Source organism: Chroicocephalus ridibundus, chromosome 2 (assembly GCF_963924245.1).
Source record: "Chroicocephalus ridibundus chromosome 2, bChrRid1.1, whole genome shotgun sequence".
NCBI lineage: Eukaryota > Metazoa > Chordata > Aves > Charadriiformes > Laridae > Chroicocephalus > Chroicocephalus ridibundus.
This window is the reverse complement of record NC_086285.1, coordinates 154,862,324-154,984,219: the sequence shown is the minus strand read 5'-3', so window position 1 is coordinate 154,984,219 and position 121,896 is coordinate 154,862,324. Positions and strand designations below refer to the sequence as shown.

The window sequence follows — 121,896 nt, the reverse complement described above, 5'->3', positions numbered from 1 at the left end:
CTTCTCCCAAGTAACAAGTTGGGCCAGGGGAGGTTTAAATTGGATATTAGGAAAAATTTCTTCACTGAAAGGGTTGTCAAGCCTTGGAACATGCTACCCAGGGAAGTGGTGGAATCTCCATCCCTGGAGGTATTTAAAAGACAGGTAGACGTGGTGCTGAGGGACATGGTTTAGTGGTGGTTTTGGCAGCGTTAGGCTTATGATTGGACTTGATGATCTGAAAGGTCCCTTCCAACCTAGATGATTCTATGATTCTATAAGTATAGTAACTTTGCCTTATTTTGTTCTCTTACTTCAAGGCTTTGCTTGTATATTAGTTATCATTTGACAATAAAGCAGCAGCCAGTTCACCCATTTTCCTGAAATCTCAGGCTTGATAAACAAGCATTGCTAATTTATGAAAAGCTAGTGATGATGATGATCATGATACAGAGACCCTCAAAAAGAAACTAGCAAAAATGACAAAGAAAGCAGGGTCACCAAGACCTTCAAGAACCAATTTTTGAGCTGGAAGCAGAAAGTAGGACCACTGTTAACTAGGTGGCAAAAGAAGTAGAAGAATAGGAAAGAAAATTAAATATGTCCATAAATCTCTGTTACAGGCAAAACCGTCTGGTGGGCATGGGCTGTCCTTTACACCGTGTTCCCCAGCTTGGCCTGCGTGGGTGCAGGTAGCAGCAGCAGCAGCAGCAGCAGCTGGAGCAGTGGGAGCACTTCCCAGTAGAGAAGGTGTTCAGCTGCCCAGGCACGATGTAGATACCCCTTTGAAGTGGCCTCCATACCACTAGCTGCCCACGTACAATAATCTAGAGACCGTTTTGTAGAGGCCTGTGGGTAGAATTGCCTTAGGAACAGAAGCAAGAAGTCGCACATAAAAATAAGATAATTTCCTGTGGCTCTAATCACCTGCAAATTCTGAAAAGAAATGATGATTATTATTTGACAAGGCCATAGAAAAGCCAGTAGGCAACTGTCATACTCTAAGTTCAGCGAGAGCTACAGGATGGGAAGCTATGCCTGTATGGCAGCATTTTTATAGAAGAGGCAATGCAATGATTTGTGCTACCTCGTGTACAGTGCCAGCTTCAAACGCGTGCTCTCGAAGATAAGCTTTTAATTTTAACTGTGTGTTTATGCAACTTGAGTTTCAACAGTACTGGAAATTCACAGCTCCCATGAACAATACGAGAATGGATACCTAACTGCAAAACAGCAGCCATTTTCCTAGCGGACATTCAGTTTGACAGTTAGAGTTATTCCCATCTGAGTATTTCTGAATTTAGCTGAGGAATTGAAAGCGTAAAGGCTACCTATATGTGAAACACCGTCTTTATAGTATAAATTCACTGTATCATTGAGTCCTGTGACATTCTGTGACATTCTTAGATTATCTCTTGTGTTAATGCCTCAGTTTAAAAATGGATGTGTAAATATTTATTTATGTACAAGTTTGTAGAGCAATCTAATGGTTTAAAATCACTCACCTTCTCTGGAACATCAGTGATATTTTTATCTTCACTGTGTGTATAGAAAAGGAATTTATCATTAGCAGTTACTATTTCTGTTTTTATAAGCAGCACATATAAGTGAAAAACATAAGCCACATCACTCACCAGATAAAGACAAATTTAAAAAGTGTGGTTTATGGAAACCTTTAATGGCGGTTTTATTGTAAGAGGTTAGAAGTTCTCTCACTTTGTTTGAAGAGTGGTGTGGTCTAGCGTTACTTATCCATGTGACATGCACATGCTTTTTCACTTATACAAGTGGTCTAGTTCTAATTATACACTGTGAAGAAAATGGTCATAATTGCAGCAATTGATTTCTCAGTCTGTCTTGCATTAGGCAAACATTTTTGCAAACCATATTGTCTCAGTTTTTCCTGTCTCTAAAATAATTCTTATTTAGCAAAATTAACATTAAAAGTTAGTATTTAATTCCCAGTGTTATCTGAAATTATTAGAGCATTACCCCATAAACCGATCATTCTGTCTCCATCCACAAGGAAAAGGAAACCTCCATGCATCGTAGCTGTCAGTGCAGATGAAGAAAGAGGTCAGTCACTCCTTCTTTTTCTTCCTAATCCTCAGACTACTCTTTGGCTTTGTCTACGTTCATACATCGCACTGGTACAGGGACCATTTTCTGGTCCTAAGGCCAAGTGGCACAACAAAGCCTGCACCCCTGTCCCCAAATTCTGATCTCATATTATTCTCTGAACTACATTCATCCAGTTTTCTCAGAGGTCTGGACCACGCTAAGGGGGACTTGCTGACCATCAGACCAGTAGCCGTGGGACAGTGTTTGACACATCCCTACCACTCTGGTATGTTATTAGTGAGGATATAACGAGGAAAGAAAGAAAATACCAAGAGAATAGTATACATATGGTGTTTGATCTTGATAATCAAAATTACGCATTTTGTAGGAAATACAACAGAAGAAAAATAAGAGAAATATTGCACTGAATTAATGCTCCAATTAGCTTAACTGCTACTTGAATTTAATTAACTATTATATTGCTTAAAGATGTTCCATAAATGACTTGCAAATGTACATGTGCAGAGGAGTAGCACTAATCTGTGTTATTAAGGCATAAAGATTTATTAGAGGATCTCACAAGATCTGTAGTAACCAAAAATGTGATCACATAAGGGAGTCTTACAAATATACCTGTGTTTTTAATTAAGTTATTATTGCTGATGCCAGGGGTTTTTTTACCCTTTCTGGTTTCTTGCTTCAGTCCACACTGTGATATTCATGCATCTCTTGAAATGCCTTACTTCTGTGAGTAATCTCACGTTTCCCCTGGTACTTTGCAGGAAGCAAGGTGCTCTATTATATTCAAAATTCCGTGCCCTCTGAAGCGCATGAGAGTTTGACACTGCCTCCTGCGGGCTGTCTCGGAGGGTGTGTATCACTATGTGCAGCCAAACTGCAATTTAATTGGAAATGATGCATTTCATAGCTTAATTGTTAACGTTGCATCCTTTTTTTCCAAACTACAAAACTTCACTGCAGGGATAATTTGAATACCTTTGTCGCATTGAAGAGGGAAAGATTTAATTAAATTCCGGATTGCCAATCAAGTTGAGAACACAATATGGAAATCCCCATTAAACAGCAGGCAAGTAATGGTGCTCAAATTGTGATAGAGACTAATGTAACTTGCAAATGAAAATGCCATCTCCAATCTGTAACATAATAATACGCACAGATTTCTCCCTGCCCCCATTCCCACTCTTTTTGCTCAAGTCTAAAGTGCACTCTGTGATGCATTATTAAGCTAAATTCTGACCCAGTTTCTTAATTATCTGTAAGCTACGGGGAACTTGTAGCAGAATATTAACTAAGGCAAGAGATGTAAGATGGAAGAATCCATGATGGCATTAGAGAGAATCATTAGCATTTTGCTAAGAAAATCCTTCACATTTTAATATTTAACCTAGCCTAACATGTAGAATTTATATTTTAATGGGGTACAAAATATATACTAACCAAGCCACCAAAACAACCCAGGCAAAAAAAGAAAAGAAAACAGAAGTATTTGGGGAAGCATTCCTGGATTCACAAAATCAAAAACATTTAGCATACTGGCACATTTTTGGGACAACAGGATTTTTTCCAACCATTCTTAGTGGATACTATCGACAGTTGTTACAGTCTCCTATAATATTACGTGCCGAAGTATTTATTTTAGATGAACTCTAGAATATAATCTGCTATGGGTTATATACGTGTACACAAATTTTGGGGGGTACAATAAGGATAAACAACTGTCATGCTAAATGACACTTTGGAAGAATCTTCCAAACACTTTTTTTGCCTGGTTAGTATCAAGTTAGCAGCTGCAGTTTTATACCTTCCTGCACTGCTGCATACTAGTGGCATACGAGAAGTTTTCATGGTGTAAAATCAACCATGGATATTCCGTATCGGAAACAGAGAGCACATGGACTTCTACCTACAAAGCTTCAGGCATATGTGATTTTGAAGACCTGCTGTATCTCTGACGTAAAAGTGCTCGAGTGAGTGAAAAACATACTGCAAGAGCAATGTTTTTAGTGAGAACAACTTTTAATACAAAACATATTTCAAAATTATTTGAGGAAAAAATACTTTCCCCACCCCAAAACTGAAGGATTTGTGGTATGCTCATATAGAAAGTCAAGCTTTAGTTGTAAAATTTAGACAGCAGAGAAAGTCTGCAATATATATTTATACTTTTGTGGACAAGGACGTATGTATTCAGTTCAAAGATCAAATAAAACCCATGAAATCCAATTACCATCAAGCTGAGGAGTCACCTAACTCTGCAGAATATGAAATTTGGATATACATTTTTAAGAAGATTTGTTTCATTGATTCATCAACGAAGAAATCCTACTGTTGGAAAAAGAGTAAGAGTCAGTTAAATACAATGTTTTATTAGTAATAGTGTCAAATGCAACTCATGTGGCAAGTCTGTAGTTGGCAAAACATTTGATGATCGGAAAGTGCTAACAAGCTTAATGTACATTCAAGTACATCGCTTCAATTTGAAGTGTACTTTCTCGTCTGGAGCGTCTGGATGGATCATTGCTAGTGCTAACACTGTGAATTTCCCACTTCAACCTGCCAAATATTATTCTTCTTCTTGGAATAAAGGTGTCCAAAATTTCTCTCAAGTGATGAACAGCAAGGCTGAGACACCTTTCCTTTACAGATAAGGAAGAAAAACCCAAATCAGCGTTTTATACTTGAGCACCTAAACGAGTGTGTAGGCATCTAAATAAAAAGCCTGATTTTCAAAGGCAGATTTTGTATAAGTACCGCACGCTTTTCCATTTGCATGATTTGTCTTTCTAGACTAATCCGTGTATTCTTTCAGTCCCAAACATTCATACCATAATATCCTCTACAGAGAATGGACACCTTTTTTTCATGCATTTGCAGTTCATTTGTATTCGATTGCAATCAAGCCAGCATTTAGTCAGCTGTCCTTCGGCCCAAGGAGAGAGCAACCATGACAGCACGTGCTCCTGCGACAAAGCTGATGTTTACCAACGTACATATGGCATGCAAACCACCTGTGACACCCACAGTGTTTGGTTCTTTCATCTCCTGAAGTGCTTTGATCCAGTGGTGGACTGTGAGGAAATCTGCACGGCCTCTTAGGTGGAAAACCATTCTGACCCATGCAGACGTGGCTGGACAGACAACCTAAAGACCTTAGCCTTGTCTCCGTCAGGCAAAGAAAAGTCCTTAGTGAAAATATGCTGGTATCTATTGTTCACTTCTTAGCATAATCACCGTGCTATTATTGTTAAATGAAAGAGAGCCCCCCTCCCCTAAAAGCAAAATCATCTATTTAGACACAGCAATGTTCTGCTTCCATGTGTCATGCTGCTCCATGCTTGTTGCTATTTCTCTCACAAAAATATCCAGTAAGAGGGTTTTTTTCCTTCTCAGGACTCTATTTCTTCCATCACTTCCATCACAATTGTTCGAGGGCCAGTCAGGATGAGGTTGCTCACTGTCCTGTAATCAACGTGGAGAACGTTGAGGCCATTGACAGATACAACAAACTGGCAAACCTGAGGAGAAAAGTGAGCAGCAAAAAAAGTTACGTATTAGACTTTTTTTGTAAGCTTATTTACACAGATGTACTATCAACTCTTGGGCATGCAAAACCTCCAGAACTCTTCACACCATCTCATTCAGCACTCAGGAAAAACACATTTCTTAGAGTAAATCTGCAAAGTTAATTTTTCTGTAAAATTTTTTGAAATATCACTGCAACTTTCAAATCTGTGGAATTTTGAGGTTCTACATCAATCATTTTTCTCATAACTGATTTTTTTCTTATAACAATGATATTTTCTGATACCAGTGGTGCTTTTCAAATAATATGGGACAAGACAGCTCTTTGGCCTTTGCAAAGAGCCTGTTATCCTTAGGTTGTCTTAAACACTTTCATAGAAACCATTTGAGACAGCTCTTGGTAGTCACAGTAAAAATATGGATCATTTTTCCAGGCTTAGGGCAAAGTCTGGATGATAACTTCACTAGATCCAGTGCTAAAACTTCCACCGGTACAACATGAATCCAAAGGATCCAAATTCTAGGAAATAATATCGTGGAAGATTAAGTCAATGCTAGGACAGATTAAAATGTCACTGCCATTTTCAGGAGATATTCCTACACAGATTTAGTTCTTTTTAATTTTTATGTGAGCAGGCTTTGATTTTCTTCAGCAAGTATGGCTCATAAATTCATTTCAAATATGCTAGTATGTTGTTTTTAAAAGCCATCACAAATTCAAACATTGAAAGTCTTGTATCATCAGAGGCTGTTTTCTGTCCAGAAACACTTGATAGAAATATTCTGACCAACACCACTGAATATCTTAAAAGAGTTAATCAGAGAAAAAGTCACATAAACGTAAAAAACCGAGGAGGAAAAGAAAGATGAAATTACTGATTCCTCAAAAACATTAAGCCTTCTTTGTATCTAATCATAATATTACAGTATTTGGTAAAAAGGCCAAAAATGTGTAGTGTCTAGATCTGTGTTTTTAATGATAAGAATATGGAGCCTAAAGCAACAATAATATCATCCTGATGTTTCAGTGAAAACAATACATTCACTAGAAGGTTATGTTACTCATAAGTCATCTTGAGTCTGTAAGAAAGAAGCTATCAAGTGAGTGACACTAGGAATTTTCATGCTTTATTTTATATTTTTACCTTTCCTATTTAGGCAGAAACACAACAGAGAAATGTACGCAGGAGAGGTAGGAAGCAGCTCGGGTGTCTTCCAATGCTAGCTCTAAAACAGATTTTCTCGCAAGCCAAGTCATTTAACTTCTGTGCGTCAGTTACCTTCCCTCTCGAGTAAAACGTGTGCTGAAACTCAATTCGTATTTGTGCAAAATGTACAGAATGTAGCTATCGATGTTCCATTTAAGGAAAATTATAGAGGAAGCAAAGCCAATCCAAAAGTGTAACATTTCATCAAAAAAGCCACCGATGATTTTAATCTCTGCTCCTTAGAGCCTCTGCACAGGACGAGCAGCAGCAGCAGTCCCTGAAGGGAGGGCAGACCTTAGCCCTTACCCTCAGAACTCCTCTGCAGAGCTGAAGATCCTGAAAGTCAGCCTTACTGGCAGCCTAAATGATCATCAAAGTATGGCAATTAGCAATACCACTTAACCAACTTCCATGGCAGTATGGATGTATCTTTCCTATAAGTTCATATGCTATATTTCAGCTGCAAGTAGCATTGGGAAAATGGTTCCGTTTTTGCACGCAGACAAAACCTTCTGAATTTTAAGGATATTGGCTGAAAAGGTAACCCATCATCCTCTGCCGTGTGCCTCAATTAGTATTTCAGAGGCATGCCTATTTAGTTTAAAATGCAGATTATTGCAGTACCTATAGGTCTCAACTTCCAGCAATATTTCCTGATGCTTTCTATGGCTTTCCAAGGTTGTATCAAGTTTTACTGAATTATAGCTCTGGCTCCAGAATAATATTTGGGTTGATTTAAAACAGACCTGCAGAAATAACATTGTCTCTTCTGGCTTAATGCAATTTTTGGAAGTTGAATGGCTGACGTTTGTTTTACTGCTGCATATTCTCAGACTTCTCGAGTTACTGGAATCCCGATGCATGGGACTCGTGTTTGGCCAGGACAGGCATGTAAGCGTGTGATGGATAAATCGGCATGCTGGATCATGTCAGGGGCATTCGGGGGTCTCCGGGGAACGTCCCCGGCAGAGGAACAGACTTTCCAGACCAACCACTCACACCAGGGCTGCAATGGTGTGAATGTGGATGACACAGGCACCACAATAGTGAACAGCAATCTGGATGCCAAAGAGTGAATTGCTTACGCAAAAGACAAGAGTTGACACGTCTGCGTTCTCAGTGTGTTTGTTTTAATGTATGCCCCGGGCAGTATTATTAATCAACAATGCGTACGGGCTGAGAACAGCCCCCTTCGTGCTGTCCTTTGCGCTGGATCCAAAAGGCTTATTAGTTTCACCATTTCCAGTGGATAGGATTAGATGCACACAGTCCACCCAAGCCAGATGAGAAGAGAAATGTGGAGAGGAGGACAAGGCACGGAAGGGCGTACTTCTGTCCTCAAATTGTACAAAAAGACCCATGAGGAGCAGGAGATGATAATAAAGAGCCAGTCACGCCGGGGGCAGAAAGCTCTCTCCATGGCCATTAATTGGCCAGTGCCCCCCAGGGCTGAGTATCTGCAAATTCCAGATCCAGCTCCCTCAGGGATAAAGAAATGTGGAGCCATTTCCTGCATCCTCCAGTCCTGACGAGGGGAGAGACGTTTGCACCTGAGCCCTTTGGTACGCTGAGCGCCTTTTTTCACCCAGTTTTCTTCTGCCCACCGCGGTTTTCCATCCTGCGCTGCATCCAGCAAGGGAAATGCAATGCGGCAGCGCTGCTTCGGGCATTTTGGCCATCATCAATCCTGCCCCAAAAAATCCCTCATTGGGCATTGCTCTCTTGGTGGAGTTACAAAATGAGCGAGAGCGAGCGAGTACCCACAAACCAGCCCTGATTGAGTGTATCAACCCACATATTATTATCTCAGGAATTTTCTTAAGGAGAATGGTTTACAAAATCACGATGATTTAATGTTACATTTATAAAAACACATTTCAAAAAGCTCTAAGTGCTCAGCTCATAGCTACAGCTCTTAAGGGCTTTGTAACTATAAACATGTAAAATTTCTCTGTTGGTTTCCACACATCAGTAACTATAATAGATAATAAACTAGAGTTAAAAGAGCCTCAAAGAGCCTTTTATTGCTCATTTCCTCATAGCTCTCCAAGGGGCTTGACAGGAGATAAGCATCCATTTTTATCCCTCAGACTTCAAGAAATGACAAAGCCCAGAATAAATTCCGACCATTTTGTTGGTCAGGATGTGGTGATCTAAAAACCACAGAAACCAAAACAGTTAAATAAAGTAACGCTGAAATGAAAAGGCCCCCTGAATTAATTTTGAATATTTAAATGTTACAGTAATGAACATTTATGGTTAAGTAGTTCAATTTGCCACCTTGGCATAGGGCAGCTCACAGAAGTAGGGACAGCAGAAAAAGCACCTCTGTCTTTCTGCAGGTTTTCACTGGCACATACAGACGGTTTAACCAAATCCAGGTGTTCCCAGGAAAAGGAAAACTTCAACTTTGGGCTTATGTTTGAACAGAAAGGGTCTGGGAACCTATCGCTTAAAGAAGTTTGCAAAGATTTCTCATGCCATTTATCATCAAACTGAAGATGGCAAGAAGAGGAATTATCATTAGTTGCCATAACATTTCATGGCCAAAATCAGGATTGTGCTGTACTTGGAGCTGTACAACCCTTCCTCCCCCTCACTGGTTATTGCTCTTCCCTCCACGACAAGCCTTGGCTGCCGGCCCCTCCTTTGTCTTGCCAAGCTGCCCTGGAGATGTCCATCCCCACCCCCTGATTTTCCTGCCGGGAGAATCGCCCGTGGAGGTGGAGCCAGCGCCGATGAAGGGCTGCGGTGAGGATGACTGTGGGATGCTCCCGAGGGATGTCAGAGACCGGCTGCCGGCGTGGGCGTGGAATTGCGCAACTACCAGTTATTGAAGAAAAACATCGCATACCTGTGACTAATTCTTACTTAGCGTTCTGCATCAGGATGACCTTAATATTTATGAATGCGACAGGAATATTATTTGAGGATAGGCCGTTAGCCTACATGCTTGGATATTCAGACACTGTTTGCACTATAGGCTTTAGTCACCTGTCCTTGTGCAGCCAGGCCTCACTTGCTGGACTTTTTTCAATTTAATATTTAAAAAAACCCAAACCTGAACAATTTTCCTTTCTGTTACTAGGCACACTTCTCAGAAGAAGATTCACAGATCATGAAAAGCTGGAAATTTCCACACAGATTTTGGATTAAGTGAAGATTGAAAAGTTCTTTGGGACAGCCCTAAAAAAAGTATTTAATTTTACAGATGCAGTGAGTCAAACCGTTCATCACTGGCCATTTACATTTCAGCATCAGGATCAGTATCTGGAATCCACTCTGCTTTTTGGGTTTTTGCTAACTTCTCTTGAAGAAAGAGCATAAACACAAATACAGATCAAATAGGTACCAAAGAAATCAGTGTTACCAAATACAATGTAGGCTTGAAATTCTTGGATACAAACCTAGATTATGCAATGACACATTAAAGATAGTGGCAAAAATACTGGTTTTCAGCAGTATTTTATCCAATTATCTGGGCAGTAATGGGACCACTCAGGGTCTAAGACTGCAAAGCACAAAGTCTCTACCAGCACACTTGAATTTTCTCCTCCACCACCAGCAAGGTCAACCAAACGACAAGTTTTCCACGGGCTGTTTGACACTGATAGCTGCTCTGGCATTGGCTGTTAACAGCATAAAGAGATGCTGAAAACGTTGCCAACAATTCATTTCCATTGAAGGTGCGAATATTACTGTACATGTGGCAACTGCATGAAGGAAAATCTTAAAAAATGCTGGAGAGAGAGAGAGTGAAATCCAGCCCTGCATTAATCTCTCGCTCTGGAGCAGACAGGATTTCACCCCTGGACTCTGTGCAGATCTGAAACAGATTTCTAGCAGCTGGCAGCTCAAACCAGGGCCACGTCCTGCTCCAAAGCAGATCCCTTTGAAACCGAAGTTCTTCAAAAATTATTAGGACATTGCACAGAAACATGCAGTTGCTGGGAAAGCTGTGTGTGAATCAGGGCTGGCTCAGTTGTCCACCGTGAGACAGACTGGATTTAACCCTTCGCTCCGTTCATAATTTGCATGCACACTGATTTACATATAGTTATCCGATAGTTTAGGACACAGTCCCTTGACTATTATTTCTTCTTCTCTTCTGGTGCGACGCCAAAGTCACAGAGATAATTTTTACTTTAAGACAAGCCGTTCCCAAAATACATGGAAAAATGTATTGGTTTCTTTTTGATCTTTTAAAAAAAATCTTACTAGCATCAAATAGAAATGATGAATTCAAGCAAATGTAGGAGTTATTTTCAACCCTGGAAAGTTCTTCAGTAGTTTTCCTAGAACTAAAATAAAAGCTTCTAAGTATAACTTCTTTCAGAGCTGTCTAAAGAAAAGTATATTTTGACAATTTTACAGAATAAAATTGATAGCAGAATCGACAATATAACTATTTCAAAAAGAAAAGAATAGTCCGATGTTAGTGCTTTTGCTTTTCTTCTTGCTAAATGAAAATGAAAATTAAATCCATTACAGCCTGCTTACTTTTCTGTTACAGAGATACCCTCTCAGTAATTATAAATAAATGTGTTTTTCATGTCCTACTAATCCTGCAGGGACAAGGATCAGCTGGCCAGTTTGAGTAGCTCAAGCTTATAATTGTTTCATTATGGTATTCTGAAACTCACTGTGCTCTTCCAGAGGCAAGGTTCTTCACGTCTGGTTAGCAAAATCGTCTATTTTCTATGTGTAATCTGCAGGAGACCTGCGAGATCCTGATTTCTATTAAATATCAGGCCGTGCTGTCAGTAAGAACCCTTCCTTACAGGCACCCACCCAAAGTGGGGCTGAAGGATTAACATTTTGCAATTGTCAGTGATCTGGAGATGTCTTCAGGAGAATACCCAACAAATCAAGCTCTCCACACTTCATAGATATTTTTTAAAACTCTGGGCCAGTTCTAAGGTAGAACACTTACTGGTTGACTCCTGTGGTATGGCCACAGCTCTCACCTGTGAAGGTTACTGACCTGCTGAAACTGAGAAGGAAAAAGCAAAGCAAAGAAAGGAAATACCTTCTTTACCATTGCTTGTTTAAAGAGGCGATATATCCACTTTGGCTTTTCTTGCCTTGCTGGCAGATTTCAGCAAAATTTGGAGAAGGCTTAGGTGCTGCAAGAATGTAACATCTGAAACACAGCTTTCAGCCTTCAGAGAGGAGGAAGAGGACATGCACGCTTCCAACATTTTAAAGGAAGAGTTATGCTTCCAATGTGATTTTCCCTCCCCCGCATTCCCCTTGCTCCTCTGGGGATGCTGGGAACCGCTGCTGCCATTCCCGCCTCCCGAGCACCGCTGCGCTCTCAAGCAAGCAGATCGAAATCATGGCATCATTTTTTAAATCTAATTTAAATATGAAACATGAAGGAGTTCAGAGAGGAGCGAAAGTCAGCACTCCCATCTAAGGCTGTTATTTTGTCACAAATGGACAAAAATCAGCACCATTTCTACTTTTTATTGCAGTTAATGTTTAAAAGGGAGTATTTACAAGCGAGTAACAATCCAGGTTTGCCCTGCTGGTTGTTACATCACTTGAAGAAATCTTCTGAGCTAATTACCACATCATCGCCTTCTACCTCATACACCACGCCATGGGTTTGTACACAAACCACTTAGTGACAACACCAGAGGACAAGGTTTCCCTCTCCTTAGGAATTAAAGAGCTTACGTATCTTATTTTGAAAAGAAACACAGGGAAAAAAGGTTTGTTTATTAAACGCTGAAGCAGTAACCTGATCTGGGACACCACAACACTTTCAGATGCCCTTGGCCTGAATTGCCATCCTGCTATCAAACCTCTTCTGAAGGGGAGGAGGGTTGGTAGCAGGACTTGGTGCCTGCACTCCCCTGAGGTCCCTTTGTGCTGGCTCTGGGGAGCAACGTGCCAAAGCCAGGCACCGCTCCCTTTTAATCTTGTGCCAGCAAAAATAAATAAATGAAAGGACTTGTCTCCAGGCAAAATAAGTTCCCTGATGTGCCCAACACGGTTGGAGGAAGGAGGCAATAGATACGTATCTGGTTGGAGGCAAAGGGAGAGAGGGAGATGAAAAGGAGGTGAAGATAGGACCAGCCTTTCTGGCAGTAGATTATGCTCAGACCGGTAAACTGCAGCTTAAGTTTTCAGATAACTAAAAGTCCCAGCGAAATCAATGGCAAGACAGATATTAGGGTAGAAGGAACAAGCGTGGAGAAATCTGAGGCAGAAGAACAACAGTGGAGGAGAGAGGGTGCAGGGCTCAACTTTGTCTTTTACACCCTTACACAGACAACCTGCATTTATGCTGATGCAGGGGCTCCTCTGTGTTAATAGGTAACCCATAGTCATAGAGCAGAGGAATCCCCGTGCTCAGCAAAGAGCCCAGGCCACAGAGACGCTGAACGTGCTGCCACGGAGGAGCCTAAGACGCAAGACTAACCTTCTAAATCAAAGCAAACACAGGCAGCACTGAAGTATTTGCTCCCACTCTGCTGAGCTTTACATTGTCGCGCTGGAATGAGGAAAAAGATGAAAATCAGAGGTCCTAAAAGTTATGTTTCCATTTAGATTTTTATCTTTTATTTGTTTGTTTGTTTGTTTTTTAAGAATTCCTGCAATCTTGCTAGGATTAGTAAATCAAAGCTGGAACCTAACAATTCCAAACCTACTGCATGTCATCGGAAGGTTAAAAAATCATGCAATGTTCTTTTCAACATAACTGAGGTTACTGGATGAAACAGAATAAATTGCAGCTGTGTGTTCAGCTCTGTAAATATCTCTAGCAAATGTGTAATTGGCTGTAGAGTGGGTGGTGTGGGAGTCGGCAAGTATCCAGGTCTTGCATAAACACAGGATTCTCTCTCTAGTGGGACGCGTTTCTTGTTCAATCTTTACACCAGAGTTAAGCTGGCCCACTGTCCCACCGGCGGGCTAGAAACTGGGTACCAGCAGAGCATGGTACAAGGCACAGCAGAGAAAACCAACTCCACTTACAGAATTACAGACATAAGCGTATAACTCTGGCTCTCCATCTTGATCTGTGGCTCTGGTCTGGTACGGACGGTTTGCCTGAGCAAGGCTTCATTACGTAGGTTCATTACAGACATTCATTACATACTTCTTTTTTATTTTAAAAAAGGAGCTGAATTTTTTATAGTATTCCAAACTCATAGGCCTCTAATTAAAAAAAAAAAATCAGAAATTAAACAACATATTATAAAACCTACATAATGTAAAAATAATAAATACATCTAATAAAATAATATATATTATGACATAATACAATAGTTCACATAATATAAAATTAAGTCATAGATTCTGAAAGGGTCTCATCATTGGTTCAGATCGCGTCTCACTCCTCCCCCACTGATGGGAATCAATGGGAATTCAAGTCTTTTTTTTTTTTTTTTTCACTGGGAATAGAATGAAACCATTGCTGCGCAAACTCCACAAATAGGGTGGACAAATTAGAGGGGAAAAAGAGCTGACCTAATAGCCCATGAGAACAGCTCTTGTTTTGGGGTGGGCAGCTTTCGGTCGGCACACAAGCGCTGGCTCTGCGGCGGCAGAGTTTCCCCAACAGACTGACTGAGCCATCAGACAAACGCCGACACAGCGAACAGGAATTACTCACGGAGGTCAATTAAAGCTATCTGTAGATACCTGGGGGGTAATAACAGTAAGGACTTAATACTCTGAAATGCAAACCTTCCATAAATAGGGAGGAGGGAAATATAGGTCACTGCTTCTCATGGCCCTAATTGGGAATTGGTGTGTAAAATGACTGACTGAATCTGAGTTCTAGCGGGAAATACCCACAGGTAAAGCCGAGCTGGACTGGGCCACATCACAAAAGCAAACCAGTGAGTGCATGCTTAACTTTATAAGCATTTTTATTGTATACTGCAATTTGATACCTACCACAGAACAACTCTGAAAAATGTTAAATAACTTGAATGGCTAAAGGTGGCTCTGGGTGAACTACTGCAGCAGTAGCAGAAGAAGGTGCCATCTTAGCTTAGAAATAGTGTCTTTTTATGCTTGGGTTGACCTTTTAGTGTTTTGGTTTTGTTTTTGTTTTTTGTTTGTTTTCTGGTATATCTACACCTAAACTAGAGTTGCTAAAAAAAACCCACACATAATGAGTAAAGAACTTAAAAACTATATATCAGTTTACTTACAAGTTCAAATATGATTAAGCTAAACTAATGAAACGTAGTTCATTTAGGGCCCATATTAGTGAAAAACAGTCCCTAAACCAGCCCAGACACGGGAGTTACGAGGGCAGCCAGACCTACGCAGGGCACCCTCAGCACCCCGCGGTATCAAGGCTGTAATGAGCAGGGACGGTCTGCGCCGTTTCAGACAAACAGCTGCTCTCTGTTTGCACAGACAAAAGTGCAATTGTTTTTCCCTGTGTTTGACCAGCTGAACAGAGCCTTGGCTTTAACGCAACGTGTTTCCCGAATCATTGGCTTATATCATGAAAGGGACCCAGCTTGTGTCTCGAGCAGCAGCAAGAAGACAAGCCAGGGAGAAGCGCGGGGAAGGGTCTGCAAAGCAGGCGGCCGGGGAGCAGCCGCATCCCCGAAGCGCTCGGGGCAGGGAGCTGCCGCAGCCACGATGCTGTAAACCCAGCAGCATCTGAGGAACCCTTCCAGGCTTCAAGCAACTAAGCCTAATCATACGAAATGCTTTTCATCCTCAACTGAGAGCAAAAGCAGTTCAAAATGCCAGTATTTTGCTCTACCGGCCTCTAATTTTATGTCTTTTTAATAGGATATTCTTTTTAAAGTTTCAGCCATTCTGCAGCAATCCAGCCATGGGCTAAATTTTTCAGCTGACGATCCTCTCTTCAGAGAGCCTGGGCTACCTAAGAGTGACCTGCAATAGCCCAAGAAAGCTCGAGCAAGGGTAAGATCCCAGCTGTTCTGGCTGGCACTAAATCTCGGTTTAAGCTGTATCAAAACACAAGCACAGCCCTGTTTTACAGTGCAGCTGAAACCAAGACTGCTTTCTCTCTCTCTGAATAGCTACAGCTGTAAGACTTCAGAAACAATCAAGAAAGCACTTTCATAAATGCAGGGTGTTCCGATATCTGGGTTATCCTGCCATACAACTCCACTTACTTGAATTTTTAAACCTACTTTTTACTAAAATAATGGGACTAAATTTAAAAAATCCACTGACCTTCAGTTACAAACGTGCAGACAATTTTTTTTTTCTAAATTGTATTTGCTATTGATGAGAAGGAGCCAATGTACAGACACAAGTACAGCAGGTCACTTGCTGCACGACAGCATTTTAGGTGACCGGCCTAGAAACAAGTTCCATTCTAATGTCAACCACACTGCTGTGAATGCAGAAGAAAGAGCTCTGAGGTATTATGAAACTTTCTGTATTTGCATAAGGTTTCAGTTGTTGTAAAAAAAGAAAAAAAAAGTCATTTTATTGCCCAGTAAAACTCTCTCTCTGCTAAAAGAGTCTTTAGAAAAAAATCACACAGTTATTGGAAATCTAATACTGTTCTGCAGGCCAAAATTCAGGCCTGGGATAAGCAAGTAAAACCTTGCTAAACCTGTGTCCTGTGAGTTTAGGGGAAAAAAGGAAATTCGCTGTTAAAGGTGAAATTTATACTCAAAAAGCTAAACCAAGTGCTTTTATATTTTATGTAGGAATTCCCACTGCCTTAATTCCTTTCTCCATAGTGACTAACACGGGTCCTGTTGTTCAAAAACAGGACTGAAAATCAGAAAAAGAATTTTTCTCTGTTTTCTTTTGTGTGTGTAGCTCACGGTTTACATCCTGCTGGAGTGATGTTTGAGTGCTGCCCTGCCCGTCTGCGTGGGAGGGGATCTGTCCCATATTTTCTATACTTCAAGGGGGTGACCCTTCAGATGTGGAGTTTTGATTTCTTTATGATATAACAGTCCCTGATATACACAGGAAGCACCGAGTCTCTTGTCCAATATAAAGCTGGCTGATTTTTTTTAGGTGATTTTATGCCCACTGACTCAGAAGAACTGAAGTCCATTGACACAAGTGCACTCCCGCACCCCATCTACTTGGTGGAGACATCCGCATGAGGGTGGAGTTCACTCAACCATCCAACTGGGGCCTCGGAAGAGATGTCTTCGAAACAAACTGATCTTTAAACAACTCTGTGTGGAAAGAGGCAAGGCAAATCAAGGAAACAAGCAGAAAAATGGAGATCCACCGAAAAAAGTAGGAATGTAGGATGAAATTCTGACATGTCTGAAGACACCAGGAGCTTTATCATGGCTTTAAAAGAGCCAGAATGTCATACTTGGAGTCTAATGATTTATTAGTGGAAAACAGAGCAAAACAGAGAAGAGTTTTGGTAAAGATTAGCGGAGATGGGAATATGGTAGCATTGGAAAGAGAAAGTCTCTGCCCCCAGAACAGCGCCAACCTGGGCAGGGATGGCAGGGCGGTATGTCACAAAGAAAGTATTTGGAGTTAATACAAACACTCTCAAGGGGGGTGGGGGCGGGGAGGAGGATGGCTTAGAAAAGAGGACAGTTGTGCAAACTGCAGTTTGAAACTCAGCGGAGCCTGCGCCCAGGTAACATTGCTGCACTGGTAGATCCAGTCTGTAAATTTGGATCGACGTGTTGCTCTGAGACTGGGAAACCTAGACCGTACGCTGTGAACCACAGCCCCAGGAGACACGAGGAAACTTTTGCAAACCTGGAGGCTTTTTCACTTGTACTGGTTTCAATATGTCAGATTTGTTGGCATTTTCCATCCACCCACAGTACTTTACAAGAATATCCATGCATTTTCTTAGGAAAATGGTCAACGTAGTTGCACAGAGGGTTTGTGGCAGGGTAAAGAAGAGAATCCAAATCAAAATTGTGTCTCCCATGTGGCCACCATGGGGCAAGTTCAATGAGCAGCCCAGTGGTCCACTGTCTCTAAGACAGTGTCCTGCCACTCAGAGAGGCCCAACAATGATAGAGCTTCCACCATGGAAGAGGAATAAAACAGACTGAGGAGCTGGTGCGGCGAAGGGGCACAAGAGAGACTGATAAACAGCTCATCCAATGCCACACTGGAATTCCCAACGACAAGGGGAAAGGGGGACTGCTGAGAAAACATTTAATGATTTCAATCAACCTAAAGACACGGTGCTAATGCAAAGGATGATCAAGGCCGTAAGGACTCTGTTGTTGCACTTGTAGTATTCTGAAATGAAAGCACAGGAGAGATTTGCCAAACCTCATCTCCTTTTGGCAACCAGACAAAATTCTGGCAGCGACACAGAATGCAGCTCCCAAAATGACATTTTGCTTCAGTAAGAGAAGCCCCTAGTTTGGTGAGAGGGCTGAATTCACAAAATGCTCAGACAAGAGGAGATGGATGTAATGCAGTTTGCTGCCCAGTACTCGTAGAACTGTTACTATGATAATTTTGGTGGCAATAACCCCAGTATAGTTAGAGTAACACAGTTTTAGGGTAGGTCCAACCTATTGAAAAGTGGTAACAGGCCTCACTCTAAAAAATTTGGGAAGTACTCATTGAGGTTAATTAAACACATCCACTGGAAATGGAAACTTTGGGACAGTTACAGAGGCATCACCACAGCTCACCAGCAAACTCCTTGAGCAAAGGACGACCACAGACCAAAAAGAGAAGGCAGGCACAGAGTAGGAACGCGCAGGCAGAGGTTCATGCATCAATCAGGAAAGTACGGTGACTGCTATCCATGCTGTTAAGCAGTTGTCAAGGACAACCAACCAATAATCCTTTTTTTGTGTGTGTGTGTCGATGGCAGAGTTGAGTATTTTCACATTCACAAATATTTGATCTCTTCCAACTACCGTTGAATCATCATGCTACTGAGTAACACAGCTGCTTTGCTAATTTTTTTGAGTCATTTAGAAAGATTTCTACTAGAGATCAAATGAAAGAAAAATAAAAGCATTGACACTGTTGACCGTTATGTTTTTACTGTGCTCTTAACATGTCCTAATGTGAGAACCACTCTTTTTGAGTATGACTTAGAAGACGTTCAAGGCTAATGGCTGCTCTCCTCAGCTCACTCCCTCCAATCTCTGGGATGAATAGTAGCACATAAAATCTGAGGTTCTGGTTACAGCTGCATAAAGGGAAAGACGGAGCTACAACTTGTTTGAATTTTCTTTGGTTTTGCAAACGCAGAGTTGATTTTACGGTAAAATATCAAATCTGATTTCTTAAAATTAGATTTCTCTAAAGTCATAGGTGCTTGAATACAGCTTCCACATTTCTTTGGGGGAGAATGGACCCTTATGTTATCAGTTATAATTAAATACTATCAGAAAATGAGGCACTCATATATACATCTATATGCAAGCCCTACAGTAGTGGCATTCATTGCACGCAGTGCTATGCGCATTTAGCTCTGCTGCTTCTCTATTTATGGACAAGCTATGAAAGCAGTTTGTCAGCAACTTTTTTTGAGTGTTCACATTACCAAATACATTTCTTCTGAATTCACTCTAATGTAATTATCAAATTCAGCAGCGAGCCGATAACACAGCTAAAGGAAAATACCAACCTGCCTCGGTGTTTTCATGCTGTAATTGAAAACAGATGGCAACTCGTGTAATTTATGCTTTTCTACAACCAGTAACATGTTGGTATAAGATAAGAATTCTAAGACTGAATTGCATCTGCTTCAACAACACCATATGCTAGTGCACAGTATAAATATTTATCCAAACCTACTTCATCTTCCCATTTAAAGCTCAGTCTCATGAGACAGTGAAAGTACCCTTCGGATAGCTTCAATTAGCACTGGAGCATCTCCCCAGTGCTTTAAAGGTTTAGAATTCCAGCACCACACGCTGAGGGATCTTCCCTTTCCTTACTAAGCTTCATGGAGAGGGTTAAATGGAGGCATGTTCATTGTGCCTTCTTTATATACTATACATTCCAGGCTGCCTTTAGGAGTTATGAAGGAGTTTCTCACTTACAATGTCCAAGCTTCTTCACTTCTCCCACTATCCTGTAATACATCGGAGATTGGCCACAGCCATAACTGGGATATTTTTTTCCTGGGGGAATAGTTTATGGATTTTTAGGATTTTTAGACTGGTTTATCTTGCTTGTCAAGCAGTTAAGCAATCACCAGTTTTGGGGTCAGACTGACAAGGACGTGGAGTGGGTTTTGCATTTCTCTGCAGCATGGGGTACGTTCAGCCTCCCAAGAATCTCAGAGTTCAAATTTCCTCCTATTGCAGGAATTGAAGGCGTTGGCGATTCCTCTGACATCACGTGCTTTTGGGTTCATTTTCCCCCACTTGGCACCTTAGAATGCATAGCTTTTAGTCCTTTATGTTACAAGCCTGTAATATTTTGTGACTGTGGCAGTGTTTGGACTCTGTGGACTAATCAGAAAGTACTTATGTTCCTTTGATTACAGGGAGACTGAGCTTGATTGCTTGATGGACCTGACAGCAATCTGCTCCGTGAAACAGTGGCTACTCCATTACACTTGAGATCTGGCCCTTATTCTGCTAGTGAAAACATTTGAGAACCCGGACCTGAAATAATCATTTGTGAATGCAGAAGATGATGGCACAGACACAAAATTTATGAGGCTGACCTCCTCCTTGTGCCAGGTTTTAAAGATCAGGAGAGCAGAACCACGCTGAGATGATCCTGACTGCATAGCCTAATCCCCAAGCAGAGCTCAAAACAGAAAGGGTTGCTACCAGTGACCATACGTGGTGCCCCAAACACCCTGCTACTAACTGAAATGAAGAAGAACTAGAACAGGGTAGAAAAGCTTGAGTGGCCATTGGCAATTTGTGCGCTACAAAGACCTTAGGTGTAACAGCCATAAATACCAGTTTGCTCAAAACCAGTTTAAGGAGACAGATACTCTTTAGCATTCTGCAAAGGTTAGAGCTGGGCGCTGATTTCCCCAGCCAAAGGAAAGAACAGATAATCAGCAAAATGAGTGATCAATTTGTCTCTTTCACAAGCCTCACGCTAAGCTACGTCTGCTCGTTCTGTCCCGCTCCGTTGCGGGATGTCACACTAACAACAACGCGCGATGCAGAATTTAAGTCACTAGTTCGAAGTCAAGTTGTGTAACTTTTCAAAGAATACTTGTACCTTAAAAATGGAAATTAATTTACAGAATAAAACACTGAAAAGAGGGGGAGAAGAGTTTTCCTGACAAGTGGCAGTATTTAGCAGTGTCGTCCACAGAGACCTGAATTTTGCAGCCAGTCAATACTGAATATTAAAGCAACCTGGGAACTTCAAAATCGTGCCGTTCCTGTCTTCCCCTGCTGACGACAGCAGACAGCAAAACAGAGCTGCAAATAACTTAGAAGAACACATCACAACACTGACTCCTTTCATAGCCCTGCGTCGCCTCCAGCTCCCACTTGTTCATGCGCTCGCAGCAACCACGCTCTTCACCACGCTGTCACAGGCAACCGCACTTCAGCAAACCAGGTCTAAAAATACTTTAATAAAGCTAATTGACAAGCTATTTATTAAATTATTTGCTCAGCTTCGTACTTGAAACCTCAGATTGTAAATGGTAATCCTATTTACCAGCCCCAGAAGAGGTATCAAGACTTAAGGCCAAAACCATCACACCCTCTCACACCACTGCAGCAGACCATGCTCGTAGGGATTGTCTCAGAATTAAATTGTCTGCAAATTTCCCCCAGAAGAGGATGTCACGTATAACGAGACGGCGAGTGCCGCCACGCAGAGGTGTGCCTGTGCAGCCCAGCTGCCCTGCGCCGTGCCCACCACACAGCCGCTGCGTGTGGTCACAGCTCCGTCCCAAGCTCATTGAGATTTCTACCGGGACTTCCAATTCATGGCACTTTGGAGCAGGCCAGGAACCCAGCCAAGGTCAGACTGAAAGCAAGACACCAAAGTCCTTCAGGTAGATTGAGCCTGAAACGTTTACTGCTTTATATAATACACAGTAGAGTTTTACGGGCACAAAGTGAGGTCCTACAATGAGATTGTAGGCAGCAGTCCTCTCTCAACAATTTGTCCAGCGTAATGCAAAGACAGGAATATAGTGCTCTCCAAGAGAGAGAAGTGCAAAATCACAAGCTTTACAAATAAAGCCATTTCCAAAAACAATTACACTGGATACATCTCCTTAGGAGGAAAAACCCTGCTGCTACTGCCAAGAACTTTTCTGCAAACTGCAACGCCAAGTCTTGGCTCTTCTTCAAATTCTTGCCCTTTTCATCATCGCCAACTTTCCTTGTTAGCGCTTCTTTGGTGTAGCGCTCAGAGCAACACTGGCAGACAAAAGCCTCTTGCACCAGCCCACCAGAAGTTACCCTGCCCAATGGTCTGTCTGCAAAGGGCCCCTCCTGCGGCTTCCACACAGGGGAAGGCTTATTTTCAAGGAACTGTCATCTAAAGCCTGTCATACCATTTCCTTTAAATGTGCCAGATTGAAGAGTTCTGTAAACAGATGGATTAAGTGACACAGATTTTTTAAAATTTCAAATACTGCACTATAATTTACATACCTATTGCTATGGGAACACCTCAACAAAACCACTTATTTTCAAAGAAAACTGCCATTTCTTCACCAGGGGCTAAAGGTATTCAGCGTTTCTGAAAACGGAGCACCAATTTTGGTGTTTAAACGGGGACTCTACTAATATATTGCCATAATGCTTTATGTGCAGTTCTGCTCTTAAACGTGATTTTATATAAAGAGAGCACCTTTGCAAATAATCAGATCTCTCCTTTGTGCAAATTCAAGGCAACATATCACAGTTTTACTGTCTAAAATACTGTTTGCTCCCCTCAGGATAATGGACTATTTTGCATTCTTCTGTCTTGAATGGTTCGGGTAAACCTCTGTAACCCCATCAGAGGATGTGAGCACACGGAGAGCACGAATGGAAGACACGAGGACATAATTTGGTACATAAAACCAGTTTCAAAGGCGAAATATGAAAGAACCCCGCTTACCTAAAATGTCCTAGTGTGTAGTCACAGGGCTCTCACATGAAACCAAAAGTAAAAACAACCCAAAGACCCGCTATATTCAGCTCTGACGACTGCGTTCAGACGTGAAATCTCTAAGATTATACACATGACACCACAGTGTTATTTTTACAAGTCAGGTTTCAGAATAGGTCTACTTTATTGCTAGCTGCTATATTCAGAGTATAAAAGATGCTGTAAAATACTAAACTCCCAAGTTCAGGAGACAGATCATACACACGAATAAATTCGGTATTTTCATATTTAAGTCCTTTACATTTTAGGCAGGATTACTTTTCAAAAATGATGCTCTTCATATGGAAATTTTAACTGTATATTATATTTAGATATTGTACAAAACAAATAAAAAATTCCAGTTCCCTCCGGAATGAAGCCGTTTGCCAGCAGGATGTGTCAGGGTGCTGCCTGCACCGACAGGCTCTACAGCTGCCGTTCCCCCTCCCAGGGGTTTGCCTGCCCGTACTCAGAAAAAGGAAATGTTTCAAAGACATTCTTAACAAGTGTCGTGAAAAAAAAGCCCAGAAGCCAGAGAGAGGAAAGTCCTGTAGTGCATTCGCTAAGGAGGGTGCCACGGCACCGTGCGATGGGCAGGATGCTCATCCCTGGAGTCGTGGCAGCGCACGCTGCCTCCAGCTCGGTGGGTGTCAATATACGGGCGAGGGACACCCGGGGTGAGTGTGAGAGGAAAGGGAGATAAACTGGAAAGCAGGACAAAATTCGCGGCAAGCATGGGTTGCACGTGGAATACATCTGAAACCTTCGTTTTTGTTGTTACCATACAATAAAACATGACGTAAGCTGATCTTTGTGTCTGGCCCAGCCTGGACACTGGAGTAAGCGTAGCAGTTAGTCTCCCACTCTTGCTTTTATCTATACTTGGCATAATGCTTTGCTTTTGTTTTTCCCGCTGTAGAAGAGAGTGAGTAATCCACAGATACCTGCGGGACGTGATCCAAACCCACAGGTAAGTCAGTGGGCTCTGCATCAGCAGTACCAAAGCCTTCACATGGAATTTTTATTTATTTATTTATTCTTAAATCGTGTATGAAAAGATTTAAACTCTTATGAGATATGGAAGTATCATGTATTCCTCTTCCAAAATGTCTTGAATCTTAACTGCTTTACTTTGCTAGCTTCACTTTGAATAGGTATGTCTGACTTTGCCTCCTCCTATTGTACTTCCAAGTCCTCTTTGGTGGACTTGGCAGCGTCAGGATAACGGTCTCACTCCATGATCTTAAAGGTCTTTTCCAACCAAAACGATTCTATGACCTCTATGATTTCTATATAGGCGAAGTCCAGGAGCTGCACACCAACAACCACATAAATTGCGAAGTCAAGAGGAGGGAGGCTAAAATTGTGCAGAGTTGGAAAAAGGTGAAAATAACAAAAAAAACCCACCCCAAAACCCACAAGAAAACCACTCTCCAAAACCAGCTAACCAACCAACTAAACTAAAAAAACATACCCAAGGAAGGGAAAGGATCAAGAAAGCAATTTGGAAAAGATAATTGAGTTTCATGTGAAAAGGGGACTTGAAGAATCTCAAGGACAGAAGAAAAGAAGCAGGAGGGGGGTGAAAGGCAGCAGAACTCACTGGGCACAGATGCCTGAAACCGAGACAACGATCCTCAACCCCGGAAACAAAAGGAACTCTCCCTCCCCAAGTACAGGCAGGCCAAGACTTTCACTGAGCAGCACAAATACCCCCAGTAAATCGTCCCATTTTGAAAACCCACCTTCATGCCAGCCGCGGCTGCCGGCCCGCTGGGGTCCACGGCCTGGATGTGGCAGGGTTTGCTCCCCCGCACCACAAAGCCCCAGCCCACTGCATCCCCGACGATCTGGAAAGAGAAAAGAAGGACGTGATCACCTTCGGGCAGCTCGGTGAAATTCAAGGGGGTAACATCTAAATGGTTCAAGATATAATTTCAACATCTCTATACTTCCAACACACAGCAAAGGACATTGTGTAGAAGCTGCTGTATCACTCGTGGGAAAGGCCCTATCCAAGTGAATCCTCTTGCTTTTAATGAACTTTTTTTGTTGAACTAGGAGACTGTAAGAAGCAATGTTCCCAATGACTAGGTTCAAAAATGTCTTTACAGAAAGGCTTTCTCTAATAGTGAATATGAATCAAAACTTCTGTCCCATCATAGTCGAGAAAGATCTAAGTAGAAAACTTTGATTTGGGTAGGTAATCCACTCCTGCAGTGCAAGTATTACCAGGAGCATAAAGTCTAGATGAGTTTGTGTAATACAAATGTTACTAGCTTTATGTAATTTTACACTCCATTTAAGGCAGCAGTACTACATTGGCATAAAGACAGGATAAACAAGTGCAGAATCAGACCTGAAATGTGTGGAAGTACTGATAACGGAGTTTGGGATTTTAAAGTACAAACCTCAGCAAATGCAAATAAGCTCTAATTATCCCATCAGAAAATGTCTGTTTGGATTACCTTATTTATACAACATGCAGAAAATAAAGACAAACACTGGAGACATACCGTAAAAGTTTTTCTTACATATGGGGCCCCAGGCATCAAAAGCTCATCAGCAGTCACGGGTCTCTTTAATACTGCGGAGGTACATAAATGAATATTCAATATAAGCATTCTTGTGGAGTTTTTCCCAATAAATACGATACAGTGTTCGGATACAACACATTTTTGGTCCCACTTCCCATGCACTCTTTCAATTCTTGCAGACTTGCTTGAACGTAGTAAAAGAGCCAAAGACTGCAGAATAACCCTGAGTACTAATGATGAGATCTTTGGAAAAACCGGGCATTTAGCCAACAGAGTTTCTTGTCTGCAATCAAGATCCATTAAACACTATCACAAACATCAGAAGCGGCTGTTCCTGTGTCCTGTGTTGAAACAAGTGACCGACCTTCCTGGCATGGAGCAGTTTTTCTTCCCGGCTCGCTCTGTGCATGTTGGGTGCTCTCTGCTAGTTCATCCGAGTCGGGTTTGAATCACAGAATCGAGTAATAAGAAAATTCTGCTTCAGTCAGGAATTACCCCAACGAAGAGATTTCTACAGTTGTAGGCACAGACAGCTAACTCCCCCTCACCCAGGGACAGCCTAGGTAATCTACAGCTGGCTGGGATTTTACATGAAAGGAAATACCAGTGACTTTCTGCAGGTGATTCCCCATTGCCTTGCCATGGCACGGGGTACTTTTCCCCTGAACAAAGTAAATGCAAAGTTCTACCAAGTCAAATCGATGCCATTCTGCATACCGGTTTTTGTCTGTCTATAAAGGCGTTACAAGGTGGAGGACAACGGGATGATATATGTTGTTCGCCATGTTTGCCTGCTTCACCTCTAAAATTGTGTCTGCTTTTCTTTTAGCGATAAATAATTTTGATGATGTCTGCCTTTTCGGTCACAGGTGGAAGATAACATTTCCCACAGATGGTATTCGAGCACATTCACAAGCTTCTTAATGCCATTCATGGGAGCAGGGAGAATTCTAGCATATGAACCAATACGGATTTTTTTTCTTTCCCGTGGATGTTGACAAACTGTCATTTAGCCAGCGTTACACTTTGCAGAGCATACCTGGTCAACGTACAAAACCTGAATGATTATGCTCATTTGACAAGTCAGAATCAGGTAAATCATCCAGGCGGGACTCCCTTGCGTGCCTCCCCTCATTATACCTCCAGAAATTTTTTTTGTTTCATGATTGTTTTTCTACATGACTGGTCAAGTCATGACCTGGGTTTTTTTTAAGCGTTTGCCTGCAAGAGAACTCATCTGACAATAAATATACCTCTGCCTTGTGTTTATTGGCACGCAGTTCAGTGACATACTCCGGGTCTGGATAGCAGGAAGCTGTTTGTGAAAAAAATCACTTTATAGTCCAGCAGAGGTTTAAGAATTCCCCCATAACATTTACATCTGACAGCCTTATGTTAACCTGAGCGAGACGACGTGTGGACCTGTACTTGTGCTACAGAAGAAATTACCCTACATTGCCAGTAATTGAATAATTCTTAAAAATAAGTCTAAGTCTGTTGCTGTCTTCTTTCAAATATGAGTCTGCTAAAGCTATTTAGAGTTTGAAAATTAGTCGTAAAGGAGAGTTTCTTTAAAAAAAAAAAAAGAATTTATGCAAGGGCAACATCAGTCGACTCTTTTTCTTTCTGTGTTGTGTAAGTAGCTGCATGAAAATAAACTTGTTCTCACTACTCATGGGTTGATGCTTCACATATAATCAGAACCATAAATGAATGGAATAGTCAGCATACTTCAGATAGCACACACATTTACGGACAGCGTACGAATGCTGCGTTATCTGTCCCAGAACAATTTCCAGGATGTAATTAAGGATGTACTGGGGCCAAAGAGCTCCCCATACAAAATCTACCAAAGCGTTTCTGGGAAGTATACCTGAGAGATATTCTGCCCCAACGTGATACTGTGGCACCCTTCACATAGGGGCAAACCCCTTGCCTATGGGGGTAAACACGTTGGAAAGCGGTGCCGGACGCCCACCAGCAGCGTACTCCAAGGATGCAATGGCCACCAGCGCTGAGCGTTCCCCCAAGCTGGACAGCTGGTCTGGTGTGAGGGGTCATGGCTTCTGCAATCATAGCGAGTCCTTCAAATTATTTTACTTTAGAACCCCATACTGAATGCCCAGCAGAGCCTACAGAGAGGGAAGGAAATGTGCTAAAAGGAGAAAGAAGGAAATGTCCCCATAACTACGCCTTTCTTTCTGATGGCCACTCTCCACAGCAGGAATGAAGTGCGCTTTAGCTCACTCATCTCCTGAGTAAATTGTCAATGTTTTCAACAGGATTCATGCAGTGCTTGAGGCACTCTCTAGTAATCAGTTCAAATGCCAGCATCCCTTTGAAAGCAAAGCTTACACGTAGCCACTGAAGCCTCCCCCGTTGTACAACTGTCGGCACAGACCCGGTAAATTTGAAATAATAAGGAGCACGAAGGGCAGCGGGGACTCTGCTTTGAAATTCAGGGCTGTTTCTGAGGAAAATGGAGAAGCTGAAACAATATCTATCCTGGTCTCTTTGTTCCCTTCCCAGATGTACGGTAAGAAACAATTTTAAGCGAACTGTGGAAGAATGGGTGTGTTTAACCTTCTGGCATGGGATAGGAAATCCTTTCAAAAGGAAAATAAGCTTCAACACTACTTTTACCTTCCTAAACAGACCGGTGTAAGACCTAAACAAAACCCAAAAACGTTGAAATGGTCCCTGACAGCCTGAAACAATGCCGCCTCTTTTTTTAGAGGTTGCTGTTTTCTGAGTTGGGCTATTTCATAGCAACTCAAGCGGCCACTGGATAGTTAAACTCTCCTCTGATTTGCACCAAAGGAATGTCTCTAGGAGGAGATTTGAATGGGTTCAGAGCTTGGCAATGAAGAGGCAAATCTGGGCCCCTGACTGCATGTCCTCTAAGAGATAAACTGCAGCTCAAACCGCAATTACGGGCTTGATGCAGAGATTATTGGAGGCAGACGTCTGGCTTGTGTTCAGCGGGACTTCAGGCTAGAGGGTGATAATGGTCCCCTCTGGCCTACAAAACCTGTGACGCTGTGAATTTTTAATGTATCCTTGACAAGATAAACTTAGAGGCAATGCCAGGCATTCTTCATGTCGCCTTCTCCCCAGCCAGATGCCTGCGCCGCGGCTCCTGCGCATCGTAAGCGATGCTGGTGCTCACCGGACTTGGGGTTGCAGAGCACGGGGGGGCTGCTGCTGAGCGTCGGGCTGCTGCTGAAGTACCCGCTGCTGCCACAGCTGCTCATGCTGCTCCTCCGAACCGCCGACACGATCTTTATCTCCTTGGTGGGACTCACTACAAACAGAGAGAAAAGACAGAGAGAAAGGGAACTGGTATCAATTATTGAACCCATTTCCCTGGTTTCTTTAAAACAATAGCAATAAGCCAGCCTTTCGCTGAGCACACTGGGAAGGGGTTAGTGTGGTTCACATTGAAGAGTGACTGCACGAGCATGATACACCCAGGTATGCTGTAGCTAATACGATGGCTGAACTGCCCCCGTGGCAGTGTGTTCTAGGAGGCATTTAAATATAGGGAAATAAATTCTTCCATTTTTCTTTCTACTTCCCATTTATTCTTTAGGTTCTTGATAGATATTGCTGCAGAACAAATGCTGCAGGACCCCTTCCCCTCACTTTTACTCTTCTTGAAAACTCCACACAGCATATATGACTGATTACTTTGGGCTTGGAGGGATTTTAACCAGTTCTGTTTGTTCGTGGACACTGATTTTTGATCAGCATCTGACATGCTATTGATACAGGCACAAAACCATCCCAGGGAGCTAAAGACTTCGTAAATTGAGTGAATGGACAATCCCTGTGAACAGGGGCACGTGATACCCTGCTCGGCTTTTTTTCAGCTAAACACTGAAACCCCTCGCCCAAGAAGGATTGTTTGGCATCCCAGGGAGTTGCCCTACAGACAGCAGTATACTTGATGAGTCACCTGAGAGAAAACTGGTGTGCTTTCTGTTGTCGTGGTTCTGCTTGCGCAGGCAAAACGGGCTGTCGTGGCTTTCTGGCATCAAGCGAGATTTCTCAGTGAGGAGTTCCATTAGTCGCCGCCGCCGGCGGAAATTCATTCTGCACTGGTAGAGCAAGTTGCTGTCCATAAAATGGTGCTTGTTGGACACTGAGAAAAGAAATGGATAGAAGGTCTACGCCTGGTAGGACTGAAATGAGAGCACATCTATCTGCAATGTGGGAACAACATGCCTCGCTGTAAGGAAGCAGCACTCGGAGGTCTCCTCTTCCCCTCTGCGGACTCGGAAGGAGGAGGAATCATAGAATCATAGAGTCTTCATGGTTGGAAAGGACCTTTGAGATCATCAAGTCCAACCAGACACACACAAAAAAAAACCCCAAACAAACCCCTACAATCTCTGTCACTGGAGCATGCCCTGAAGTGCCACATCTAGATGTTTCTTAAACACCTCTAGGGATGGTGACTCAAACACCTCCCTGGGCAGGCTGTTCCAGTGCCTGACCACTCTTTCAGTAAAGTAATTCCTCCTAATATCTAACCTAAACCTCCCCTGCCGCAACTTCAGACCATTTCCTCTGGTCCTGTCATTATTCACCTGGGAGAAGAGGCCAACACCCACCTCTCTACAGCCGCCTTTCAGGTAGCTGTAGAGGGCAATGAGGTCTCCCCTCAGCCTCCTCTTCTCCAAGCTAAACATGCCCAGCTCCCTCAGCCTCTCCTCGTATGACCTGGTCTCCAGACCCCTCACCAGCCTGGTGGCTCTCCTCTGGACACGCTCCAGCGCTTCCATGTCCCTCTTGTACAGAGGGGCCCAGAACTGAACACAGTACTCGAGGTGAGGCCTCACCAGTGCCGAGTACAGAGGCACGATCACCTCCCTGCTCCTGCTGGCCACGCTATTCCTGATACAAGCCAGAATGCTGTTGGTCAGCTTCACATGGGTAGCCTCAGTATACAAGCTTTTATAGTGCTGATAACAAAGTGGCCACTGCTGAGAGGAATCTTTTACACTACCTTGATTAATGACAAGCACTTCTTTTTGTCAAGTGGAAATGGAAGTACTTTATCTTTCCACGACAGGCTGCAGAATGGTCCATCTCCACACATGCTCTCTCTGCATGACGTTTGGTGCTGCTGGTCACCACAGACCAGACTTACCTCCTGACATCGAGCTTTTTGTAAATTCATCAGTGCAGGGCAGCCCCTGGGGGCTCTGACTGACGCTTGTTCGGAGCTACAGGGCAGCGAAGGATCGAGACCTGTGTATTTCCTCTGTCTTGTTCACCACAGACGCCGTGTCCCAGACGCTTCCTGCAGGCCACTTCCTCCCCTTCGCACGGATACGCAAGGTTTGGGAACAGGCACCCCGCCAAAAATCATTTCTTACATAATGAAGTCTTAATTACAACCTGTTTTGACACTGAGAGCAAATCCCAGGTTGCTGGTGTCAGAGCAAGAGTGCCGAGCCCACGGGCTGCAGCATCGCTGTCACGTCTGCGTGTTCGCTGCCACTGGCGCTGCACCTTACTAGTGACGAAAACTGCAGCAGCTGGACGGAGTTTTGTGCCAGGTCCTGAGAGTGCTCTGACTCCTTCAGGGCTTGATCGCAGGAAAGCTCTCTGGAGCCCTCCCTGCATTAGTACTGCAGCATCTTAAATAGCTGCAGTAGATGTTTTGGCTGCGTGTTCTATCTCCTCACCTAGCTCCTGTGATTACGTGCCACAGAAATTATTTCCCACAGTTGACCTTTTCCATGAGGGATCTAGATTCTGGATTTACCTAGTTTATAAATTGCATTTCTTCCAATACCGAATCATAAGAACTGGTGGGTTATGCATATTTATATGTAAAGTGTAAACAACAACATAAATATGCACTCGGACATCAGCCACATCTTTGAGTACATGACTCAGTCATTCGGCTTCAGCCTTCTACTGCAGCCACCGAAGTTCCACCTTGGCCTCAGCTCTGCCCAGCACGTGGGGTCCAAAAGCAGCGGGGCCCAAGGTGATACCCCAGGTCCAGAGTCTGGAGTCCTGCTGGTCCGCTTTCCCTTTGTCCTCATCCCCATCACACTCTTTCTTGCTCTCCTCCCTTCTTAATACCTCCATGTGTCCCACATTGCTCACCATGAGCTCCACGGAAGTAGCCCACATACATGGTAGCCTTGCCAAAAAAGGCTGTATGTAGACATTAACTTCCAGCACCATTTGGTGCGTGTAAACTGAAGGTATAGCCTCAAAGAGGAAAAGGCCCAGCCACCTTCTGCATCAGCTGGTGGTTTCAGAGAGAATATTCATGGCAGGGATGTCCAATCAGTTATCCTCATCCAGGCAATAAAGAAGGGGCCAGTCCTAGCCATTGTCCTCGGCACAGCCCCCCATACAGATACGGAAACTGCCATATGGGGTCAGACCGTAAGTTCATCTTGCAAAGAAGCACGTCTCTTGCCTGCCTGGGCCACTCAGAGAGGGGACACCGTACAAACGGACTTTTGCCTTTGGGACACCACGAATAATCAGGACACAGGAGCTTTCTGAACTGCACGTGCTTGTGCCCAAGCTGCCACGCAGGCCGTCTGCCCCAGAGTCCCGCAGCGTGGCGGAGGCTGCAGGACATTTCTTAGAGTTTCAGTAAAAGGTTTAGAGTTTTGAAACTCTACCTTTTTTCATGAAGAAAGCAGAAAGTTCATGCCAGTCAGACAAACTGCGACGTTTCCAGTACCATCTACAGAAAAGACCCCTGTTACCTCCACTGCCTGGTTCTGCTGAAGAGCTTCGGAAGAGCCAGTGCCACTTGGCTCCTTTTTGGCGCTCCACCTGTTGTTTCCTCGAATGAGCCGTACGCATCCTCTGTGAGCAACACGGCTTTGCTAAGTCAGATTTAGCATTGCAAGCAGTTCCTTACTGTGTTCTGACATGTTGAATACCGCAGGTATTCAGGTACACACTGCTGCTGCGCTCATCATTTCGGACACATATAGCACACGATACTATTAAACACCACTTACTAACGATCACTATTTTTGAAGAACGGAAATGCAGGAGAGATTTGGAGACTTGCATACATCCACCAAAGGATTTCCTATCAGACGCAGAGTTAATATGTAGGTGTTCGCAGCTGCCGGTCTCATTTTCAGACCACTGACACAATGAGTAAAAGTAGCAATATCCAGCAATATCCTACCACATTATTAGAATAACCTGCCGCAAATACAAAAAAAACCTTTTTTTTTTACGACGTTTTAAAGAGTTCCCTGAAACTTAATAAGATCTACTTATTCAGCACACTACTTGGATTCATAATCTTAAATGAAAGACAAATACTCCCTTGGAAGCAGAATCACTGTTGCCAACCATTTGCAGTATAAAAAATATCAGTATGGTTTCTGATTCAAGTTAAATATTATGGCATTACAGTTCTTAAGTAAAACTATTCCGTTCCGTTTGGGTCATTAACTGAAGTGCTCTGACAGTCCTCAGAAATTATGATAATCAGAGATCAACACGCTGGTGTTACAGAAGCTTGAAATTCTAGAATAATTCTTCACCATGAAACTACATAATATAAACTTCTTTATGCCAAGCTACTAAACATATTTTAGAATAACAATACTTGTTTTGACTGAAATATCGTAACATTCTGTATTTACAAGAGCAAAGTTTAGGTCTGACGTTGAAGTAATTCACCCCTGCGGTAACTATTTTAGTCCACGGAAGGGTGAATTTTTAGACAATAAAGGAACATGAGTGGAAAAGAGAAGACCAATGATTGTGTGTTGTGGAATATTTGTATACGATTTACACAACAAAGGGTTTGTAGCGAGAATATTCATGACAAGTAGTATCAGTACAGAATCTGGAGCGCTCATTAATTTCCATAGTTTGAATTCCTCCTTGCTACTGATAGTTCACCATTCACGTGAGCGGTAGAATCAGAGCGTGCAGCCCCAGCTTGAGCAAACGGCGCATTCGTAGCACCAGGTAACTCTCTGCATGTTCCTTGACTAAAAGGTAATATTTATGCATATTTAAGGAGAGGCTCAAAAAATAGACAGGAGTAGTTAGCTCAAACTGCCTCCTTGTACATACATCACCAAATAAAATATCTCCCCAAAATTACTGGTGTGCCCCATGGGGCTAATTGTTTATTATTTTATTTTTTTTGAATCATCGACTTGGCTGACATATTCACGATTTGGGATGAAATGTCGTTGCCGGGACTCTGCCTAAGAGTGAGTGTATCTGGAATGGTGTGGAAAGAAGGGATTTCCAGACCACGGATCAGAAGGAAGTGGTTGAGGCGGGGGAGGCGGACACGGGTGCGGGCTGTCTCTGAATTGCCCCTCAGGTGCGGTGGCTGAGTTACAGCGTTCGCCAGGAGGAGTTCCGCCTGTCCTCACCCTTGGTAAATCACACCGATGTGAATGCCGGAGGCAGAGCAGGCACAGAAGGTTGGTTTTGTTACACTTGGCACACGCCGGGCGAGAGGTACCGGGGCAGGCACGGCTGCGCGCTCACCCGCTCCGACGGTCCCTGCTGCGCTGCCATCGGCAGAGAACAGCGGGAGTGAAAAACTTCTCCAAGCTGATTGCAGGATGCCGAGAGGGCTGCGCAGTCTTGCTCGGGAGGGATTTCTTTAAAGGTGATTTCGAGGTTGTTACCTCGAGCTATCGTGGAGCGTTGACTCAGAGGCAGCAGCAGAGAAACTCGTGGTGCCCAACAAGGCTCCTGCTCCCGCTATCTGTCCCTCTCATGGAAGGTGCTGCCTCTGGATAGGGATTGACTTAACTACTCCTGAATTAGTTCACTGCCCTTCATAATGCAGCGTAGAAAAGCAAACTGGCACCCATTTCAGCTTGTCTTAAATGGTCGGGCCGTGGCTGACGAGGATCAGGACCTGTATGTGTACATGATGAGGGTGACGTAAAGAGCAAGGTGGGGTGACTGCGTGGGCTTTTCAATCCAATTTAACTCACAGGTGCTCATGTGGCAACATGTTCCTGGTACGATGTGCACCTTATGAAAGAAACTGTACCAAAGAGACAAAGAAACCTCCAAAATCACAAAAGTGAATTAAGAGAACTTCTGGTCCTGGATGGAAAGGCACCAACATTAATTCAGAGTCACCTATGTCAAACTTTGGTGGTATGGTCACAACGCACCAGTCTAATCTCCCACAAAATTTCTCCCAGAAACAGAATGTAAAAACTGCCTTTTAACCTTATGAAACTATAGTTTAATCTTCCTTCAAAGCAGCCTGTAATGACCACTTTACTCTTCCCTTACGAGCTGTTCAAGCCTTCAGTTACTTTCCCTGCCAGGCAATAAAGATTTAACTCGAGGCTGGATTTGTTTAACTTTAGCTGCTAATCCCTGGACTTTGTCACACCTTCATCAGAAAGTTAAATAAGATCTGGGCAGAAATCTTTGTAAAGAAGTCTGTGAAGGGATGAAGTCGACTCTCAAACATATCTCTGATCAGCTGAATAAACAACACCCCTTAAATTCTGACTCGTTTTCTAGCCCTCCTTGAGTCCTCTTCAGACTTTTCTTCATCTTCCCTAAAATCCGGCTATCAGACTGCAAGCTCCCAGCTACAACCTCCTGCCCCTTCTGTTACTTGCCGCCCTCCTTTCTGTACATCTCGGGCTCCCAGGAGCAGTTCATACAGCTGTACTGCGCAAACAGCAGAAGCTGGGAACGATTTGTGCCCTGTACATCCTCCTTTCCCTGCACAGCATCGCTTCACACCAGCCAGCGCAGCCTGTATTCTCATTTCCTAGATGTATCGCCCTCTAGTTACACCATCAGTTACATGAAAACACATCTCTTTTGGGGTAATGACCATTTAATAATTAGAGTTCAATTATTTGTGTGCCGTCTCATCTATCCATAGAGTTTGCACACTCCATTGGCAAGGATTTTAGCTGGTCATTCCCCACTTACACTACAGTTAAGAAGAGAAAAACCTGATTATTTATTTTGGCATTTCTCAAATTGGGAGCACCTAGTGTTGCAGCTTTGGTGGTTCTTGTGCCTGGCTGCTTCACAGTTTCTGCCCGGAAACATAAAATATAAATTGCAATGTCCGCGCGAATCTTCTCTCAGCTTCTGCTGCTGACATAAAATCCTGGGATCTGCACGGGGCTCAAACAGCCTCTTCTTCTTTTGCAAGGAGGCTGATGCACAGCAGAGAGAGAAATATTAGCTTTACATTCATTTCATAGAACCGAGGAGGCTTTAGAAAGTACAAACGCCTATTTTAATAAATGGTGTGACTCATGCCTTAAAAATCAGGCTATTTTCATAACTGGCTTTTCCCCCAAATCCCTCCCACCACTTCAACTGCCCATGTTTTTGGGCGCTGATAATCTGTGTACATCTTTACACCGGTGATTAATGCTTTCTACCAGCCGAAAGCTGCAGTTCCCGGTGGGCCAGGCCCAGCGATGGGCTCCAGCTGCTCCGCACGTCTCCAGACCCACAAGGCTGTCACCAGGAGAGCCCGCGGCTGGAGCCGGGGAACGGCTGCTCCGCGTCGAGGGAGTGGTGGGAAAGAGATCAAAGTTCCCCGAGGAGCCGGCTGAGCAGCTTTTCTCGAGAGAGCGAAGGACACGTTGAAGTGTGCGCTTGTTTGTTTGTGTGAGCACGAGCTTGTGCTGGGGTTAAGAGGAAGAGGTTATAAAAGCATTAGCAGAGTGTATGGAGTTTTCAGCGCTGATATGTTATGTCTTTCCTCACTTAAAGACAAAAGCAGCACTGAACTCTTTCCAGCCGTGCCCAAGACATTTCCAAGCCTTTCGCTGCACGAGGCAGCGGCCCCAGCCTATTCGCAAGTATACTTTATCTTTTTACTGAGGTAGTTTCCTCTATTAAAATGACATTAAGCACAGTTCGAAGCTGCAGGCCGAGGGAGGTGATTCTGCCCCCTCTACTCCGCTCTGGTGAGACCCCACCAGCATTACTGTGTCCAGCTCTGGAGTCCCCAACATAAGAAGGACATGGACCTGCTGGAGCTGGTCCAGAGGAGGGCCGTGAAGTTGATCCAAGGGCTGGAGCACCTCCGCTATGAGGACAGGCTGAGAGAGTTGGGACTGTTCAGCCTGGAGAAGAGAAGGCTCCAGGGAGACCTTACAGCCCCTTCCAGTACCTGAAGGGGCCTACAGGAAAGGTGGGGAGGGACTCTTTATCAGGGCATGTAGTGATAGGACAAGGGGTAATGGTTTTAAACAGAAAGAGGGGAGATTTAGATTATATACTAGGAAGCAATTCTTTACTCTGAGGGTGGCGAAACACTGGAACAGGTTGCCCAGGGAAGTTGTGGATGCCCCATCCCTGGAGGTGTCCAAGGCCAGGCTGGATGGGGCTTTGAGCAGCCTGGTCTAGTGGGAGGTGTCCCTGCCCATGGCAGGGGGGTTGGAACTACATGATCTTTAAGGTCCCTTCCAACCCAAACCGTTCTATGATTCTATGATTCTGGACCTTCACTATCACTGGTTGCAATGGTCTGCACCTTTATATAGCAAGTCACAGATGACCATACCAGTTTTGACCTCTGAAGCAGCAGGACATTGTGCCGAAGGAGGAGGCTGCAGGATACGACACGCTGGTGGGCTGCAGGGAGTGACAGGGGGCTGCTGGTTTATCTGAAGGATGGCACAGCCCGAGCAGCTCCCACCAGTGCCCAAAGCGTGTCCAGGGAAGGGCCGGTCTCCAGTCCCATGTCCTTCTGCTTCCTTGCTCCCCTCTCCTAAGCAGAACCAGTGCTTAAAAGGGAAGGTAACAAAGCAACACCGTAAAATAACGGTTCCTTAAAAAAACGCCTCTGTCCATGGATAGCAGCTTGCTGAGCCCGTCTCCTCTGTGCCTCAGGCCTCTCGCCAGCTCGGTTTCGGTCCCTTGCCAGAGAAACAGTGGAAGTGTGTGTGTCCACTTTGGCTTTCACCGAGGGAGAGTGAGCCCATGAGACTGGAAAACACCGAGCAGCTGCTGAGACCCGCATGGGCTGGCGGCTCGTCCTCGCCCCGGCTCCACGCTGCCCACCTCTGCCCCACCACCCACCACTCCTGCGCGTCAATCTTCCACTCCTGCCTCGCACCAACACACGTGCGGCCAGAGGAGTATCACCAACACTTTATTCTGCATTGGACAATGCTTTTCCCACTCCTGTCAGAGCCTTCCTGTTTTTCTAAAGCTAATCTGGCATCTGCAAATGCATTTCAATAATGGCACCTATTCAGATTAGTTTCCTTTCACACATTGATGAATTCCACCTGCTTGGAGCTCCCTCAAATCAAGGAAGAGAGACTACAGATGTTCAGCGAGCACAGGGCCTTGGGTGTTGGATTCCCTGCACCATATAAACACAACACTTGCATTTCCCCCTTTTATGAATGTATATATGCTATGTACACTGTAGATAAGCCCACCTGCGAATGTACTTAACCAGCATGTTAAACTCTTGGCACTGCAGCTGTACTAAATGGTATTGTTTTCTCATTTGTATTACAAGGAATTTGCCTTGAATGGGCAATGGATCTAAGCTTGAATTGCTCTAGTTTCCACCAACCCTGTCATATAAAACAGGGCAGACCCTGGCCTGAAATACGAAATCCAGAGAGCTGTTCCAGCTCATCCTAGCTAAGGGTGAAGCCAGTAAGCGCGTCCAGAAGTAAGTAGGTCCTCGACCTATAAGTAGGTCCAGAAAAAAAGCTGTGGTATAATTAGAGAAGCATGTCCCCTGAGCTGTTTCAATGAACTGTGGTATATCCACGTAGTGCAAAAAACGTCTAGACAACTTTTATTCTGCCTTTAAAGCATCAGGGTTACGACAGACAACTGCCAGAAGTTCCTTGAGAACTGAAATACGGAGTATCCTGCTCATATTAAAGCAGTATGCTCTGCTCAGTGCGTTAACGTTTTATTTCAGCTGCCTTAAAATAGGTATGCAGATAAGTGTTTCTGTACACATTTTCTTTCCAGTAGGTTTGCCATCTATTTGCAGTCTATTTTCAAATACACGCGACTTACTCTAGCATGAAAAGCCCGTGTTGAATCACACGCATTTCAGCAGTCTTTTCAGTTTGTATATGAGGATTTATCGTCTTTAATTTAGCAAGTTTACAGAACATAGCCAACTGCTTTTCTTTGCTTCCAAATAAAGTATGGAAAGTACAGTCTGTGGCGAGGGAAGCAGAAGATGAAAAGGCCCATCTGGGTATCTTTTTTTTTTCTGTTGCAGCTGTTAAAAACTGAAACTCATTCTCTGTCAGAAAAATAGAATTTGGTAGCTAATATGAAAAGAAGTCTTCACATGTTATTTACATAATGCATAGGGCACGTGGGTCTTTCAAAAACCAAACTCATTCCTGCTTCAGAGAGAGACAACTGCAAGAAGAGCACAATGAGAAGTTGATAGAATCAGAAGCTGGAAGATTATAGAGTCACATGCAAAATTCTTATTCTCCTACTTTCCTACAAGGGCAAAAACACGTAAAATATGCAAAGTGGTCTCCAGATTTGGCATAAGCAGTTGAATTACTGTGGGTGAGGTTACTGTCCCAACGTATGGGAACCGCCGAGGAAGAACTGCCACGCAAATAGCCAACCGAGTGCTTCTGCGCGGCATCGGCTTGGGGGGAACAGGGCTTATAATAAAAACAAAGTTGCATTGCAGGACTTCAAAGACTAACTGAAGGCTTGTGTTTTACTGAGATAAATCAAGGCACCATCTGTAAAAATGGGATGTTTTATAATTTTTTGCATGGAGTACACACAATGAATGCTTGGATAGATGCAAAAGCTGATGCGATTCAGGCGTTAGATCAACTACAAAATTCATATTAAAAAATCCATGTGCTAATTTTGGAAGAGAAAACCTATGACCATTTAAGTCAAGGATTTATGGGATGGTTCAATTTCAATGGCACTTATAAATGGCTACCTGCAGTTGATATTTCCAAGAAAACAGGTTCCAAAGAGAAATCTCAAATTAAGGAAGAAGTATATATTTCACATATACAGCAAGTTTTCACTTACAAAGTAAGAAATGTCAGCTAATCATCAGGAACTGGACATCTAAAGTTAATGTAACAACACATACTTTACAATTTATATAGAGAGAAAGCTTTTCAACAAAAGCAAAAGAAATAACACATTGTTAGGTATTTAATCTACTTTCACAATTACAATAAACTTTCAACTGCATCGTGTAACTTGATGCTTAAAACTAAATGCAGTGACCGCCTTGTTAAGGGCAATTTTGCTGTATGAAGGTACAGAGTCCTTGCAAAGAACAGGGAAAATTAAATATATGTTTTAAGACTTTTCTGCAGAGATAGGGAGATAGCATATGCCAATATTTACTGTTCTCGCTAAGTCACTACAAAATGTTTGTTTCTATCTCTGAAAGTAATTTGCACAGTGGAGTTTTGCTGATAAAAGATTAACTCTGGAGAGGTGGTAAGCACCTGCCTCTGTGCTAAGCCAGCAGAACGTGTGCCTGCCTTGAATACACCAGCTCTGGCCAAGTGCCATTAACTTAATAAAACTTTTTAAAGCTGGAAGGTATTCTAGTTGGGGGTGGGCGCAGAAGAGACCCATGTCATGCCTAAAACACCTTACCCCATATTTGCTACCACTATAAAATCTTAGCACTGATAAAAAGTTTCAAAGATACCTGCTAGCCAGTCATCTCCAAAAGAGATTTTTCCACCCCTCGCTCATTCAGGAAAGTAAAGTCTACGGCTTTTTCAGGACCCATCACACGTGTTCCTCTGCCAGTCTGAGGTTGGGAATCTGCTTCCCGCCCCCCTGGAGCAGAGTGGGCAGCCGTGCAAACCTCTTCGTGCCGGCCCGTGGCGCGGGCACTGCCTGGGGAAGGTGCTGGAGGGATGTCAGAGAGGAAATAACACCAAGCTCAGGCACTCGAAGGTAAGCAGCAGTTTGGGAAACAGCACCAGCAAAAGAGAGAGGATGTGATCTAGCACGGGAAGGGGAGCAGCTCAGAGCCGCGTTTCTCGCAGGCTCAACCGGGAGAGCGGCACATGCCATACTGTCTGCGGTGCAGGGCAATCGCTGCGTGCTTACGCTCCACACAACATATTGAAAAGTGTTTCTAAATGTGCTATGGTTTGGTTGCTGCCACAGAGGAAATGCAAATATTCGTCTTGCAAAGTGCAGGTGCTATCCTAAGAAGGCATAGCTTCCTCTTAACAGCATTAACCAGATTTTAAAATGGAAAGTATTTATCACTTGAGATTCCAGACCTTAAACCTTTCTGCAAGGCGGGCAGATGTTTCTTCACGCCCCCAGCTTCCATATCCAGAGAGTCCTCAGAAGAGGAGAGGAGGACTTTGCCTGTCATGTCGGTGGTGCGCTGCTACTGGGGCTGCAGGTGCAGGGTAGGTGCTGCAGGAAGTCCCGTAAGCAAGTATGAGCCAAAAAATGATGCCAGAAGGAGCTCTGTGGATACCCTCTTTCCTCCTTGGGCATCTCGGCATCTCTGTTTTCCAGACTGAGCAAGGGCTGTGACTGTGTGTGGATGTTCATGCTCTCCTCTGCCTGCCCTTAGCCCGTCCTCACTTTGGCCTCATCTACTCTGGAGCTGGCAGAGAATTTCCTTCTTCTTTTGCTGCACATGAATTTTGACCACAGTAGCTAATTGGTCTCACCATTTCCGTATGAAGAAGAACAAGGAAAGATCCAGTCTCCGGGAGGAAAGGCTTATTACAAAGCTCTGCGTACCTCACCATACTAGAAATGGGCTTTTCTACAGCTGAGAAATGTGTTCTGTGCACCTGTTGTCCCAGCCCTTATTGAATGTGCATCACCATGTTTACAATTCTCCGCGCAATCTTTATTCCTATACTCTGGCGAAGACAGTCAGTGTTCACAAATGCAGAATATCCACTGGCGATTACACTGCCAACGACAGCCTGCAGGAAATGGACAGTGCATAATACCCTGATACTTTTTCTTTTTTTTTTTTTTTTTATTTTTCCATAGTACCTGGGGGTACCAGTCCATAGGAAAGGACATCTGGCTCCTATTTGTGCAAGTGGTGGTTTGTGGGTTACTGTTCGTATGCGCCAGTGGGATTTTGGAAGGAAGCAATTCAGCACTTAAGCATGTTTCGTCATTTTCATGTATGGCAGGGGAAATACATATAGTTATATATGCCCAAAGAGATCAGGAAGATTATTTTTAAACTGAAACATTTGATGTTTTTACAGCATTTATACAATTCCTCTTAAACCGCTGTTTTCCTTTTTAAATTTAGCATCACTGTTTATTTCCTTTGTGAAACCTGGTTTGTGTCTGACCAATTAAAGTGAAGATAAATGTGACAGGAAGCTGTTTTGAATACAGTACCTCAGCTGCAGAAGAGAGCTTCTCTGAGTAATTGAAATGAAAGTCAGTATCAGTAAAAATAAATTGTGCAATTCAGTTGTGGCTGGAAAATTGCTACTGAGATTGGCAACTTGGTGCAACTATTTCTATTACTTTCTATTGCATTAGGTAAGGTAATAAATACTTCATAAGAATAGTAGAGCAAGCTTTATTTTATTCCATATTGTGGATATCAAACAATACTGCTAGCAAAAGATTGCCTTTAGGGCAGAAAAAGGTTTTATTCTCCACTCCTGCACAGTCGAGAGTCTTTCTGCTGGTTCTGCCAACAAGGATGCCAATTAGTGTCAAGTAACATTTTCGTTCTGCTGATGAGATACAAAACAAAGGAAGCATAGTATGGTGAAATGAATTTACTGTACTAAGAGATAGAAAAATACCTTATTCTTTTTTTTTTTTTCTAATTAGACCTAGAATTCAGTGAGAGGCGGGAGGGGTGGAAAAGAGAATACCACTTCTGCCATTTTACAGTTTATATCCCCAATTCTGTATTGGGAGTTCTCATTTTGAGCTCTCTTCTTAGAGATCATACCCACTTGCTAAGGTGAACCCCAAACCACCTCTGTGTAAATTCTGCTACTGCTTTCATCAATATTCCCAACACTATCTAGACAATTATTTTCAGTGAAATCCAGCGGAGAATGAAATCTCCTGCTTGGGAGCCTGCACAAAGCGTGTCCACTGGTAAAGGTAAATCTCAAGGACTCAGTTTTATTTTACTTCCAGCTTCCCCATCAAGTCAGTGTGAAATCCCCACTGAGTTACCTTTGCCCCAGTAAAAGCTGAGCGAGGAAGACGACGGTACCTTGGAGTGAGAAGGCCACTTCCTCAGCAATCAACCAAGTCCCAGTGCCCCTTTTGTGGTCACTTCAAGAGTTTCAAATCTCTTTCTAAGACAGCCCTTTGGCATGTGATGGACTGCTAGAAGGGGACGGGCAGGGGATAAACCTGCAAAACTGGCCAGGGCAATCCATGAAGGTGAGCAGGTCATCATCGATCGGGAATCCCGCCCAGAAACCCGGCTTGACGGAGGCAAAATTATTTCCCTGCCGATGTGCACTGCTGATCATTTGCCTTCATTAGTGAAACAAAGGTTGATCTGCAATAAAAGCCACATCCGGACTTTCTTCGCTCTGCAAAGATTGCAATAGCAAAGTAAATCCAGCTTTGCACCAAGTGTCAAGTCCTGACTTTATTTCCTCTGCAAAAGTGTCAATAGCAGCATAAATCTCACTTCTGTCTTTTTTTCTTCCCTCTTTTTTTTTAAGGAAGGTTTACGTTGTGTATCATACACAAAAAATGCGTGGGTAAAAATAGGAATGAAATCATTGCTGCTATAAAGAGGAGGGGTGGCATACCTTCCCTGTCCGTCAAGCTCCAAGCAGTTGGCACCCTATAAATCATAGGAACCACGGCGTAATTATAGAACTAGAAGCTGATTACTGTAAACATTCAGAAGTAGCTCCTAGTAATTGGAAGCTAAAGATAATGTGAGCATGATTACAACCACGAAGGAACTCTGCAGGTCCCTTATGCCCCCATTTTTCTCTACTCCTTAAAACTAGATTTTCTCACAAAGCAAGAAGCAACCCAGTCAATCTAGCACCTTGTACATTAACAACCTGTTAATACCGTGAATTGTTTGTTGTCTGTCAGAATTAGCCTTGATTTGACAACATTCGGATCACCAGGATCTGATTACTTTCCCGTTGTGCGTTAAGCAACATAGCTAACAGCTACTGCCAGCTTGTTCTGTCATCTCCTGGCACCCCTTCATCACTCCCAGAGGCCCTGCAACAGGTTTATGATGGAAAACGCACGGTCAAAGAAGGGCAACTTGCACTGAAAGAAGATGATGACAACATGTAAAATGGGTTTTAGTGCCAGGGTGTTCATTTCTTCACCCTTGGGGCAGTATGGAGAGAAACCTCTGTTTCTTCTGTCTCCTCCACCCTTGGACCTCCTTGGTGAAAGTACATCTGCCAGCCACATTGTGCTGGACCATAAAGAAATTTTCGATTTCTGCCTCAAAGAAGTTACGCCACCAGGACAAATATAATAACACTTCAGCTGAAAGTGATACTCCCTTTCTTGCCCGAACATACTAGAATGAGCCTGCAACATGACCAAGAGTAAAGCTGCTTTTCTGGCATCAGGTTGTGCTCTGCGCCTGTCCTCAAACAGGAAGATATAAAGAACCTGTCATTTTCATTCTACATCATAGAAAATTCGGCTTCTTTATGGCTCTAATCCCTACTTGATCCTTATAAAGCTATTTACCTCAATTATATGTAGTGCTGATAGCAAGTTATACTAGTTACCACAAGTGTTGGAGCTTTGAGTTTCATCCATATCCTGACGTTGCTATTATACAATCCCAAATTCTGCATTTGAGGCAGAATTTTCAGAACTAAGACAACAAGCTCTTGAAAAAAGCGACCCTTTTATTAAATACAGTTACCTAGGCTCCTACCTGAAATCATTTAGAACTTGGACATATTATGACAAGAGCCCCTCCGCATGATTTGACCCGAAGGAAGTGCTACAAAAGGTGTAGCTTTTGCCACCTGGCAGTAAATTTCTCACCGTGCTGTATAATCCCGTGCTCCAAAAGTCTGCGGCCAAGCTGCTCTGCTTCAGTCCGTGTGGTGGCTTCTCCTTCCTGGATCAGCCAGTCAATAAACTCCGATGCCACGAAGGTCCGTTCATACTTGACTCCTTCCTCTTCCCTGGCTTGCAGAAGAGTATTTTCAGAACTCATCAGCCTGGTATGGGGGAGAAAGTCTGGTAGGGAAAATGGTTCTTCAAATAAGCAACTCCAGATTTATTCTGGCAAATCTCACTGATATTAAGCAAACAGATGTGAACCTTTCACTGGCTTACTAAATCATAGAATCATAGAATCATAGAATTGTTAGGGTTGGAAGTGACCTTAGAGATCATCTAGTTCCAACCCCCCTGCCATGGCCAGGGACACCTCCCACTAGACCAGGATGCTCAGAGCTCCATCCAGACTGGCCTTGAACACTACCAAGGATGGGGCTTCCACCACCTCTCTGGGCAACCTCTTCGAGTGTCTCACCACCCCCACGGTGAAGAACTTCTTCCTAACATCCAGTCCAAATCGATCCATCTCTAGTTTTAATCCATTCCCTCTAGTCCTACCATTACCCGACTTCCTAAAAAGTCCCTCACCAGCTTTCTTGTAGGCCCCCTTAAGATACTGGTAGGACACTATAAGGTCTCCTCGGAGCCTTCTTTTCTCCAGACTGAACAACCTCAACTCCCTCAGTCTGTCCTCATAGGAGAGGTGCTCCAGCCCTCTGATCATCCTTGTGGCCCTTCTCTGGACACCTTCCAGCATGTCCATATCACTCTTGTAGCAGGGGCTCCAGAACTGGACGCAGTACTCCAGGTGGGGTCTCATGAGAGTGGAGTAGAGGGGGAGAGTCACCTCCCTCGACCTGCTGGCCACGCTTCTCTTGATGCAGCCCAGGGTACAATTGGCTTTCTGGGCTGCTAGTGCACACTGATGGCTCATGTTGAGCCTCTCGTCCACCAGCACCAGTCGCTGCCCAGCCTATATCGGTGCTTGGGATTGCCCCGACCCAGATGGAGGACCTTGCACTTGGTCTTGTTGAACTTCATGAGGTTGGCATGGGCCCACCTCTCCAGCCTGTCAAGGTCCCTCTGGATGGTATCTCTTCCCTCCAGCGTGTCAGCCACCCCACACAGCTTGGTGTCGTCGGCAAACTTGCTGAGGGTGCACTCTATGCCACTGTCCATGTCGCTGACGAAGACGTTAAACAAGACCAGTCCCTCAAGCTATCAATCTAAACTTAGGATGTGAATTATAACTGCTTAGTCTAAAAGTTTAGGCTTTATATCCCTGCATGAAGTTAATGCTTTCTCTTTTTTTCCCTAAAAGAAAACAAGGTTTTTCAGTTTCACATTTCCTCTATTTAGTTCTATAGCTTCTCTAAAAGTTAATGTGTTATCAACTTGGAAACAAAATTAGCCCAAAAGCACCAGATCGTGACTAATGTGTTCAAAAATTCCTAATTAATTTTTACAGTTAGCAGGACTGTGCCCCGAAGTCATTTAGATGGTTTTGAAAATTCTCCCCATAAGCTTTAAAACAGCTGCAGAAAAATTCAAGAGGAAGGAAAAGAGGTAGTTCTGTGGTTTGGGTGGCTGATAAATATTTAGCGTCCAACATCCAGTGACGCAGCTGCAATCAGTGAATTACACACCTGAAGACATTGTGACATCTGAGTCTCAGAGTCTCTGTGCCTCAGTTGGCTCCGTGTAACACCAAAGTTCAGAGGAACATCCTGAGGTGCCTCTGAATCTCCTAGTGCCTGGCATGTACCTGGCTTAAATACACTAATAAAATTCTTCTGCATTCAGGTAAGGCACACAAATGATGCAGTATAAAAAAAAGAAAATAACAAGTCTCAGTATTTTGTTAATGCAAAAGTAAGGTTGACAGTTTGAAAGAAGAAATGACAATTGCTCCCTTTCAATACAGAATCCCACTTTTTTGTTGTTGTTGGGAGACCAAGCACCCTAGCATCCTTATTTATTAATTTAATTTTTCTTCATAATTATTTTATTTGTTATAGGCTAATAATAAGACTAGTGGTAAGACTTTCAGAATAATAGCTCAAGAATGGCATGGTTATTTTTAACATGTAAGACTAATAAGTCCCCTCCCTTCACCAACTATTTTGAAATTAAGGGCACAGCTGAACTACAACAGGAATATTCTGGAAGCGCTTAATCTTAGCCCTTCTGATAAAAAAATCTGAATTTCATATAAATCCATACGGGGGCTACCTCTTTCTTAAACTGCCACCATGTCCAGAGTTCATGGTATATAATGTCACCTCCTTTGGGAGGCATCAGAAAAATCTGTGCCATGAGAACACAGAGAAAAGTTTAATTTGAAATTACAATGAGGAGGTTTGGCAGGACCCAGCCCACGTGATTTTACCTCAAAGATTTATTCCCTTGACTTTAACAAGAGCTAATCAGAAGCCTGAACTGACTGGATGTGACCACCAGGCAGCGGATCACCAAACCGGGCGATAGCTGCTCAGCCACAGCTGTATGTCAGCGGCAGATATAACAAACTGCTCGTTTAGACGTTGGTGCGTCATTGCCAGCCCCTCTGAGCCGAGTAAGAGCTACGGAAGTCAAAATTAGCTGAAGTCGGGGGTGAGGCCAAAAGCAAGAGTATGTGCCACAGGAGACAGAATGTTGACTCCAGAACTCTTGCAAAGACTTTATTCTTTTTTCATATTTTGATTTACAAGCGTCTGCATGCAAGGCAACATTTTGTCCCACACTAACCACATGCAACACAGACAGAGCTCCAAGGGACCATCTTTAAATGCGTCTCGTTCACCAGGCTTTTTTCCCCACCTGTACCATCTGCCCCACGGTTACCCAGAATTTGTTACTCAGGCTCTGTGGGCACCAAATAAAAAATCCTTAGGGTTGTGTTAATTGTTCTTTGATAAGTCTATAATTAGTTGACCAGCTCATTGAAGTTGCAGATAGAGAGGTCCTTGAAAAAAAGATGCTAATCGTTAGATTTTTACAGAGACACAAAAGACGTTTGGAAAAATATCAAGTGGAAAAAAACTCGGCTTGACATTTCACACACTTCTGTGTGTGCCCAGAATAGCACTGCAAAGGATTTGGACTTGTGAACAAACAGACACGACAAATTGATGGTTTAACAAACCCAGAAACAGCAATCCATAGACTTACATCGCTAACTGAAGTAAATCACTGTAACTCCACGGCTGTCAACAAAGCTGTACCAATTTACATCAGCCAAAAACCTGGCCTTTCATTACCCAGGACTGGAAACTGCCTCTATCTCTTCCATTTTATCCTTGTTTCAAAAAAACATGAGGCTATTCATGCCAAAACATATTCTTTGCGAAAAAATGGTGTTATCCCTTAAATACATTAAGGGAATGTATTTAGCCAAATGCTGGGATTCAAACCCTTTTCAAAAGGAAATTTTAGCCTTGTTTTATCTAAATAACTGCACCAGAGGATAAATTAACCACTGATGAGTTAAAACGAAAGCGATTCAAAGAATGCAGTCTCAAAATTATCTGAATGATTTCCTGAAATTACAACCAGAAATCTGCACTTCTTTCACTGTGAAATCTGGTTGAAAAATCTCGGTTGAAGTCAACGCCATGAGATGACTTATAGCTCCTAAACCCGACTGCACCAGAAACAACAATCCTGTGTGCCTGACTGAAACCTACTGAGAACTGCAAACATAAAAATAAGATGCCTGCACAACTTGATTTATTTTTTTTAAAGCTGTGACAGGTCTGTGCTGGTTTTATTTAAGATATGCAGGGAGGGTCTTAATGAACAGGAAACATGTTTATCTCATTTGATCTATCTGGTCAGTCCTGTAGAGTATGAAAACTGATATAATCTTTGGACCTAATAAACTATTTAACAATTTTCAGACAAGGCTGTAGGAAAACCAGTAGGTTTCGCCTCTAGTTATAAACTTGAACATCAGAGCATTTTCACAGAAAGGATTACCAAAATTTGCAATGATATGCAGGGAATCTGAGCTGATTTATGGTTTTCAGTGCAGACGAAGGGAGAATACAGGCAGAGACTGATTTTAAACCTTCTCATGGCACAAGTACAGCCACCAAAACGTCCACAGTAGGTGAAGGAGGTAATGCCGCAAGAGAGGAGAATCCAGGGTACAAGAAGCTTTGTGGTCACACAGAAGGGAGACAGGCGAGAGCTCCTCACCGTGGGCACAGACCTAATGTTCCCGTGTCCCAGGGGAGAGCACAGGGCGTTTACCCAAAACAGCAGTCTGAGTTCAGAGAACCTGCCTAACGCGTCCATTCCTCTGCCCATGCAACAACCCGCTGATCCTCCTGAAGTATTTTGCTCATTTTGCCCATTGAGGGTACAAACCTGCATGGACTGGTGTTGGATAACACATCTGCAATTTTTGGCCAGCACAAACTATGCTGGCTTCTGAATGTAACGGTACTCCAGCCCTAATGCAGTGGGTGGAGCAGAGCAGGAAATAGTATTATAATGTCTATCTTAAACTAGCAAAGCCTAGTGAAGATCAGCAACATCTACAAAATTAGACACAGATTTTTAAAATATGTTGGATTCAGATAGATTTCCTTTGGCATAGCTGCATTTCTCTTGAAATTAGGCCTACAGGCATTTTGATAAACAAGTTGAATACACTGGTAAGTGATTTCGCATCTGTGCATGAATACTTTTCTCCAGTTGTTGCCATTTAATAAGTATTTGAATTGCACTGAATTAATATTTTCTGTCTTAACCCTATAAGCAAACTGATACAACAGATATATTATACATACACACGTTTCACTGCACAACTCTTTCTGTAGTAGACTGACTTTCAGTATTAGATTTTGAGTTTAAAATGCATCCAATGAAACTGTGGAGCTGTTGCTAACAAGCACACATGGACAAGCGACCTAACAAAATCTGAGTGCTCTGCGTGCTGGATTTGCTGCAATAAACAAAGTGAAGCCCAGATAGCCCAGGTATGCATTCTTATCTCCCATGAATATAAAATATTTCCGATGATCCATGGAGAATTTTGACTAGCTTTGACTGTCACAGACTGGTTTTGAAATGCCATGTATTTTTAACCTGTACTATATTAACCATTCAGGGCTGGTTTTAAAAGTTTCTGAACCCTTTAGATACGTTGCCTAGGAGCAACCACCTCGTGAGGATGCAGTTATATTTAGACATAGGTGCTGCTTTTGGAATTAACTCCTTTTCCAAGATGGGGACAATCTATACTGTTATGAACATTTTTCTGCTAATACAGCATTGGACAAACTGGGCACTAGACACTGGTTTGGAGACAGTTCTTCACTCAGAAATGGGGATGGAAGCAGATGCTGGCAGAAGAGAGTTCTTCTGATCACGGCTCCTCTCATGCAGAGGACTGTTATCAGCCTCACCAACAAAAAATGATTTTGCTCACAGAAGAACAGAAATAGAAATACAGAAATCAAATAGAAAAAAAAGGTTTGCTGCTGTAGACACACTGATTAGCTTTCCATAACATGGGCCAGGCTTGCAGGCACTGTGTGTTACAGAGTCTAAAGGAGCAAATGCTGCGCTTAGTAAAGCGCAGGAGATTTTGGAGATGAGTGATTTAATTCATCTGTCCCAGTGCATCCAATGAAGGATTTTTTTCCAGTGGTGTATTTTCTTATGTCTTATACAATTATTATTTTTCACTTTAAACAGTCACAATCACTGAGTCTCAGGGAATTTTATATGATGGACGCAACAAAAGGAGAGGTGTTTACAGTTATTGGTTTATATTTCAGTTTTATTGCTCTTTCACCAAATTGACCTTCAGAGCCTTCTAACCTTGAAAGCAATATTCAAAACAAGCTTTTAAACTTGGGATTGTCCTGAGTACTTTATTCTAATAGGGAAACAAAATTACTCCAGACAGAAGACACAGCATCTCTCCCGGCTGCTGCATGTTTCTGCTCTAACCAAGCAGGAGAGTGGGTGGGATTCAGTCTGGAGCAATACTTCAAGCTTTTTGGTAAATAACATATCACAACTTTTGCATTAGTTTTTAGCATATGCCAACATGCATTTTATTCACTCTTGCTTGAAAGTACCGTGTCACAATCTCTACATCCTGAATAAAAATGTCATTAATTATAGATTGGGAAGTATGGTTAAGCTGCCTAGTTATTTGACGGAAGTAATCCAGTGGGATATTCAGTATCTCAGCATAATCATCTGTTTCAAATCTTAATTAGATGTTCTTGGCTGGGATTTTTTTTTAAACTACATTTAATATAACCTTTCTGATGTAGAAGCTTTGCAGACTGGAACACTGAAGATTAATTTCACCTATTATTTAAAACCGTACCTCCTGGTGAAGATACGGAGTCTCAATAGACATGTAGCCACTTGTTCAGTACATGTCGAGGTACTAAAGGTTTGGGACTTGTGATTACAATTTTACATGAGAAATCATCCATTAGTAATTATTTTTACAGAATAGGGCTTAAATTCAAGTTCAAGGGCTTAAATTTACACTGGGTTCTCATATAGGATGTATTTACAACCCAGAGAATAAGAAAAAGCAATTTCATTTTAAACAAAATGCTACAACTGAACGTGGTAGAAAAGAGAAAGGGAAACGGGAGAGAGAGAAGACTTACCAACTAAAGTCAGGGGAGTACCCAGGCCCATTCCTGCATGATTTGAAAGACTCTGACTATTCAAAAATAGATTAACAAGGATCATTTGCCTCATGTGGTACTATTAGCAACATGTTATGGCTACTGAATGCAACATACTTTTCATACAGTCTTTGTCCTCTCATGAAGACCTTCACCTCATTGTCCAGTGGAAACGTCCCGTCATCTTTTCTGAAGCGGTAAAACAGTTTGACATCCTTGAATTCCTTATGCTCATCACAGACTGAAAGGTAGAAGAATAAAAAAAAAATCATAGGGATGTTAAGGAGTTGAGGATCCATTTAGCAGGTATCACTGCTGAACTTCAAAGCAAGAACATATGGAGCCTAACCCCCTGTATTTCTGAGCATACAACTTTATTCAATTCTAATAACTGATGAAAGGCTGGAGAAAACTTTTAGACCGGTAACCAAATTTCTAGGTGAGGGGGATAGGTGTTTATCAGTTTTGTGAGTATTACTGCAAACATAAAGAGCAAAAAAGCATCCATCTGCTACATACCAGGAAAACCTTCTGATGAAAAGAGTCTGTTAGCCTGTTTGTTTAAAAGGCCAGCACTGTACAACACCCAATAATTTAAAGATTGGCAAACTTATTAAAGATACTTTTATCAATTGAACGATGCTGTAGGAAACTTGAGACAGCCAAAATCAAAGCCTTCTGCCCTCTTAAATTTGTCTCGATGGCTCTGCCGTGCCAGGTAGCAAACGACAGGTACAACAGAAGCACAATGCAAAATGCTAAATAAGGTTTATAAGAGAGCAGCTGACGATAAGCTCCTGTAAACGCAGAACAGAGCTCCAGCAAGGACATAAATAAATGAGAAAGATATCCCAACCAAGCTGCTCCTAGCAGAGCTGTCAGCCACATACACAGGCTCACCTTCTGCACCACCGGAGCAGGAACTGGTACCCCTTTCACTTGACACAGGAGTTGAAAGGATGCTCTGAGCATCCTGCAGAACCTGAATTTGCCCTAGCTCACTTCGCAAATAAATTTACTAAATTTGAGTGCCAGACATGAATTTTTTTAAGAAACACCTGCTCTATGTGTAACATATACACACATGTATATAAAATTTGTATGGAAGTTACAGCATGCAATTGGATCCTGAGGTAGAAAACATCTGAAGGTTGTTAAAGCTTTAAATGAGCATCCAGCAATAAAACATCTATTGCTCAATTAAATTAAGTCACTCAGGCATCCACGCAGCTCTTCACTGACATTTTCTCAATAGAGGATTAAGTAGTCAGATTTGACTACTCTATAATTACTTTATTCTTTAACTATCTACCGTGAATCCCAGTTTCCATAACAACCCAGAATTTTAATTTAATAGCCAAGCAGAAGCTGTAGAAGTGGCACTCATTCAATATGTGCATTTCTTACTCTAATTAAGGTGTTGTTAATGTATTGCAGATAGCAGCAGTATTGCTGCACATACAGTGACCCCTGCATAAAGTCAACATTCGTCTGTTTGCAGCTGCTCTGTTTTCTCTTAAGAAAGAAACAAATGGTACATTTTGCCTTTTTGAAATGGGTAATACTATACGCTTGAAATCAAGGCTTTGGATCTTCTTTGTTTGTGTGCTTCCTAGACTTTTTATGCAACAAAAGGCAACTAAATGCTACCACTGAATTGGAAGTCTCCTTTTCAACAGTGTAAATTGTTATTCAAGAAGCCGAAAGGAACAGATCTCCAGTAGACAACAAGTTTAGGAGAAAATTCATCAGGGCACAGTCGGACCACTAACTTTCTTGCAGCTGTACCAGCACTAATGTTTGTGCAGCTGGTGTGAGGGACAGGGCCAGAGAACTAATCCACATGAGAAAAATGACCTTTTTTTGCTGGCTGATTTTTCAGATGGGTTTTTCAGCTGGAAAACTGCTCTGGGGAGCCGGGAGGTGAGGGCAGCGGGGCGAGAGGGGACAGGATCCAGCTGGGGCTGCTCTGGAGGTAGGGAAGCAGCAGCACAGTCTCCAGTGCCTTCCCCACCTGTACTGACATGGAGAATGTCACTCCACACCTCTTCAGCCTTTCCGTGTCCCTCGGGACACAGGGGACCTTGCGGAGCAGCACAGTACAAGGGAGATGCTCCCTTTTGGGCTGGGAAAGGATCATACCTGTCCTATCCTTGGTTGCCGACCAGGAGTGGGATTTCCCTTTGTTTCACAACAGTTAATAAAATTTAGCTTAGAACTTTTTAGCAGGTGATATTGCATTTACCGTGGTGGATAATGCTGTGATCCAGTAATTTCTGCACCAGTTTAATTGCCGTCTCTCTGTCGGAGGCCTCTTTATGGTCAATCAGCCAGTCGATCAGCTCTTTGGCAACGAAGCAGTTCGGGTATGTCTTAAGGTGGTGACGCCGATCTTTAATGACCTTCTCTTCATGCAGTCGGAGCCTGGGGGTCAAATCACTGTATGAATATCATGCGTGAAGAACCTTTGTAGCTAGCAAGACTGGGACAAGAGTGGAGCAGAGGCCCCCAAGCCCTGCTCACAGGATGGGCTTTGCAGGTGTTGGATGGAAGAGGAAGAGACTTGGTCTAGATGATCTCCAGAGGTCCATTCCAACCCCTACAATTCTGTAATTCTGTGATACTGTGATCACACGTCCAGGGCTGGCGTCTGACCACCAGGAACCACTTCCTTCAACTTTAAACCCCATACTTGGAAAAACTTGTTTTCTGCCCAGTGGAAAAGATTAAAAAATGAAGAACAGCACAGCATACTAACCCCATTAAAATACTTCCTGCAGGTCAATTAAACTGTCAATAATTTGGAATTCATTTTCTCACATTACCACTAATACGTTCCATGTTACTCTTATTTTGTGGTATCACTGATGTAGATATTTTTTTTTTTAATCTCATTCTTTTTTTTTTATCTGTAGTTTCTTCCTTGGTTGGGTAACTGCATTTTGCCTCCAGCTGTGCAACAAGCACAGCGTTTATAATCTAAAATTCCAACACAACGTTATCTAGCATAAAAAAGTTGCCTCCTACTCTAAATAAAGGGATACTGATTTCTTGCTCAGGAAATTATTGGTAAATAGTATCTATCTGCAAAATCTCCCCCATTGTTTGAAAGCAAGTTGGTTGGCCAGTTTTGAGACACTTGTGTCAGAATGCAGGATCCTGATTAGAGTATTACCTTGTTAGTTAAGGTTCTGCGTCTTTATTTTTCATCATTTTTTTCCAAATAAACAAAATGAGTAACATCAATAAATGAATGGATAGAGGTTTTCAAAAGTTTTTTAAAGTTTTCTGCTTTCTCGTTTCCATTTGAAGAAACAATTTTAATAATTCTGTTTTTATATAATAAATGGGGGTTTAATAATTCTTGTTTTTTACAGTCTACACAACATTTCTGAAGAAAGCATAGAAACTACAACGCTGTCCTGCTATCACAAACAGAAATATTGCCATTCATTTCCAAGTGGCCAGGATCCTACCTTGGAAGAACTCTCACTGACTTCAAAGAAGTTCTGAGTAATGCTGTAATAATAATTGTAGGGGTACAACCATCTCTATTTCCTAGAGAAGGAGGCAGCACAAAAGGGTGTTAACATGAGCCTCAAGAAGCACAGAACAGGAGCCCAGCCATACGACCTATTTTCCTTTCAATGTGATTCCAGTATGAAACAATTATTTCTCTTTGTAATCAAAGAAGGAGGAAATATTTGCTGAAATCAATGAAGAAAATATTACTAGGGCTTTAGGCAAGGATTACGTAGGCTTCTACCTCAAAATAGTACCAAAGCCATGATTTTGTTTTGCAGCATTTAGCCTTGAACTACACTGGAATGCCCAACTGTGATATGAATTCAAACCCAGCTTTGCAAACATCATGAAAAAATGAAGACTTTTATAATAAAAATACTGATAAATCAGATTAGTATTCTGGAAAGAAGTGCTAGTAAATATCCCATGCATTGTGAAATTCTCTGAGCTAAAATACCTTTTCTTAAAGCATATTTTCCAGATGTGCTCTAACAGCTGTTGCCATACTTAGAAAGAAAAGCCTACACAGTTTTAATTATAGAACATGCAATTATCAGCATGTCTGACTGAGCTTTAAATCTAAAATATATTCCAGGTTCTGTTACCGTTCATCCAGTCTTATGTTGCACAATAATCTGTACAAAACTAGGGAAAGAGCATATAATACATATGCAGACGGCTCCGTCCACCTTTCAGTCATTGGTATAGGTCTAAATGGATGGAGTTCATGTGATACAAGAGGGAAACCTCCTTCTACGAATTTCTTTGTCCAAACACCATGTAGGGGTGTGCCAGAAGGGGTCTGGTATTCCACACACCAGGCAGTAGCCCAGAGCCCCAGAACTGAGTATTTATGTCTTAAATTCTGACTGAAGGCTTTCCTGCACTTGGTGGCCTTATAAATATTTCAATTTCTCTGTCACGTCAAAAGACATGGGTTCCCACTACAACCTTTTTCCTCACTCGGAGCACTTATAGGATCCCACTATATACCTTTTTGCCTATATTCATAAAACTCATGGAAATCTCATTATCTTCATTATCTCCACCCACTTGCTGAAGTGGATCCAAATTTGCAAAGAGGTTATGAAATCATTAAGTCAAACAGCATGACCAGATAAGCCTCATGAAACCTGAAAAACCACATTTACCCACAATGTCCAAATGTAAGTGGGAACTTGTTCTGTAGTCTATAGCAATTGTATCCACACTGAATTATGTCCAGGCTAATTTATTTGGAATAAAGATCAGAAAGGGAATTCAGATTTTCTCCCTGGTGGTGCATGCTGTTCTCTCTGTCATGGCTCCCTCACCTCTACAAACCTGCTAAAAATCAAACTGTGTGGAGAAGAAGTAGCTCAATAAATTGAAATTGTACCTAGTGTAAACTACAAGTATAAATGCCTCAGGTAAAGTTATTGAGCATATATTGCAGTATGCAAATCAAAAGTTTAGGCAGGAATTCTAAAAATGTGTCCTTGATGAGAAATATTTGCCAGGAGCCAAATCAAATGGGATAAAAAGGGAAAAATGCAGTGGTGAATGCAATTATACACTGGAACCAACGCTCAAGTGAAGTGGTAAATTCTTTATCCCTTGGCATTGGGAAACAGGCTTCTTACCGAAAGGCCTTGATGTTTTGCCTTTAAGTAATGTTAATCACTTTTTGTCAGCTAGTCCCCATGATGACTGGAAAAGACCTAACTTAACAGCAGTCACATTTCTTTCACTAGAAGAAGTTTTTCTCGGGAGCTGCTTAGGAGAATTAGCTCACTGACAAACCCCGATGAGTTTGAGGGGAGAAAGGGGAGAAGAGAGAGGGCGAAAAACAAGGGTGATGGGGGAACACCTTGATTCAACAAGCCTTTGAGAAGTTGTCCCTTTTTCTACAATTAATAGCTTAACACCAGGAAACAATCTTGTGTATACCAGTACATCATCCATATGTAATTCCATATATGATTCAAGATTACCTGCCAGATTTTGCACTTGGGGCCACAGTCTCCCCTACCTACAGAAAACAATATGAGAACTAAAGCATTTAAGCAATTGTCTGTGAACTGTAACAGGCATATTCAACCCTTTAATATTCACAAATTGATATCCATGGCTCTTACTCATGCTTACAACAAATCCAGACAGTCTGTATTTGCAAGCATGCGTGCCAGAACACTTTTCTTGGGGGCTTGTCTAAACAGGAGTTGCTCCTAATTAACAACATGTAGGGACTCTTACTCCAAATAGAAGTTCCTTCCTCCTGTGTAGCATGGAACGGACTGACCCGGAACACCCTGCTCCTGCTTTGCAGTAAACGTGTTCAGAGTTAATCAGGAACAATGTTATTTGTCAAGGGGCCATTACGCATTTTCTTTGCCAATTGTCAGAAAAGTCACGATAATAGAAAAATCAAAATCTTCGCCTAGAAATCAAGAAGCAGGCACTAACTTGGGAAGAAATTGCTCTCACAGCTACATGAAACTTGCATTTTGTTTTCCACCAGGGAAATTAAGCATTTTGAAGTTTCTTGCATCTTTTTCTGAACCAATGGGCAAGGATTTTGCAAAGGCAGTGCCTGCACAAGAGTCCAGCTTTCCTTTTAAACCCCGGAAAAGCCCAGGCCACTGTCTGAAGACAGTAATGATGTCACTAACTGGACAACGGTCCAAATATCTCACCCAGCTATTTCCCTCTGTTAAGTCTAGTAGTTTGTGCTTGGCTAACACAGATCTTGCAGAGCACCATCCAGTCCTGATCTCTATGCATGAAAAGACAGAAAGCCTCCTGCTCGTCTTTCTTAGTAATTTTCTGAATAATTCATCTACCATTTCCTAGTACATCCTATATCATCCCTATGTTTAGCCTAGCAAGGCTCAGTAAAAATGTGCAGGGAACAGGTTGGCTCCTGATGCTCGATAGACAACATGGTATGAGGACTTTCATATTGTCCTCCACTCATTCTACCATTTTTAACCTTCCTGAAGCAATCATACATACCCATACATCATAAAAACATAGAATAGTTTAGGTTGGAAGGGACCTTTAAAGGTCATCTAATCCAATACCCCGGCAATGAGCAGGGACATCTTAAGCCTGATGGGGCTGCTCAGAGCCCCGTCCAACCTGACCTTGAATGTTTCCAGGGATGGGGCATCTACGACCTCTCTGGGCAACCTGTGCCAGTGCCTCCCCATTTCTTCCTCATATCTGGTCTAAATCTACCCTTTTTTAGTTTAAAACCATTACCCCTTGTCCTATTGCAACAGGCGCTGCTAAAAAGTCTTTCTCCGTCTTTCTTATAAGCCCCCTTTATGTGCTGGAAGGCCAAAACAAGGTCTCCCTGGAGTCTTCTCTTCTCCAGGCTGAACAACCCCAGCTCTCAGCCTGTCCATAATATTTGTATGATATGATACATTTATATATTAGGTATCATGATATATATCATATATCATATATATTATATATATCATCTATATCACAGAATACATCGTTATAGAACAACTTTTTTTTTAATGGAAGACCAAAATGCCAGTGAAGAGATCATTTAAAATGGATATTCTTAGCAGAATTCACTAATTACTGAACAATACACACTGATGTTGTAATTAGTCACAGCACAAAGCACGTCCTGCCCCAGGGTGCTCAACCGCCACTGATGAGTTCCAGCATGCTCACGGGTTACTGCTGCGTTACACCTCTCTTTAGCGTATACCCTCCGTTTCAGTGACTATGCCAGCTTGAGCACTGCCCGTCAGCAGGCATTGAACTACTTCAGTTTTATCACCATAAGGTAAACTGTGAACAAAACTGTATTTGATCCCTTGAAAATTAATAGTGATATGCAGAGGAGAAAAGCACTGCAGGTGGCTTCCGCCATCTTCAAATTCATTCACCAGTTTCATATATTTAGAACTTCTGTCAGAGAAGGATTTACTTATTCCCAAGTAACACAAGTCACGACGTCCTTTGTGACAATAATATATGGGCAGAAAAAAATATCTTGCCAAAGATAAGGACAATTTATGGTGGCTAAAGAGTATGGGTTTTCCACACCTCTTCTCAAGGGACATCAGAGATGGTCCGCTAGCAGGTAGAATTGCCCCTTTCTGTTGGAAACAGAACAGGTTTGTATCCTCCCAGAAGTCACAAAGTTTAGCTGTTTTCTTAACATAAGTGTATGACCTATCTACAGGTAGATACTTACAAAGAGATGCCATTTTTCAAAGTGTCTCAGCGACACTTTCCCACTGAAAGTGAAAACTCACAGCTCAGCTGCAGACCCAATTCATTACAAAATAAGTGACCATATGGCAGCATTTGTTTACATATACACACCCAGAAAAATCCAGAACTACATGAAATATTCTTTACACTAAAATTTTGCCTTTGCACTGTCAGCAGAAAAAAAAAAAATAGGTCAGTGACAGTATAAACTTTGTACAGAGAGGCGGTTGTGAAGGTACTCTGCAAATGCGATGTGTATTGCTGGGACAAGCATTTCCAGCTGGGCTTGCCAAGTCTCAGCTGAAGTGTCAGCGGTTTGCTGCTGCCTGTTCCTCTTTCTATTTATGCTTCAGCTCTGCAATCACTCAGTTCTGTTACTTGATATTCACAGGAGCTAAAATACCCTTTAAAACATGGGGTCATACTGGAAATAGGATGAAGATATTTCTGTGTTGGTAGCTGTAGCAAAGAAGGAATTCTACCATCTGAAACAGGGTTAGAGAGGGTGTCTTCAAAGCAGCTCCTGATATCGGTTCTAATCACTGTGTTTATCTCCACTTTTTTGCCCGCAGCCATGTTGCCAACGTGAGGAGATGCCAGAACACAGAGCCAGATAGAGAGATTTCAGATAAACCATCTCTTGGCACACTGCAGAGGAAAGCCCAAAGCTTCCAAAGAAGTGTCGGTCCACCAGTGCTCCTGTGGCTTTAGATAAAACATTGGGGCTGCGTCTTTTATGAAGTCCTTTTTTATAAATTCAGAAGGTAATAAGGTCACTGAGGGTGCACCCGCGTGTGCACAGAGACATCCCCAATCCTCATAACACCTTACTAACACCAGCGGGGGTCAAAGCAAGCTCTGGGGAACAGACCCAGGCACGGTGCAGGGTCTAGGAAGAAATCCAAATGATGTCTCTTCGAGATACTCTTTCAGTTCACAAAGTCAGGCCAGAAGTTCAGACCCACAGCCTCCCTTGTGAGTACTCCAGACTGCAGAGGAAATTAGATCTGTGTGTTTGTATTGATCTGTCATAAAACTAGAGACCACTTGCAAAACCAACGTTTAGATTTTTAAACCGCAAAGGTGCATAATTTGAGCCTGTGTCTGGTCTTCGTTTAAAGCAACACGGCAGACCATTGTTGATCTTGTAAAAGAGTGAATGCAAATAGGATCTTTAGGTGACTTTTATATCAAGTTTTGGAATGTTTATGTTGGCATTTCTCTAGGGATTGACCCCATAAGGAAAGGAATGTGCTCAGTGAACTGCTGACTCCCCTCCACTTTTCTCTTTAGGCTGTGATATACCCACGCGTGAGGGTAGTCTATCCATATCACCAAATCAGAACAATATTTGTTCACCTCTTTTTCAGGAAGCAGGAAAACTCGGTATCTTGTAAGGTTACAGCTCTAATGACGCTTTCTCCTTATGTCCTCAGGAAGCTGTGAATCTCCCTGCCCGCCAAGCCATTTCACTTTCATTTCACTTTTCACCAAAATGTGTACGAACATGAATAATATTTCCAACTGCCTGCGCACTTGAACCTTGAGAGCTTCTGTCTCACTGGAAAGCAAAAAACTGAGTTTTACAAAGATGAAAACACAAAATGCAGCCAAGTTATTACTTCACCTGCCCCTAGTCAAAAAGAAAGTGGAAGTCTGTGTGTCTTGCTCCAGCTGCTTGGTTTCTGGGCTGAAGCTGCCAGAATTCACAGTTCTTCTCCTCTATAAGGAAGTCAAATATAATTGTGCTCCTCATTCATGTGCAGGTGAGCTAGGATGCACACATGGGACAAATGCGTGCAGGTCAAGATCTATGTGATACTACTATGTGGATCCCCAAAAGAACCGATGCATTTTTTGCTGAAGAACAAGCCATCTTTGCTTATGTCCATCATCCAGGTTTTAGTCACATGATTTTTCTGTGTCTCCATTGCAAGGATATTCTTAGGCTTACTAAATCAATAAATACCGTGAGGACTAATTTTCTCGGGGATGTCTTCCCAAATCTAAGCTGAAGACTTCTACCATAAACCACCAAAATTTCAAAGCGCAGACCAGAAACCATAGGACAACTGTTGTTATAGACATCCCTTGACTGGATTAACACAGTACCCAAAAGCTCACCGACTCTCATGGGCTTACGTGGAAAATCACTCTCAATAAAGGAAGTATTTTATAGATAGAAAGCTGCAGTGTAGGTCTCATGGGAGGCCAGTGAAAATCAATGAAATTTGTGTCAGGGAACATACACCTGTTATCTCAGTAATATAGTTGGGAGAGGTGAATGTTCCTTTGAAATACTACACGGGGCAAATATGGGTCAAACAGCCCAAGCCCTACTGCTACAGCTATTCCCACCCATCCATCTCCTGCAGCATATGGGGAAGAGCAGATCCATAACCCCAAGAAAGCACCGCAGTACTGAACAGGTTTGCACTGCAAACAGCAAAAGGTGTTGTTATCTGCTGGAGGTAACCCAAGAAATTCACGGGAGAATTGAAATTAGCCATGTGCCTTATCTCAAGTGCAGTTGTGATATTTATCCCACCCTGTCAATGAGTGACAACTAGCTTTCCTGAGATGTTTTATGGCTTTGGGTAACCCCTGATCTCAAAGTCCTTCCAGGCATGGCGGCTCTCAGCCTGAGGACCTGCAGGAGCTCTTCGCCACGATAACGCTCCTCAGAGGGGCACCAACTGTTTGCTCTCCTTTCAGTGGTCCTTGGCAACCCTGCTGAAAGCAAGCAGAAGATTTTCTGCCTTCATCATTAAAAATATGTCATACTGCGGTAACATATCAATTGCTTTTCGCAATTGTTTTCCATCTCTACACAAAACTCTTAACCAATTACTGTGCTGTGTAATCATGAGCGTCATTAAGCATAAATAGCCAGTACCTGACAGGTAATAAAATGACTAATAAAATACTTAGCACTATGTACTATTGTTACCAAACAGAATTTTATATTGAGGCTATGATTCAAGACTTTTTCATCACTTCCAACAAATATGTAGGTTCATCTTAAAATGAATGTAGATGCAGTACTCCTTCAACATACAGTGTGTTGTATTAAAACCCTCACACTTTGTTTATCTCCTCCTCTTGTAAATTAATAGCTTCCTTTTTTTATGTTTAGTATAAATGCATTAGTGGGCTTTATTTTTATTTCGAAGGAAGCTGTGAAAGCAGCAAGTTAAAAATGCTGACTAGAAAAGGCACTCTGTATTGAATTTCTTTAAATAAAAAAACTGATTAACATATTTTGGCATCGATTCATGCCTTTTTTTACCTCCTATGTCTAGCAATACCACAATATGCAGGATATTATTCTGACAGAAGACGTGATTCAAGGGAGTTCTTTCCACTATCTTGCAGAAGTCTATTGAAATCCAGTGACTGACCACTAAACTGTAAAATAAAATTAGAACTGATGCAAATTTTTAAACACCAAAAGTAATGATCCGTTTGACTGGATCACCTAGAGGTGATTAAATTGTTAGGGGATGACGTTCATGGTGTAAAAATAGAAATGGAGGAACAGGTGAGACTATAAAATGCAGGGTCGTGCAATAGCAACAAAACGCTCTGCTGAAAATTGAGAACTTGGAGGCTGAAAGCAACAGAGAGTAAGAAATAGCTGAATAAGCAGTAGCTAAACTTTCACTGGCTACAGGCTATCAACGGGCTGAGACCATACAAAAACCAAAGGCAATCTTAGGTTGTACTAACAGAGGTGCTTCCACAAACTATGGGAAATCCAGTTGTTTGTGTCATTGTATATGATAGTACATCATCTAAATATTGTGTATCGTTCATGCCATCCTCATTCAAGAACAATAAGCTCAAAGGGATGCAATGAAGCAGCACTATGCTGGTATGAGAAATGATGAACCAGTCCCATGAGCAGAGAGAAAAAGATACTGGCTTGGGGGTCTAGCCTTATCTAAACAAAAAGTGAGAGGAATAGGATTGTCTATAATCTTTCACTTGAGTTAAAAGCAGAGTGTAAGAAAAGCTATTTAAGCGATGCTGAGGGATCCTAACGTAAAAATTAGACAAAGTTTTGGAGTGAAATTTTCTAATTGTTACTTGAGGCAAGAACTTAAATAACTTTTAGAGAACTGTAATAAATATACCAAAGGATTATGTGTCATAATAGTCTGCAGAAGACCTTCCCCTCCTGTGTTTTATAACTACATGACTTACACTGATTTCTACAAACAACCTTGGAAACACTACAGGGCAGAGGAATACCAGAGGCCGGCCTTTGAATGCACTTTACCAGGACCTGTAGCCTTTTTAAAGTCCTGTTTTATGTCAGCAAAAAAAAAAAAAAAAAAAAAAATTCAAGTGATGCCTATTATTAAGATATTTGTTGTTTATATTAAGGTTTTCAGTAAAACTGAGTATGCAGAGACATACAGACATTCTTCATGTGCTTGCCAAAGCACAGGAGCTGTAAGTACAATGAGAGACGTCCGTATTTGTGAGCATGCTTCCTTGTTTTCGCAACAGAGTATTACTTGTTTTTCATTTTTACTGTTCAAGCATACAACAGTCCTAACGGGGCTGACAGGAAGGATAAGAATTTAACTGGCCTGTCCTTATCGTACAGTCAACACCAAACTAGTGGCATGTTTTCCCCCAACGTCTGAGGGAAATCCTATGACCTTTGCAATGTACAACTGTGTCAAAAAATGGCTGAGGAAACCCATCAGTTGGCTAGCAGCATGCAGAGAGGCCAAGGGTCTGGTCTGCTTCCTCGCTAAATCAAAGCGCAGAAGCCATAAGGAGCAGCAATGGCAGAGGATCCCTTTGCCAGCTCCATGGCCCAACTCCGCATTTTACCCTTGGGTGAAGTCTCTACATGTCTGTGCTCGGTTGGCTTTCCATGCGCAACACCCACTCATCCCGCTGAAACCCAAATCACCAGGTTTGCAGGAACCTCCAGCCCCTCATCTCAGATCTTGTGAAGCTACCGCAAAGAACCTGACTATACAGTCATAGACACCCTGGTCTTTTCAAGCCTGGAATTTGTCTAATTTTATACAGTGGCACATGACTTAGAAAAAAAAATTCTTGAAATAATATAGAGTATGTAATTATTAAAGAAAATAAATCAAAATAGGACGGAAGCCTAAATAGACTCACATTATAGCCTTTTTCAGTTCCCTTAAGTTGTCATGTTTGCTTAAGAATAACATTGCTTTGAGTGTAAAATATAAGCCAGTATGACCTTCACAGCTAGCTGGAGGCAGCAAATCAGTATATTCTTAATTAACTTTCTGATCATTTATATATGTTTTTCTTAAAGAGAAACCTGTAACACCCAATAAGGTTTCACTGCGAGTGCCAAATGAAAAAGAAGACATGAATCACCATCTACAGAGAAAAAAATGAAAAATGTCTCGGAAAGCTATTGATCGCCCCAAACTACACTGAATGAGTTCCAAATGCATCTATGCCAAATGGTAACAATGATTTTACTTAACAGTTCTGCAACATAATACTACTGTATTCATTTTTTAAGCACAGAAAGAATTGCTCTCTGACACAAATGTTTTAATGATAAAGAGCCATCCTATCTGCTTTAAATCTCTTTCTTTATCTAGGTCATACAAACACGTAACATGAAGAATTACGGTATATGAATTTAAAGGGATTACTCAATGGCGTGAAGTTACTCACTGCTTAAACGCTGGCAGGCTAGCAAAGAACTTTATCATTAAGGAAGATGTATTAATAAAAATACTAGTAAAAGCCTAATTCTACTTAAAGGATTTTATTTTTTGCAAAAATCTAGCCTGCGTGTGGTTTCTTTGTATGAGCTCAGCATTTTCCTCCATCTGATACATGATATGAACAGATACACAGCTGCTGCATAACCACTCTTTATGAATAGTTCCTTCTGTCAGGATGCTATCAAGGATCTTGTCTAGTTTGATTAGGCCTTGTTAAACGTTCACAAGTAGAGGAGCTTTGAAAAGATAAAGATTACAGAAGCATTATTCCTCTGCTCTTAAGATTAAATTGAAGTTTTCCTTTAAAATAATAAATAAGTCAATAAAGTGCCCAGAGAATTTCTGCTGCTCTACTGAACATCTTGCTCCCATTGCTGGGCCATGTGTTTGCCATTTCTCATTCTAAGCAAAATTCGCTCCACACATGCAGAAAGCTTGGTGAACAGGTATTTATGCTCTCTGACAAGAAATTCAACCTGTGACTTCTTACTGCTTTAATAGCTCAGAACATGCACCCTGACCCTTATTCACCAAGTAACGGCATGAGATTTACATACGATATCTGTCTCAGTTGAATGCTGGTAGACTTAGATTACAACAATATGGTTATGTTTACAGCATACTCCAAACTCTGGGTCAGGCCTGAACTTGAATCCAAAACACATGTTGCACAGGCAGTCAGGGAGAGGCTTTAGATGGGCAACAGGACAAGAGGAGGTTAGGGCCTGTGCCGTGCCTTTACACAGGCTCAGATATTCACCTAGCGTCAATGCAAATGGCCCAACACTGTGTGTTAATCCTAAATCCAATCCGTTTACTCAAGATGAGCCTTGACATCACCTGTCCTGAAGAAACGCAGGATCTGTAGGAGCCTGGGTACGATTGCTCCTCAGGTGGTGTCAATGACCACAGTTGGGCAGATGGACCACAGGCACTTCTTGTTGTAGCTACCAAGACACATGGAGGCGTGCTAAAGAGCATGCCAAGGTTTTGTCCATTACTCACCCTGGCTACAAAAGCACAATACAAACAGTGCCAATTAGGTCTTAATTTGAACGTAACTACAATGAGCTTTCTGAATGCTGGACTATACAAGATTTCAGTCCATAGGTAAGTTGGATGTGCATATAAGAACTGCTGAAACTGGAAAAAGGTTTGCGGCTGCTGAAGATATGAAATCATTGATCAAGTGGACAACACCTTTCTGTGTCTTTTTCCACAGGTGTATCATTTTCTGAGGAGGAATACTGATATTTTAGATAAAAAGATGTGCTGTGAACAGTCTTGAGCCAGCCAGAAAAATGTCACAATTTCCAGTCCACTGGAACTTTTCCTTAGCCACTATATGTTTAAATAAATTCTTCTCTCCATGTTTATTGTGCTTCTCCTAAACAGTTTACGCAATCCCTTTTTCTTCCTCCTTTGCCCCAGTAATGTGTTTCCCAAGAGTACCGTTGTTACTGGCCTCATATAAACTCAGATGTTCCATATTCATCAGAAAAGAAACCAACACAGAGTACAAACATATTTCATGCGAAATTATGTAGGATACACTGTTTCAGCTGGTATTGATTTATAGATTTAACCAAAAAAGTCACATGGAGTTCTTAATACATTAGTTTGGAGTAACTCTAGCCCCTCTGTAGCCAAACAAAGTCAATGCAAGCAATTATGTTTCAACCACCACTGTTTGATTCATTACAGTAGGCCCAAAATACAGCACTTGGAAAAAACACCACTTTATAGAAACCTAAAATGTTGGATTTCCCCCCATTTTTAAGCATTTTTAAAGGATCTAGGCCTTGCAGCATTGTGCTGAAGTACAATGGCATACAGAGAAAGCAATAAATCTCACTGCTTTGTGTGTGTTGAAAGAAATATTATTTTCAAAAAGGTGGGATAATGATTGGGCACACACCTGATTTAATCATGTCTTTGATTGCATCTGTAACGCCAAAAGAATATATCTCGTTACCTTCCAAATGGGTTATTGGATAAGACATACCCCTCCAAGGGAAGAAAGTTCCAGTATCTTCTTCCCTCAACACGGGACTGAAAATCCACTTTCCACAGGCAAAGTTGGAGCTAAAGGACTATGGAAAAACAGGAATTTATGCACATAAACAAACTCCCAAACTGGGCCCTTTGTGCACAGCGTGAGAGGATCTGAGAGCGCTCAATCTGTTTGCTGTATCGCCGGGCAGGCGGTGAGGAGGGAGAAGCAGGTGGCTTGCCCTGACATTGCTGTTCTTCTTGTGATGCCAACACGACATAGCCAGCAGGATTTCTGGCACTAATGTGATCTACTGGCCTTCCAGCATGCATTACTCTGTGCACTGCCACAATCTCTATTCTCATCCTTCAAGGACCGATACAAAACCGCTATGTCCTAAGTATGCGCACTTTGGTTTCTGTCTCACAAGTTCTTAAGAAATGGATCTACAGATAAACTCACAGATACCTTGAAAAGCTCTCTTGGTGGCAGGAAGAGTTGCAATGTTGGCATCTCATGAATCTCACATGATCCGGGCTAAAATCCTGGCCTGACTACAGACAGCGCAGTCAAGGAAATCAGGTTCTCACCTTCACATCTGCATAAAAATCTCAGTTGAAACAGAGAGATTTCAAAAGTCCTCAGACATTCGCTTGGAAATGGATGTACTTCTCATCCTTAAATTTGCTTGAAAAGCTGGACAATGTGAAAGGAGTGGTACTGTCAATCACTGCGTCTGTTGTACAAACTAACCCAGCCGATTTTGCACTGAAGTAGGTTAGGAAGTATTCTTACAAGCCCTCCCACCAATGCAACTGAGTGGATAATGATCTCTGGTTACCAGCCAGTAAAAAATGCTGATAACATCAGCCACCACAGCTTAAAGAGACATTACACTATGCCTTCATGAAATACAGAGGAATTCAGGTTGGAAGGGACCTCTGGAGGTCACCTGGTCCAACTTATACTGAAAGTTAGTCCAGTTAGTACAAGTTGCTCAGGGTCATGTCCAGGCAAGGTTTTATATATCTCCAAGCTTCTGTGGGCCCCTATTCCAATTTTTTTACTTCCCCTCACTATGAATAATTCTTTCCAAATATCTAATTAGAAATTCCCTTGCAAATTTTGCCTCCTGCCTATTGTCCTATCTCTGTGCACCTTGGAAAAGACTCTCTCTTCCTCTTTCCCTACACCTTCTCATTTAAGTAGTTGCAACCAGCAGCAAGGTCCCCCTGAGCCTCCTCTTCTCTGGGCTGAGCAGACCCTGCCCTCAGCATCTCCTTGTACATCATGTACTCCAGCCCAAAGCCACCCTGAGAACCAGCCCTCCTTGGGGGCTTCTTGTACGAAGACAGCTTTTTGCTGTCTATTTTAGATAATAGCATAATTTTGCATAAGTTAAGGTTAAATAAATAAATTAAGCTTATTAAAATAAGCTTTTAACAAACCTCGCTTTATTTCTTTTGTTCAGTGTGCTTTTAAGAACCTACTTTCATCGCCTCATCTAATTAGACAAGCAACAATATGATACAAATGGCTCCTATTATAGACTCATTTTTCTTGTCACAGATATCTACTTATTAATTTGAACTCATCTATTTCTACCATTTCCCAAAAGACTTGAAAGGTCTGAGTTTGTCCAAATGCTATTAGTTTTGAAAATACTTTAATTGTCCAAGACAAGTCTTTAAGCTTCTAGCCCCAAATAATTCTCAAAATGGTATTTGCACAATCTCTTTTGGGATCTGCACATGATAATGCTGCTATGAGCTTCTTCACATCACAAACTCCCTCTCTTTGCACTGACTGAGCAGCAAAATAGCCATTTAAGCTAGGAGTTACTCTTTCTACATCTTAGTAAAAATAAATTAATTTCAGCTAGAGGAAAGTATAAGTTAATTACATCCTGAGCATCAGGAAACAATTAACAGCTTTCTGTTATATCGCCCTGATTTCTAAGCTATACAATTATATGCTACTGCAGAAAAGGATGTGAAGGATGTGTAATTATCAAGAGAAGGATCTTTTCTGCAAAAAATGAAAGGAAATTGTTCCCCCACTGACAATCAGCACTATCAATAATGCTTAGCTAATATCTTTTCAGAAGTCATTTCCATTATTTGCAATCCTAACTTTGAGTGACATGTTGGCCATGTGCTGTCAGGTTCTCCTCTGAAAGAAGATGATTGTAAGTAAGTGCTGGACTCTGGACTCTGATTCCTCAGACAACCACTCGCAACTTCATCTTCCTGTGAATATCCTGCAATACTCATTGAAATTAAAAATCATTGGTTTTAGGAACTATATTGTAATTATGCCTTGTGTTTGGTTTGTCTCTTAAATCAGAGGTGGGAACAAAACACAAAGGAATACAGGGGCTTGCTTTAAGCAGTCCCAAGGCTTTGAAGACATGAGTAACAATATGGCGAGCAACGGATACAACATATGAACACTTCTTTTTAACTCCTGCCAATAAACTCATTTGGCCCAATATGCAGGAAAGTGGTGCAAACACAGAGCCAACGGGATGTACAACAGCTCAGCTGAACACTAATGGAAACATTACGGCAATATACCCATTTTGGCAGTGGCCCCTTAGAGTGAGAAGCAGCGAAACAAACCCACATAAAGCTCCACAACTCCAAGTCAATGGCCACTGTGCTAGATGGCTGCTGTGTTACTGAGGGTTGGAGAATCCTCCCAAACCAGGTAGATTATATAAGATCCATAAAGGATAAATATGACGGTGCTAGTGCTGCTTATCAGCAGAACTTTGGTCTCTCAAGATTCCTCAATGCACCTCCAAGACAGCTACACCTCTCCCCCAGAAACTTAAACTTCTGTTCCAAGTTCTCCTTCCCTATTATCTTACACCTCAAGGATTCTTCTATGCACTATCCTTGACAAATATCATCTTATCTAGCTGGAAAGCTCTTGGAAAGATAGTTTCCGCAGCTCTTGAGCTCAATAACATTGTCCATTGCCCTGATTCCTTCCACTGCCTCCTCCTTTTCTGTCACATCAAACATAGTACTGTAATGGTTATTTTCACCTTCAAGCTCCCATCTTTGTTATCACTGTCTCTCAGGTGGTGTTGGCTTTTGCTCTGACTGGCCATTGAGTTCCAATTTTGCCACTCAGTTTTAAATCTTCAGGTGAGCATCTTTGTGCTTGCTGCCTTAATCCACAGGAGTCACCCTCACCCAAACACACACAGAGCTGGATATAGTCCCCCAAATCCTGCCCAGCGTTGCTATGATCTCTATGAAAATCTTGACATCTGAAGAGGGGTTGAGCAGAGGAAGAATGGATGAAAGCGGGGAGAAGGGGCTCCTGGACTGGCACAGCTGTACTTTAACATCAGGGTTGGACTCTATGAGAAGCCAATCTTGCTGTGGGGTCCCCCAGTAAAAAGGGGAGTTTGTGGAGCTTGTCAGCCCCTGACCCCAGGCCAGCTGACCTTATCTCCTGCACTGTCATTGGCGCTAGTTTGACACAAGGGCAGGCTGGCTGAGCTCCCCAGACTGCTCACCACAGGATCGGACATGCACCAATGCAGATGCACCAGGCCAAGTCTGGTGCAGCCCTAGTCCAAGGGAGTTGGGTGGCCCTTCTGCAGCAGCAGCTAATCACATCGGCTCAACGCTGCTGTAAAACCCACAGCATGACCCACAGTCGCCTGGTTCTCCACAGAAACCAGAAAACTCTCCTCTGCCTGCAAATCCCTGTGACACAGCTGTGGTAGCCCATGTAATTGCCCACACAATTGCAAGGAAATGGAGAATTATGGCCTTGTTATGTGAAAACCAGCTTCTATATTTGCTCGGAATTAGCAAGCCCAATCAGGCATATTTTTTAATTATTTGTAAATGCATCTTTGAGATCTGAATGCATTTACTGGATTGAGGCACTGTTAAGAAGCAAACTACGAAGGCTGTAAAATCATAGGGTTGATAATTAAGGTAGGGGGTTGCATTCTGAAACAGCACTGTGATGTGCTGGTCATATAAATGACATAGTACAAATTTCAAAACACATGAAATGTCAGTATTTGTCTCTATTCCTGCACAATACCCTGACGAGAGTGCAGAAGCAAAGTTATAAACCTTGAAAGAGAAATAATATAGGCAAACTGCGAACACAGTTTCTGTTGCTGTCGAGTAGCAACATGTGCATTGGGCATTTAAACTCAACATGATTTTTATAGCCTGTCTTCTACCGGAGCCTGAAATTTTTTAATGGGAATCCAGCAAATGTTTGACCCACGTTGAGTTTAGGCAAATTAAGCACCCAGGGGGTGGTCAAGCAAACCCAGCAGTGGCTGCTGCCGCCGTTCCCACTCTCTGTCCTTGACCATGCGTTTCTGCCGGCTCTCTCACCCCAGTGCTGGCACCAGTCTGACCTCACGCTGAGCCTGTTTAGAAAGTTAAATTTATTTTATTTGGCTTCAGCTGCTTTAGTTCCCTGAACTTCTGATCCCAGACGAATGCCAGTGCACAGTGCAAGGGAAGTGATAAGAGCGGGGCAGTAGCAGCCTACAGTTAGATCCGCTGTATCAGAAAACCACAGTGACGTGGGGTAAACCAGCACCCATCTCTCCCCCTGTATTTCTTCAGAGAAAGCTTTTATGTGGTCATGCAGCAAATCGGTTTGTAAAACTGACCCAACTGAAATATCAGCCACCTAAAAGCCCTGCAGGTCACCATGCGGTGATGGTCCAGAGATGCTTAAGCCACTCCAAAGGAGGGGAAGCACAGAGGAGTGAACCAGGAGGAAGAAACACCTATGTCGGTGTGGGTACAAGCAAGAGAGGACCCCTGCTTGCAGTGGCAGTACTAGCATGAAGTTTTAGCCATCCAAACTATTAGCCCTCTCTGCTTCTCTAGCTCCAGGCACACCTGGATCCCTGCGTAGCTGTACCATGATGAAGAGTCAAGCTGAGGAACAGAGAAATATACGTAACAGAAGCAGACCTGCTGATGATCACTGCCTCAGGAGGTTCCTTTGGCTTCACAGGTTTCTTTAGAGCCTGAGTGAGCCTGTGGCACAGTCTGTGCGTTATCTTTTCCCTTTGTCCTTGCTTCCATGCAACTCAATGCTTTAGACTCTTCAAAAAATAAAGGAGCAAGACTGCACATTGCATTACATCCACTCCTGCTATATAGCACTCTGTGCTGTAGGTTTAAATATTTTATTTTTCTTTAACTCTGAGATCAGTTTTATTCTTTCTGCTGTGAGGAATAAAAGCATATGCACAATACAGTCGTTTCTGCTTAAGGGCACAGGAAAAATGTAGGATTCAAGGGAAAGGTCAAATCTCCAAACAGTTAAAAAAAAATAAAAAAATTAAAAGCCATTACTGTTTTTGATATTTATGAAATTGATTAAAAAGCCTTTCTCAGCTTTCCTTCTGCTAGCTAGTGGAGGCAAACTGCCTTTGTAAACCTGTATCTCCATTCTGTTATCATAGAGTCATAGAATCGTTTTGGTTGGAAGAGACCTTTAAGATCACCAAGTCCAACTGTTAACCTAGCGCTGCCAAATTATCACAAAACCATGTCCCTCAGCACCACATCTACACCTCTTTTAAATACCTCCAGGGACGGTGATTCAACCACTTCCCTGGGCAGCCTGTTCCAATGCTTAATAACCCTTTCCATGAAGAAATTTTTCCTAATATCCAATCTAAACCTCCCCTGGCCCAACTTGAGGCCATTTCATCTTGTCCTATCACTTTTTACCACACTACACCCTCCTTTCAGGTAGTTGTAGTCCTATCACTTTTTACCACACTACACCCTCCTTTCAGGTAGTTGTAGAGAGCGATAAGGTCTCCCCTCAGCCTCCTTTTCTCCAGGCTGAACAACCCCAGCTCTCTCAGACACTTCTCATAAGACTTGTTCTCCAAACCCCTCACCAGCTTCGTTGCCCTTCTCTGGACCCGCTCCAGCACCTCAATGTCTTTCTTGTAGTGAGGGGCCCAGAACTGAACACAATATTCGAGGTAGGGCCTCATCAGTGCTGAGTACAGGAGGATGATCACTTCCCTCGTCCTGCTGGCCATGCTATTCCTGACACAGGCCAGGACGCTGTTGGCCTTCTTGGCCACCTGGGCACACTGCTGTCTCATATTCAGACAGCAGTCGACCAACACCCCCAGGCCCTTTTCTGCTGGGCAGCTCTCCAGCCCCTCTTCCCCTGGCCTGTAGCGATGCATGGGGTTGTTGTGACCCAAGTGCAGGACCCAGCACTTGGCCTTGTTGAACCTCATACAATTGGCCTCAGCCCATCAATCCAGCCTGTCCAGATCCCTCTGTAGAGCCTTCTTACCCTCAAGCAGATCAACACTCCCACCCAACTTGGTGTCATCTGCAAACTTACTGAGGGTGCGCTCAATCCCCTTGTCCAGGTCATTGATACAGATATTTAACAGAACCAGCCCCAGAATTGAGCACCAGGGAAACACCACTTGTGAATGGCCACCACGTGGATTTAACTCCATTCACCACAACTCTTTGGGCCTCACCATCCAGCCAGTTTTTTGCCCAGAAAAGCGTACCAACAGTTTTAGTCGATCAGTGTAACTACGGTTGTAAGACTGTGCTCAAGTAGGTTTAAGCTGTATTTAACTCCAGGAGTTTATACATTAAAATAATTTAAAATATATGGTTTCTATGTTCTGTTCTTGCTTAAGAAGAAAAGAACCAACAACCCATGACTAACATGTGAAGCTCATCCTTCACTCAGTGAATGCCAGCGGTTTTGCTGAGACCTGAAGCTTTGCGGTTTCTGCCATTATTAACCTTTAGAGCCTCAATGCAGTTTTTCTTCAGGGACCAGGTACACAAACCAAACCTGCTTAGCTCTTGCTTCTTACCCAATCTTTCCTCCCCTTTGACAGTTCTTCATCAATTTAATCTCTTCCCACAAGAGCTTATTTTGAGGAGACGACTGTATTGAACCCTGGCCTTGAACACAGGAAAAAAAGTATCTTTCAGTTAACAGAAGTACTCACACAAGCCTGCTCTCCCAGGAAGAAAGAGGTAAAGGAGCTAGCACAGCCACAATACAAGGGTTATGATAATAAAAAGCAGAATAAGTGGCAAGAAAGGTAGAAGTGCCAAGAGCCTCAGGAGGGAATCTCTGCTCCTGAGAGCAGACCCTAAGCCAAGAACTACCACCCAAGCCAGCACTCAGTGCCTGGACACTTAGTGATGAGGATGAAGTCTATGTCAGGAACTTAGCTGGACTGCGGAGAGGTTACTGTTTGCTGGCTGTGACAATATCCTTCACTTTCTTAAGTTTTACATCACAGAAAGCACTGAAATTCTTAAAATTTTACACTTCAAAATGTACTGGAGTCTACAGATACAAGAAATACCTCAATTAAAGCGAGATGCACTGATTCCTTCCTAGTCCTTGTCCATTTATCCAATAGTGAAAGCTGGTTGGCCTCCCTCCTGGCTTCAGTCTATCTCTTACTCTACAGATGTGACTTTGGAGGGAGAAAAAACAGATCCTTTCCTGAACACAGTACCCAAAGCTCCCCATCCATTCCAGCACTCACAGCATCACCTCTGCATCTCCACACATGGGAGGTATTTTTCTCTGTGCTTTAGGGATGCCACTCCTGGGCTTGGTGCCTGATCTCTCAAACCAGAGATCCCAATCCCGACAGAGTCTCACTTCGGTTCCCCAAGATCTGTGGCTTCACGCAGACCCTCTCTCGCTGGCCAGAGCCCGCTACTGCTGCAAGAAACCGCCACCAACTGCAGCCAAGGTTTCCTTTGCAAACGCTTTATTCTTCTTCTGAGCATACAGTGCCTACCCCTGCCGGGACTTGATAAATAGCTCAAATTCCTAGGCGCTATAGCTAGTAAATAGTAAATAATGACAAGTGACTTGAGGACTTCTCTGCCACAGTGCGAGCCTATGGCCACTGCCCCTCCAGGAGCAGGGATTGTGTAATGACTGCAAAGCTAGATTGCCTTTGGCACATTAATTCTGCCTTCCCTGCAGGAGCATCAATATCAGAACAGTTTCCTTTACCTGTTCATGGGAAGTTCCTCTAATGAAAAATAAATAAAAAATATTCTTGCATGTGCTACCCACATCCAGGATCTCTTGCTTGCCTGCTGATTTCTGCTAACCTGAGACAGAAGTTAATGATTCACTTCATCTGGAATGGAATACATAAAATATACAGCACAAACCACTCATGCAACATCCGCCTTCTTGTGTAAATAGTGAAAGAGTGATTGCTATTTGCACATGCGTTGTTAACTACTTGATCTCTGAGTTGTGCTTGAGGAAAGCTGCTGATGGGAACGACTGCATTATTAAAAGGCATAGCTTCAAGGAAAGAACTAAGCAAACAAAAACCCTACATCTTGATTTCTAGAAATGTTGAATAGCCACAAACTTTGCTGAAGGACATGAGAAATTGAAATTCCTGGCCCAGGAATCATATATATATATGTATGTATCATGTATATATATATACAAATACATATACCATATATTATATGTCATATATCATATATACATGCATGTATGTATCTGCATGCATGCATGCTTATATATACATATGGCATTTGATGTCATTAAAATTAGTACAAATGGGCAAGACTGAAACATGTGAGAAGGTGCATCCGGTCTCAAAGATTCTAGAAAAATGAACATATTAATCTGAGGAACACATGCTTTTTATAAAATTTAAATACTTTGTATTAAATAAAATATATAATTGAAAGTGTTGCGATAGGGTAGAGTTAGCAGGAAAGTTCTTGATTTCAGAGCACTTAATTTTGCAGCTTTACCAACCTTCACATTCAAACCTTTTCTTTCAGTGTATTTATTACTCTGGTGGAACTTCACAGAAAAGATTGCCAATTTTTTGGTTTCTTGATTTTAGAAAATGAATTAATGAAAGTGAAATTATTTGGACAGAGAGTTCTGGAGCACTCTGTTCCACAGAGATCTGATGATATAATCTCCTGTGTCCTATCCGCCCCAATGAAGTCAGCAGACAAGCGCCTTCCCAAGTGAGACGACTGAAAACTATTTTTTCAAGGCTAGTTTTGAGCCCAATCAGTAGCTCTTGGCTAAGGAAAATGCAACCACTGCTGGAGAACTAAGAAAGTTGCAAAAACATGGTGTAGGGGGTGGAAAAGCACATCAGCCCTTTAGGTGGAAGTATAATATTAGATTGGCTTAGGCAGATCACAAAATCTCATCTAAAAATGGCATATGCACTTGTTTAATACCTGAAGATTGGTCAGGACCTGACTTGAGAGGAACTGACTTCTAGACAACAATATATCTTAAATCCTTAAGTTCCTTTTAGTGAATAATCTTACACAGTTGTAGTAGCGCATCACTAGGGTCTTAATATACTTTCAACCACAGAGATAGCATTTAATAAATTATATAACTATATGGTTAATATATTTCTATATTATAGCAATACATTAACGCAAAGGCTGTCTTGATTACATATCTCTAGAAACATTGTTATGTGTCCTGGGTTCTTTGCACCTTAGAATGCCAATGAACTTTTGAACCCTACCACTGTGAAAAAGGTTGACTATTTGTTGCTCAGAATAAGAAAAAAATTTCTAGACCTGTAGGTGCTATCATCCTTCAGAAGTTAATGACTCTGAAAGTTATGCATGTCAATATATTAAGAAGTTTTCTTAAAGTGATAATCTTCCTGAAGTGAGACCTTCAGAAGACCAGTGAAAACTGGTTTTGACTTTTCTCTTGCAGCTTCAAAATGTATAGCCGTTTACCACGTAAAACCTCCTTTGTAAAATGAAACTCATATACAAGCTCTGATAAAAAAGCAAACAAATTTCTGTTGAACTGTATCTTGCATTTTGTCTCTTCTGAAAGAAAGAAAAATCTCTAAGAAACATGCTTCATATTTCCCTAAGCAGAAAGAAAGAAGATGCTGAATTATAAGAACTAGTCTATCAAAATCACTGGCTCATCTAACAAGTTTCCTTGTTTTTATAATTTTCCTAATATTATGTAATAATCTAGGAAATATATAATATTTCCTAATATTATATAATAATTTTACTAATTATTTACTCAACTATTTAACAGAAATGGGAATTGGGAAAGGTGTTGCTTCGTGTAAAGGCTGATCGTAAAGAGGTATCCAAAAGTCTGAAGAGAAACTAAATGTCATTCAAGTTAGACCTGCTACAGAGAACCGCACCGTATATACAATAGCAATTTCTTATTTAAAAGGGAAAAAAAAATGAGCTCTTTAATATTGCTGTTTGGTCAACTGAAGCCTGAAGATACCTTGAATGACTAGGCACATTTTCTGCAAGAAATGAGGGACTCTTGGAAGATATACCAGATTTTGGTGACAATCTGGCATCAGGAAACAATTAGCAGACAAGAAAGATTTCAAGCACCTCTGACTTGTAAGACAGGCAGCCAGCAAGCATATCAAAACACGCCCATTCAGACTGCTTTTGGTTGCAAGATCAGCTCTAACTAAGTTAATGCTCAAACCCAGACAGAGATACTTTAATCCTTCTGCCAAACAGTGCTGAAATGGGCACAGCCTCTTGCCTTTGACCAGGAGAGAAATGAACTTGGAATCGCTCTGCTTCCAATAAAACTCTTATCATCAACTTCAGTAGTGCCGTTATACGTTCCCATTATTAGGCTTCCAATGATGACTATCCAAAGCAGTAAGGCTGTGATCCCTTCCTGCAGGGACACCATGTGAGACCAAGGAAGCTGAGGGACATTCGGTTCCCTGGGGCTGCCCCCAGGCAAGAGTTTGCAGGCAGGGACGTAGTGGGGTGGAGGCTTCGAAGGGCTCTCCCAGCCCCAAGGAAGCTGAAGGCCCCGTGATCCTCTCAAGTCCTGCTCATGGTTACTTCAGGGGAGAGGTCCATATGGGTCACTTGTAACCTGTGGAGCCTTTGAAGGGCACCTCCATTGCAGATAACCTCAAAAGACCGAGCTCACCACCAAACAGCTATAGGCTCTCTGGAACTGCAGCAGAACAGGGGGAAGAGCTGGGTTTTTGGGTGGTTGGAGCTGTCAGGCAGCCAGAGCCTTGGCAGTTTGTCCAGAGCTCGTGGTGCCTAAAGAGCCCACAGCTGGATTGTGCCCATCCCAGCTCTCACCTTGTTCTTCCTAGTCTTCTGCATGGCAGCAAGAACCTGCCAAAGGGCTGTCCTGAAGTACCATGCTGTTGAGATCTCCAGCTTTGTTTCATCAGGCTCTCAGCCTGATAATTTAAAGGCTCATCAAGAACTAAACTTCAGAAGTCCTCACTTTAAAAAAATATGTTTCTATTCACTAAAAGTAAGAGTTAGATATTTGCTTAGCCAGCTACCGGGTATAGAGGCAAAGGACACTACTGGATGTAAAAATTTACCATGTTAGCTAAAATATAGAACAAGTTCATGGTGGTTTTTTTCCATAAATCACCCCACTCATGGACCAGGATTTACATCATGGCCTCAGCTCCCACAAACTGCTCATGACCGAAGCTGGTAGGTGAAAGCCCCAAGCCAGCTTGTGCCAGCAGCGAGCTCCCCAGGTGCCAGCAGCCATGGCACACACCGGGGCAGAGGCTCCTGACCTCACAAAGGAGAAACACAGATCACAAGCAACCGAGGGACAGTGACAAGAAGGAAAAAACTCTTTGGCCTCCTCCTCCTCTCCCTCCCCTAGCCAGCGTGCATTTGCCTGGGGAGGGGAGGGGGCAGAGGGCTTCCATCCCCACCACCAGCACTGCCCCTGTGCAAAGCCAGGCTCACCAAGGCGCTGCTCAGGTGACTTCAGCCCTCACTGCATGAGGAGGTCCCTGCCAGAGAGGGACAGATGTGCACAAAACAGGCCACAGGAACGGGGGCCATGAGGCAACATGTGAGGCTGAAGCAAGACGGGCAAAAAGAACTTTGTAAAGAATTTAAATCAAGCAGCTCTCATAAGTATTTGAGTTTAGACACACGTGCTGTTTGGTCTAGTACAAGAGTGCTTTAAATACCTACATTTGGTTGGGTTTATGTAAGCAACACCATGTTTGCAGTTTCATTTTACACTTGTACTCCTAAGTTATGCATTCTTCTCGCAGTATGCAACACTTGCTCCTATGCACTTTCACCCAAATACACCCATAATCACCTGTCTGGCTGCATCACTCCCGCTGGGGGCTTATCTTGCATTTGTAAGCATCCCTAAGAATAGAGTACAGTATGTTTCCTTGAATGCATGCATGTGCTGGTTTTCTATCATCTGTTTGCCTGCCCAAAGGCTGCTGAGATAGCCTGCCTTTGATCCTGAAAACCCTCCACGTTTCCATTTAGCCCTAACAATTATACACTTATCTTGGAGAGGAAAAGGGAAACTTTAAATGCTGGGTTGGCTAAAACTTGTCTACCAGCCAGTTTTCTATCGCATATTTTGTGACTTTTATTGTCTGGAAAACTGAAGAAAACTAACCCTCTGCAGAGCATGCCCACAGAGAAACAGAACGCAATTTTGGGTGCAGTTTCACAAGACGGTTCCAGCTGACCCAACAGCTCACTGCTGCCAAAATGGGAGGTGTCGCTTCTTCTCCACTACCTCCTCTTCTTGCTCCTGGCTCCACATTCCCACCATCTATCTCCTGTGGGTTCTGGCAGTCAGCAGATCAGAAAACTAACCTACCCACCACTTCACCACATTGGATCTGCTCCAAAGAAGTACAAGAATTACATAAGCAGGCATGACAGAGAAGGAGGGACTACGCAGCCGGGAGCGGGGAGTAGGAAAAGGGTTGGAGGGGAGAGCGGATCCCCCCATTCAGCAGTAGCTAAACATGCAGGCTGAGTTGTCCTTGGACCACAGTCCAAGGAGATCTTGGCCACTTCCTACAGATTTGCAAGGGAATGTCCATAGGTAACTTCACGGGATGGGGAATAATGATTTTATATCTGTAGATCATCCTGCCCAAAAATAGCATCATGTTTCATTACCTTAATAAATAAGACAACAACGCTTATACTTGATTGTGACACTACTGAGCTGATTCTAGGAGCCAGACATGTTGAAGTTTCCTCAGTCTTCTCCTTAGGGAAAGATTGCAAAGCTTGTGTTTTTATGTTTAAGTATGACGCATATAGAAAAACTTCATGTGATCTTAATAGAAATTTTGCATTTGCCTTCAACCTTCATTTTCTAGTGACATAAATTAGGAACAGCAGGGTTCTTACCAGGTACCTGGACAAACAACTCAGCGCTAAGTCCACCATGCAGAGCCTGTGTGCTGGTACACCCTGTCACTTTAGGTTTCCCTTCAGGCTACTTTGAAGAGGAATCTCAAGCTTGCAGCAGACACTGGTGTGTACAGGAGCCAGACCACTACAGCAAAGTTTACTCCCCAAACACGGTATCACTAGTGTGCATCACAGGGTGACAATGGTCCTTACCATATGGATAGGACCAGTAACAATGTCAGTGTCTGTACGAGCAGCAATGATGGCACCTCCCAAATCAAGCAACGTTTCTATCATTTTGCAGTGTTTGTTTGGCATTTGAGCAAAAAGTTCCAAGAAAATTCAAACAAAAACTAGCGTGAGAATATTTCTACAGTCCCTTTCTAGTTACACATATAACACACAATAATAGGAATTTTCTTCCTGAATCACAAGATGTTCCAACAACAAGCCAAAAGCCTTAAAATTTCTTTTTTTCCTCTGTAGTGCATGGGTACAGATGGCACACTAAACACATCACAGAAATTAAAAATTAACTGAGTCAGGCATTTTTGTTAACGGTTTCTGTGCTGCACACAACTCCAGTCGCACAGCACTGTTAATTACTGCTGGTGCGGCCAGTAGGGATCCCCTTCCATCTGCTGGGACCAGCTGATGCAAAATAAAAACGAGTCCTTCGGAGAAGGAGCCCCCCCTGGAGTGTCACCGCCCGGCACGGCGGCGGGAGCCGGGGACTGCGCGGGAGCGGTTCCCCGCGCTCAGGGGTTGTTTGGGTGGGTTTTTTAATCTTTAAAGGTGCAAGTCTCCTTCTGCATCGGTTGATCCCTTCAGGGATCCTAGCAGCCTTGCCCCCCGGGCGCCTCCAATTCCACGCAGGGGAGCAAAGGTGCCCGGGCCAGAAGACCCCCGAGGCGGTGACTTACTTCCCCGGGCTCGCAGCGCCGGCTGCCACCTCCCCTCCTCCTCCTCTTCCTCCTCCTCCTCCTCCTCCTGCTCCGCGCTGCGGAAAGCGGGCCGGAGCCCGGGGACGCGCTGGAAGCCGGGCAGGTGCTCCGGTGCAAGGGAAAGCCCGAGGGGACAGACCCTCGCCCTCCGCCCCGCAGGGGACAGACCCTCGCCCTCCGCCCCGCAGGTCCCCCCTCCCGCCTTCAGGGGGGCTGCTGCTGTCCCCCGGGGACGTGTCCCCGGCAAAGAGGGGGGACGGCACCGCTTACCGGAGCTGCTCGCCGGTGAGCAGGACCTCGGCCATGTGCTCCAGCTCCGCCGCTTTCTGCTGCATGCTGCTCATGCCCTCCTCCATCGCCGCCGGCCTGCGGGCACAGCACCGCCGGGTGAGGGGGGACCGGAGGGGACCTGCCACCCCCACCCCCCCGTCCGCGCTGCCCCCGCTGGCAGCTCCTCCGAGCGCCTCCCGCCTGGCCCCGGCGGCTGCAGAGCTTGTCACCGGAGGTGTGGGGGACAGCGGCTGCCGTCCCCCGCCGCTTCAGCTCACCTGAGCGGGGCAGGTCACTTTTCCCCTCGGCAAGCTCGGATCCCCCCCACCCCCCGCGCCGCTTCCCGTGTTATTGTGTCACAGGCAGGCGGAGAAACACATGGCTGCAGCCGCCGCAGCCGCAGCCAGCCTCGCCGAGGCAGCAGCGTCCCCCCTCGGCTGTCACACGGCAGGGTCGGCGCTGCCTGGTCCCCGCGGGAAGGGGCCGGCTCCGGTTCCCCGCCGGCCCCGCCGCGGCGAGGGCAGCTCGGCCGCTCCGCCTGCCCCTGGGCGGGAGGGGGGCGGCGGGAAGGGGCCGCGCACGGAGGAGCGCAGCGCTCCCCTCCCGTGCAAAGTCCGCCCTTCAACGCGGGAGGAGAAGCGCGGCCGGGGTGCGGGGGTCGGCGCTGGGCTGCGGGGCTGGGGATGCCGCGGCCGCCCGCTCAGGTAGCGCGCGCTGCGCCTGGCACTTATCCTCAGAGATACGGGGGGGGAACACACAGAGAGGGAGCTATTCGTCCTGATTTTCACCCTCAAAAACTGCTGCTGCTTTCCCACCGTCCCGATTTCCGCTCACCTGCTCCCCAGGGGCTGTTTTCAGACGTTGGTCCCCTTCCCACCTCACCTCTTTGTCTCCAGGCGACAGCGGATGCAGAATTCCTGAAAGGGCAGAGGAGCGTTTCTCTCAGCATTTAGTCCTGGCAGTGGGAAGTAAAGTGCAAGGTCATGATCACTGTTTGTCAACGGTTTTGATGGGGAAAAAAAACCCAACAGCCTTTTTTTAAAAAAGTACAGGAGGCACCTCCTGCAGAAGACCCCCGAGGCAGCAGTGGTCCTGTAGTGGTCCAGCCATGGTTTTCATTTACAAACGCATGCGATTAAGATATATGTTGATTGCCTACTCATTGCCTTTATTTCTGCCTGCATGTACTCCATGTGCATGGAAATTGCGGATGCTTTAGTGTTTGCAATACATCGATTCAGGACCAAGACGATAACTTCAGAATCAAGAGAAGAACTAAGAGGGAATCAAGTGGACCTAGTAGCAACCAGGCTGCAGACAATGGGAAGAAGGCGGTTCTCTGCACAGCCCATAGTACACTTGTGGTATTTATTACCAAAGGAGGCTCTGGATCTGAAAGAAAGGACTTAAGAGTCAAGATAAAAATCGACAAGTACTTGGAAAAGAAACCTACAGAGGGTTACTAAGCAGGCAGCAGCCACATCCAGCTCAGGAAATTCTCTCTGCTGAAAATAATTGGAAGCTAGGCAAGCACTCACGAGATGTTTCATATATGCCTTCCCTGCTGCTCCCTAAGCATCTGTTTATAGCCACTGAGGTGAATACTGGACTAGATGGACCTTTGGTTCAACCCAGTAGCGTCGTTTTAATGAGCACCTTTGCAGGTCTCAAAGAGCAGCAGAGATCCATGGGTGGCAAAGGAGAAAACCAGAATCTGCCTTTATTTCATTCATGGAATGGGCCAGGGAGAGCGGATACCTTAAGACTGTAAACACTACAGCTTGAGCTTGCTTGCTGTAAATTCAGAAGTCGTGTTTAAACTGAATACTCGCAAACACCATCTAATTCCACTCATACTGAAAACATACAAAGTACAGATTCACAGAGCTGGAAACAAAAAGGGAATTGAAACAACCATCTCATCTGACCTTATCTTTAGGACAAAGAATTTACACAGTAATTTTTATCAAGCACTTTATCACATGACTGAAGGAAAGACAATTTCAAGAGAACGTTATTGTACATTGCAGACCATTTCTGGGTAAGCCCTTGGCTCCATCACCTGGGTTTGGCTAAAAGGGGACACACCGTTCTCAGCTCCAGCGGCACAATCTGCAATGTGTCTTATGCTAGTTTTCCCGCTTTTAAGACCTCTACTTGCTGAAAGTCAATTCACTAAACAGGCAGAAGAGTACCAGAAAGTGGAGAGTTTCTTCTGGGCTAGTAGGCAGAGCTGTGCTGTCGGCTGTGGGGTCCAACAAGCACCAGAGCTGGCACCGAAGTGCAGCAGTCCTGGGCAGCTTGGAGCAGGAACAAAAGAGGAGGAAGAAGGAGTGGAAAAGAGGGAAGAAGCTGTCTTTGGGCAGTGACAAACTTGACTCCGGGTGCTTGTCTGCAGCCTGAAATGCCTATCTTTCCTTGCACAGTCTTGCAATTGGGAAATGCAGGCCAGCGCAAGCTCCTGCACTGAATTATTTAATGATTATACATGGCCATGTTTGCCTTTGTGCACTGATATCCCATTTTTAATTTGTTCCACATGTTCACACTGAAATCTCTTACAGTTACAGAGTGCCTAAGAAGAGGGAATTGGGTATCAGCCATTCCAAGCCTGCTGTCACCCAAAAATGGTTAATTAACGTAACCCCAAAGGGTCATGTTTCAGCCAAAACCCAGTAATGAGCTATATAAAATAGCCTGTTTATATGTTTGTAGCTTGTTTGTTTTTAATGTACAGACTGCTATAGAACATAAGGTCTAGCAAAAGATTAAATTGTCTTGACCCTTCATCCCAGGGGAGACCAGCCACCAAAACTAAGATGCTCCTCTAAGAGGTGGGACAGCACGTGCAGAGCCTGAAATCCTGACAGAGACATCCCTCTGAGGTAATCTCTGCAAAGTGGATTCATTTCTCTTTTATAAATGCTGGATCAATTTTAGGAGTCGATGTCTATTTTAGATATGAATACACACTTGCATTTTACCTGAGCACGGCCGGAGTTAAGGGAGGTGAAGTTAGTTGGCTAACAGGAAGGCACTGCTCAGCCAGAGCATGACAGAGCTTGAAGCTAGAGCCCTGGGACACTTTAAAACTCATCCTCCACAACATCAAGAGAGCAAGAAGAGCCGCATGGGTCTGGTGGAGAGTCAGTACCGCAGGCATGAGGGGAACATCAAGTATCTTCGAGTGACTTTTGATGACGCTGGAGTCTCTCTGGCATGCAGTAAGGTATTAGGCTACACGTTTGAACCCCCAAGGTCATAACGCTCTGTGGAACATCATGCATGAATAGGGACGTTGTATCAGAGTATTGGTTTTAGAAAACATTCTAGTAATTTGTATAAACTTTCTTATCTCACTGAGTAAATGCCCAAGTGCTGAAATGCTAAATGTTTACTTAGTGAAATCAGACTATTGCTTTCACTGCTTTAAAGAATATTGCATGCGATCTACATTTTCACTTGATAAATTAACCTGAGATTTGATAAATTAATTCTGTAGTCTCACTAATTAATTTTCTGCAGGATTATTTTAGCATTAGACATTCACATGAAAAAATTAACAATCATGTGTGCACTTCTTATTTCCCCTATAGTATTGTTTCTGAGCCCCATATAAGGTTATTTGTCTTTCCTTTGCTGGGATGACAAGACCTTTTTAAACAGGAAAATGACAGACAAATCATTAAGTCATTGATCACCTCATGCAAAAGATGGTGAAGCACTTAAGGGAGAAAAGATGTTAGCAGGTAAGCTGTTCGATGGGTTAACAGTTTTGTTTTTCCTAACGTCTTCTGTATAAGAGCCAGCATTATGTAAACATCAAATTTAAAAATACTTGGTCCCTCTTACTGAGGAAGACAAATACAAAATAGGGTTTTGGCTTTTAAGCTGGCCTTTCATTTACGTAGGTGTTGCAACCCTCATGGAAAATGAGCGCGGGGACTTTTTTTCTATATTCCCATGCTTATTTGCAAAGAGAGCTCCCTTGTCTTTGTGTTTCAACTGGTTCACTTCCTTAGCACTAAGGGCCTGGCAAGTGGAACCAGAGGAACTACCAGGTATTGTCCAGTCTCCCCTCCTCTTTTCAGGCTACGTACAATAGTGTTTCCCATTCTTGGCGGTGCATGGATTACATTCATTGCTGCTCATTTGCTGCTCGACGTTCCAACAATTTAAGTTGTCTGCTAGAAACCGGTCAGAAGAATCAGTGCTTGTGTGATTCAAAGGACTGAATGCATCTGGCCATGCTAATTTCAGTCTTGTGATAAACCACAGGAAAAGTTAGTAAGTTTTCAGGAAAAAAAAATGGCATGTTTTAAACTTCTCTTTTTCTATTATAACATCCAAGTTCCTGCAAAAGCCACCATGGTGAGATAACAGGAGAAATTTTGCACAACCTGTCCAACATTTCAGCACTACAGTGGGACTCGTATCTGTTTAGATTCTTGCATTTCATGTGACACTGACCTGGTAATCGCTATAATAGTGAGCCGAAGTGCAGAGAAAAAGGCATTTTGATCCTGAGATAGGCAGAGACAATCTGAAAGGGGCTTTCTAAGCCTGTCCTTACTCAGCTTTTCCATTTAGCGTTAAATGTCCTAACACTCATTGGGCCAGAGACAGTGAGATTCTTGTGCAGACTGACGGCTAAAGCACAGCCAAGAGATGGCTACATGTTTTCGTGCTTGCTCCTGTGAACAGATAAATATTTTATGGAAACAAACAGCTTCAATGAGAAAAAAGATCAGAAATTCACATCAGACTAGCAGACCCAACAACTCAAGTTGACAGCATGGTCTGCTAAACCAAACCAAACTGCTAAACCAAAATGCCAGTGCTGCCATTTGTTCTATACACTCAAGTCCCTATATTTATCTGTTATACCTGGAACATTTTCCATTTTCTCTTACTTCATATATTCAGTAGTTTTGTAATAATTTCTGATTTTGAGCATCACAAAAATATTTATCTGTCAAAAAGCACCTGTAAAACTGGCAGAAACCTTAACCTTTCAAGATTTCATATGCATTTCCAGTAGTTCTTTTTTGGTTTCTTTTCTCTTTATTTTATTCTGCATTTAACTGATAGCAATTATGAACTTGTTCAGCCTGAGCTGTGTCTACATCGTATATTTAGCCCAGGTTGTAGTCTGGGGCTTTTGTAGTATCCAGCTTAGTGAACAGGCTGGGAGGTGTGAGTCAGCTGGGACGTGTGACTAAGAGCTGCAAAGGAACTGCTTTCTAAACCACATCTCAAGTGTGAAGACAACACCTACTAGCTAAGTGGCAAAAGGCAGCTTCTTAAGCTGTCCCTCCGCTCCATCTGTGTTGATGTCTGGTTGTGAGATCAAAAAGCTTTACTTAAATCACTGTGGCTTGAACTGACGGTTTGACTCTTCACTGTAACCAGCCCTGACCATTCAGGCGCCTTTTTTTTTCTCCCTTGGGAGACAACACCTATGAGCCGAGACTCAGTCTAAGACACTGTTCCTTACTAGTCCTTTGCTACCTATTGCTGCTTCTCAGCCTGAGTTTCTTTTGGCTGTTGCTCTTTCCACGCTGCCCATGATGGAGCACACTCTGCCTCAGGCTATTTGGCTCTTCCATGCCCTAGAGTAAGCGGCCCAGCCACAGTTTGGGGTGGGCGGTGGGTGCAAGCATGCAGTGCACACCTATCTGTGGATATGTGGTTCTGGTGGCAGGAACAGACGCAAGCAGCTTGACAGGATGCCAAAACAGCTGCTGCCAAGAGATACAGAATCATACTCCCCTATGATTGATGAGGCTTGCAATAAAGAAAAACTGTCTTTGTCAAACAGTACTCTACAAAGCAGAGGTTTCAGCGTTGTCTCCATCCTTAACCACATCACATCCTGTCGTTAGGTGAGGCTGTGTGGCACACACAGAGACATCCCACAGCTGAGGAACACCCGCCAGCAAAGCTGCTCCCCAGGCTGACGTTGCAATGATGCCACCATTGCTGCGAGACTTCAGAAACGCTACAAAGCGACAGCATCACTCAGCTCCATTGGGATAATCACCACCAGCAGCTACTCTGGCCTGCCTGACTGCGGTCTGTTTATGCCTGTGAAATAAACTGTTTCCAGCAGATATCTGTTTAATCGCTCTGCCACCCTGTGGTCCTTTCAAGAATTTAAATATGAAAATGCCTGTTAGAATATTGCTGTGAACTGATGTTCGACAAAAGAAAAGGGCTGTTAAATTAAGCTAATGGTAATTTTATAAGGGAATAATCTTTAGACCATAGAACTTTTGCACAGAATTACAAACACAAACATACTTGACTCCACCATTAATTTCCTGCCACAGCAAACACCAAAGTAACCAGCGAAGCCAGTCAAAATGAAAAATCAAAGCCAGTAAAATACTAGATATGTCAACATTCTCTTTTATGAAAGGTCTTTGCAAGGAAGTGTTTGTCTGGGACCTCCTAGGTTCTCAAAACATTTACAGATTTCTTGGAGTGCTGAAACAATGAGATAAACTCTGCAGAACATGCTTCTAAAATAAATCAGATAGCACATCGTGCTGAAATATATAAAAGCGATTGGATATGACCAGTCCCTTTATTGAACCAAAGATAAGGTATTTTTGTTGCTACAGAGAACCAGAATTCTTTATGGAGAAAGAGCTTTGCTGCAGCTCTGCACCAGGGAAACTGGGTACCAAAGGATCTGGTGGAAGTAGGCACCAACAGACAAGCAAAAGCAAGAAGCAAAGCAAGGTCTTCTCAGAAGAATTTGGGTCTCTTGAAATGCAGAAACTCTTGAACTGCAGTGGGAACACTGTCCTGCTCTCGATGTCTCAGCAGAAAAAAAAAAAGCATCTGTAAATCAGTCTCTACTTGTGTCTGGGAAGAAAACTTCACCAACGTGCATTCACTGAGGGAAGAGGGGTGAAATGAGGATAAAAAGGTAGAGGAAAGAGCAGTGAACAGAAAAGGAATGCGGAGAAGAGAGTCCTACTAAGAACAGAAGTGGGACTTGAGCTGAAGAAAAAAGGGGGAGAGAATCAGGAAGGGAAGAGAAGAAGCTGGAAGAAAGACAGCAGCAACAGAGCCAGGCTGAGGTAGGAGGTGGAAGATATAGATTGTCTTTGTGATGTCCCTCAGAGCTTTTCCCCTCTGTATTACACTGTCTTTGCAGGTGGATGCTGCCTGTCTCCACAGCAAACAGCAGAGAGACCAGACCTTTCCTCCCTCTCTCTGGAGAGGAGCCCTCCAAATTGTCACTCTTAAAGATGTCAGTATAGAAAACTGGCCTGGCAGCACCTCAGGAGACCCACGTACTGCACGTCCCCACCATGGAATAGGATTGGCTACACCTGTCCTTTTCCTGTCACCCAATTTGGCAGACCCCAGCACCCACTCACCCAGGAATGGAACTTGCGCTGAATTTTTAATTAAAGATTTCTAAGTTTCTTAATTGTCTTTGATGTTTCTGTCATTCAAATTGTTAAATCTGTGGGGGGAAACTCATTTAGCTCTCCAAAGAGGGGTTACAGGGCAGTATCTCCCCTCAAGCCTCACACAACATCTCTTCTGAAGCAGTCCATGATGAGAACAGCCTCATCATCCACTTACCCAACAATTTCTCGAGGAAAGGCAATTCTGTTAGGTAAGGTCCGTGCCAAAGCTGATGCCCCAGTCTCCAACACCTAGAGGGGAGAAGATGAGAGGACAAGGTTCTCTCCTGACCATACGAGCAATGAATTTATTTTCTGAGTCAAGAGTAACTGGAGATCTGAGAGGCCAAAACATCCATTGAATGGAAAGTTACTTCTGTTGTCCCGGTTATAGCTTACCACATGATGTCGAATTGTTTAGCATCTCAAGACATTAATATCCCTTGCGATATACTCACTACTAATCATTACTCACGGAGTTGTAAGACAAAAATTCCACCTACTCATTGGCACAGTGATCACAATGGAAAAATGTCTGGCCCCATGGCAAGCTCCAGTATTCAGCAGCAGGATAAAAAAACCTACAGGTGGAGAAGGTTAGGATCTACACAGAAAAAAAAATCAAAAATATAATCAAAAATATAATTGATACAGGACCATTCATGCGTTAGGCACAGGGCCTGGTAATACCTGATGAGGGTGGGTAGATGGAAACCTTCAGAACAAAGTGTTTCTTGCAGAGATGTCTGCAGAGTTTTTTCCACTTTCATGTCAGGCAGATGGTTTGGGACTAAGAAGGACACGGGACTCGAAGGACTCCTAGGTATATTGGGGAGCAGGATGGGAAGGGTCCAGCCTGCTAATCTAACATTTTAGTGCCAGGAGGAAATCTGGGAATGACAAAATGGAGCCAACTGGTAATTCTTGGAAGGGTCCAGCCTGAAATCTCATTATTCAACATGAACGAGGGTGAGACTAGAAGGCCCTACAAGCAGAAACAAGAGAAACAACTGGAATTTATCAGAATCAGATATGTGTTCTGCAGTTTATAGATCATGCCAACACTGGGGGGTTTGGACAGAATTCTTATGATGTGCTCATTTGTATCGTTTTTTGAATTTTTCCCTGTGTAAGGCTTCTGCTCCTTTTGTTACATGAGCTTTTCCTATATTGGCTTCTTCACCATCCTCATTTGAATTTTCATATTGCTATTTTTCACTGTCATTTTCCTGCACCACTCTACTCCTCCATTGTATTCCCTTCACAAATAGAAATTTTTATGCATCTTCCTCGTTGTTTTTTTTTTAAATTTTGCATAATATGGCTATGGTTTTCACATTAATTACACTATTTATTTATTTTAGATTCATACAGATATTATAGGTATGTAGTTTGCTGGGATATACTTGTAATGCTTAGCCCTAGCAATGCCTCAAAAAATAATAGTAGATTAACTGCAAAAAAACTTTCTGAGGTTATTCTATGTAGATACTAGTTAATCAAGCAGTGAGATAATTTGCCAGATGACACATACTGATGTCTAGTATGTCACTATTAATAAGGTCTCCAGAACAAGCCTTGAAATTAGCCACAAAACACTCTACACAGTATTTTTTAAAAATTACATTTAATTCCATTTACCTGTAGACATTTATCTCCTAAATACTAATGATAACACTGTTTCAAATTATTTTAGCAGCGGGTGTATTATGTGATTAAATTTTAGGGCTCGCAGTAAAGTATTGCTCTTAATTTTGCCGACTAGAAAAATAAGCTGAGTCGGAATTACAATTTTTGCTGTGGTAGAAGCACTCTGGAGATCTATCCAGAAAATGTAGATGGAGCAAAAGATTTTCATGTACTCATGCACTAAATAGCATCCACACCTGTCATATACTGTAAATCTAGAAAGTCCCTATAATTAACGTACTCTTGAAAAAAATGTCCTGCTCTTTCATGCCAAGGTTAAGAAAAAGCATAGCACCTTCCCACCCAGTGCACCAGCGTTTACACTTACTCTGTAGCACAGAATGTCCTGGATGACTGGCTGAGACTGGGAGAAGCTATGAATGTAGGCTGGGTACCAGCTTGTTCAGGTTTTACTCTGCCTTATCAGGAATGACATCCGTGTGGCATGACTGATCCTCTGGCTTTGTTTGCAATTGTGTATGCTGTCCTTGCAGAGAAATGACGAAAGAATGAAACAGGTATCTAAGCATTAGTTGTCCCATAAGTATTTGGGCATCTGGGTTCTTGTTTGTCGCAGCTGTGAAACTCTCAAAGTCATTTCCTAACTGTGGTGATGGTGTTTGTGCCCCTGCTATTTTAGCATGTGCTCTCCAGCTTTGTGCTTCAGTGTTTCTTCTCCGCTGTTTCCAGCACAAAACCAACTTTATGTCACTGAGATACTCCAAGCTGTTATAGAGTTTACACAAATATTTAGGTTTGCTTCCAACTGTTTATTTTCTCCTAATTTGAATATAACTGAATATAACCCTGTTGGCCTATTAAGAATGACAAGACAGCACTTATCTGAGGTAGCAATGAGCTATCTGGTTATTCTACTAATTGGCTGAAATTCTCCCTGATGGAGTCTTGGACACGTTACCTTCTGCTTTGTGGTGCTTTGCTGGCTGACATCATCAGGTATGGCAGTTTTACTGGGACTACTGGAGCATAAAATATGCAAGTCATTGCTTTGCTATTTTAGCTATTCTTTAAAAAGAAACTTTAAAAAAAGTAAAAATACATCTAACTCAATAACCAACGGAGAGCAGAAGAGCGTGTGCTCTGATATTTAGAGGATCTGAGTTCATTTAGGGTCCTGAGTTACAACTAAAACCTGAACATTGTGATTAACAGAGACAAGCACATCTAATCTTTATGAATTTGTCTAACTCTTTTGTGGATCACACTCATTTTGACTTCTACCACATATCGCAAGGTCCACGATGTGTTGCACAGAAAGGCCTTCTCTCCTGTTATCCATAACTTTCTGTTCATTTCAGCAGTATTCCCCAGTTCTTACATTTGAGACAGACTAGAAAATCATTATTCAAGATATGTGTGCACCATGGATTTATACAATGTCACAAATATATTTCCTGGGTTTTGTTTGTTGTTTGGTTTTTTCCTCTTTCTTGCTTCCCTAGGAAGGAAATGTAGTACATTCATTGTAGACAGTTATTCTCCCAGTGTCTCACAGGAGTCTGCGATATGCCAAAACGACGTTCAGAGCTCTTGTGCTCTAACTCCAGTCCCACCTACAGGTCCAGCTGCCACGGTCACCTTCTGTGTTGAAACAAAATGGGCACATTCACCGACAGGTATTTCTAGACAGTGAAAATATGTCATTTAATGGGTGAAAACATAACATGCATGCTAATTTTAAATACTGCAGATGCCATTTCAGCTGAAAACATAAACCCTTGAACTAAGTTTTGTGAGGCTTTAATCAAACTGAGCCTCTCTTGTGGAATAATCTCCAAGAACTGTAACTGTGAATTCTGTAATTATCACCAGGCTGATAACATGTTACAGTATTCAACTTCAGTGCTGTGCCAGTTTTTCCAGTGCTGGCTTTATTATCTTTTTACTTTCACAGCTACCTAGGTTGTGCTTTGAAGGACATTCAGAAGTTTCTAGTGTCCACATCTTTCTTTGACGTTTAAACAGCCCATTTCATGTAGCCCAATTTTCTCACTACATTTTACTGTAGAGCTCCCAAGCTCTTGAACTGAAATCACACCTGGGAAGTCATCCTCCTAACGTGCTGCCTGATGACTAGAGCCTGACACTGGTAACGTGCACTGTTGTAACATATGTTCTGTTATGTTATCTTGCGGTTCATTGTTTTATGTCTTTGTGGAGCTTTGGATTTATTTGAACTTCCTTTCTTTGATTTGTCACAGCTGCCCTTCATTTATTTTGCTGTTCACATCCTTGATGTTTGAGTCCTGGGAAACATTATACAGGACCAGGAACTTCAAAGGCAAGACTATAATAATCTTCAACAATCCATTTTCTGTTATGCTAACATCACTCAACCTTAGTCAACCAGATTCCGTTAACACTAATTTCCATTAACATTAGGCAATTGAAAAACTACACCAAACCTCATCTTTCTTGAGACTTGACTTCATTCCTGGCTCCCCTCCCCAGCCTAGCTGAGGGTACAGGCTGTTTAGCAGTTCAGTCTACCTTATACTGAGACCTGTTAAAAGAAGTGTACCTTTCAGCAGCACGCTCACAGCAGTCACTTAAAGCCTCAAATGTGCACCTGGGGGAACTGACTTCAGTTGGTGATCAGTTAAATTGGGATGGCTGAATTAATTCCTTCCTCAAGTCTTTCTTCCATTCTGCTGCAGGAAAGTTTCATCACAGCTTGTACGAGGATATTACATGCTCCTGAACCCTGACAGTTTCAGCCCATCATACCAGCTCAAAATGCAAACAGTAATCATTTGTGATACAGCAACTCCAGAGCAAATAAATAATCCCATAGCATCATTATAAAATAATTTCAGGATCCTATCAAGCTCCCTTAACCATAGCATGTATTTCCTTATAAATTGACAGCAACATTGAGTTCAGTATCTCCTCATTTTCTCTGCAATCCAAATTCATTGCATGATTCTTCAGTATTTCAAGAAACTAACTTCATGAGTTCCTATGCAAACCAGTTTTTGTCAGTTAGGTCGCTGCTCTAGAGCATTCTCAGTGAAAACAGAAGCATAATACAAGTTGTTTCCTGAGAAATTTGACATGTTTCTTATAGATTTATGGCATTCTGGGGTGCATCAAGAAGAGCGTGGCCAGCAGGTGGAGGGAGGTCATCCTCCCCCTCTACTCTGCCTTGGTGAGGCCGCACCTGGAGTACTGTGTCCAGTTCTGGGCTCCCCGGCTCAAGAAGGATAGGGAACTGCTGGAGAGAGTGCAGCAAAGGACTATGAAGATGACTAGGGGACTGGAACATCTCTCTTATGAAGAAAGGCTGAGGGATTTGGGTCTCTTCAGTCTGGAAAAATAACAGCTGAGGGGGGATCTCATCAACACTTATAAATACTTAAAGGGTGGGTGTCAGGAGGATGGGGCCAGGCTCTTTTCAGTGGTGCCCGGTGACAGGACAAGAGGTAATGGGCACAAACTTGAGCATAGGAAGTTCCACCTAAACATGAGGAGGAACTTCTTTCCTTTGAGGGTGGCAGAGCACTGGAACAGGCTGCCCAGAGAGGTGGTGGAGTCTTCATCTCCGGAGACATTCAAAATCTGCCTCGGCGTGTTCCTGTGCAACCTGCTCTAAGGTGACCCTGCTCTGGCAGGGGGGTTGGACTAGATGATCTCCAGAGGTCCCTTCCAACCCTATGACTCTATGATTCTATAATTCTGTGCATGTTTTTGCTGATAGGCCAGTTGGCTTCTGCCCCTCAGAATGGATTAGAGCTGCTTTCCCCTAAGTAGGGGCTCCAATATATTGTCCAGCCACCGATTTCCACAAAGCTTCTATGAACTTCTGTGAACTTTACCTGCCAAATTTGCCTGAACTTGAACAGCAACATCCAGAGTGGTAAGTGAGGGACAGGCAGAGAAAGATGTCAGGCAGCACAAGCATGTACGTTTCAGCTCCTTAGGAAACAAGATAAAAAGCATTTACAACCAGAACTACTAAGATAAACAAAACTGGTTGAAAAAATTAATAACTAGTACAAATGTTCCTGACCACAGATCAGTCCCAACTCATGAATAACATTTAGTGATTTTCTTCTCACTGGGTTTTTGTTACGTAGTACAACTCTTAAGATACAAACTCCATGAATTCATGCCTTGGATTCAGTTCCTTGGCTATATCAGCATATCTTTTTTTATTCCGCAGAATGAAAGTGAGAAAGGAGTAGAAGCAGGCATGCAAGATCATTGGAAAATTGCACACATTAAGGTATAAATTAAAACCAGCATAATTAAGCTGCCATTTAAAGAGTTAATGACTGTGTGAGCATTTACTTGGCAGAACAGTGATTTTCTGGTTTACCTTAGACATGTGTAGGAACAGATTTACATTAAAACAAAATGTAACATTCTCAAATAAGGCTGTACACATACCAGCTTGCACCTATACATTAGTAGAAACTAGCCAAAGTCAGAGTGCCTCAGGTTTCCTGTGTACACAATGACTGTATTTTCACCTTCCAATAACTGAAATAAAATATGAAGATAGATACATGTCTGAGTCTTTAAACAAGCCACTGCACATGTGATAGAGGTAACTGCCTCATTACTTCAGTCAGTTTTCTCCAAGGCCAATTGCCTCAATGGTGCCGCTCAGGCAAAGGACCTTCTAAAGGCTGAAGATGCCTGACTCAGTCACATATAACAGCAGCTGCTCTCTGCCAGGTGGGTACAGAACCGAGCCAGCTCCATCCCACTGACTCCCGCTTCTGTTTCCAAAACAAATGTGGTACAACCTCTTTGTCTGGGTCATGTGGTGTTAGGAGCACAAAATAATTATTTTTTATCTAATGCACACACCAGACTTTTACACACTACGAGGCTAAGTGTTAATATGCCCTGCAGCAAATCTCAATGAATGTTTGGGGAGCTCACCATGCTGGATGAGGTGGGGAAGATGCATCCCATGCTGCTCCTTGCAGAGGACTAACTCCCAGTGATGCTGAGCTGCTGTCTTCTGAGCCTCCGCTTTGGTTTTTATCTTATGGTTTACAGATGTCAATAGAGCTCCTCTTGAATCTCTGAGCTGTGGGCTATTTCCATTGTAATAATCACGCTTGCCTGTGGTTTTTACTCATCTGTCATAGCTTTAGCTCAGGCACTTCCTCACAGCTTCCTCAAGCAGACGGACCCAGCTGGGCCCCAAGTCACAGGGAGATGAACCCCTCCGTGGAGGCCGTGCAATCCCTTTCCTAGGGATCATGTGGCAACAAGAGGCAGCAGATACTTGTCCTTGGTCAGGCTATCCCCACAGCTGTTGTAACAGACAGAGCAGGGGTGGGTGATGCCGGAGTCCTCCCACCCACAGCCAGGCCCCGTAATGGCAGCTCGGGCAGTCAGCCTCCTGGCTGGAAGGAGGAAAGGGAATACCTAGAGAGTGCTACCTCAGTCAGAGATGGGCAGGGACTCCCATATTGGGCCTGTTTTTGTTGTATTCTATATTTTATTTAGGGCATTTTGTGGATTTTTATGGCATTTTACTGGCGTATAGTGGGATTTTATCGCAGCCCAGCCTGGCTCTAGTGCAGCCGGACAGAAATCACAGAATCTTAGAATCGTCTGGGTTGGAAGGGACCTTTCAGATCATCAAGTCCAACCATCAACCTAACACTGACAAAACCCGCCACTAAACCATGTCCCTCAGCACCACGTCTACCGGTCTCTTAAATACCTCCAGGGATGGTGACTTCACCACTTCCCTGAGCAGTCTGTTCCAATGTTTGGTAACTCTTTCGGTGAGGAAATTTTTCCTAATATCCAATTTAAACCTCCCCTGGCCCAACTTGAGGCTGTTTCCTCGTGTCCTATCGCTTGTTACTTGGGAGAAGAGACCGACCCCCACCTGGCTACAGCCTCCTTCCAGGCAGTTGTAGAGAGCGATAAGGTTTAGCCTTTTCTCCAGGCTAAACAACCCCAGCTCCCTCAGCTGCTTCTCGTAAGACTTGTTCTCCTGACCCCTCACCAGCTTCGTTGCCCTTCTCTGGTCTCGCTCCAGAATCTCAATGTCTTTTTGGTAGTGAGGGCCCCAAAACTGGACACAGTATTCGAGGTGAGGCCAGGATGTTTGTCCCGGATCAGACCCTCCGGGCTGGGCCGGGCCGCTCCGCTCCGCTGAGGAAAGCGAGTCCCCTCAGCGTAACCCCAAAGGTGTTGCCGCCCGCCCCGCCGACTACGGCCGGGCGTATCGCAGTCAACCAGAGAATCAACCCAACCGACGCCCGCCTCCCGCGCCGTCCCGCCCCCGGCACCGCCTCGCCGCGGGCTTTCGGAGCGGCCGTGAGGCGGCGGCGGGCGCCATGCGGAGCCGGGCGGAGGTGGATGCGACGCTGCAGACGGCCAAACTCAACCCGGCGGAGCTGCTGCCGGCTGTGCATTGCCTCAGCTTCGGCCCGCAGGCCGGCACCGGCGACTGCTGCCTGCTGCAGCTGGAGCCGGGCCTCTGCGCCGAGCTGGAGGCGGGACGCAGGTACGGGTGGTCTGGGGCGCCCCCTGCAGGCCGGTGTGTGTCGCCGCGGGCCGGGACACGTCCCGTCGCCCGTTGTCCCCCCCCCACCGCCGCCCCGTCGCCGTTTGGGGCCTGGTGGCCACCACGGCGACCCGAGGAGGGCCTGAGGGACCGGGACAGGCCCGCCCCGCGGCGGGAGGCTGGAGTTGTCCCCCTATTGCCCGTGCGTGAGGGAGTCGGGTGGAGGTGGGGCAGGGCCTCCCGCTGTCCCGTTTTCAGCGTTAACGTGGCTCTTAAACGTGGCTTTTTCCAGATTTTTATTCTTCTCATCCTGTTCGCATGAAAGTCTGTGACTTGTCCCTTAAACCTGTCTCAGTTTAATTGGAAAACCAGTAACTTCCATAAAAAACTGGACCAAGCAACCATATCCAGCACTTTGTGCTGGATATTTATAACACATCTAGGTTATTTCAGCAAAACAGTTGTTGTGTGCATTGAAAAACAAAAAAAAAAAAAAGAGGAGATGGGATTTGGGGACGATTTAAGTATTGCTACAGCAATACAAGGCCAGAAAGCAATTTTGGGTCCTGCTCCCAGAGTCTTCAATCTGATGGAGTATTAGAGTACCAACTTCAATAACAAAGTTTCCCACTTCTGTAGGCTGTTGTATTGGTCCCTGTTCTCTCTTTTTGTTTGGTTTTGTTTTGTTTTGTTTTAACATGGAAAAATTGCTCCGGCCAAAACAGAGGACAGTTTCTTGCCAGGCATATGAAGATAGATTCCTAAAAATTTGGGGTTAGGAAAGGAGATTATGTCCTTGAAAGAATCCCACTGACTTTCAGATTTTCCTACTGGAACTCTTGAGGTTGGGTGGGTGGCAGGGTGCCTACAAGTTAGACAAACAGGACAGCAAAGGACATAACTGAATCCTGGGCTGCATCAACAGAAGTGTGGCCAGCAGGTTGAGGGAGATGATTCTGCCCCTCTGCTCTGCTCTCGTGAGACCCCACCTGGAGTACTGCAAACAGCTCTGGAGCCCTCAGCACTGGAAGGACATGGACCGGTTGGAGTGGGTCCAGAGGAGGGTCATGAAGATGATCAGAAAGCTGGAGCACCTCTCCTATGAGGTCAGGCTGAGAGAGTTGGGGTTGTTCAGCCTGGAGAAGAGAAGGCTTGGGGAGACCTTGCAGCAGCCTTCCAGTACCTACAGGAAAGCTGGGGAGGGACTCTTTATCAGGGAGTGTAGTGATAGGACAAGGGGTAACGGTTTCAAACTGAAAAAGGGGAGATTTAGATTGGATGTTCGGAAGAAATCCTTTACTGTGAGGGTGATGAGACACTGGAACAGGTTGCCCAGGGAAGTTGTGGATGCCCCATCCCTGGAAGTGTTTAAGGCCAGGCTGGATGGGGCTTTGAGCAGCCTGATCTAGTGGGAGGTGTCCCTGCCCATGGCAGGGGGGTTGGAACTAGGTGACCTTTAAGGTCCCTTCCAACCCAAACCATTCTATGATTTTGTAACAGTATTAGCATAGGCATTTGGTAGGACATCTAACTCTGGACCAAGAATAGATCTATATAAGCTTTTGATACTGTTTTAAAATTTCTGCCTTTGTTGCAATGCCAGTGACATAATATTTAAAATTATACAACATTAGAACTCACTCTAAAGAAAATAGTCCTCAGAGAAGTATGTTATTAAGCCTGTCCATAGTGCAATATTGATAAAGTGTCATTGCTTAGAGGCCTGAATCATGCTGAGGACCACTTGCGGAACAGCTGAGCTTTGTTCATGCATGCAAGCTTTTGGAAGCAAGATGAACAGTTCGATTAAATTGAATCCGAGCACTTAATTTAATGTAGCCTGGGAGGAACTGAATTCGCTCTTGTGGAAGGACCTTCTTCTGGTCCTGCTTCAGTGTTACTATGTTCTCACTAGGAATCTCTGTTTAATCCAATATGTGAGCTCAAAATGGGGGTTTGCATTGATTCTTTGTACTGAAATGCTCTAGACGATGGTTTTCTTTCCTGCTTGGAATTACTTGCAAGAAAATGTGTATGCTCTTTGAGAGGGAATAATCTGAAGGACTCTGCACAATAGACACAATTTCTGTTTGCTTTCTCATTTCACAATGGGCCAGTTTCAGTCTTCATAAAGAATAGAATAGACTGTTTCAGTTTGAAGGGACCTACAGTGATCATCTAGTCCCAACTGCCTGACTACTTCAGGGCTGACCAAGTTAAAGCATGTTATTAAACAACAATTCTAGTTGTAATCTAATTTCTAAGATTAGTGAACTAGTTCAGGCTTTAAGCATCACCTAATCAGTGTTTTAGGGGTTTTTGTGTGAAAAGGCAGATTAGGAGGTTTGATTGTGATCTGTATAAAAACCTTTCAAAGTCTTTCAGAGTGGGAAAACTCAAAAAGGAGCGGAAAAACATGTACTTACATTAATAGATATGTATTTTAGATTAATTGACAATTATGTCTTTATATTTTGGTATACTGTGACTGCTGCTACCAAATTGAACTGCAGTTTATAACTTCTTCACCAATGCATAAATGTGAAAAAATATCAGACAAGTTTTAATAGGTGTTCATCCTGAAACAGAGGTATAAATACATCTTTATTTTTGGCTATTTTTTTTTCAGCCTGGTAATCCGTGGTGAAAAGGATGAACAAGCAGTGTTGTGCAGCAAAGATAAAACTTATGACATGAAAATAGCAGATACCTCAAATATGTTGCTGTTTATTCCTGGTTGCAAAACTCCGGAAGAGCTGAATGGAGATCAAGCGTCTTGTGATATTATTCATTCACAGGTATGTCTCTCTGGGTTTTTGTTTGTTTGCTTTAATTCTCTACTTTTTTATTCTCTATAATTTCTTGCATTTTATCCAAGATGCTTATGTGAAACTCAGCTGGGATTCAGTTGCCTAAACATAGGCTACTAATGCCATTTTAGATGCCTTGTGGTATTGGTCTAGCTTCGAGCTGCCACTCCAGAAGGACGTGAGTCTCCTGTAATTTCTTTGTATATTGAACAGCCCCAGAAGGATGTCTTTATAAATATGCTTTATACACAGGGGGCACGCTATACCTTAGGGTATCCAAAATGGCTCTAGGGCCCTTCTTTAGGCCACTGAACTTTATCCATAATGTATGATAATTATTGTTTCTAAGAAGTTAAAACTTCAGTTTATTTTCAGTGGATCGTAATTACTTGTGGTAGGTATTGAAAGCTTTCAAAGAAAATCTAATTTGTCAATATTAGCAACTATTTTTAAAATAAGCTGTTTGCAAATTGATTCTTAGGAGTGCTTTAGCCAAAAGACAGATTATACCATGTCATGCCTGAATATTATTTTTTAAATACAGAAATCTATTCAGAGGTGACTCTTTCAACCAGCATCTGGAAAGATTTGTTGGAGTTAATGATCTTAGAGTTTTCAGTTTAAAGAATTCATTGTTCTCTGCTCTTCTGAAGCATAGTTAATAAAATTCTGCTAAAAATAGTTAGGCAAAAATTATTATTAAGTCATTATTTGCTGTAATGTATATAATGACATCATTGAGGAGTAATCCTGCTTGTCCTTAGATGAGCGTAATAATCAAACCAGCATAATTTCTTCTGTGAAGTCATCAGTTCAGCTAATAGAAAAAGTTAATTCAAACTAAAGAAATTAATGAGAAAGTAATATTCTTCCATATTCTTTTTTTGCTATGTTTAATGATCTCACTAGTCTTCTGAAGTCACGTGTGTCAACATAATGTAAATGTGATTTTGCTAAGGAATTATTTTTAGAGTTTTATTTCTAAGAGCTTTCTTGATGTTTTCAAAAATGTTACATGGTGTGTTGACATTGCAAATTGTGAAACATAGCATAAGATACTACGTTTACTCAGTATTTTGGGGCTTAACTGCTTTTTTTCTGCAGTCTTGGTGCTGCTCTTTGTACCACTTGCAAGGGTAACACTCATAGTCAAAGCATCTGCCATTTTATTCACTTCAGCTCCAGTTATGAGCTTTGGATTATAAATTAGAATTATTTATCTTCTTTTCTGTGCAAAGTACCTTCTTGTTCATTACCGAATTGCTCAGAAAAGAACTTGGTAGGAAAAAAAATGTAACACTTTGGTAAATGCTATTTGACATGGAGGAAAAAAAGCTTAGAAGTTTATCAGGAAATTAGTATTTACCTGAATTTTGTGCCAAGCAAGCTACAGAATAGTTAGATTAAAAACTGAGAGCTTTCTCTGTATTAGAATTTGCATAGGACTTCTTCTACATATAGGTCGTTTGCTTATGGTTGATTTAAATGGAGAAATGTTTTAAAGATCCGTTTGGGTTTTTTTAATGAATGACTTTAAAAACAAAAAAAAAAGTAGCCTGGTAAAGCATTTGGGGTACTTTAAAGTACTGTCTGGAGGCTTTTTCATGGAGGCTTTTTTACAAGGGGCTAGTGGTTGGGTCAGGAGTCACAGACCTGGAGCCTGTTCTGCCTCTGCCATTCTGTACCCACTTCTCTTGGTTTGGTAAATAGCAGAAACAATGCTGAAAGGCCTCTGATACACTGTCCTCTTCAAAGAATGTTCTAGGAAGTCTGAGCTGTACCCCATGAAACACCTCAGGATTACTCTGAAGGTAAAGTTTTATTAGATTAGTGTTTTTGAATCGATTACATCTGTGCTTCCTGTTGCATGCTTTAAATTTGTATGTTGAATTAGAGTAAGGAACAGAGGTGTCTTGTTAGTTGTGTGCAAGTGTAGCTTCCTGTCTCGTTAATGTCTGTTTTACTTGAGCTTAGTGGTATGATGATTCATTAAGGTGGAAAAAGACAATGAAGTAGATCCCAAGCACGGGAAGAAGTGGGGAAGATAGAAACAGGGTAATACAGGAGGGGTTTTATGGCAGTAATATAACTTAGTATTAAGAGGAAAAGAAATGTTGATGAGAATTGTTCAGGAATATATCCCATGTTGATATTCTGTCATTTGCATGTAGAGATGAGGTGTTCCCTTTGTCACGTGCACTAGGAACATATTTTTATCAGCCACCAGTGGATTTTTATTCTTCATTGCCTGCGGTAGACTTTTTTATTGAAAATATTACAATGATTGTTTCATCTTTAAAGTAATTACCCTATTAATAAATTCTTGTTCTCAGTGACTAGATTAACACTTCTTGCTGATAATTTTTTGTAAGCTTTGAATCGAAGTGGTAGATTAAGATGTTTTAGGAGCCACTGTTTTTTTCTTGTAGATTGCTGGCTTCTCCAATAACTACTGGGAATTAAGGAGATGCCGACCTAAACTGAAGAAATTGAGAAAGCTTTTAATGGAAGATCCGTATGAAGGGCCAGATAGTCGGAAAGATCAGACTTCGACGTTTTCAAAGGTAAGTCAGCTCTGTAAATTACTTTCTTGTAATTGATAATGGGCAAATTAAAGTGAAGATACATTCTTAACTAGAAAAATACCTTTGTTCCCATGTTCCACAGTGCTGCTTTGAGTTAATTTTTTTAAGCCTACTATTCTAAACAATTTGGTAATTATTAGCACTTCCATGGAGTAGCAGGTATAAGCAACCTTTTTTTAAGTACTAATCACCAGTGGAGAGATCTGGACTGTGCAGCAGAGGATCTCAGATAAAAGGCTTATAAAAATCCTGTAGTTTTGTTAGTTTGGTTGGTTTTCCTTTTGACTTTAAAAACCAGAAATGGTTGCTCCAAAGTATTTTACACTGAGGCTTGGTTGAAGCTGATACTAACAAACCATCTGTGTGTGCTTGCATGTAGAAGCATAGATGTTACTTTTCTCCCCTGGAGAGAAATGCTGCCTCTCTCTGGATGATTAACAGTCTAATTTCTGATAAGTTTCAGAATCTTTCCCCCAGCATTGCCTTTTCATTTTTCCTACCTACTCTGGTCTAGGTATAGAAGGACATAGCGGCAAAATACAGGATGGCAGAGAGAAAAGGGCTTAAATTGTCCAGAAATTATAAGCATTGACAAAGGCTAGCAACACAAAAAGATGTCATATGCAATAAATAGTATTTATTGATAATATTAAATGACTTTTACAAAAACACGTCAACGTCTCCTCAAACATCAGTGCCTAGTTTGAGGACTGATCTTCTCCATTTGTTTTGAAGGAGAATGTTTCATTTATTGGCTTACTGGAGAACAAGTAGATGTATCTGATAAATGTAGACGAATCTTAGCTATGCCACTAATGGAACTTTAATTCGAAAGCTCTCCATGAGAAAGTTCTCTTTTTTGTGGGACTAATTCTCACTCTTTAATCTGTTTGAAAACAAATTACTGTGTTTTGCTGGCTTACTGTAAGCTTCTCATGGTTCTCAGTTCGTACTGTATCATACATGGAGAACTACAGGAAAGGAACCATAAGGAACTATCGCACTATGAGGAATGACTGTAAGGAAGCCTGATGCATAGTGATGCGGGGCTAGTACACAGCTTGCTTAGGATACACCAAATTAAAATCCTGGATTTTTCAGTGAGATGGTAAGGCATATTAAAATGATAGAATGCGTCTGAGTTAGTGTCTTTAATATGTTTCTTATCCGTATCTGGAAATTGCTGGTATGGACATGATGCAAGTCAATCCATTCCACTTTATGTTTGCAAGGTTGATGTTGCTGATAAAAGCATCATAGCTGAGAGCAGTGATTTTTGTAAAAGAGCCGTTGGAGTGCTAGCCCAGCCTCGGAGGGAACAAATGCCAAGGACTCCTGTCTAGGGTCCTATCTGAATGGCAGTATCTAACTTGCAAACACACTTGCATACTGATCTGGCGATATAGTTGCTCTAAATTGTTAGCAGTGTTTTTTAAAATACTGTATAATATGGTCATCACTTGCCGAAAAACTGATGTGAGTTCAGTGCTGCTTAGCCTGATGATGTTTCAACATACTGTCTAATAGGAATGGCATAGCAGGAAGAGGAGACTTTTCTGTATTTATTAAATGCTTTTTTAACATGTGGATGTTCCAGACTTAGCGTTGGTTTGTTCCATTTGTGTTCCCATAGTCTAATACATCTCAAGAACTTAATCAATTTTTTTTTCTTTTCTGATAGGAAATAGTCTTATGCTATTATCGACAAAACCTTAATATTAGAGTTGATTAAAAAGGCTGTAAGGTGAATAAAGGAATTGATGAAGCCCTGTTTCCTATGGATTTAAGTCTGCTGTTCCTTCCCTTTACTTCATTCCTCATGATACCTTCTGTTCCTCCCATGTCTCCTAAACCTTTACCACAGTGTCCACAGCAACCGCCCATCTCCTGGAGTAACTCTGCTCCAGGGAGCTGTATGTACTGTGGCTGGGTCTGTGCTACATGTCTGCTAATTGGTTAGCAAGCGCCAAAACACAACACACAACTGTTTAGGTCATGCTGGAGGAGGCTTGCCCTCACTGGAGGTACTAAGTTGGAGTTCTGACTTCTCTCCAAAAGTGATAAGTGATTCTTGTTTTGCCTTTTCTTCGAATTTCTTTGAAATATGTGATTTAGGAAAGACAGAACACATTTACTTTTCATTCTTGCTGTGATGCTTTACTTATGATGCCTACTTGTGCTAGTTTGACATCCTGGGAATACAGGTATATTACTTATGCATGGCACAAAGACTTCCCTGTAGTTAGACTGGTTTTTATATTGAATAACTCTTTGAGAAAGTGTTGTAAGTTGCAGGAAAAGTTTCAGAGAGTGTGGTAAACAGTAGAAAATTCAGAGTCTGGGGAAAAAAAGATCAATCTTTTTTCTTTTATTATATCTTATAATGCATTTAGCATCCTTGCTGAAGCAAAGGAGGAGTAAGGATAACCTGTTTTATTTTCTTCTTTTTTTTCCCTTGTTGCAGTATACAACAGAGGATTTGTTAAGTCTGATTCAAGCAAGCGAAGAAGAAATACTGCACCAATTGCAGATTATAGATGCCTGCAAAATTGAAGGTATTTGTCTCTAAAGAATATTATTGCCTAAGAGGAAATAACCCTGCTTTTTTTTTCCCCCAAAATATCCACGTCTCCTTTTTCTAAGGCCCATTCCACATCCTCATCTTTCAGTGTGCCAGTTCCTTTGAAGTACTAAGATCTGCTCCCATATTTCCTATATCCTCTGCTACTGTGAAGCTAATCAAAAAGGTAAACCAGCAGGCATCGACCAGTCTGGTTCTTTCCAGGTTAATTCCTTCTTTGCTTCTACAAACACGGGCGTCAGAGTATCTCACCCATAGCATGAATATTTTTTGGATGGTTGCCCTCTTCATGGATGAGTCGTTACTGCTTTCTGCAGTTCTAGAGGCAAAACCAGCTGATCCTTAGGTAACCCCAGCCCTTTCATAGTCCTTTCTTCCTCCCAGACTGGGTTTATCTCAGTAGTCTTCCTACCGTATGAGGCAAGGCTGGAGCAAGCGCCTCACCTTGGGACAGGTCCTGTTCATCCTTTACTTGGCCAAGCACAAACCCTTACCTGTACACTTGGTCGCAGCAGTCCTGGAGTTATAGAATAATACAGGGCAGAACTGAGCTCTGGAGGTTATCAGATCTAAACCCCTGCTTTAGAACAGGGCCAACTTGGAGCTGGCTGCTCAGGGCCTCAGTTGGTCAAGGTCTGAGCATTTCCAAGGATGGAGATTGCATAACCTCTGTCCAGGCTGTTCCAGTGTTTGACTATCTGCAAGGGGAGAAAATTCTCCTAATAACCATCTGGGATTTCCCGTGTTGCAGCTGGTGCTTGTTGCCTCCTGCCCCATCACTGAGCACCACTGGGAAGACTCCTGTTCTGTCTTCTCTATACTGTCCCATTAGGTAGGTGAGGAGCTCACAGATTACTTTCCTTGTTGTTTACAGCTGCACAGCACCGTTGTACCAGGTCTCTGCTTTGTCACGCCTGGATTTCTGTGGACTTGGCTGGACCTGAACTGCCACTTTGCAGTGCCAGTGCAATCAGTTCTGTTCGTGCAGGTCTATGCCTGAATTAATTATTAGTTTTTCCAGATCTGATTCATCTTGAGATGGGAGTTGTAGTGTCTTTGTATCTATGGCAGTCAATCTACATAAACAGTTCTGAATAATTGAGATAATTTTATTTCTGTCTTCTTTACATTTGCTTTTGCTATTCTGTTCTTTTTCTCAGTTTTAATCCTGAAAAGGACAGAATGCTGTCACCGTGCTTTGTAAAGGTGTGACCTAAATGTCCAGAGTCCTGTAATATATCTTCAGGGGAATAGCATTAAAGTGTTAATGTTTTGTTTCTAACATTGTTTTGTGGTTCTCTATTTCGCAGGATACTGGCGAATTCTAGAATTTGACTATGAGATGAAACTCTTGAATCACGTGACTCAGCTAATAGACTCAGAGTCCTGGTCTTTAAGTAATGTTCCTTTACGTACCTGCCTTGAGGAACTTGGATCTTTAGAGCCCAGGTAAGCAATTACTTTTAGTGATGAAAATTGTCTACAATCTTTATTAACTATTACTAATTGCAATAATTATTAATTATTTATTAGAATTACAGTCTTATAACTCTAGATTCCAGTTACCATGGTGTTAATGATAGATTTTCTTTTGCTCAAAAATATACAAGGGCACTAATACTTTAGACAGACAGGTTTGTTGATTTTAGTGTCTATTGGTAATATTTCCATTGATTCAATAGTAGAAACATTATTGCTGAATTGTAAATGATGGAGGTAGCATGTACTTAAGCCACAAATTACTGACCATCTTGAAATACTTGTTCTGAAGCTGTAGCTAGCCAAATATGTTTAGTTTACCTCTTGTCTGAGATGGGGTTATATTTTCTGGTATAATACTGAATTCAGATCTCAAGAGTTGAGTTCATTGTAGTGCCATTTGGAGTCATGAAATAATTTAAGATTATCATTCAAACAAAGTCTTACGTTTACAACATGTGGCATTTTCTATTTATTTGGCTTTTGGTTCGAAAAGAAATCTTGCTTTACTATTAGTGTCTGCAGTTAGGCTGTAATTTTATGCTAGAGGTCTAGAAAAATGCCTGCTATTCAGTGAGTGATAAAATTAACTGCCAAATTTGTGACTTGCGTTACTTCTCATTGGAAAGAAGTGATATTGCAAGAGTCTCTCTTTCCCCATTCTCCTTACGCCTTTTAGTCTTTGTTAGTTATAACAAGAAAGTGGAACAGACGTTTGGGGATAACATGCTGAATTAACTCCCGTCTGTCTTTTTTCTCCCTTTTTCTCCTCTTTTAACTTACTTCTAAGTCTGTATCAATTTGTTCATTTCAGCCATGAAGATGTGTCCCATCCTCCGTTTTCTTTGACTTATTTTTTCTTACTTTACCTGTTCCTTCATCTTGGTAATTGTTTCTGTAATGTCCTTATGAACATTTTTAAAACTTGATTTCTGAATTTTTTTTCAGAGAGATGATAGAACATATTCTTTTAAGCTATGGAAGGAAATACATTGATGATGGTAAGTTTGGGGAAGCAAGCATATTTTAATTTTGCATAAAGGAAAGAGTTATTCATGAGTAAATGCAGATTTTGTGAGGATGGCCCAAACAAATTAACTTGCTACAATGCCAGTAAAAGAAGGGAGCAAATAACAAGCCAAAAATCAGTAAAATTGTTAGAGAAAGTTTCATAGGAAAAAGGACTATTAAGCTGTACAAGACAGGGGAAAATCAGGAACTATCAGAGGTACCTGAAGTGATTTATTAGATGTCCACAAGCCACAATGTTGTGACCAAAGACAGATCACTTGTAAAATTTAGATGTAGTCTCTCTTTAGATACCTTATGAGGTCTCGGATATCACACATCTAAGCAATTAATTGTGCTATTGTGAATAGTCAGTGGCATATAGATCTCCCTGAATTCAGCTTGTCTGAAGTAGACATCTGCTTTTGGTCCCCTGAACAGCACCACAACATCCATCAATTATATTGATTAATACAATAGTCCCACTATTGGACTGAAGCCCATACAATACTTTGTAGTATATTTAGGCAGGTTTCACAAGGCACAAGTTTGAATTGCAGGAAGCCCAGATAACTGAAAAAGTGGAAGGATGTGTTTATGCCTGACATTATTCAGAGAATTTTAGCCAAGTCAGTGTGGAAGAAAATAAATTCTCATTATTCCCTTCATCATCTCGTATTATAAGGGCAATTAAGGGAGTGAAGGTTTTGTTTAATTGCTCAACCACGGAGAGCAAACACTTTAATACAAGCCATTCAGAAATAGGAATGAAAGCTGTAGGAGAAACAGTGTTACTGTTGAAGGGGAAAAGATGGGGAGCAAAAACATGTATTGATATGAATAAATACTGTAGCTTGGACAGTGCTGCACACACACGTAATATTCTGCTTAATCTGTTCTTGAGAATGAGAAGATACCATCATTTATCCAAAGTAATACCAAGTTAGGTTACTCCCTGAGGAAAAGAAAAACCAGGATACTTGGTTTGTAGAAGAGTAGAACAGAACGGTAATATGAGGCTGTTCTCTGTTCTTTTATCAAAAAGCAAGCACCCAAGATACACTGTTTTTTGTTTCTCAGCAGGGGAGGTTTACTTTGAAATGCATGAAGACAAAATATGCAGAGCTATAGCACAAATGCTTTTGCAAAATGCAGTTAAATTCAATCTATCAGAGTTCCAAGAAGTCTGGCAACAAAGTGTCCCTGAAGGGATGACAGCAAGGCTTGATCAGCTTAAGGTAAAAACATAAAGAAGCATGGATTTTTTTCGTGGGAAGGCTGCTAACTGACGTGTCATATGTATATTTTATCAATTAATGGGGATTGATTGTGTTATTTCTGTCAGCTTTTGAGTTAAAGTACATTTTATGACATCCTCTAGGAGCATCAGTAGTCTGGAATCACGACAGCTCAGGTTTCTGTTAGTCTGGCATGTTTCACTGTTTGAAGGAAAGTTGCAGCTGTACAGTTAGTACTTGTAACTAGAACAGAAGCTGAAGCAGTTGTCAAGCAGGCTGTAGTGACAGCCAGTAAAGTAGCAAGCACTGTGGAAATCCTTCTGCTCAAAGGAGACGTAGATGTTGGGACTTCATGGATTTCCTCCCCCCTCCTTGTCATAATGGAAATGACAAATACTGCCTGTAAAACAGCACCTTTAAGATACGTCTTCACTCTGCCTCTGCTGCAGTTTTAGGCGGCTTTGGAGGTGCAAAGGGCAACTTGTATGGATTATTGCCAGAAAGAAGGAAGTTTTAATTGTTTTGTCTTTACTTAACACTTTCTCTCTGATGCTTATCTACAGGGCTTGGCTCTTGTGGATAAAACCTCAAGACCAGAGACCATCTTTCTGCTAAAAGTAGAAGACTTACCTGAAGACAATCAGGAAAGATTCAACAGCTTATTCAGCATACGGGAAAAGTGGACAGAAGTGGACATTACCCCTTATATACAGTAAGCATATATTTCTTTATATTAAAATATAATTAGTGTTATACTCTTCCCTTTTTGCATAGCTGACTTCTTAACAGCTTTGATTGCCTCTTTCCTTTTTAAATGAATAAGAATTCTATATGAATACAATCTAGCTGTGGAAACTGTAGCTGTATTCATTGGATTTAAACTTGTGTAAAATGCTGATCCTACTAAATTTAAATGGGCGATAACTCTGTCTTATTTGATTGAGGGAGACTTGACTCAAAGGATAAACCCCCTGACACAATCAGTCTCTATTTACAACACAAGAACTGTAGAGCAATAGTGCTTCCTATACTGTATCCTTTGCTCTTTTGGTGGTTAACGCACACACTACAGTGCTACCTGGAAGGCCCAGCCAGGGTACATGTGATCTGATACAGATGGTAACCCAGACGTAACTGCATCAAACCTTTATGAGTGGCTCTAAATTTATTGTAATATAATTAAGTAGTTCAAAGCTAACCATTTTGCTAGATTGGAAACCCTTTAGAGAACCAAAAAAAAAACCAAACAACCCCCAAATCCTTGTTTCTGAAGTAAATGATGTAGTTTTGCCTGTTACTTAAATGTCAAGCCAAGTTCTAAACTTCAGGCAATTTAAAACATTATGTGACAGTTATGGTAGGTTTTTGTTGTGTTTTTTTTCTCCCAATACCCTAATCCAGTTTATTGCTATATTTACAAATATCACAGATTCATTTTGGCTGAGAATATCTCTAATGCCCATGTCATCTGCGTTCTTTCCTCTATAGGGACTTATGTGCAGAGAAGCAGACAGTTGGTGCTCTTCTGACAAAATACGCTCGCTCCTCAACGCAGAATGGTGTTAAAGTGTATAATTCTAGAAGACCCATCTCATAACAAATATTGTTTTAAGAACTGAGAATGCGGAATTGGAGTAACAACAAATGTTGCTTCTTGCTGCCTTCTGGGGAAAGTTGTCAACTGGTATCATACAGTGTTCTTGAGTTTAAAGAGCTAAGCTTGCACAAGTTGTGTTTTCTGCTCAGCTAAGTAGAATGTGAGGGCGCTTGCGTCTTCTAAGAAACTATAGCGTAAACAGCCATGCCCCACTTCCTTTGCCCACCTTCTTTTTCCTGTGTGTCTGTAGTTATGCCAGAAGCCAAGCTACTTGAATACACTTCAGCTTTCTATCCATAAACTGAAGTCTGACATTAAAAAATAAAACCTCCTTGATAATAATTAAATCAATCGAATTGATTTCAAGAGCAAAATGGAATGCTTAGTCTTTTACCCATTAGTGAACGTTCTTAAAGATGACCATTTAATTGCAGTGTTGACATTTTGAATGCTGCAGACCTTGACAAGCTCACGAACAAGTTATTCCTGTCTAGGACTACACTAGTCTTAATTTTGGAAGGTGGTTCTTTTTATGGTCATTTCTGTGTATAACATTGGCACAAGCTCTTGACTCTTTAACACTTGGCAGAATTGCCTTTTAAATATTACAAAAAACCAAATTGTAATCAACCGTGAAGATATGAGAGAATAGTTGGACATTGTGTTATGAACTTCCTATAATGGCCATTAGAATGTAGCTGTGGTAAAATGTTTTACAGAAGGTTACCTTTGCTTTTTAAAGAGAACTTATAAAACCTTGTAATATGATTATTTTTTTTTAAACTTTGTTATGGCAAATAAATGCACGTTTAAATTGTGCCTTGAAAACTTAAGGTGGAATATTATTTTGTGTACAGCAGTGAAACAGGGTATTTTTATAATATTGTCATAAAGTGAAGTGCCTGAAATGGAAATTTTGTAATCATTAGAAATGATTGTTTGCATTTGTCAGTGAACCAGAGTTTAATTGTCAGTTAACCAGAGTGCCAGAGGGATGGGATGTCATCCAAAGGGACCTGGATGAACTAGAGAGGTAGGCCCAAGCAAACTTTATGAAGTTCAACAAGGCCAAGTGCAAGGTCCTACACTTGGGTTGGTACAACCCTTGTTATCAATACAGGCTGGGGGATGATGTGATACAGAGCAGCCCTGGGGAAAAGGACTTGGAGGTACTGGTGGATGAAAAGCTGGACATGAGCCAACAATGTGTGCTTGCAGCCCAGGCGGCCAATCGCCTCCTGGGCTGCATCAAAAGAACTGTGGCCAGCAGATCCAGAGAAGTGATGCTCCCCCTCTACTCTGCTCTCGTGAGACCCCACCTGGAGTACTGTGTCCAGCTTTGGAGTCCTCAGCACAGGAAGGACATGGACCTGTTGGAGTGGGTCCAGAGGAGGGCCACGAAGATGATCTGAAGGCTGGAGCTCCTCTCCTATGAAGACAGGCTGAGAGAGTTGGTGTTGTTCAGCCTGGAGAAGCGAAGGCTCCAGGGAGACCTTATAGCAGCCTTCCAGTACCCAAAGGGGGCTTATAAGAAAGCTGCGGAGGGTCTGTTTGCAAGGGCATGTAGTGATAGGACGAGGGCCAATGGTTTTAAACTAGAGCAGGGTAGGTTTAGATTAGACATTAGGAAGAAGTTCTTTACAATGAGGGTGGTGAAACACTGGCCCAGGTTGCCCAGAGAGGTGGAGGCCCCATCCCTGGAGACATTCAAGGCCAGGCTGGCTGAGGCTCTGAGCAACCTGATCTAGTTGAAGATGTCCCTGCTTACTGCAGGGGGGTTGGACTAGATCGCCTTTAAAGGTCCCTTCCAACCCAACACATTCTATGATTAATATTAGACGTTTTTCAGATTATTTTTTTTAACTTAACAATTGTAGGATTGGTGGGCTTTTTTTAATACAAAAAGCATTTGCTGCATCAAACTGAGATGTAAGGTATGAAAAACCTTGGAATTGCTAGCATGCTGAATGTAGGGTGAGCTGGGGGAAAAACTATGAATCAAATGTAACTCATAAGATGGACGTGTGCATCCTCGGAACTTTGTTACATGTAAAAAGCTGAATAAAACCAACTTCCTGAGCTCTGCTTGTTCGTGCCCATCGATGCGAGATCAATTCCCTGTGCTCCACAGCTCCGAGCTGTACGAGTGTGGGGTTTGGCTGGCACGTAACAGCTCTGCTGGGAGGAATTGCCTTGTTCGTGGCCTGGGCTCAACAGCTCAACAGCTGTGATCTCTTCAATAGCGGCAGAAGGTTCCCTCTCACAGAGATCAGCGGTTACATGAATGTGGAAGCCTTGGAATAACTGCTGCTGCACCATCTAAGGTTCCATAGTTGAAATAGACAAGAGAATTACTAGTCTTGTAGTCTGTGACACAAGGGGGTATATTTACATTGGGTTTTGTTGGTGAAACAAATAGTGTATCATAATGCCAAAATAATGATTCAGGTTTATCTAAATTATTTTTGCACGTGTAATCATTCTATGTGTTCACAGTGCTTCTAATTAGTCCTGTTAGATATTCAAAATTAGATGATGGTTTCTAAATTTCTGCTGTTGCCGAAAGGGCTAACTCCATTAACTTCTTTGCAAGCGTTTATTCTAACATAAAATAGGTGAATCAAAACTTGCTTATAATAGAACAAATTAATAATCAGAGGGCTGGAGCACCTCTCCTACGAAGACAGGCTGAGAGAGCTGGTGTTGTTCAGCCTGGAGAAGAGAAGGCTCCAGGGAGACCTTCCAGCAGCCTTCCAGCAGCTAAAGGGGGCTATAGGAAAGGTGGGGAGAGATTCCTTATCAGGAAATGTAGTGATACGATGAGGGGTAATGGTTTTAAATTGAAAAAGGGAAGATTTAGATTGGATATTTGGAAGAAATCCTTTACTGTGAAGGTGGTGAGACAACTGGAACAGGTTGCCCAAAGAACTTGTGGATGCCCCATCCCTGGAAGTGTTTAAGGCCAGGCTGGATGGGGCTTTGAGCAACCTGGTCTAGTGGGAGGTGTCCCTGGCCATGGCAGGGGGGTTGGAACTAGATGATCTTTAAGGTCCCTTCCAACCTGAACCATTCTATGAAGCCTAGGTTATGGAGAAACTTCATATTCTGTCCTCCTGAATCTGTAACTACAGACGCTGCCCAGCACCCCCAGGGTGGGAGGGAAGAAGTTATTGGCTCTAATCCCATTTTGCAGCTCTGTGCCATGTTTCTAGCAGCGTTGTTGTTGTCTGAAATCCTTTTTTGATTCAAAAGTACCTTCCTGTGAGCCTGGGTGGGATGTGCCCTGGCCCCTGAGTAAATCCAGGTTACTTAGTTCCTGCATCCAGGTGTATTTAACCGTTGTTGGCCACGGAACCCTTGTGAGCGCCAGCGCAGGCAGCGGGAGGCTCAGGTGTGTGTGAGGCGCCGGCGGTGCGCACAGTCCAGGGCCTGGCGGGCGGCCCCCGGCGAGTTTAGCAGCGGCACAGCCGCCATGACGGCGGCGGCCTGTGAGGCGAGGGCCGCGGGGAGCCCCACCGACCGGGAGGGGGGCAGCCGAGAGCACCGCTGCGCTTGGCGTCGACCCCAGGCTGTAACCGGGAACCGAGCTGCTGTTCCGCGGCCTCAGGCCCCGCGCTCCGGACGGAGCTACCCCAGGTACCTGCGACTCCAGCACCAGCCCCGACAGACCCCTTCCCGCCTCCCTGAGGCGCCGCCCCGCGCCTGCGCTGGCGGCCGGCAGCGCGCATGCGCACGAGTCCATGACCCAGCCCCGTATATCTCCTTTTTTTCTTAAATGTTTTTTGCCTATGGCTGCCTCTGACATCGTCACACCACCCTTCTGAAAAAAAAAAAAAAAATCCAAAATACTATCCATCCTTAAAGAAAGAAAGCTCCGTTAAACGGTCTGTGACCTTTCAACCGCCCGGGGTCAGAGGTTGCGAGCAAAATGGCGGCGGCTGCTGAGGGGGAGAGCGTTGGCGGCGCCCGGCGGGCGCGCTGCTGAGGGGAGCCTGCGCCGTGCCGGTGGGCCGCCCCTGCCCTCCATGCCGGCCGGCCCCAGCCGACTGCCCCGGAGGAGAACCAGCCGCGGGAGCCCCGAGCAGTGCCCGCGCCCGCAGCGACCATAAGGCCCGGGCCGCGGGGGGTTCTGCGGTGCCGCCTGCGCTCCCCTTCCAGGCCCACTCGCCCCCCGGCACCGCCTGTCAGCCGAGGCTGTCCCTGAAGCGGGGACCCCTCGGCCGTGCCCGCCCGGCCGCGGCCTTCCCGAGTCGGTAGCTCCCACCTGCGCTGCCCGTTGAGACGGTTGATTTACGCAGCTTCTGCGGAAGGGGAGCAGGCAGCGCCTCCGAACTGGTATCGTACCCTCAGTGGAGAGAGGGGTTGCGTGCTGCGGTCGTAAAAGGTTATGTAGAAAGACTGAATGTTATTTGTCTTATAACTATGGTGCTTACTTGAGCCGAAGATGCCTGGCTGTTGGGAGTCACAGACCCACTGGGGAGATGAGTGATCAAATACAACCTGACACAGGGAAAACTCGAAGAACCCATCGAGTGAGGATGCTGTTGATGCCAGTCTGACAGTCAGCAGTGTGTGACTAGTGCGGCTGTTCAGGATGAATAGGAAGAAAGGAGACAAAGGATTTGAGAGCCCAAGACCGTATAAATTATAAGTATCCATTTTTTTTTGAAGTTGCTATACTTGAGACCAGTGCATATTTGAAACAGGCCACAGGCTGATTCGTAATTATTTACCTGAGAAGGTTGGAACTGTTGCTGATGGTGTAGCTTGCATTCAGAAAACATGTGTTGCAGATGTATGTTTTATTTTATTGTGTAAATCGACTCATGGATAGTGAGTCACAGAATCACAGAATGGTGGGGTTGGAGGGACCTCTGGAGATCATCTAGTCCAACCCATCTGCCAGAGCAGGGTCACCTACAGCAGGTTACACAGTCTCAGCTTATAAAGATATTTATATTGTGCTCTTCAAACCTTAGAGATCTCTCCACACAATATCAGCGCTACAGACCATGCCACCACGTTTCGTTCTTACTGCTGTGTCAAGCCCTTTTGACTTAAGAGCTTTTTTGTGTATAAAAAATGCTTGCATATGTGCAAGCAGCTTTGTGAAGCAAATTGTCATTTTTACGTATCCATTATTTCGGTTTTAACCAAGCTGTAAAGCACTTGGTTCTGGATTTCTGTGGATCTTTATGTATATGTGTTTATACCTCCTTGATTTTTTTATAAATCTGTAACACAAATGTATTTCTAAATAGGATCACTCTTGTCATCATATACGTTTCAAAGTGTAGGTAATGTTTAAATCCATCATTGGATACTAGATGTTACCATTTTCTTGTAGGAATTTTTAATGACCTTGCTCAACTGAAGCAAAGTCACTTTTTAATGCAGAGGGTACATAAGTATGCATATAATGGGTAAAGGGGCATAAAAGTTGAATTATTACAAGGTTGTATCTTGAGTCAAGAATAGCACTACTCTGAAGTGCGTTGAAGATGCCAGCTACTACACAAAAAACACAGAAATAACTTCTAAAATCTTAAAATAAGTTGGAATTATTATTTTATCTTCCATTTTTTAAATCAGAGTTTAATTTGCCAGGAATTCTAATACATCATTCAAAATTTAAGCAAATGCATTTGACTTGTTTAAAATACCTATCTTGATTAATATATAACAATTATTTAAAATAATAAATTCTTATAACCTACTAATTGTAAAAGCACATACTATATCTTTTTTCATATATAGTACCTGCTTACATAGATTATGTCTGAGAGTCAACTCGCCAGGTAAATTATCCACAGGTCTCTGATTGCAAATATTATAGCTGCATGCCGTTTCTCATACTGCACATCACTAAAGTGTTAGAATTTGATTCTATGCCATTAGTAATGCTATATTTTTACATACTGTTACATGATGTTTTAAAGCGATGTTATTCTCTTGTGTTACTAGCAATATTCATACTGACATGATAGTATACTTAGATTTTATTGGAACTTTTCTGACCTTGTATGCAATTTCTATTCATTACTTGTTTTGGACCATGTAAGAGATTTAGACCATCATGAATTCTCCCTATATAAATATATGCTATATGCAGTATATATCTATACGTATATACATCCTATATAAGCTCTCAATTTTTTTTTTAAACTGGGTTAAAATATGATTTTAAATGCTGGCATTTGTGCAATATCTCACTTATTTTAATTTTTTTTTTCCAGCACAACTCACCAAGTAGTTTGTATCAACAACATAAATTTTCAGAGAAAGTCTGTTGTAGTAAGTATTTTTTAATAAAATGTGGAAGTAGAAATTAAAAGTCTGGGTTTTCTTCCTGCTTTTAGAGGATGCAACTGCACGCATAAGCTAATTATATTGTTCAGCTTCTTTATACTTTCTAATCTGATGCCTCTTACAAGTCTATCGTTCCTTGAGATGTGTCAAATAAAATACCTTCTAATTGTGAACACTTTAATCTCTGCAAGGAAGAGCTTTCTAAAAGAAGATCACTGCATTGTAAATAATATTACAAAGCAACTTGCAATGCAAAATTGATGTTCAACACGGTGTTAGCTGATGTTAGGGATAGGGTTATAGAGTTTTCTAGCTTATATGTGAGTTCACTGGGGCTTTGAAGAAGCTTTCGTGATTTCAGGCCTGAAGTCATTGTGTCTTCTTGTGAATTTAGATATCTGCCTAAGTGGAATCTGCTTAGGTTTTAAAAATCATTTTCTCAAGCTTGGATACCAAAACCTAAAACATAGGAATGAAAAGCAGTGATATTAGTAACTTGAAATCTATCCAACAGAGGCAGATAATTTCCAGTTAAACAAGCACGATTGTCAGTCATGCTGAAGTTTTTTGTTTTGTTTTATTTCACCTGTTGAATGGTATGAAAGAAAATGTATTCCAGATATCTAAAAGGGCAAACCATTTTCCTTCTTAAATAAAAAATTAACATTTTTTTTACCAATGATTTTCCTTTGAAATGCATCAGTAAGATTTTCTTTTTATATCTCTATGTTGTGAGTTGGTGAAGATTTTATAGAAGGTTTTGATTTGTGTTTTCATAGGGTTATGTGGAACTGACAATATTTCCCACAGTTGCAAACCTGAATAGAATCAAACTGAACAGTAAACAGTGCCGGATTTACAGAGTAAGAGTCAATGATTTAGAAGCAGCTTTCATCTATAACGATCCAACGCTGGAGGTTTGTCACCATGAGTCAAAGCAGTAAGTGATGTGTTTAAAACTACAGATGTGTAGTGTCTTCTGTTGCTGTTAAGCATGACCTATTTTACTGTACTGGCAAGTTTTACCTGGTGATTTCCTGATGGTAACTTTTGTTTTTGTGACTTAATTTTGGGAAGGTATTTTGGCAATAATTTTAACTCTTACTCTGTTCTTCTTGAGAATTTCTTTTACGAATATTTCTTCGTATTGTTTTGTAAAAGCATCAGAAACTTTTTAAAAAGTACTTTAGGGGGAAAAAAAGTGGTGGATGCCAGTAGTATCCTCAGTGCTTTAGAAAACCGTCCTCCTCGTGTTTTTTCCTTGGTAAGAACGTATCTTTTGCTAAAATGTTTTATCTTTGATGGACTTCAGGTTTATCTATGCCCAACTCTTAGTCTCATTTATTTGAAGAAAATTTGGTTACATTGTTGTGGCAATAGCATTTTGTTTATATTCTCATAGAGAACATTTTACAGTGGTGCAACTACATATGAGAGTTCCATATGAGAGGATTGCCCTTAGTTTTTGGGTTTTGTCAGTTTTCTTGTGGTTTCTTTTTTGTTTGTTTTTTTACTCCAGCATAGTTGGTTAAATCACTTTGGTTGCATCAGTATAATATTACGTAGACCAAAACTATCATGTTCTTATAGTTTGTCCTGCAAAAATTGTCCTGATTTTTACGATGTTTAATGTCAGATTGGATGATCAGTTTTGTTCCTTCCTATTTTTAAACCTAAGAATATTCATATAGTATCAAAGTTCTTGGGAATATTTCCCATTTTCCTAATAAGATTTTGTAAGAATTGTTTCTGATTTTATTAAATATGTTTAGATAGCCTTATATATAATTAGCTTATTACTTTGAAACAAATAATAGGAATAAAGCAAATCATGTGTATCACATTAGCTATTGGACTCCTAAATTAAGATGCCGATTACTGTTCTTCAGTTATTTTTTGTGTCCCCTTGGACAGTGATTGCTCTGAGAGATTTGCTGGCTGAAAAGATGGAGAGGGCTCACTCAGTCAGCAGCTTTGGAGTGATACCACCTCGGTTAACTCATACAGCTGATGAAGGCAGATAGGAACTAGCTAGACTTATTCTGAAGCAAACTTCATACAGTTCATACAGTCCTGCTAGTTGGATTTGAGAGAACAGTGGCATTCTCAAATGAGGTAGATAGATCTATGAGAGGTTGTCTACCCATTGCCTTGGTGACTAGAGCTTTTTGAGATGTTTCTTAGCCCGTCTCAGTTTCAGGTAAAACCTGGCTTAACTTCTCCGACTGTTGTCTGAAAACTAGAGTATTAAAGAGAACTTCTGTTCTTCCATTACTGAGATTCAAGGGCTACTTTTTATGCTAAGTTATGCATCCTTGTATTTCAACTGTTTGTTTATGGCGGGCACTCTCCTTTATTCATCACTTTATTCATCACTCATGCAAGAGTTTCAGTAATTCAGTTTGCAAATACAATGTTCATTTATATAGGACACTGAATTGGACATCAACAAAGCTGGTGAAGGGCCTGGAGAATAGATTTTATGAGGAGTGATTGAAGGAGCTGGGACTGTTTAGTTTGAGGAAGAGGAGGCTGAGGGGAGACCTCATCGCTCTCTACAACTACTTGAAAGGACATCATAGAGAGATTGGTGCTGGTCTCTTTTCACAGGTAATTAGCGATAGAACAAGAGGCAATGCCTTCAAGCTGCAGCAGGGTAGGTTTAGGCTGGACATTAGGAAAAAATTCTTCCCAGAAAGAGTGGTCAGACACTGGGATAGGCTGCCCAGGGAGGTGGTGGAGTCACCATCCCTGAATGTGTTTAAGACTCATTTAGATGTGGTGTTAGTGGATATGGTGTAAGGGAGAACTTTGTAGAGTGGGGTTGATGGTTGGACTCGATGATCCCATTGGTCTTTTCCAACCTAAATGATTCTATGATCAAAGTTTGGAAATTTTGTTTGAGTCCTGATACTGAACCACTTGAGTCTATTAATTCTGTAATTCCTGTCTGGTTTGTGACTTAATTTTTTTTGTTGTTTTTGCTATTGCTCGGTAAGTCAGAAAGCCAGAATTCTCATTGGGGAGATTTTGGTTCTGAAGAGCTAGAAAATAAAGCTTTTGGTCTTTCCTAAGGCATCAAACTTTCATTATACATTAGCATCGCAGATCAGGGTATAAGTCCTAGAATATTATCTAAACTCACGTTGAAATTTGAAACGAAAAGTTTCAAATTTATTCACCATCTGATATTGAAGAGCAAGTTCAAATACATGTAGCTTCCCACATGCTTTGGGGAAATTATGTGGGAAGAGACTTTGGTAAATATCTCATATCTGTTTGTTTTTCGGTAAGAGAAGCACCATGGACAAATGTTTTCACTAAGTGTTCTCTTTTGATTTTACTGAAACTTATGTTCACGTTCTCACACCTTGTTTTGGCTCACTTGGTTGAATTTAGAGTTTGCTGAATTGTTAAAGAACTCCTAGTGAAAGTGCTATACATGTTTAACAGTGGCTGATAGGAAATCAGAGTCCTTTAGGTTGGAAAGGGCCTACTGAGATCACCTAGTCCAATGCCCCTGCTCAAGCAGGGTCAACTAGAGCAGGTTGCACAGGGCTGTGTACAGTTGGGTTTTGAGTATCTCCGAGAGTGGAAACTGCAGTCTCTCTTGTCAGCCTGCTCCAGTGTTTGATGACCCTCACAGTAGCAAATAATTTTCTTGTATTCGTGTGGAATTTCGTGTATTTTAACTTGTGTCCACTGACAGGACCAGAGACAATGAAACACAGGAGGTTCCCTCTGAGCATCAGGAAACATTTTTTTTACTGTGAGGGTGACTGCACACTGGGATGATTTGCCCAGAGAGATTGTGGAGTCTCCATCCTTGGAGATATTAAAAAGCCATCTGGACATGCTTCTGGGCAGCTGGCTCTAGGTGGCCCTGCTTGAGCTGAGGGGTTGGACCAGATGACCTCCAGAAGTCCCTTCCAACCTCAACCGTTCTGTGATTCTGTAACAACTGAATCCTGACTAACTTATGGAAGATGTGAGAAAGGAGCAGCATTGAAAATTTTCAGAGTAAGCGCTCCATTTTGTTAAGAAAGGGATCAAGAGAGATAATTCTGTCATTTTGTGGAGAAAGTGAGTTTCTTTGTTTAGCATCCTAGTGGTATAATGGAACATCGTCCTTTTTTTTTTTTTTTTCATATTATCGTGTTTAAGAGCAGCGAATGAAATTTGAGGACAATGCATGCAAGGTGAAATACTGTCTCACACAGGGCGACAGTGGCCTTTGGTTTTCACTGCTGCAGGTTTTCACGTTGCTATTTGAACTTAATAGAAGGTCTCTGTATTTCATACCTCCTGTGTTACTCATCATTATGAAAGACGGTTCATCAAATATTCCTAACGAAAAACTAGTATGCCTCTTTTCTGTATCTCAGAAATCAAAGTCTTACATGGGTTACGAAGTATTAGATGAGATGTGTATTTTTTCCATTGAAATACTGGTCACAGTTGCATATTGAGCATCATGGTAGCTAAGTTAAAATAGATAAAATACAGCATCTGTGCTTTTAAGGCAGGATTATAAACAGAAATGCTAGAAATCTAAAAACTCTATAATTAGTAGCTTAAAAAAAAAATCATCAGTGGGTTTCCTCTGCCCTTATTTACAAAGAACTGCTTCTAGAAACAGTAGTGATTTGTAGTCTTTATATCTAATCATATGGTCATGTCTTCCATGTTCTTGTTGGTTATGGCAAGTTTAGTGATGATGTCCTTTGTACCCTTGCAGCTGAACTTGGTATATCAATTATTTTGAACAGAACACAGATTAATTATAAAGTCTTGTTTGTAATGTTACAGGAATAGTTATCTTTTGCACGGTTTTCTTCAGTGGTCTATTGAACTAATAAATGTGAAGTGAAGATGGCTCTTGGCAATCTGTTTATTTAAAATAATTTGTTTTAGATCTTTACTCTTTACTGGTGTGTAGCAAAAAAAATGTAAGTTTTAAGGATTTATGTACAAACATTTTCTTGCTTTTGATAATGCTTTCTGTTTTCTTAAATGTTGATTTCTAAAAGAATGCATAAAGTATGTAGAAAAAGTTGCTAATTTAATGGACTCTTTCCTACCTTTTCTATCAAAGTGAAGTGGTTAATTGTTTATGTTGTACAGATTTTGTCATGCAAGGAAACATAATTAGAAGAGGATTGAGAAAGTCAAGATTAAAGAGAACTTTATCTCTGAAATACAAGCAGCACCAGCTGCAATTGTTTCTGTCTCACCATAGTGTTCCCTGTTAATTCTTGGATAAGATCTTCTGTCAGATCAGCTCTTTATATTCTAAATTTGAACATTCAGCTTGTTTTCAGTTCAAGTAATACTTTTGCATTTTATCATCTATTGATGCAAAAATCATTGACACATGGTCTCTATCATTTCACATTTTCAGCATTGCGGAAGGTAAAACAATTTTTTTTGCTTTGTTTATTGTCACTTCTGCTGAATGACAAAAAAAACTTCACTAAAAATGTAATTAAAAATTGGTGAATTTTGTAGGAAATTTTAGAAACCTTTAATTAGTGCATTAAATATATTTTCAGTTTTGATGCCATTGCCAGTTTATCTGTCAGTCCCAAACCATAATTTCAGGTGACAACTGAAAGAACTTTTACAAGTTTTATCTAGAAATAAAGTCGGTCTTCCATCTTGTAATTTCCTCCTGAGGCTTCAGGACATCATAGCTTTTTCATATTGGAATATATGGATGAACTTAGATAA

At 42.4% G+C, this 121,896-nt stretch overlaps 3 protein-coding genes across 4 annotated transcripts in view; 2 read left to right on the top strand and 1 right to left on the bottom strand.

Moving 5' to 3' along the window:
* Positions 1–4,045: 4,045 nt before the first annotated feature.
* Positions 4,046–81,489, bottom strand: DEPTOR (DEP domain containing MTOR interacting protein). Its single transcript, XM_063327462.1, has 10 exons — positions 81,220–81,489; positions 80,942–81,037; positions 53,258–53,436; positions 51,130–51,253; positions 44,324–44,502; positions 29,286–29,471; positions 28,497–28,631; positions 25,307–25,377; positions 24,536–24,640; positions 4,046–5,576 (listed from the first exon to the last, which is right to left on the bottom strand). Exons 2-10 carry the CDS (start codon positions 81,025–81,027, stop codon positions 5,448–5,450), a joined length of 1,194 nt encoding a protein of 397 aa, XP_063183532.1. The 5' UTR covers positions 81,028–81,037; positions 81,220–81,489; the 3' UTR covers positions 4,046–5,447.
* Positions 81,490–96,356: 14,867 nt separating this feature from the next.
* On the top strand, positions 96,357–111,911 carry DSCC1 (DNA replication and sister chromatid cohesion 1). Of its 2 annotated transcripts, none has more exons than XM_063327461.1 (9): positions 96,357–96,559; positions 99,189–99,357; positions 101,799–101,933; positions 104,419–104,509; positions 105,846–105,984; positions 106,963–107,015; positions 108,106–108,260; positions 108,824–108,972; positions 109,749–111,911. In XM_063327461.1, the coding sequence occupies exons 1-9, from the start codon at positions 96,390–96,392 to the stop codon at positions 109,855–109,857; spliced, it is 1,170 nt and encodes a 389-aa protein (XP_063183531.1). In that variant the 5' UTR covers positions 96,357–96,389; the 3' UTR covers positions 109,858–111,911. The 2 variants fall into 2 exon arrangements, with proteins under 2 accessions (XP_063183531.1, XP_063183530.1); XM_063327460.1 differs by having other exon boundaries at positions 108,103–108,260.
* A 1,833-nt stretch (positions 111,912–113,744) lies between these two features.
* Positions 113,745–121,896, top strand: part of TAF2 (TATA-box binding protein associated factor 2) — a 66,091-nt gene continuing 57,939 nt past the window's right edge. Inside the window, exons 1-3 of the mRNA XM_063324092.1 lie at positions 113,745–114,505; positions 116,098–116,151; positions 116,946–117,106. Coding sequence (XP_063180162.1) covers positions 114,452–114,505; positions 116,098–116,151; positions 116,946–117,106 — 269 coding nt within the window. The 5' untranslated portion in view covers positions 113,745–114,451. The remainder of the gene's footprint in view (positions 114,506–116,097; positions 116,152–116,945; positions 117,107–121,896) is intronic.

What these genes read in the sequence shown, in the direction of transcription:
- DEPTOR (XM_063327462.1), bottom strand. Translation starts at nt 81,027, where the DNA reads ATGGAGGAGGGCATGAGCAGCATGCAGCAGAAAGCGGCGGAGCTGGAG. An exon ending in ATGTAAGAAAAACTTTTACG is followed by an intron (nt 24,641 to 25,306) that starts GTATGTCTCCAG and finishes TTCTCTTTCCAG; the next exon opens with ATCGTCGGGGATGCAGTGGG. An exon ending in CAGCCGCGGCTGGCATGAAG is followed by an intron (nt 5,577 to 24,535) that starts GTGGGTTTTCAA and finishes TTTTCTCCTCAG; the next exon opens with GTTTGCCAGTTTGTTGTATC.
- DSCC1 (XM_063327460.1), top strand. Translation starts at nt 96,390, where the DNA reads ATGCGGAGCCGGGCGGAGGTGGATGCGACGCTGCAGACGGCCAAACTC. An exon ending in AGATGCCTGCAAAATTGAAG is followed by an intron (nt 104,510 to 105,845) that starts GTATTTGTCTCT and finishes TCTATTTCGCAG; the next exon opens with GATACTGGCGAATTCTAGAA. An exon ending in CTTGGATCTTTAGAGCCCAG is followed by an intron (nt 105,985 to 106,962) that starts GTAAGCAATTAC and finishes ATTTTTTTTCAG; the next exon opens with AGAGATGATAGAACATATTC.